Here is a 144,179-nt window from a genome sequence, read left to right as displayed (position 1 = left end):
ACCGGGACAGATCCCAGTCATTGCGAGGGCTGTATTCCTCTTGATGACCGGGGTCCGTCCCGGTCATTGAGAGGGCTGATTCCCCTTGATGACCAGGATCTGTCCAGGTCATCTTGAGGAAACAACCCCCTCAGTGACCGTAGCAGCAGGTACCCGGGTACCTGGAAGACCCGCCTGCCGTGGGTATTTTTGGCGGGTATCCGGGTACCTGGTGCTTTTTTGCCAGAAATCCCGCACCCGGACCCGTACACGGCACCCGCGCGCGGGTGCCTGACGCCATGTGGCGGGTACCCGCCCGCGGGTCCACTTGGCGATCTCTATATGGATTGGTATAGCGTATATTGATCAAATTATATTGATCAATTTTTTTTATTCCCCTTGATACCTTTGCCTGTGTTCCATGTTGCCTTAATACTCTACTACAATCTCTCAACTTCCTCTGTGTTAGCTTCAAGCCACAGGAATCTTTTCTTTTTTTTCCCTGATAAAATTCATGAATTTCTACAAACTCTTCCTGAAAAAAAGACATTGCAAGTCTTAGGATTAAGCCAGGATGGCTGAGGGGTCCCAGGAATTGTGAATTGTTTTTTTTACTTCAACCATTGATGTTATTAGAAGTCTCCAAATCTGTTTTTTGTCAAAAAAGGGAAACATTGACCCCTCACCTCTCTCACAATACCATCCTTCCTGGGTTGTTAATTTGGTGTGAGCTGCATATCATGCCTGGTATGCTACTTTCAAACAAGGCCGTTTGAAATTATTTTAACATGCTTGAGCATATTTTTGTCAGGGTATTAACGCCAAGAAACTACCAAATTAGTAGGCATGGCAATTGGGCGGGTTCAGGCCACAAAATAAACGGGTGGGTTGGGCCGGGTCAATTTTACTCAAAATGCGACCCGCCCCGAACCTGTTTGGCTAACGGGCTGCCTGCGGGCCGCCCATGGGCAGCCCGCGGGCCTCCATGCCCGTTTGGCCCGTGGGCTACCCGCGGGCTACCCGCGGGCAGCCCGCGGGCCTCAGCTCATAGGTAGTCACATTTCAGAAATTCAGATTGCAGGGAGCATAGGGGGCTCCGAGATGCCCCCTACACTTTACATAGATAGAGAAACAGAGAAATAAAACTGTAAATCACTTCGTGGCTGCTAGTTTGCTTGCGTTCATCACGTCTTGAGTGCAAATTAATGCTTCGACTGATTCCTCGCTAAGGTGCATCCGAGAATCCTTGAGAACCCGTCCGCCGGTGGAAAAAGCAGACTTGGATGCAACAGAGGTCATAGGGATCATGAAGAGGGTTCTGGCAACCTCAGCTAGGGATGGGAACCGTGAGGCATTCAATTTCCACCACCCAAGTACGTTGAAGTTGGGATTGTTGGGGAGTATGACATTTCTTTCTTTGAGATAAAGATCCAGCTCCGCTCCCGGCGCATTATGTTGAGAACAATCTGTCGAGCCAGCCATATAGGATTGGAAGGCAGAAAGGTCACGATTGATGGTCTTCTTCTTTGCGCTAGTTTTGTGACTGCTGGGGGTTATGGGGTTGACTGGTGGTGCTGGAACAAACACGTTCCAGAGTTCCAATAAGGAGGACCTAACTCTCCTGATGAAATCACTGACTTCATCACCAGCCAAAGAGTGCTGCTCAAGGCTATAGCGGAGATACCGCATTTTGTAACGTGGGTCAAGGATGAGTCCAATAGCCAGGAGTACCTTGACTGGCTCCCAGTACTTCACAAATTTATCCTTCATTGGCCCAATCATGTTGGCCAGGAGAGGTAGCTCCGTAGGCCGGTTTAGTTGCACTTCAATCGCGGACATTGCACGGTAGGCCTGGTTGATTGTTGGGTACCGGGTACCACTCAATAAGACAGTGGCTAAGAAAAGAAGTCAATGAGAAACAGAGACATACACAGTCATGAGAAGAAGAAACTTACCTTGACTAAAAGGTTCAAGAAACCTCTTCATGACGACAAGGTCCTCCCATTGAAGTTCTGTTGGGCAATGTTGAAACTTTTTGTCCTGAATCACCAATTCTTGGAATGCCAACTTGCAGGGCAAGGATGACTCAATCATTAGATAGGTTGAGTTCCATCGAGTAGGGACGTCCTTTGACGGACGTTTCTGCTTGAGGTCGATGTTTGCCGCAGTGAGGGCCTTCTTGTAGGCATCCATTCGAGACGAAGACCCACGGATCCAATGAACGCTAGTACAAAGTCGATCCACGGCAGTACCAGCAAAGTTGAGCCCGTCCTTGACAACCAGGTTGATTATGTGAGCTAAGCAGCGAACATGGAAATAAGCTGAGGTTGCAGTGCCCGGAGTAGCACTGCGATCTTCAACAAATTGCTTAAGTCAAGCCATTGTGGTCGTGTTTGATTGAGCATTATCCAGTGTGACAAAAGAGACCTTTTTCACGATTTTCCAATTGCGGATAACTTGGCTGAGACGGTCGGCAATAGCTGTTCCAGCGTGCGGAGGTGGAAGCGGACTGAAACTGAGAATCAGTTTAACAAGGTTCCAGTCTTGGTTGACGTAATGGCCTGTAACCACCATGTAGCCTGTGAGGTCGGAAGCGGTCCATAAGTCAGTCTTTAGGGCAATGTGATTGGCGTCCTTTTCAATCTGGCTGATGAGTGCAGCCTTTTGCTTGTTGAAAATATTGATACAATCGTTTCAAATACTCTTGCATCCAGGAATGACAAATTGAGGCTGGGCCTCCTTCATGAACCGGATAAAACCTTTGTGTTCAGCCATGGCAAAAGGGTACTCATGCTGAATTATCATTTTAGCCATTTGTTCACGCGTCCTTGGATGATTGTATATCCAGACGCCACGACCACTAGTAGCTTGATTAGTTCCAGATGGGGCGAAGTTCGGCAGTCCTTGTGTCGGTCTTATTGCGCCTCCCTTTTTCAATATACACTTTTCAGAATGTCACCAAAGGTGTTTAGTTCCTGCAGACAATGCTCCCGATAGTTTTTGATTGCAGTAGTTGCACTGAGCTTTTTCTTTGCCATCAGATTCTACAAATCACCAATTTGATAAGTTGACTGTCTCAACACTGTGAACAAGAGAGAAAATGCCTTCAGGAATGGAAGTGAAAAGTGAGGGGATGACCTATGACCTTCAAGAAGTGCTCCCATACACCACTAGTAAGTTTTCTTTTCTTCGAATTCGTATCATCGACCGAGTCACTTTCAGTGGGTGCTGGAGTCTGAGTGCCCAAGGGTTCCTTATCTTGGCTTGCATGATTCACTTTGATATCAATATCCCCGGCGTTGGAACTAGCCATGTCAAGGTCGAAGCGTGGATGCGGTCACGCGGTGGATCCCAATCTGGCAGTCTGGCAGATGATGCCGCAGGTTCAAACAGACTCGTATTCCCGGGGGCGCCCGTCGGGCTACCCGAGCCCGCCTGGCTCTGGTCACGGGTCTGTTGGGTTGGGCCAACTTCACAAATTTCCCCAAAAAGGCGACCTGAACCCGGCCTGAACCCGGCCAGGTTCGGGCCGCCCGCCGGCCGGCCCGCCCAATTGCCATGCCTACAAATTAGTGATATCTGGCAACCAAGCACATTGTAGCTGCTACCTTTGGGGGTTTTGCAGTCATTCAAGGTACAAAATGAATCTTTGAGGGCATTCTATTATTCGGGTACCAATATCATGGAAGAACTACAACTGTGCGCTGAGATATAGTGGCAGAAAGACCAAGAAACTACCAAATTAGTGATATTTGGCAACTGATCACATTGTGGCTGCTACGTTTGGGGGTTTTGTGGTCATTCAAGTGACCAATGAATTTTTGAGGACATGTGATTGTTTTGGTACCAATATAATTGAAGAAATCCCACGCTGTGTTGAGATATAGTGGCAGAAACACCAAGAAACTACCAAATTAGTGATATTTGGCAACTGATCACATTGTGGCTGCTACATTGGGGGTTTTTGTGGTCATTCAAGGTACACAATAAATCTTTGAGGGCATTTGATCATTTTGGTACCAATATCGTGGAATACCTCCCACACTGCGCTGGGATACAGTGGCAGAAACACCAAGAAACTACCAAATTACAGCCATTCCGAAAAAGCTTGGCTTTGTTGGAAGGAATTTCCACCCAAACTTTGTATTGGATTTGCCAATAATCACTGGCAAGGTTGGACATATGTATATTCATGCCCACCTCACTCTTATGTGCAGGGTGCATATGCAGCATCCAGATGCCCTCAATCATCTTGTTCCTTTCATTTTTTCCTAATTCTGAGTTCAGAATCAAGCAATTTGGCTGATTCTATCCTGGATGGCATTCTGATCATGGTTGCGAGGTTGGAAGGTGCTGGTCCCAGCGGCCGGCGTGTTTTTCTTTTGCTACCAAACGGCTTGATTGGTGGGATCCTGCAAGCAACTGCGCTCGCAGGTCAGGATATCATGTGTCCAACCTTGATGTTGGATGCACATACATTGGCAAATCCAGAACAAATTTCCAGCGGAAATTCCTTCCAAAGAAGCCAAGCTTTTTTGGAATGGCTGTAGTGATATTTGGCAATCAATGACATTGTAGTTTCTACGTTTGGGGGTCTTGTGGTCATTCAAGGTACGCAATGAATCTTTGAGGGCATGTGATTATTTTGGTACCAATATCATGGAAGAAGTCCCACGCTGCGCTGAGATATAGTGGCAGAAACACCAAGAAACTACCAAATTAGTGATATTTGGCAACTGATCACATTGTGGCCACCACATTTGGGGGTTTTTGTGAAACCCCCGCCCTCCCTGGGCTTTCACAAGACAAGATCACATAAGCATAGCCTACATTGTCTCAGCTCTCCTTCTCCTTCCTAGCTTGGTAGAATTCCTGGACCGCCTTTAATCTCATTCTACCGTGCTAGGTAAGCACTCTCTGTTGTTCTCTCCATCTCTTCCTCCTTCTCATTCCGGATCCACACTTGTATATACTGATAGGGAGAATTCCTGGACCGCCTTTCATCTCATTCTACCGTGCTAGCAATACACACCACGGTTCTAGAATTCTCCCTCAAGGTTGACTTTCAACCTTGTTGTACGGACAGCCCAACGGATCAGTGAAGAGCCTACGGGCTCTTACACTCTTTTTTTCTAGATCCAAAAACCACATCTAACCAAAAGACTTCTCGGCTTCCAGCTCCAACTCCGCTCCGTGAGGCTTCTGAGCTTTGACCATCAATCCAAATTTCGTCTGCAAGACTTCTTAGTCTTAAAATTTTGATCCGAATCCGTCCGCCCAAGAGATTTCTTAGTCTCAACCTCCTGACTGTCATTTCATCAACAATTTTTTTTTATTTCATCTCACATGGCCCTTTCTTCAAGACAAGGGACAATTACCTTGACCTCAACGCCAGCCAAGACCTTGCCAAGACCTTGACTGGTCGTGGAACTCTTTCATGGCAACGTTGCACTGCGAGGCTTGATAGACACGGGCTCGGAACTGAATCTGATCTCGGACCGCATGGTCACAGCGTGGAACCTTCCCCGTGCAACCTTGCCCTGGCCTACAATAGTTCAACTGGCACTGGATGACCCATCAACAAGCCCCATTGTCCTACGACAACTGACCACCTTAAACCTCCAAGACCCCATCTCAGCACTAGTCTTCAACGGGGTACCGCTCAAAATTGGCAGAGTCACGGGGGACCATGACATGATCCTTGGGACGCCATTCCTGACACAGTTTAACCTGACGGTCTCCATTCCTCGGCGCCAGCTCTTGTGCGAAAAATCACCGGCCACTGTTCTGGACTACCGCCTGAATCCCCCCGGAGATGGTGTTGCAGCAATTTTTTCTGAACCGGACCCGTCCTCCTACCAAGTCCGCTGAGAAGAAGATCCTACTGGAGTTCAACAACCTTTTCCCGGCAGACATACCTGCAGTGGTGGATGATCCGGAGGGAACAGGGGAGATTGACAACAGCTTTTTCCCTTCAAAGCTGCAAAACAAGGCGTCAAAAGTGCACCACAAGATTATCTTGACAAACCCAGACATGGTCATTGATGAACGTCAATACGCCTACCCCCAAACATATCTAGACTCCTGGTGGACGCTAGTGGAGCAACACCTTGCGGCGGGACGCATCCGCCAATTGACAAGCCAGTACGCCTCCCCCAGTATGATTATCCCCAAGAAGGACCCCCAAGCACTTCCACGGTGGGTTTGCGATTACCGCAAGTGAAACTCTGTCACCGTCCGCAACCGCTCACCCCTCCCAAACGTAGATGAGCTAGTCCGTCTCGTGGTGTTGGGCAAATGCTTCTCCATTCTCGACCAGACAAACACATTCTTCCAAACCCGTATGAGAGAAGCAGACATCCCCCTGACAGCGGTCAAGACCCCCTGGGGCCTGATGGAATGGGTAGTCATGCCCATGGGGCTGTCAAACGCGCCAGCAACACACCAAGCAAGACTTGAAGAAGCCCTCGGGGAACTCATCAACAAGTTCTGTGTGGTGTATCTAGATGATATTGTAGTATTCTCGAACTCATTTGACAAACACAAGCGACATGTACAAGCCTTCCTTCAACAACTTCGCGCCGCCAATCTGTACTGTAGCCCCAACACCAGGGGAGATATGTCCCCACTCCCCAGGGAGTGCCAGAGCTGAATTTGATGTGAGTTTTGGTTGGATGTGAGCCTGATGTGCATCAGTAACTCATCCCTAAGTGAATTGAAGTGGATGCAGAAGTGAGTCAAAAGTCAGTCAGAATCAATTTGGGAGTCAACACAATGCTGTGTAGAATTCTTTTGTTTTCTAGGTACAACTAGAGGAAAAAATATGATGAAATGATATTTCACCCAAGTCCAACTCATCAATTTCTCCTGTTTGATGATGTCAAAGGATAGGAAAGCAAAATTGTCATTCTTGAATGTAATTCCTGTAAAAAAATGAGTTTCTTGTAATTCACATTATATGCCCTCATGCACAAAATTAAAGTAAAAGTCAACTTGGTATTATTGGGTTTAGAATTTTGGAATGTGGTAATGTTGCAGTAAAATTAGTGAAACCCATTTTCTTGAAAATGCTGTAATTAATTCCAATTTGGCTAGAAAAATGGTGATAAACTATTGTATTGGAATGAAAATCTGAGGGAAGTCAAGGTTGGATTGCAGTGCCACCCCAGTTTGGCCACATATCCTGGCCTCTTCCCAAAAATGATTGTGTGATTTTTTTGTTTTTTTTGCTTTTCAAAATCCACATGTGCACATGCAAGTGACCTTTTTTGCACTTTGCTAATAGTCACCCTGATGTACGCGCGTACATTGAGGTAGAAATATCACAGGATGGGCCTTTCACAGCCATATGAGAAGTAAAAACTTTGTGTTGAGACACCAATTGTCCCCCTGATGTACGCGAGTACATGAGGGGGACAATATGACATACTGCGCCTTTCACATCCCCATAACAAGGACACACTGGTCATGGAGCCAAGAAAGGCCTATATTTTGGATGAGTTCTGGATGAATTCCAGATGAGTTCTGGATTATTCCTTGGAAAGTTATGGTTTATTTCAGGATGATTTCCAACTGATTTCAAGCTGACTTCCAGTCTTGTTCACACCTATTCAATATTTCTTTACCAAAGGCCTCCAGCACAGTTATGGAAAAAAGTTACGGCAAGGCACTCCCTGGGGAGTGGGAACATATCTCCCCTGGTGCAAGAAAACAAAGTTGTTCCAACATTCTGTCAAGTTCCTAGGGCACTGGATTTCAGCGGAGGGGATTTGACCGGATAACAAAAAAGTGGAAACAGTCCTGAACTGGCCACCACCGTTGTCACCGAGGGGAGTAAAGAAATTTCTGGGGACCGTACAATGGATGAAAAAATTCATCTGGGGTCTAGAGAAGTTTGTTGGCACCCTGACCCCCCTCACAAGCTCCAAACTCGCGACTAAAGACTTCAGGTGGGGCAACGCAGAGGAGAAGGCGTTTGCGAACATCAAGAAAATCATGACGTTGCTTCCCTGCCTGAAGAACATTGATTTCGACTCCCTTGATCCCTTATGGCTATTCACTGACGCCAGTGGGACTGGTCTGGGCGCCTCTCTTTTCCAAGGTAAGGACTGGAAATTGGCTTCTCCCATTGCCTACAAGTCACGGCAGATGAGTGCGGCTGAGCGCAATTACCCTGTGCATGAGCAGGAGCTTCTGGCGGTCATCCACGCCTTACAGAAGTGGAAAATGCTTCTGTTGGGGATGAAAGTGAATGTGATGAGCAATCATCACTCTCTCACTTACATACTCAGCCAGCGCAACCTCAGTTGTTGTCAGGCGCGTTGGTTGGAACTCTTGGCAGATTTCAACCTCAATTTCAACTACGTCCGCGGGGAAGATAATACCGTCGCGGATGCCTTGTCTCGGAGGGACTCAGGCAATGAAATGAGGGGAGTTCTGTTGGACAGCCTCAAAGAACAAATCCTGGCGGGATACAAAGAGGACCCGTTCTGCATCTCATTGCGGAAGGTCATGCCGTTGAGTAACAGCTGTGTCAAACGGGACGGACTCCTCTGGGTGGATAACCGTCTGGCCATCCTGGCAGGCGGCAAGCTCAGACAGAAGCTGGTGGAAGAGGCCCATGTTTGGCTGGGACACCTTGGTTACCTGAAGACCATCTCTGAGCTACGACTAGAATTCTTTTGGCCGCAGATGTTGAAAGAGGTAAGAGAGATCACCCAGGCCTGCGTCACTTGTCAAAAAACCAAGGCGCCAACCACCGCGCCATTGGGGAAGATGCTGACTCCAGAATTCCCACTCACACCTCTATCTGACATTGGTATTGATTTCGTGGGGCCACTTTGGACGTCCGGGCATTACAACATGATGCTGACATGCACCTGCCAATTGTCCGGATTCACCAGGGTAATCCCAGTCTTGCAGACGGACACCGCAGAGAAGGCAGCGTCCCAGTTTTTTACCGGCTGGGTGGCAGTGTTTGGGGCTCCCCGCAGCATTATCAGCGACAGGGATAAAGTGTGGACCTCAAGGTTCTGGCAATCTCTCATGAGCCGGATCAACACAAGGTTCCACCCCCAGGCCGACGGGCGCAGCGAACGCACAAACAAGACTGTTGCGCAGATCCTTTGCACGTTCACGGCAAAGAAGCAGGGGAAATGGTTAGAAGCACTACCGTCAGTTGAGTTTGCCATCAACTCGGCAATCAACGTTTCAACTGGGTTCACACCCTTCAATCTAGTGTTCGGCCAAAGGCCTCAACTCTTTCCTTCAAGCCCAGAGGGACAAGACGACCCTCCTGCGTTGAGGAAATGGGTACAGTTTTGCAAGTCGTTGTGGGCCGACGCCAGGGACGCCCTGTGGACAAGTTGAGTCAAGCAGGCATTACAGCACAACAAACGCTGCAAGTCTTCGCCAACACTGCTTGCCGACGAGTGGGTTTTGCTGGATTCTGCTGACTGGCGGGGGCGCCACACGGGCAGAGCAGATAAGCTAAAGGAAAGATTCGAGGGGCCCTATTGAGTGGTAGAGGTGTTCAATCACAGCCAAAGCGTTTGATTGGACTTACCAGAGGGGGACCGCCGCCATCCAGTCATACATGTCTCAAAGGTTAAGAGGTTCCAGGAGGGGGAGGCGCCGCCGGGAGACAAACCTGTAGAAGTAAGTTCCACCCAGTTGTGCACCTCCGGGCCTTCACTACCCTCATCCCTTGTGAAGAAAACAACACCATGGCCACTCTGTGAGCACTTTGTCGCCGGCCCTGCCCCCTTAGAATCATCAAAGACCAACGGAGGCCCCCAGTCGCGCAGGGTTGGAACCAACCAATCAACTTCAAGAGCTCATACCCTTCTGGAATCACCACCTTCCCCTCCGGCATCACCAAACAGCTCCATCACCCAACAGCCACCAACAGACAACCAATTAATCTCCTCCTGCCTGCGACCCGAGTCTTTCCTTCCTCTGGCCCGCACCTCACATCCTCTTGCATTCCTTCTTTTCTTCCTTTTATAGGGGGGGAGACTGTGAAACCCCCGCCCTCCCTGGGCTTTCACAAGACAAGATCACATAAGCATAGCCTACATAGTCTCAGCTCTTCTTCTCCTTCCTAGCTTGGTAGAATTCCTGGACCACCTTTCATCTCATTCTACCGTGCTAGGTAAGCACTCTCTGTTGTTCTCTCCATCTCTTCCTCCTTCTCATTCCGGATCCACACTTGTATATACTGATAGGGAGAATTCCTGGACCGCCTTTCATCTCATTCTACCGTGCTAGCAATACACACCACGGTTCTAGAACTCTCCCTCAAGGTGGATCAGTGAAGAGCCTACCGACTCTTACAGTTTTGTTGTCATTCAAGGTACACAATTAATCCTTAAGGGAATTTAATCAGTTTGGTACAAATTTCATGGAAGAACTGCCAGGCTGCGCTGAGATATAGTGGCAGAAACACCAAGAAACTACCAAATTAGTGATATTTGGCAATTGATGACATTGTAGTTGCTACGTTTGGGGGTCTCATGGTCATTCAAGGTACTCAATGAATCTTTGAGGGCATTTGATTAGTTTGGTACCAATATCATGGAAGAAATCCCACGCTGCCCTGAGATGTAGTGGCAGAAACATCAAGAAACTACCCAATTAGTGATATTTTGCAACTGATCACATTGTGGCTACTAAATTTGGGGGTTTTGTGGTCATTCAAGGCTTCCATGATATTTGTACCAAAATGATCAAATGCCCACCAAGATTTATTGTGTACCTTGAATGACCACAAAACCCCCAAATGTAGCAGCCACACTGTCAGCCTGTAGGTAACTAACCGTGTCTGAGAGGGTTGTTACTAGCAAGATGATAGTTTAAGATACCAAGGATGGGCCAATGGGTTTGTGGTGAGACCTGTAAAAGGTTTCACTCTATCAGTAATCTTGACTGAGATCCTCGTCAATTAAGGTGCATCCAGATCAATACAGAGTGTTAATAGGCATCCAAGGAATAACTCAATTTGGGTCCGTGGTTTTAACTACAGAAAGGTAAGGATAATCAAGAGTTGATTTTATTCCTGAATTGAAAGATGTTTGAGAATGAGGGAACTTTTTGACTATGTATGTGTTAAACCTTGCTATAATAATACTCTGAGGGATAAACACTTGTTGAAAATCTGTCTTCTGTTTCCTACTCACTCCAAAAATCCTATGCCTATATCATTTTCTCCCTCTTGATGATACTTGACATTATAGCCTGTTTACATCTCAGTTATGTATGTCTGACCGACGTCTTGTAGTCATGAACCCTGACATTATTGGCTTATCAACTCTCCAAGTGTAACTTGTCTTCTTGCATGTGATTTTATTCATTATGGTGCTGTTTTTTATTCATAACCTCATTTTTTCTCACCCACATTTTGACCACATGAACATAGACTACTTATACAGTACTAGATACATGTGAATCAAAATCATTGGTTCTCCTCCATCTTTTTCCGTACCCCAAACTGAGCCGCATCCAGTGAGAGATTCATCCTCACTGTCCCTTTGTCTCTTGAGCCACGGAGCTCACTCTTTTTTTGCTCTTTTGATTGTTGCGGAAAAGTCTGAGCTTCAACAACACTCCTGGGGGGCGTGTTTATATGGAGGGGAAAGAGCAGGAGGGAACGTGAGGCGCTTGGAGGCGCTTCAGGACCAGGGGGGAACTGGAAGCGCTCAAGGGGAGCAGATCCTCATGAGGATCAACATTGGAAATGATCAAGGCAGTGTAATGATCAGTACTGATCCTAGATCAGTAGCAGTGCACACTACCTGATCATAACCAATAATTGATTCCATTCAGTGCTCTTTGAATTGGATTAAATCATGTATTGTTTATGTATTTATATCATAAGCAATAGGTTATGTAAATAGGGACTGAGGCGTAACAGGGGATAAATGAGTGATACCTGTCTTGGGGTATTTCACATGTACAGTAATATTACAATGTATTGTAATCTTACTGTTTGCACGTAACTTGACTCTTATAAAAACAGTAAATTATGGTAACTGTATTTAACTATGGTTATCTGTAATGTGATGTATAACAAGAGTACATTCTTAAGCTTGTATCTAATGATGTACATATGTGATAAAGGTGTAAAAGGAATTTACTATAAGTAATGTGAAAAATTGCAGGTACTTGGTACCTCTAAGGTACTGTGACATGTACTCTGTGGCTGACACACACTGTGATTGGTTGCCAAAAATCACTAATTTGGTAGTTTCTTGGTGTTTCTGCCACTATATCTCAGCACAGCGTGGGAGTTCTTCCATGATATTGGTAAAAAAATGATCAAATGCACTCAAAGATTTATTGTGTACCTTGATGACCACAGAAACCCCAAATGTAGCACCCACAATGTGATCAGTTGCGAAATATCACTAATTTGGTGGTTTCTTGGTATTTCTGCAACTATATCTCAGCGCAGCGTGAGATTTCTTCCATGATATTGTTACCAAAATGATCAAATGCCCCCAAAGATTCATTGTGTACCTTTAATGACCACAAAACCCCCAAATGTAGCAGCCACAATGTGATCAGTTGCCAAATATCATTAATTTGGTAGTTTCTTGGTGATTCTGCCACTATATCTCAGCGCAGCGTGGGAGTTCTCCCATGATATTGGTACAAAAATGATTACATGCCCTCAAAGATTCATTCTGTACCTTGCATGACCACAAAACCCCCAAATGTAGCAGCCACAATGTGATCAGTTGTCAAATATCACTAATTTGGTAGTTTCTTGGTGTTTCTCCCACCATATCTTAGCACAGAGTGGGAGTTCTTCCAGGATATTGGTACCAAAATGATCAAATTCCCTCAAAGATTCATTGTTTACCTTGAATGACCACAAAACCCCTTAAATGTAGCAGCCACAATGTGATTGGTTGCCAAATATCACAAATTTGGTAGTTTCTTGGTGTTTCTTCCACTATATCTCAGCGCAGCGTGAGATTTCTTCCATGATATTGGTACCAAAATATTCAACTGCACTCAAATATACATTTTGTACCTTGAATGACCACAAAACCCCCAAATGTAGCCGCCAAAATGTGATCAGTTGCCAAATATTGCTGATTTGGGAGTTTCTTGGTGTTTCTGCCACTATATCTCAGTGCAGCATGGGAGTTCTTCCATGATGTTGGTACCAAGATGATCAAATGCCCTCAAAAATTTATTGAGTACCTTGAAAGACCACAAAACTTCATCAATTGCCAAATATCACTAATTTGGTAGTTTCTTGGTGATTCTGCCACTATATCTCAGCGCAGTGCGGGAGTTCTTCCATGATATTGGTACCAAAATGATCACATGCCCTCATAGATTTATTGTGTCCCTTGAATGACCACAAAACCCCCAAATGTAGGAGCCACAATGTGATCAGTTGCCAAATATCACTAATTTGGTAGTTTCTTGGTGATTCTGCCACTATATCTCAGTGCAGCGTGGGAGTTCTCTCATGATATTGGTACCAAAATGATTAAATGCACTCAAAGATTCATTCTGTACCTTGAATGACCACAAAAACCCCCAATGTAGCAGTGTGAGCCTGTGTCTCTTATGTGACAGCAGGACACAGGGAAAAGGAGGGGGAATACTTTGGATTTCTTGGGATAAAAAAATACAAACTGAAAGAGAGGAAGAGAACAAGAGAGAAAGGGAAGATCAGGCCTAGAATTTAAGTCTTTATTAATTGATCTGGGCTATTCTCAACCTGGAAAAGTTGGATGCCAGCTGTGCAAGGCCAAGAAAGAGTGCAACAGCCTCCACTCACAACAAGGAAACGTTGGTGGGATTCAGAAGTAGGGTTACTACACTGCTCTGGTTTTGTAGGTCTTAACCAGAGATAACCTTTTGATCTTTTAAGATTGAAAGAGTTGAAGAAAACAAGAAATAATCAAGAGCAGCAGAGTTTCACTCTGGATATGCAAGGTTCAGTGAAAAGAGTCTACTTACTGTCAATATCCTACGCGCCTGTGACGGTAGGTATACTGGGAGCATGGTGGTCTCTTTGGTGGTGATCCTGGGTTATCTGGGGTGTAGTTCTGGTGTGCTGAAGTCTGTAGATCCTCCTCAGGCAAGGGGGATCCTGACTTTGAAAATTTTCACAGTTTGCTTATGTAATTACATATGTACATGTGGTTTGGCGCGCTTGGTAGCGCTGACGCGTCACAACTGCGCATGCGCGCCACAACTCAAGAACTCAGGGAAGGAGTATGGTTACAAAGAATTGTTAAGTTGTAACTAGGGTTAAAATTGCATGAGGAAACAGAATATGAAGTCAGAACAATGATATCTCTTAAGATGAAAAAGATATGAAGTAATTTCATGTGTAATAAGTAGAAAAGAGGCAGAGTTTAGGTCAGCTGTGTTGACTCTAAGGCTGAAATTCCCTACCACCAAAAAGGTTGGATTTCTGTAGGAAATTAAACCACAGGGCCAGACCTCTTCTCACTTCTGAACTTCCTTAGAAGGATAGCAGAGTCTTGAATGTCCTTCTCAAGGAGCCATTCATCATGATCAGCACTCAAACCTTTGTACCTAGCTAAGTACATCATGACATCTCTGTTTTCCACTCTCAATATTTTTTTCTCTGAGAATCTTCTGTATGAATTTACTCTGAGGGCTCTTATCCATGGGGGGGATGACAACTTTAACCTTCCGTCTCAAGGGGAACTTATCTGGATTGGGGTCTCTGTATGGTTTCACCAAGCTGACAGGGAATGTAGGATGTTTCCTGCTAAACTCTTCAGTCAGAATCACTTCTACAGCATTCTTTCCATGTAAAGCTTTCACAAGGAATGGTCCAGTAAAGGAGTCTCTCATCTTCTTAGGGCCAGACAAGTTGTTGAAGTTTGCTGTGGATGTCAGGACTTTATCACCAACTTTAAAGGATTGTTCTTTATGAGTCTTGTCCCATCTCTCTTTGTTGTAAGAGGTAGCTTCTGTTATGCATTGCTCAGCATGTTTTCTTGCTTTCTCAAAGATCTTTCCATAAGCAAGAGCAGTAGGATGAATGTCTACAGAATCTTGTTTCAAGAAGTTTCTAGGAAGGTTTGGGATCCAGCCTTTTTCTAGAATAGCAGGAGGTTTTCCAGTGGCTGAGTGTATACTAGTGCAGTAGGCTAGCTCAAGGATTGGTAGAAGTGAAACCCAGTCATGAGTGTAACCATCATTGTCTTTGAATTCTAGACCATATGCACAAAACCTCCTGATCATATCTTCAAGTGTTTGAATCATTCTCTCAGCTAATCCATCAGTCTGGGGGTGGTAAGCAGTGGAGAAGGAGAGTTTTGTTCCTAGCATACTATGTAAACCAGTCCAGAATTCAGATTTGAACTTGGGATCTCTGTCAGAGATGATGATTCTGGGGATTCCAGTTCTGGGCATTACTCTGTTCCAAAACAGTATGGCAGTGTCCATTGCAGAGTCATCCTTGAAGCAGGGAACAAATATTGGGGTCTTGGGATATCTGTCCACTGTTACTAGACAAGCATTGAAACTAGCAGCTCCTCCAGGAGATAAGGAAGTTACCCAATCCATGTTGATCACATCCCACGGTTTGGAAGGTTCTTCTGTCTTCAGGAGTAGTCCAAATCTCTTCCCTGTAGCTTTGTTGGCTTTCTGGCATCTGTCACAAGAAGAGCAATATTCACTAGTATCTTGTCTCCAATTAGCCCACCAGGCAGTATCAGCTCCTTTCTCTGAGGTCCTGTCTTCAGAAAGATGGCCAGAGTAGACACTATCATGGCACTCATGCAAGATGGTATTGATTCTGGCTTTGTCAGCTAGAACTAGGACAGAATTGTGTTTTTCTCTGAAGTAGATGAGGCCATCAAATAGAGAGAATCTTCCTTCATCATATAAATTTTTCCAAAGTTCCTGTGGAGAGTGTTTCAGTTGGGCATCTTTGGCATCCTTCAGCAGAAGTTCAGACAAAATAACAGTGTTCTTATCTTGTTGGTAGCCTTCTCTCACTGAGTCAAAGAACTCATTCTTGAAAGTAGAGACATGTATTTCCATGATGGGGAATCTATCATCATCTTTGTCCTCAGGGTCATAAGCAGGATTGCTTGGATCATTTGGTAAAGCCCATCTGCTAGGTCCATCAGCATTCTTGTGAATATTGCCATCTCTGTGGATTGTTTTCATATTACCTCTGTATTCCTGAATAGCAATCTGCCACCTGAGCATGTGTCTATTGTGAGTCTTCATGTTCAGTAGTGATCTCAAAGCTGTGCAATCTGTTACATCATGAAATACACTGCCATCCAAGTAATAATGGAGTTTTTCCAGAGCCCAAACCAGACATAAGCATTCAAGTTGACTAGCACCATATCTTGTTTCACTGTCCTTTAGTTGTCTGGATATGAAAACAATGGGCCCTTCTTTTTTTACTCCATCAATGACTTGGACTTGATGTGAAGCAGCACCTAGACCAGTCATGCTAGCATCTACATATAGTGTGAAAGGATGGGCCCAGTCTGGGAACAGTAGCAATGGAGCTGTGGTCAGTTTCTCTTTTAAAAAGTCGTATGCCACTATCCTATGGTGAGTATCTCATATATGACATCAATCCTGGTGAGCTCAGTAAGAGGCTTCACTATCTCAGCAAACTTCTCAATGTGCTGTCTGTAGTAACCAGCAAAACCAAGAAAAGATTGCATTTCTTTCCTACTACTAGGCACAGGCTTTTGGAGGACAGCAGCTACTTTGTTCTGATCTATTCCTATAGCAATTCCAGAAACAAGATGGCCTAGAGCTTTGATCTGGTCAAATCCAAATTTACACTTCTTCAGGGAGATTTTCATGTTCATATTGATGACAACTTTCAGTATCCTGTCTATTCTAGTGAGGTGTTCTTCCCAAGTGTTGGACATAATGATGATATCATCAATGTAGATAATGACCCACTTCTCATCAGTTTCTTTCCTGAACTCAATGTCCATCATCCTCTGGAAATGAGAAGGGGCATTCTTGATCCCAAAGGGCATCCTCAGATACTCATAGATTCCTTTGTGCATAATGATCCTGAGTAGGTGTCTGGAATCTTCTGCAATGACATTCTGATGAAAACCTTTGAGTACATCCATGCTATTCAGAAATTTAGCTTTGGCCAGATTGTTCAGAGTCTCACTGATTTTGGGAATAGGATATCTGTCTGAAGCAGTGTAGGAGTTTAGTGCTCTGAAATCTCCTACCATTCTGGATTTCCCATTAGGCCAGGCAATGATGACAGGAGTGGTGATCTCAACTACTTCATTATGGCCAACTTTCCTTAGAACATTCAGTTTTATTAGTTCTTCAATATGCTGCTCAAGAGCTTCTCTGCTTTTGGGGCTGGCAGGATAAGAAGGTCTCCTGAGAAGAGGAGGATAAGGCCTTTCAGTTGTCAACTTGAGATGAACTTCATGACCCTTGATGGCACCAAGGGGCTGGTTGGTGTTAGAGAAAGCAAGTTTGTTATTATAGAGGACTTCAAATAGCTTCTCTTTCTGCTCAATGGTTAAGTTATCACTGAATTTGGCTTCACAGAGTTCTTCTTGAATAAATTGCTGCAGTTGAAGATGGGACTTTTTTACAGCAGAAATTTCATTGGAAGAACTCATTTTCTCCAGATGATGAGATTTGAAACTGAATTTCTTCCTCTTTTTCTCATTGCCAATGGTAAAGAATCTTTCTTTGCTGTTTGTGATATCAAAACCATAAAGAGACATGTAATCATTTCCAAGGATAAGGTAGTTTATTCTTGCATTTTTCATAACTACAAATTCTGCTAGAGTTCTGATGGAACCTTTAGTGTGGGGAAAAATCAAAGTCATTTCTATTATGCCCATTGGCTGTAATTTATCACTACAGCTGTGGAACTTAGCATGATTGATTGGCATGAGTATGTTTTCCCATTCTGGTATTATAGAATCTAGCAATCTGTTGCTGATGATTGAACAAGCTCCACTATCAAGAAGACATGATTGCTCTTTGGAATCAATGAGGACTGTAGTGAGATTAGCTTTCCCAGTAAGATGAGCTTTTTCCTCTATCAGGTTTACATTTCATCAGTCTGGCATCCTCTACGTGGGAAGATTGGCAGGATTTATCCCAGGTCTGAGGTTGATGAGTTTCAGCTTGGATTTCAGCAATGGAGAAGTCTTGGTTTATCTCACATTCTACAGCATGGGCCAAGTCAATCAGGGGATCATAGTTGCTACCATTTCCATCGTCCATGGCAAGGATCATGTGGTTGGTTCTATGATTCTCTCCTCTTCATCTAGTTCTGATTCAGACTTTTGTGGCTCACCTTGATCTTCTCCATTTTCACCCTTGGGATCATCATCATCATCCATTCCTACATTGTTGATCCTGTTCTTCTTCTTAGGGCATTCCCTGGAGAAGTGGCCAGTTTGTTTGCAGAAATGACATATAAGTTTGTCCTTGTCAGTGGCAGAGACAGGATTCCTTTTTGAAGAGGACTCAGTTGGCTTGTCAGCTTTCTCAGGGGCAGGATTAATTCTCCATTGGGATCTGTTTGGGGCATTATAATTGTTTGTCACAGGCTTGTTCCTTTTCATGACTCTGTCTATGACTTATTCAGCAATTATAACCATGTCCTCAAAGCTCATTTCAGTAGCATCTCTCTTGTATCTGCTTTTGACAGCATGCTCAAGATTTGGAGGGCATTGCTTTAGGATCTTCTCACAAATGAGATACTCACTGAGCTCAGGTTGATAAGCTTTTAATCTTTCTCTTTGAGTACCAAACCATTTATGGATTCTTCTTCCATCATAAGCAAAGTGATCACCTTCAAACCCCTGTTGCATTTTCAATTTCCAGTTCTCAGTACCAAACTTATTTCTGATGGCATTCTTCCACCAAGCCCATGATTTGTTCCCACACCTATCTCTGATTCCAAGGTACCAGTTTCTAGCAGTGTCAGTCAAGATAATTGTCAGTCTACTAATTATCATATGGTCCAACATTAAATAGTCCCTGACAAGGATATCAGTGTTCTTGATCCATAGCTCATGATTGTAAGGCAATTCTCCTGAGAACTTCTCCCAATCACTGTTTTTTGGTATGCTTTTCCGCAACTCTTTCCTCATATCAAAGTCAATTGGTCCATGATCAATGTAAGGGAATTCATCATTGGAAAATGGACTTGTATGATTGTTAGCTGGTTTGGAGAAGTTGGGTTTATCTGATTGGTGAGAGTCAGGTAGAGGAGTATTGTCCATGGATGGAGGTGGTCTGTGAGAAGCAAAATTAGCAGGATTTCTCAGATTTTCCTGGTGGTGTTGGCCTTCACTCTGGGCATTAAGCACTGGATTATGATAGTTGAGATGAGGAGGACAATCTCTATCAGCAGGTCCAGTTAATTGCTCCAACTTGGTGTTGGTGCTATTTACTACGGAAGAAATATCACAGAGTCTTCTCTTGGTCTGCTCAAATCTACTGGGACCATTAGTTTGAAGGTCACACATTTGATTTTATAAAGAGGAAAGTTTATGATACATTTTATCTTCCATCTCATCCAGATTCTTACCAAGAGAGTTCATGTTGGAATGGCATTGAGATTCATTGACCAGAATGAGGTCTTGCACTCCTTCTAGTTTCTCTTGAACACCTTCTAGCTTCTCTTCAAGGAGTTTTCTTAATTGTTCAAACTCATTGGAATTCACAGGAGGTCTCTCCTTGGCACAGTCTCTCATTTGATTCAGGAATTGGTCAAGCAAGTGGGGCATAAATTCCTCTCTAAAGATATCAATGATGGAAACATTGAGGACTTCTTTGAAGTTTTGGACACAAGATTCCAAAAGAGTTCCAGGAATTTTCTCTACAGTACCAGAAAGTTCAGAAAGAAAGTTAGAAAACAATGAATGTAATTTTTCTTGTAACAAAATAGGACCATTGTTAGACAAATCATTGTCAACATGACTAAGAAAAATTTCTCTGCTAGATTGACTAGAAAGATTATCAAGATCTAAGCTTAAACCCATGGGAGCGGCTGAACTTATTGGTGAACACCTCTGCCTCTCCCTCTCCCTCTGCCGCAGCCTCTTTCGGTGGACCTGGTCAACCTCATCAAGAACTCTCCAACGTTGATAATCCTGTGGGTATTTGCCATGGGCAGGTTCCAGTTCCTCCCGGATCTTCTCGAGCCGTGAAAATGGGACTGATGTTGGTAATTCCCGCGCTGACCTCCCCACTGTTGATAGTGGGGTTGAGGTTGATGGTAAGGCGCGTTGGGGCGTTGGTAGGGATGATGGTGCGGCGCTTGGGTCCCATTGAGCTGTGTAGAAGCTGGTGGGAGTCTTGCCATTTGCTGCTGTTGCGGCGGGGGTGGCGGCGGCATTTGATGAGCCTGGTGGTCATATGGGGGCGGCATTGGCGCTTGGGGCGCGTAAAGGGGGGTAGGACCCTGGTAGCTGGTCTCTTGCGCTTGGTGTTGCAAACCTGGAGGCTCTGGTGTTGGCGTAGCTCCTAGAGGTTGGTGGCCTGGGTGTGGGGCTAGAGTTAGGCTTGTGTTGGTCTGCACGGTTGTTATCGGCGGTGCTCTGCGCTTGGCGTCAAGAGGCTGCTGGTATAACGTCCTCTCCAGGGCGTTGAGGTCCTCTCTGGGGATCCAGTCTTGGCTGAGATGGATAGATTCTTCTCTCCCCACGATGTCCTTCATCATCTCTTGGGTTGTAGCGGCCTGAGAAAGGAGGTGCCTCTGAGCTCTGGTGTTCTGCGCCTCCCAAGCGCGGAAAAACAGTTCGTATTGCTTGCTGAGGAGATTGACTAAGTTCAAAATCTCCTGGTCTTCCGGGATACGCTCCATTGGTCCGGAGGAGTCTTGCGGAGCCTGGTTCTGAGCTGGGGGAACCAGGGATAGGTCTGGCGGCGCTCCTGGGCGTAAACCCTCTGGGTTGGTAGGCTGGGGGGAGGGATGAGTTCTGGCTGGAATCATCTGCTCCCTCTCCACGGGTTGTGGTACGGGCGTCAACCTGTTCAAAGCTAGGGCCAGGGACGTTTCCCTTGGATTGTACAGAGCTGGGGGAATGCCCGTGTCCGGCAACAAATGTTCCTCTCAAGGGAACACAAGAAAATCCTTGTCCAACGGCGGTAAGGCCAACTCTAGCTCGCCAAAGCCGTTCCTCTGCGCAAAGGTGGGCTGATACACTAACTGTATTGTTAGTGTAGTGTATTGTTAGTTTTTTCCACTGCACTACACAAATAATACTGTTATCCTTGATTTTATTGCAATAATAATTCATCTTTTTGATTTTATTCTTTTTGGCTGTTATTGTATTGTTAGTGTAGCTGAAATATGCCAGGTTAACAATAACCAAATCCTAGTTTCATGATTGTTATCTGTTGTTATTCCTGATAACAAATACAATAACTGTCAGTTTATCTCTGCAATTAATGATAAAATTACTTTCAGTGTATTGATATTTTTGGTAGTAAAGTTGGTTTTGTGTTAAAAAATAAATAAATCTGGGACATGATGTTTTGAGAATCATTTTCTAGGAGCTAAAAACCATGAAATAACAGATACTGTAGTTCAGAAGATTTTTATCCTAACTCTGATACACTAACTTTCAGGGAAATGTTGGTTATCCAAAAGAAATACACTACCTGTTAGTGTATTTTGAGTGTATTCTGGATAACAATACCCAAGATCTTCAATGAGAAACTTTAGATACACTAAATGTTATTGTATTGGGCTATAATTGGGGATAAAAATACCCCAATTGTCTCGCCAAATAACCACGGATACACTAACGGATATTGGCCCGTAGCGTAGCGTAGCGTAGTGGCCCATCGTTGATCTGCGGCTGGGCTGAGTTGGTAGCAGAGTTGTTGCTCTGCTGAGAGGTCCCTTCCATTTCTAAGATGGGGGGGCATTTTATTCACGAGTTATTATTAGTTTTTGTTTTGTTTTTGTCTTTTTATATTTTATTTTTTCAGAAATAAAGAAATACCTGAAGCCTTGGCTTTTGCAGAAAGTCTGCGGCTTTTACGCGTAGTAGAAGAGAATTTCTTCTTCTTCTCTTTAGCTTTAGTCTTTGTGGGAGGTTCAGACGTCCAGTCGGCTATACTAACAGCTGCTGTGACTTTTCTGCAACGGACTTTTGGGTATGTAGTCGTGGCAATGGGCGTCCACGAAGTACTACTGATCAAATTTCCGTTTTGCGGGGTTGCTATCATTTTATCCTTGTAGTCTTCTTCCTTTGCGCTGTCCTGCGCCGTTGAGAAATTTTCTACGGTCAATAGCGGTAATTGTAGTTTGGAAGGCAAGGAATCTTTTGAGTGCACTCTGTTTTTTGCTATCTCCTCTTGATCCAAAGGTATAGAGGAGTCAATAGAGGATAAGTCCGACAAAGGAATAAAGAGGTCCGCGGAAGAGTCACAATTCTGCACTTTCACGGGTAGAGGGGACGTAAAAACATTTTTCAAGGGTTCAGTTAGGAATTGAATCAATGTAGAACCAATTTGGGGTAGTTTTGAGAATATATGTAGAAAGAATTTTTGTGATTTTTTTGAATTTTTATGAATTTTTTGTTTGACTTAGACAGGATGATCAGTCCTTGGCTTTTAAGCAGTCTAGAAGTATGAAAAGGGAAGATATTTCCCGATGAGGCCCCCAATTGTGAGCCGGAGTCTCTTATGTGACAGCAGGACACAAGGAAAAGGAGGGGGAATAGTTTGGATTTCTTGGGATAAAGAAATACAAACTGAAAGAAAGGAAGAGAAAGAGAGAGAAAGAGAAGATCAGGCCTAGAATTTAAGTCTTTATTAATTGATCTGGGCTATTCTCAACCTGGAAAAGTTGGATGCCAGCTGTGCAAGGCCAAGAAAGAGTGCAACAGCCTCCACTCACAACAAGGAAACGTTGGTGGGATTCAGAAGTAGGGTTACTACTCTGCTCTGGTTTTGTAGGTCTTAACCAGAGATAACCTTTTGATCGTTTAAGATTGAAAGAGTTGAAGAAAAGAAAAAATGATCAAGAGAAGCAGAGTTTCACTCTGAATATGCAAGGTTCAGTGAAAAGAGTCTACTTACTGTCAATATCCTAGGCGCCTGTGACGGTAGGTATACTGGGAGCGTGGTGGTCTCTTTGGTGGTGATCCTGGGTTATCTGGGGTGTAGTTCTGGTGTGCTGAAGTCTGTAGATCCTCCTCAGGCAAGGGGTGTTATATCAAAATATGTCTTTATTTCTAAATCCATTTTTTCACATGTTGTCAGTTTGTTTGGTCTCACATATTTTCTATATCTATAGCTTATTATGTGTATGGTTTCTCATCAACCCAAGTATGCATTTACAAATCATATATATAGTCTACTCTTTCTTCGAAATACATTTCCCTTGGGGGAGTTTTCTTCATCACACTCAGATATTAGGATTCACAGCTCTACAGGTTATGAGCCCGCGCTGTGACCAGCGGGGTATCTTTCAGTTTTAAACTTTTCACCCTTCTGTGGACAAGCTTGTGGATCTTTCTTTCATCCTTCCGTGAAACATCTCTTATCCCCCATCAAATTCCACCCTTCCGTGTAAAGCCCATCTTTCCCCTCTGTCAAATCATCCACCCTTCTGTGGCTCATTGACAAGGATATTTATGGTTAACACGCAATCCGACCGGCCTGACCTTATTCATCAGGATTTCTCCGCTAGAGTTACCCCACCCCGTAGAACCCTCAATTCCATTCCTGAAGAGTCTTTTTGTATTGGCCGACTCGTTGCTCTCTTCCACATCATCCAATACCATGTCAGGCAAACGGTCCAATGTTCCTTTCCCCTCATCTTCTGCCGACCACACTATCCCCAACCAGTCCCCCGCCAAGAACTCAAACCAGATCGCCGGTGATTACCAGCCTCCAGAATCTTTAGATGCAATCATTGCTCGTGAATTGGAGAAGACGGGTCTGTCTGGGATCAATGATAATCTTCTGAAGGTGCTTCTCATCCGAAATCTCTCCAACAACAATCAGACGATGACCGCCGCATCAAACTCTTTGGTCTCCAGTCAGCTTCAATGGCACCAACTCGGGCAGCAAATCTCTCCTCAGCTCACTTTGGACAGAACAAATTTCCCGTTATGGTCGGCAGCGGTTATCAACACTGTCAGAAGCATCACTCAGAAGGTCAAGTTTTTCAACACCAACTCATCAACAACCAATCCAGCAACGTCCAATGGAGTCCTGGCTCTTCTTCAACATTCAATCCACCCGGCGCTGCGCTCCTTTCTCAACGGGTTAACTGCGTATGGGGCCTACCAATCTTTGAAAGGGCGTTTTGCGGGTACTTCCTGGTCTCTCATCCTGAGTCAATGGTCCGACATCGCACATGCCCCAGATGCATCGGATTTGCTATTGTCCAGCTATGAAGCTCTGAAGCGGAGCTGGATTGATCTGGATGAGAGACTGGGGGGTTTGACAGTAGATAAGTGTCTAGCTGTCTCCTTCCATTCCGTCATGCATCAATACCAGAACACCATGGCTGATTCCGTTGATTCCCGGATTGCAATCAGACCTGATCACATTGTCACCTTGGAGGAAATCTTGCACATGGCGACTCGGCTGCATCAATTGGCTTTGGTTTCAGAAACGGCATCGGCAATGGCCATCTCGTCAACTCATGGTCGTGGTTCTCACTCCGGGCCACATCGTGGTGGGCGCGGTCGAGGAGGTTTTTGTGGGTCTTGCGGTTTGTCTTGACAACAATCTCAACAAAGTCATGACCCCCACAGCTCAACCACTCCGCCCCCAGACAATTGGGCAACGCAATATCTCACGGCTGAGTTTCCATTCCATTTCTGCTGGGAATGGGGACACTGGACCCCCAACTGTCCTCAATTCAAGAACCGTCTTCCGCCGCTGGAGGATCCAAGAAAGAAGAACCCGTCCTGGTGGCCAAACAAATCAAGCGTTCTGTTGGGTTAACTTGTGTCTAAGTCTGCGGAACTGGCGTCTATCTCAGCTCCTCCCAAGAACCCTGACAATCCTCTTTGCAAAACTGGGGCCACCAATCATGTAATGTCCCATGAATCCTTTTTCACCAATCTTTGGCCCGCTAATCTGCAATTGCGCGTTGCCTCTCAAGACCGCATTTCCGTAGACGGTATTGGCGACGGCGTTGTACCGACTCGTTTTGGGGACCTGCATTTAAAGAATGTGTTGTTTGTGCCAAAAATCTGTGGGACAGTGATATCAATTGGGTATTTTGACAAATGGGACGGCCATATCAATTTTGACGGTGGTGTTTTCATTCTCAATCAACAAGATACTCGTTTCTATACGCACATGAGTCACTACAGATGGTTTCTTCCTTCCCCAACCTCCTCTGCTTCCCTGAAGTCCTGTTATTTTTCTCCTCAGCTATCTTCTCTGTCTGAATCCAACCTTTGGCATGATCGGCTAGGACATATTGCCATCCGCTTTTTCAACCAAACAATAAATCGGCAATGTGTACATGGGATTCCTCTGAAAAAATTGTCTCTCCCAAAATCAAAACGTCATTCCTGTTCTCTCGCAAAAAGCACTCATACACCTGTCCAGTCCCCTTCGCGCGAGGTCGCTGATGCCCCCGGAAGTATCATTGCCATTGATCTTGTTGGTCCATTTCCTGAGGCCCTTGACGGGAGCACATACGGTTTGGTATTACACAATGTTCTTTCCTGCATGACTTCAGTTGTTGGGCTGAAAAACAAGGCTGCGGCAGGCAAGGCGGTATCTGATTGGGTCCTTGATTTTAACCGGCTAACCCCTCATTGTGTGAAAACTATCCAATCCGACAATGTGGGAGAATTGACCTCAATCAAATTTAAAAAGTTTCTCAAGGAGCATGACATTGGCCACCAATTGAGTGTTCCCTATGAACATCACCAGAATGGCAGTGTTGAGCAGACCAATCGCACTCTCCTGGACATGGCGCAAACTTTCATCATTCACACTAAGTTACCAAATTCTCTATGGTTCCTGGCAATGAAACAGGCTGCTTACATTTTCAATTGCGTGGTTCACACTGGAGCCAACAAGTCTCCCCACAAGCTTTCTATGGGAAAGCAGCCCTTGTTGGACACGGTTTGTGTTTTCAGCTGTCAAGCTTATCTCCATGATATCAATTACCCAAAGCAGTTCTTCCCAAGGTTGACAGCTCTGATCCATGTAGGCGTACTAGATGACTCGCACGGATGGCTGCTCTGGAACCCAAATTCCAAAAAGCTTGAGCGTGGTGCATCGGTCATTTTTCATGAGGACAACCTACCCTTGCAATTAACCAATTCTGGATTGGTAAATGCCATCCTCAACTCTATTGGTGTCAACCGTCTTGGAGATTTCAGTCAGTTACGCAAGCTCAATTTCCAGGATGCGTGTTTTGAATCAGTGGTCTCTGAGCCCCCTTTTCTCTCCGACGTGCCTTACACATATCATCAAGCAATCAACTTCACTCTTTGAGCAGAATGGAAAGCTGCGATAGACGCAGAAGTCGGTATGATGGTTGATCTCCGAGTCTGGGAGGAGGTTCCCAAGTCTGAGGCAAGGGAAATACTCACGTGCAGATGGGTTTTTGCATTAAAACGGACCCAGGAAGGCAAAATATCAAAATTCAAGGCGTGCATTGTAGCTCAGGGTTTCAAGCAAATTCATGGCCGCAACTTCGGCGAGACATTTGCTCCTACTCCAACATTCCCCGCGCTCAGGATTCTTCTAGCAATGGCATCCCATTTGGGATGGCCGGTGGCTTCTTTTGATGTCAAGAGCGCATTTTTACACAGAGACATTGACCATGATGTTTTTATCCGACCTCCACCAGGTGTTTCAGCAAGATCTGGCTGCGTCCTCAAGCTCCGCAAGGCACTATACGGAACACGTCAAGCCGCTTGCTGTTGGTGGCTCCATTTAAAGACGCAGCTTGAAAAAATCGGTTTCTTTCCGACCATGGAAGATCAGTCAACCTATGTGTACCGATCAGGGAGCGACATGGCTTTCCTGTGGGTTCACGTTGATGATGGCCTTTTCATGGCAAGCTTGAAAACCCTTCTGGAGAAGCTCAAGTCCCGTTTATCTTCAGTTCTCGATCTCAAATGGGACGCATCTCTTTCAAGCATTTTTGGTCTTTGCGTGCGAGAAGTTGCCGGAGGTTTCATCATCAATCAGCCCATGCTGGTTGACAAAATCATCAATTTTCAGCTTTCCACAATATGCACCCCCACTCCTATTTCTTTGACTGATCTGGAATCCAACCCGTCCAACGGATCAATGGACATTGACTATCTGTCCAGAATTGGCTGCCTCATTTATCTTGCAATGGGCTCCCAACCCGACATCGCATTTGCCGTAAACTTCTTGGTGCAATTCTCTATGGCCCCAGATTCTTCTCACTGGGCGGCACTAGACCATCTGATCTCCTATGTTTGTTACAGTGCCAAGCTGGCGCTACCAATAGTGGCCTCCAAGCCTTTCTCTGACGGTGTTGTTACCTACGTTGACGCAAACTGGGGAGGCAAGGCTTCCCGGTCCGTCCATGGTTTCATCTCTATGGTCTGGGCGCGCTGGTTTCCTGGTCATTCAAACAAAAGACATGTGTGGCACGTTCAACATGTCAGGCCGAATACATGGTGCTATCTTTTGCATCTAAGGATGCTTGCACTGTATTGGCCACGCTATCTCATTTTTTTGAGCTGCCACCCCCACTTGTACTCTGTGACAATAAAGCCTCTGTCCAAATCAGCTCAGATTGCCGTACTAGGAAGGAAAATTGGCACGTCAAACGCAAATTCCATGTCATCAACAAACTCCTCTACACCAAGAAAGGCCGCCTTGAATGCATCTCGACAAATGATCAGCTAGCCAATATCTTCACCAAGGCTCTCGGGTGGCAAAAGGTGTCTGAGTTTCTGGCAGGAGTAGGAATATTGTGTGGGCAATCCAAAATGATGGAAAGTACAGTGGGGACAGTATGCGCTGGCGGCGATGAACATGCACCCCCCGTATCTGTTTGTCTCCCTCCACAAATCCCACACAATAATCCCGGTTGATTGGTTCTACGGACGCTAACCATTAACACTTTATGTCAAACAGTTTACCATCTCGGTGGCGATTTTTCAAGACTCAATTCCACAATCCCCATTCACTTCCTCCTTTGTCTCTTCTTTTTCTCATTGTTTCTTTCTCATGTTCTATTCTACCCCAATTTCTTGCTCTACGTCAATTAATTCTTATCATTGTTTTTGTTCTTTTCCTTTATTTTCTTTTTCTTTTTTTGGTTTTTGGTTGCTGAGGGGGGGAGGGGGAGTGTTATATCAAAATATGTCTTTATTTCTAAATCCATATTTTCACATGTTTTCAGTTTGTTTGGTCTCAGATATTTTCTATATCTATAGCTTATTATGTGTTTGGTTTCTCATCAACCCAAGTATGTATTTACAAATCATATATATAGTCTACTCTTTCTTTGAAATACATTTCACTTGGGGGAGTTTTCTTCATCACACTCAGATATTAGGATTCACAGCTCTACAAGGGGGATCCTGACTTCGAAAATTTTCACAGTTTGCTTATGTAATTGCATATGTACATGTGGTTTGGCGCGCTTGGTAGCGCTGACGTGTCACAACTGCGCATGCGCGCCACAACTCAAGAACTCAGGGAAGGAGTATGGTTACAAAGAATTGTTAAGTTGTAACTAGGGTTAAAATTGCATGAGGAAACAGAATATGAATTCAGAACAATGATATCTCTTAAGATGAAAAAGATATGAAGTAATTTCATATGTAATAAGTAGAAAAGAGGCAGACTTTAGCTGGTCAGCTGTGTTGACTCTAAGGCTGACAAGCAGCCACAATGTGATCAGTTGCCGCATATTGCAAATTTGGTAGTTTCTTGGTGATTCTGCCACTATATCTCAGCGCAGAGTGGGAGTTCTTCCATGATATTGGCACCAAGATGATCACATGCCCTCAAAGATTTATTGTGAACCTTGAATGACCACAAAACCCCCAAATGTAGTAGCCACAATGTGATCAGTTGCCAAATATCACTAATTTGGTAGTTTCTTGGTGTTTCTGCCACTATATCTTAGCACAGCGTGGGAGTTCTTTCATGATATTGGTACCAAAATGATCAAATGCCCTCAAAGATTCATTGCGTTCTTTGAATGACCACAAAACCCCCAAATGTAGCAGCCACAATGTGATCAGTTGCCAAATATCACTAATTTGGTAGTTGCTTGGTGTTTCTGCCACTATATCTCAGCAAAGCGTGAGATTTCTTCCATGATATTGGTACCAAAATAATCAGATGCCCTCAAAATTTTATTTCGCAGCTTGAATGACCACAAAACCCCCAAACGTAGCAGCCACAATGTGATTAGTTTCCAAATATCACTAATTTGATAGTTTCTTGGGGATTCTGCCACTATATCTCAGCGCAGCGTGGGGGTCCTCCTATGATATGTCAGAAAAGAAATGGCTCCACCAGGACTCGAACCCGGGTTGGGCTTACTCTAGGTGCCTGCTTTACCACTAAGCTACGAAGCCTGAGTTGCCAGATTCATAATCTAACATCCTCCCGGAATCTGGATTCTCTAAGGCTCTCTTAGACCCGCTGGCGTGCTCACTCCTCTGCAGGTATGCTTGGCTCTTTGAGCTCGAGACTGTTAATATGTCAGAAAAGAAGTGGCTCCACCAGGACTCAAACCCGGGTTGGGCTTACTCTAGGTGCCTGCTTTACCACTAAGCTACAAAGCTGAGTTGCCAGATTCATACTCTAACATGATATTAGTAAAAAAATAATTAAAAGCCCTCAAAGATTGATTGCGTACCTTGAATGACCACAAAACCCCCAATTGTAGCAGCCACAATGTGATCTGTTGCCAAATATCACTAATTGGGTAGTTTCTTGGTGTTTCTGCCACTATATCTCAGCAAAGTGTGGAAGTTCTTCCATGATATTGGTAAAAAAACTAGATATCAAGGCGGCTGCGCCGCTGTACTTCCATTGGCAGACATATAACCTACAAGCCACTACTAGTTACAGCTTACAACATAGGTGGATAGGTTTACCTAGTCCATGTCAAAAAATACAACCAATTTCATATCTCAAAGAATAATTTAGGCTCTATTTGGCAGCAGTATACTGTGGATTCTTGTAATTCACATGAATCTGAAATCTGATGAAGTTTTAGGCCCTGTTTGGATGCCACATTATATGCCATAAATGTTGTGAATTTATGATGTGTGACCCCTGGGGGTTTCAGGAACTTGAATTTTGGTTTGCACATTATAAATTTGCCCCAATTATGACATATAACAGTATGTCCAAATGGGGCCTTAGAAGAGCTGATTAGATGTCGGATGGATGGATGTCAGGCAAAAAAGAATCATGAATTTCTTTAATTTCATTGCTACCAGACTGGGCCTGAGCAAAAATTTGAAACAAAATGCCTCAGTGCTTAGCTAAACTGAGTCTATGATTTCTTAAGGTTAGGTCACATTAAATCCTGACATACATAATACACTCTTGGACTAAATGTCAAAAAGTTGATATGGAATCCTGTGTAATGTGATCTACTACCATCCCCCTGCCCCCTCCAAACTGGTCCATAACAGTTTTTCAGCAGTGAACTTGCACTGATGAGGCTTCAATTTTGTATGTTTTCAACTTAGAGAACCCTAAATGATCACCATGTACACAAGTAAAGGATGGTTGGGTCTAGCCAAACCTAAACTCACATCATGTGAACAATCAAACCTATCTAATGAAAGCCCCAACGTGGATCACAGCATGCATATGCTTACTTGAGGAACGTATATAAATCTCACCTTGAGATAATCATAATTTCTTGGCAATTTTATAAATTATTTTCCTGAGGAAAAATCAATTAAAGGTTGAAATTGATATTAACAAATTTGGATTGGGCTGGATAGTAAAAATAACTAACATTAACAAGTCTACCTTGGGAGAATAAGTGGATGACTTTCAGGCTCATCAGCCACCCTTTGGAAGATGCTGTGTTCAGGTAGTGTATGCTGGAGCTCTTTGTAGGAGAGGACATGTTTACTCTTGATGCTTTTCATTGTAGAGACCTGGTTGGGATGGCTGGTTCCCGCGGCGCTGCGGTAGCGGACCATGAATATACAATCACATTTCTATCCAAGCACGCGCATGATGTGAGGGTTGTCAACATTCACATTGTGCCGCTTGCAATGTGGGGAAGGGTTGTCTTTGCCCGGGCGCAACATGGGATGAACAGAGGAGGGGGCGGGGAAATGGATGATGGTGGGACTGTGGGCAAGGTTTGCAGGGACAACGAGAGCGGATACTGGGGCCGGTGAGTTGTTGGGCAAGGGGGTTTGGGGGGCAGTGAGACAGAGAGGCTGCGGATGGGTAGGCGAGTTCGTGCAGGACTGCGTTGCCGCTGTTGTCTTTGAAGTGCTGGTGCGCCGCTTCACGGCCTCGGCGTCCCCTGCGCTCAGCCCGAGCTCCTCCTCTAACGCCTTGCGGGTCCGGATGCTTGAAAACTTGTTGAAAGTCAGGCTCAGTGGAATTTCCTGCAGCAGTGCTGGGGGCGATGAAACGACCCACATCTCGCGGGCTGAGGAGGGCTGGCCGCCTCTGGGGCGTTGGTGTACATGCTCTGGTCCAACATCACGTGCTGGATGGATGCCAACATGGACTGATAAACTCTTGCTCTCCTTTGGCTCTGGGTGCTTGGCTGGGGTGGCCAACGACTTAGCGGGGACGGCAACGGATGTATGGCCGTTCAATCTTGGATTCTTGAGGTGAACAAATGAGAAGCTTGCGCTTGCGCTGGAAGTTATCCTGGACGATCTTGGTAGCTTCCCTCATGATATTCAACATCAATTTCCCGCCACCGCCGCTGGTCTGAAACAATTCTCAACTATTGGAGGAGAGGGGGTGTTGGGCAAGTGTGTTGAAGTAGTGGTGGAGCTTGTGTTTGTGGTGTTTTTGCCAACTCCAATCTGAGTCTGGGTGGGGTTGAGGCTGCGTGGTGAGCGGCCAAAGCAAAGGTTGACGTTGGGCCTGGAGATGGCAACTATCAGAATTGTGAGGATTAATGCGGGGGAGGTCTTCCAACACGCCGGGAGAGGTCTTACGCAGCTGTTAAGGTTTAAACAGAAGATTATGCGGGTTGTCAGCATCCATTGGTATTGACTTGGCTTCACTGATGAAAAACCTTACATGATTGAATGTGAGGCGTTCAAGGGTGAGGGTGGAGCCGTTGCCTTTGCAAGGGGAGGTTGGCATGGTTTTGCAAAGGCATCCTGGACTGGGCATTCTGGTTACAGGTAGGGCAAAGTTGTAGGCCTTCAGTGGCGGCCCGGTGGGCAGGGGCACCAAATTGGAAGCCGTTGGGTTAGCAAGCACAGCTTTTTGGCAGTCAGGGTGGGAGGTGACTACTGAGATCCTGGCTACACACAAGTTCCCCCAAAGGGACTCAGAGCAAAAAGACCGGTGTGTTTGAGAAGGCAAGGAGAGACGGACCGGTCTGGAGGGCGGAGACGGCGGCAGAGATGAAGGCGCTGGACGGATGCTGTTGTTTGACAGACATATGGTGTCAATGTACATAGAAAACCCATGCTGCTTTTCCAGGCTCATTACTAAGCAATTCAAGGGTCACAAACCAGGGGCTTTGGGGGTTGGCTGAAGCAAGACAACACAAAGGGTTGTAGGAGGGATTGGGCTTGGGTGCTTTGGGGACAAGAAGGTGTTCTTGGGGTGATTTTGCCGCGGTAGGGGCGCATAAAATACCTAGGCAATGGTTGGGATGACAATGTCATGTTGGCGACTGTTCTGATAAGCCGGAGGCGTGGGCGTGGCAGAAAGCAGTGAGGGCAAGTGTTGTCTATAAAAGGGGGGGTGGGTTTGTATCTTGTCCCTCAGCGGAGTCCAGCGGGTGGTTTGGTTCAAGCCCCTCCACTGTTGCACTTGCTCAGGTTGAGGGGAAAATACTTTTTGGCCCCCCTTTTGCATAATGCCTTCAATGCGGCGCGCTGGGGGCCATCCTCTCACTGTTTTTTGACCCTGCTAGACAGGGATGGACAGTGGGCCACGGTACATCAGCTTGCTGATGTTGGGTGGCAGGTTGTGGGCTTATGGATTTGTGCATTGTTTTCTCATTGTGCTTTTGTGATTTGGTATTTTGTGGGGAAACCCTTGACTTTTTTTCTGCTTTTTTATGTGGGGGAAACCCTTGACTTTTTTTTTCCTGTTTTTTGGTAATTTGTAAGGGGAACCCTTGAATTTTTTTTTCATGATTCACTGGCTTTAATATAGTTGGATAATCACATGCCCCCAAAGATTCATGGTATATCTTGAATGACCACAAAACCCCCAAGCGTAGCAGCCCCAATGTGACCAGTTGCCAAATATCACTAATTTGGTAGTTTCTTGGTCTTTCTGCCACTATATATCAGCGCAGCTTTGTAGTTCTACCATGTTATTGGTACCAAAATAATAGAATGCCCTCAAAGATTCATTGTGTACCTTGAATAACAGAAAACCCCCAAACGTAGCAGCTACAATGTGATTAGTTGCCCAATATCACTAGTTTGGTAGTTCCTTGGCCTTAAGACCCGGACAAAAATATGCTCAACCATGTTAAACTCATTCCAAAAGGCCTTATATGCATGTAGCATACCAAGGATGATATGCAACATCTTCAGGAAATTTAAGGTCACACCAAATTAACAACCCAGGAAGGATGGTATTGTGAGAGGGGTGAGGGGTCAATCTTTCCCTTTTTTGACAAAAAGTAGATTTGGAGACTTCTGATAACATCAATGGTTGAAGTAAAAAAACCAATTCACAATTTCTGAGACCCCTCAGCCACCCTGGATTAATCCTAAAACTGGCAATGTCTTTTTTTCAGGAAGAACAAAATGGTGTGTGTAGAAATTCATGAATTTTATCAGGGCAAGAAAAGGAAAGATTGCTGTGGCTTGAAGCTAACACAGGGGGAAGTTGAGTGATTATAGAAGATTATTAAGGCAACATGGAACACAGGAAAAGTTATCAAGAGGAATAAAAAAAAATTGATCAATATAATTTGATCAATATACGCTATACTGATCAATATACAACATGGCAAATTCATCCATGTTGGTAGTGATAGAAGTCTATAGGAGGTTAAATCACTGATAATTATGAGATCTTATGGTTTCTTCCCGGCTATAGTAGCGCAGATGGGTTATTACCAAAAACCCAAACGTTGATATTTATAAAGATGTTTTAGATTTTTTAAATGAGATTGAGTAAGATTGCGATAAGGAGAATAAGAATAGAAGAGTGAAAATGAGATCACCATATATATTAGTTTAGATTGGAAGGTGAGAGCTTACGGAGTTGATATCCCAGGCAATGTTCTCTAACAAGTATGGGTAGTAGAAGGATTTCTTTGAGAATTCTATAATATGAAGAGTAGGAGATAATCTGAAGTCAATATTTATTTTGATCTCATTTGAATAAGTATAAAGAGTAAGGGCTAGTCAAATAGAGTCTAGGATTTTGGGATACTAATAGTAACACAGAATTACAGAGTCTACCTGAGTAGCAGTATTTACCTTGATTTCAATGTTGGAGTGAGATGTTGAAATAATTGATTGATCTCTGATTCTCTGGGTTGGAGGTTCTCTCTCTCGTCCCTCAACGGGATAATAGTTCTCTTTCTGCAACTATGACTGTGCTCTCCTCATTGTGCAGCTCTAAGTTTTTCTTTAGGAGTTTGTTCTTTATTTTTAATTTCATGAATATCTTTTATAGCGCTTGTGGTTTTTTAGTATTATTCATTTCTTATTCATTATTCATATTATCTTGAGTTCCGCGCCCGCGCGTCACTCAATTAATTAATTGTTATCTTTTAGTTAATTCACTTTTGTAACCCTTTTGGACTTCTCAAAAGTCTCAAGGGTTGACACCGCCGGCAGTATCCTTGGCTCTCTTTTCTCAAACAACAAATTGCCAACGCGCAATTCCAGCCATCAGAAAATCACCCCCCCCCCCCCCCCCCTCACGCTTACACAAATTCTCCGTGCTCTTTTTCGGCCAATCACCCTGAGGGCATACACAGCTCATTCTCAGTTTTCCATTTTCCCCTCCACCAACTGCCTACCGCCTGGCACGGTAGGAGTTCCTCACCGGTTTGCTATCTTGCAGGACAAGTGCCCCCGCAAGCCAGATGTCCACAGGGTCACTTAAACAGTTTCCCCCTTGGGCCGTGGCAGCGCTGCCAAGTCCGGCAAGCATTCCTGTCTTGGGCTGAGGAGAAAAATTCAATCAACATTCACCAATCATAAGATTGTATCTACTCAATTCCTTACCTTAGGTTGACCGGAGCCACTGAGGCTGGAGGATTAATGTGTTGAGGCTTGTAAAAAGAGACCCACATATCCTGAGTCAGTTGTATTTCTTCAGCAATCCATTTGGGCTCCCAATTCAAGAGCTTGAAGTACTTGTCCAAAAATGATGGGTGTAGCACTGAAGGAGACAAGTGTTTTAGCATGTTGGTAGTCTACAATACTAATTAAGACAAGTGAAAGACATACCAATTGTGATCCAATAAAGAGCTGAGGAGTCAGTAAGACTATAGTAGTTGTTGGTAATGTTCAGACCAACCCGGCATGCATTTCTCAATGCCAGTAGATACTTTACAGCAGTGATAGCGGTTGATAAGTGCTCTGTGATCTGATTGATGAACACCACAATGTGTAATATGCAAGCCAAGCCATGAACTGAGATTTGATTGGTTATCTCATGAAACGGGTTGAGTATTTCAACCATATCGCGCGCTAAATGAAAGTCAGACTGCTCCAAGTGAAACTTGCGCTTGATACCCTGCCTTTTGTGACGCTGCCATTCAGTGCTGGAATGAAAATATTGAATCAGTTTAATAATGTTATAATAATTGATCATTGTAAGACTAGCTTACATGGCAGCCTGGCACCGGATGATGCTGGTGAGTTGGCAATCACCACCCCAAAAATGGAGGCAATGTGTGCGGCAGCCTGGCACCGGATGATGCTGGTGAGTTGGCAATCACCACCCCAAAAATGGAGGCAATGTGTGCACATTGCCATGTTCTAACACTCATTGAAAACCACTTGTATGCACCGCATATGACAATGAAACACTTCATCTATACCTTGGTAACTTCTGCTTTCCAAGCCTCTAACAAGTTCCCCAGCTTATAGGTAAATGTATTCTTAATTTGAACCAATCAAGGTGGGCCGCTACACTACACTACACTAAGCCAAGGGGTCACTTGTCATTGGGTTAGCAGCGCTAAGGGAGGTCCCTTTTTTACTGTAGTGTTAGTGTGCCGCTACGGCTGCTACTCTGTGTTATGCTATGCTACAGCGCTTCCCAAAATGCCACTAAAAAGTGCTGTAGAGCGGGTGCCTCTTTGTGCCCTGTGCGTGTAGCGTTAGGGCCAGTCCTGCCAAATGGTGCTTACACCACCCTAGCAGAATTCAGCTATGTTATGTGAAGGCAACACTACAGTGAGTGTAGCTGGCCCACCATTGCATACATGCAGCCCCAATGGCACATGGTTGATATTTTGGTGGGATGGCCCCAAATCTCCCTGCAATGGCAGCTTTTTTTGTAAAAATCATACACAGTAGATTGAAAACTAGTTGTTTTTAGTAGAATAAGCTAGGCATGGCCACTTGTGAGCCTTCATGTTAGCAAAATTGTTTTTTTCCTGACTCAATTTATGAAATGTGCTTTTGTTTCTGACTCAATTCTTCACTTTTTTTATGTCACAAGACGGCCAAAAGTGCAAATATTCATTCATCCACATTTGGTGGGGGACTTTTTTGGTACCAGTAGACAGACACAGGCTATTTAATGGGGAAAGGAGATTAAGAGGAAACTTGGCATCAAATTTACACAAAAAAACATGAAATATACAGCCCTCATACAACTAAACAAGCCCAACATTTCAGACGGTGGCAGGCACAAGTGATTGAGCTAAAGTATTTATTCCAATGATAAGACAGGGGATAGAATCAAGAAGCCAAAAGGAAAACTAGTACTCATTTGGCAGATAGTGCACGTGGGAGTTGGAATTTTTTTGCCGGTTATTGTGTTTCAAGGCACAAAAGGAAGTCAGAAGTGATAGCTTGGGCCAATTGAATGATCTGCGGTGGGCGGAAGTTGAAGAGACAGTTGGGTGTGAGGAAAGAGTCGATGAAAAGACTATCAATGTAAGTGCCAAGCCTTTTCCAAACAGGCTCCAAAGCTTCCCGTCAAGGCACATTTTTCTTGAAGATATGTTCCACAACGGTTAAGAAACCCAAGGCGGATGCGCCCGAGGAGAACTGGCGGTTGTTTGGTGCCAAGATGAGTCCACAAAATCCAGCGACAAGGTAAAGGCAGAAGGGCATATAGTTGTGACGTGAGCAATGTTTATCCAATTCCTTCTTCTGCGCAACTAGAGCTTGACTTTGAGTGGAAGTTGGCTTGGGTTCAACATTGGCGGCCGCAGACCCACGTATGATGAAATAAGTAATGAAGCTGTCAATGATGGTGTTGTGTAGTTGATAGAGGGGTTTGAGAGTCATGTCATTGTGTATTTTTCCATCTTCTTTGTTTGACCCGGAACTAGTAGTCTTGCAGTTGGTGAGATAATCAAGGATGAGAAAATGGGAGCTGAGGTTGTCTTTGGTCAGATTGCCTAATGAAGGGGGCTTGAAAGAAAATTCTTGTGCCGTTAACTGAATTGATGAGGAAATGCAGTTTGCCCATCTTGACAAGTGAATCTTGCCGGGTTGTTGGATTTTGAGAAGCATCAAGGCAAGAGGATATTCAATGTGGCCGCTTGCCTTCAAAAGGGGGAATTTGGTTGACTTGAGCAAGAGTAGAGATGGCAAATGGCACCCGGGTACCTGTGGCGGGTGCGGGTACCCCCCTGTTTTTAGACCAATTTCTCACACCCGCACCCGCACCCGGCACCCGCCATGGGAGGTACCCGGGTGCAGAGCGGGAGGTACACGGGTGCCAGGCGCAGGTACCCGGGCTTACCAGCAGTACATTTGGTACTAATATATCCTTTTTATAATCGCTTCTCATTCATTGAACAAAAAAAACTTATTGTAGTCAATCATTCTACTGTTAATTCTTCAATATCCTCTTCCTTTCTTTTTTTCTTTTGTTCTTGCTTCCATTGACGCAAAACTCCCCTTTTGATTAGACCGTTCTTGGAGTAAAACGCCACGGTCATCCCTGTAGTGACAGATGAAGCGCTGAGTCGGTGCCTTTGGTCGGACACATAATCCCTTCCAAAGCTAAATGACCTTTCCACGTCCACAGTGGTTGCTATTGTAGATCAATTAGCCGTTAGTACCAAATTAATAGTGAAAATGAAAGAGTAATTGTCTGACCTGGACAGCTGAGCACGTCGAGAGCCATTTGAATGAGACCGCCGTAAGAGTTTCCACAGCGCCCTTGCGCAATCCACCATTTAAGGGGGTTGACTGGGAGTCCTCCCAAATCCAGATGCAAACCCCCAGCAAGCCACATGCTTAGCGGGTCAGTTGAGATCTGCCCCGATCGCGCTTCAGACGCACCACTCAGCATGGCAAGCACACCCGTCTGAGGCTGCTGTGAAGTGCGGACCAGTCAAGCTTGAATCATAGAGTAGATAGGAGAAGATAGCAAATACTAACCTTTGTAGGAGCAGGCTCTTGTGACATTGATTGAGTTTCTTGAGTTCCGCTTTTGTAGTGAGTTTCCCACATCTCACGAGCAAGTTGGATAGCTTCGGAAATCCATTCCAGTTCCCACTTGGCAAGTTTAAAATATTCATCCTTGAACGATGGATGAAGAACTAAAAAAAGTGTGCTATCAGAATCAAATGACCAACAGTAAAATAAAGAGAAAGACAAACTCATAGCAACTCGGTAAAGTGGGGAGCAGTCTGTAAGAGTATAGTACTTATTGGTCAATTGAATACCCGCCAGGCAGGCATTCCTCAAAGCGGCCAGGTATCTGCTTTCCTTGTCGGAAATCACATTCGAAAGATGACTGGTGATTTGGTCAATGTAAACAACCACTTCAGCTATTCGAGCACCACCCCGAGTCAATACCTGGAGGGTGATTTCGTAAAAAGGCTGAAGGACCTCGGCGAGGTCTTTGGCCAAGTCTATATCATTCTGGTTGATTAAATGTTCTTGTTGAAGCCCATGTTGCTTATCTTTCTGCCATTCAAGACTTTAGGCAGGGTTTTATAAGTGCTCCAGGTTGGTGTCTTGAATAGGAAAGATCAACTCACATTGCACCCAAACATCGCAGGATACTGTTCAACTGCATCAATGTTGAATTCCACCGAGTCTTCACATTGCGCTTGACATTGTGGGGCTTGAGGCAGTTTTTCTCCCAACAGAACTTCACAAACAGTGCCTTTGAATTAGGTGACTTATTGAGTTTTTGGGCAATTGCTCAAAACTACAACCAAATTTGTTCATGTAAGCTACCAATCATATTGTACACGGCTAAGAATTGATTCATACCTTGGAAAGGGTTTTCTTGCATGATTCGGAAGTATAAGAGTCGTCATCATCTTCATCACTGAAACCGTTCACATTGGTAGTCTCCAATTCCATGTCGTCGTCATTGATCAGCTCGCATGCAAGGGTTCTATCCTCCCCTGACTCATCATAATCGTTTTCTTCATCTTCATCTTCAGAACCCTCTTTATTCAACCTGTGTGCAAACGCATCACCATCAGAAAAATAAGAAACTACCAAGCAGACAAGAAGCATGAGGATCACTAGCAAGGAGACAAGAAACATACCCTAGAATTTGCTCGTCTGGATGTTCAACCTCATTTTGATTGTCATCGGAGTTTTCCAAGTCTTCTCCATCATCCAAATAGCTGTTAGTTTTCTTTTTCTTGTGGCTTCCAAATGGTTGCATTATAACCTGGGCAATCAGATTCAAGATGTGTGCAAAACATCGAACCCAATTTGCTTGGCCTTTGAATTGGGGCCACTTAAATTTTTTGATCTTGTTGATCATGCTCTTGTTGTTGGAAGCGTTGTCTGTAACAATACCACGGATCTGTGGAAAAAATGCAAAACAAAATCAAAACATTGAAAGCCAATTCAGAAGCATGAGAGTGTTTACCTGGTTTTGAACTCCAAATTTCTCGACAATAACACGTACTGTGTCGACTAGATAAACACCTGTGTGTCTTTCTTTTAACATCACAAAGTCCAGAGGCATGGCCTCCAATTCAAAACCACCCGTACCATCCTTGACCAAGCGATATATGACCGTTCCAAGAACATCGTAACCGTTTGGTGACTGCCAAGCGTCTAGCCCTAGATACATTGCTCCCTTATGTTTCTAGTGAGAAAAAATCAATTCATAAGAAAAAATACAAGAACTCTGATGAGTGAAAAAGGAATCTCACCACAAGGGATTTGATGAAGTTCTCTTGGACTGCGCAATATAAACGGGTGATGTCGGAGGAAACAGCCTGTTGTTTAGGTAGGTTCTTCAAGACCTCCGGGTGCAATATGGATCTGTGCGCCTGTTCCCCAAGAGCCGAAAATGGCTGAGCACCCTCTGCGCACCATATCACACATAGCTGGGGCACCTGTGGTAATTGACAATGTAAATATGTGGATCTCCTGACTATTTCTGGGGGAGAGAAGGATTTTGGTTGACTTACCTCCTGTGGATCAATGTCTCCAGTGCCCAAAACCCCCAGGGAAGCCAATTTTTGTGTTTCCTCGACTTCTTGTCGTTTCTTAAGGCAAGCAGCAATGTGCTTGGAAAGGTTTGTTGGAGAGGTGTCGTATGTGGAGCGGTGAATTTTAGTCCCACAGCTATCATGGAAACAGTGTGTCAGTAGATTAAATTGAAAAAACCCGTTGGAGAAAAAGAAAAATAACTCACATTTTACAAGGGTAAGCTATCATCTTTTGGCCATTTTTGTCCAACTGGTCGGATAGCTCTGGGCGGTTGTAAGAAGCATAACACAAGCTGAGTTGATTTTGATGCACTTTCAGTGCCCTTTCTGTAATGAAGAACATGAGGTTAGTCTTTTAATTTTTTTCAGCTGACCAATGATGAGGATTATATTTATGAGAGACTTGCTCAGCTCTTGTTCATTGGACAGCCCCTGAGGCGTTGCACGGTCACCATTGGATCCTTGTTGTTCATCATCCGAATCGTTGACAACCACAGTTGTACTGGTGTGTTTCTTCTGGCGTGTTCGGTCTTGAGATTGAGCAGGCCTTTCAGGCCCCAAGGTTTCAGGTGCTTGTGATTCCGATTCCTTGCGACGTTTCCTGCTGTTTCCTGCCATGGTGGATGGGGATAGGTTAGGTGGGTCAGGGAGGATAAGGAGTCGGTGCCGTGGACTAGGAATAGGGGTCAATTGATATCTGGCGCCAAATTGGAGATCCAGACCGTGGGACACGCAAAAACCAAGGCTGCCCTTGATTCCCCCCGTCCCAGCGCTGGGAAAGTTGGGCGGGTACCCGTCCAGGTACCCGCCTTCCTCACCCCCAGACTTCTGGACACCCGCACCCGCACCCGGCACCCGCCGGCGGGTACCTGTTGGGCCAAACGGGTACCGGGTACCCGGCAACAAGTACCCGATTTCCATCTCTAAGCAAGAGCATATTGATGATATTGGGCGCGAAAAACAGCTTGTCACTGAATGGTAATAATATTTTCTCCACTTGATTTGAAAAAGGAAAATGTTAGCTGCATCTTGGCTGTTCAAGCTTGGAAGAGCGGAGGATATTTATCAAGACTTACAATATTTTTGAATTTCTTTTACCCATACATTGTGTGTACATTCCGGCTGAACCAAGGCAAATTGAGGTAATTTGGTCGGTGGAGTCCTCTTGTGCATGGACTTGGCACAACAATTGATAAAGGAGTGGACAGCAATGTATGCTTGCTGGAATTTTTGCCGGCTGAGATTACCTTGAAAGGTCTTCAAAATCCCATGAGCGTCTTCTTGGATAGACTTGTCCTTGATAAAACTGAGTTCGGCAGTCTGATTGGATGGTGCAGGAGTTGAGCTCAAGGTTGTGGATGACGGGAGAACAGTGACCATAGGGCCAGATGCCGCTGGAGCGGTGGAATTAGTGCTAGGAGCTTGGGTACCAGCCGGAATCAAGTCGGCTGCAGACTGATTGGAGTGATCCTCCACATCATCCAAGTGTTGTGTGGGCTGGTTGGAGTTAACTATGGCACCACTCAAGTTTGGTGCAGATGTGTTTGGGATGCCCTCCTCGCCCATTTGGTTGGGTTTGTCGGATGAGGAGCCGGAAAGTTCATCATTGACTGGTAAATCGGAATCTGGAGTGGTAGAGGGTATTGCTAGACTTGGATTGACATCTTGAGTAGTTTGCAGGGCAGCTGTAGTTGCTGAAGAATGCAAAACTGTCAAATTTAATAAACTGTTATGATAGAGAGTGGTAATTTTGACTTACTTTGAGCTATGAAAGCAAAAAGCACAAAATCTTGAAAAGAAATCATACATACTTTTGCTGTGGGAAGAGCGCTGCAAATGTGTACCAGTTTGCCGCAAGCCATTCAAGTGTTGAATAACCTTGAAAGGATGAGGTGTACCCTATGGTACAAGACTGTGACTGATGTCAGCTCAAACTAACCGGAGACAGAGGCAAATGAGTGAAAGTTCCCACTAGATATCCTGAAGCCTATGGATAAAATTGCGACCAAAGAAAATAGAATGCATACAGGATGTTACCTTAGGAATTCACTGCTCATGCAGTACTTAATACGTAGAAGTTTGCCCAAACTTTGAGCCCTGCTCATGTGGCCCAAAAGTATGTAAGCAACATGGGGCTTGCATGAGCAAGGAAAACAAGCAGGAGAATCACGGTTTTTGTGACACACAGTAACAAGCTAAACACATAAATACCTGCATATGTACTACAGCAACTGCAGTACAGAATACATGCTTGGTGCTCCCGCTGGATACCTACAGTCTGCCTGGAGATGTGGAAGTACAAGTACGGGTTGTGGACAGTTCCCTGGGGAGGTGTCCCAAAATCCATCCCGCGCCATGTATGCCCAGGCATTCCGGGCACAATGTCAAGCCCAACCGGGGTATGTAGATGTATGTCTATGTGTGATATATGTATGTAGATATGTATTTATATATTCAGAATCAAGTCTCAAACAAAGTTTTGAAACTGAAGTCTGAAGAAGGGCTTGCTCACGCATGCTGTGTGATATAGTTTGTGACAAAAGCACACATGAGCAGACAGCGGAATCAGTAATTTGTAACGTTTGTCCAGCCTGAAGCCACCTGATAAGTACAAAGGGTCTTGGTAATCAACCAAGGAGATGGACAAAGTAAAAGGCAGCATCAAGAACTGGCTGAATTCTGTGGCTAGTGCTTGAAAAGTACATATACATACACCCCTATGAATCACACTAGTGTGCAAGATGCCAAGACCCTCGGCCAGCGTGAAGGCCTGTGTGTGGTGGTGTTTAGGTTTTTCAGAAGCGTGAAACATTGGCAGTTAAGCTTGACCAGTGGGCGAATTGGACGATTGTCCAAAACACAATTCATGCTTGTGGCTGTGAGCACCGAGCTCAGGCAAGGGGATTCATATAGTCTGTCTAATGTGCTACATCCTGGCCAATTGTCCAAAGATGGCCGCCACATAGGAGTGGTTGACATTTTCTTACAATTAAACAATGGCCCTAGAGTCTATCCTTGGGCCCAAGCAGGGCCGCGGCCCCCAAACAAGTACATTTGCGTTTTTTTTTGCATCAACAGCCATGGCCGGCGGCCAAATTTGCAAGATACAAGAGGACCTACAGCATACAATGGTGGTGAATGTGACAAAATGTGTACATAATATACTTATAATAACATGACTCAATAGAAGCCTTAGGTGGTCAACACGTATTTGGGCAGATGTTGCGCTGTGGAGAAATTTTTACCTTGGTGTAGGGCGGCAGTTGACTGGCGGATTTGTTTTTGCTGCAGAGCAGAAGAATGGTTACAACAAATGAGTCTATGATCTTGGAGAAGGGGGCGGAAGCCATGCAATGATCAGTCTCTCTAACCCAAACACTATATGTTACTGATCTATTCACCTCAATTGTTCTGAGCTACAATTAGCTTGACCTTGCCCGTAACCCTTCATCACCATCTGAACTGCAACAGCTACAAGACTTTGCTGGGCACACCCTTTTCAACTGAATCTCTTGGACTCCGGAAACTGAATCCCCTGCCCCACAACTCTTGTATTAGACAGCAAATATGGATTTGGATGACGCGTTCTTTTTAGATGATGTTGCCGAACCGACCCCAGTTGACAGACCCGCAGGAGGTTGGAGGCTACCCATCTCCCTTTGGATTCCTGCTACTACTATTGACAATGTTTTACCACTTTTGAACAATTATTGCTTGTAAGATGTCCCTCTCACAACCCTTGCTGATGCCAGCACCCGTCGGAAGAGGGCTGCTAAGGGTTGCACCAAGGACCGACAAACCGGCCAAGCAATCTCCAGGATCATAACACATGCAACCAATGAGAAGCCTCACCATTGCAACAAAGTCATCCATAGTCTGCAAGCTTTCACAAAGGGCGTGATGGCCTGGCCAGCAACGCTAAGTCTGAAGAACTCCCTACCGCCGTCAGCACAGACGAGCTCTTGACTTGGAACAGCTGGAGAGAGCGCGGCAAGACTGCCTTGAAACAGTGTTTGGACGAGGCAACGGCAAAGCATCCAAAAGCAAATGAACAAGAAATACGACTCATCCGCAAAGGGATGCTTGATAATCTGAAGGGCAGTCTTGTGGGTGTTACGTTCCTTGGCGCACCCTTCACCTCGACATCTCCAATTTCAATCCATGTTAAGAGGGACATGGAATCGGATCTTGCCAAGCACGGATTTCCCCGATTTACGTTTGATTGGAACGCGCCCCTTGTGCACAAGAGCTTGTGGAACACGCTAATGATTGACATAACCATGCGCCACTGGTTGCCTTGGGCCAAGCATACCCAAGTTGAAGTCGTTGAGTCTACACTCCCAGGAATCAAAACTTGATTTCATGAATGGATTACAAATCAAGGTGAGGCTAGGAGGAAGGCGCAGCTCACCCCTCCTGAAATAGCAAAACAAAGAAAGAATTCTCAAATTGTGAGAACAACAAAGAGAAAGGTAGGTGCTGGTGTGAAAACTTGCTGTACGCGCAACAGAGTAAAGCTGATAATGCTTGTTTTTAACAGATTGTTAATCTTTGGGCAGATACTTTTCTGGCGCTATACCCTCTAAAGAAGGTCCTGGCACACTTAATCAGGGACCCGGATGCTGTGTTGGATTTTGAGGGGGAAAACGCAAACAAGGCACCGCAAAGGATTGGTGCATACTGGCGCAGCAGTTTCATGGAAAATATAATACGATGTGTCGACCATGCTGCCCAACAACAAGCAAAAGGGCATCAAAAGAAAATATTGGTGCGGGGCCTTTTGGATTGCAAAAGTTACTGATTGCCCACGGCTGAAGAGGCAACGGGGCAAACGGTCCCAAACCGGTTTCCTCTTGACACCTGTAACCCCAAGTATCTATCAAACGTCAGTGAATTCCAGGCCAAGCATCTAGCTAGCGAACAAATGGGGTTAGGAGATCTCTTGAGAGAGATGATGGGGAAGTCATATACAGAAAATTAAGATTATCGAGTGTATAAAATAAGTTAACTATAACATCCACGGGTGCAAAAATATGCAAAAATACCCTAAATAACAGCAAATATTGGCCATTTTTCATAGATACAGCCAAAAACGTATTGTAATTTATCATTGGAGGTACCCAACCAAGGAACTCAGGGAGGGTACCTAAGTCCATGAGCATGAGGAATGCGGTCTGAACGCATACAGACGCAGGACAAGAGAAACACGGCCCAAGCGTCTGAATGCCCGGAGACGAGTGACAGTTATATGTAATGAACTCCGAATAGCAGAGTTCTTTCCCCTCACCTTACCACTCTCCTCAACCGCATTTGTATATTCAGTTATTTCCCAGCCAACGGAGAAATAACTTCGTTTTCAAATAATTCATATAAACTTTAGAATTCTTATTCATTTCACGAGTTCAAGCTTTCAATTTCCAACTCCTGAAATACAGTTGACTCAAGGGTAGCAGCAGCAGCGAAGAAAGCGAAGAATAGTAGCAGAGATAAGGCAGAAGATTCATCAGTTCAAAAGTCCTTAGCAGAGCGAGAGGAAGGAGTGCAAGGTAAGTCACAGTAGTACCATCATGACCTGTAGGGCAAGCTCCAGGACAATTGGGAATCAATGCTTGATCATACCAAACTGTGTAGATTTCTCCAGAAGGTTGATCAGATTATTCCTGTTCTATTATCTTCAGAACTGCAAACCAGTACGACTCCGGGGAATGGACCCGTCAAGACAATCATTCAACCAGAATTGGTGTACAAGGAAGCGGAAGATGAGGATGGTGATGGGGTTAATCCATTGGGAGACCCAGGAGAGGAGGAGAGGCAAGACAAAGAACCAGATCTTTGAGAATATATGAAATCAGTTCCGAGTAAGCTTCCCAGAAACTATTAGAATAAGACCGGATGGAAATCTTAACGATTCTTGTTAACTTTTGTAATAGATGTGGTAAAAACGTCTTTAGACGCGAAATTGGTGCTCTTGGAGCAAGCGTTACAAGCCCAAGCAGCAGGGAATGCAGCATTGGCCAAACTGATCCTCAAGGCGGTAGTTGAGATCAAGCCGGTGAACGAATCAAGGTCTGGGTTGTCCGTGCCAAAAACGACCATTGAGCATGATCAGAAAGAAGTTGAAATGACAGATGGTGGACTTGTTTATGCCAAAGATTCAGACGATAACATCGCTCATGATAATGTGGGATACGCTCCGTTTTTGGACGAGAATATAAAGAAACTTAGGGGCCCTCTCCCCTTAACTATTTTTAACAAAGTCTGGCAACAAAATGCAAACGCATGGAATTTGGAGAAATGACCTAAGACCAATGATCAATGCAATAATTCAAGCTATAAGGGTTTTCAATTTGTACCGGAGTGGCATATGACCCACATGCACTGGACTTTTATAAATCATTGCGATTTCTATAGAACTCTAGCGTTTTTCTATCACAATCAAAAGTTCGCAGCCAAACTCCTCCAACATAAGGCAAACATCGATGAGATATCAGATAAGAAATGCTTTATGGTCGGCTTCAGATACAATATCCAAATGAGAGCGATGACCTTCGCACACCGAGTAAACGATCAAGGGATAGTAAAGATATCTGATAAAACTAAGTTGAAGAAGTCAGTCATGGACAATTGTTACAACACTTGTCGTGATTTTCAAGAGTTAAATTGGGACAAAAATTACTACGCTCCAGGTCTAGGCGCTTGTCACATAAACCCGGTCACAGGTGAACCGAGATTAAATTTGCAAGCAAACAATTTTCATAATGTGAATTTGTCAGCATCTCCGTTCCAGAACAAGCAAACCTCGTCGGTCAATCAATCAAAACAATATCAACCTAATAATTTGGGCAACGTTAGTTTGGCGAACCAAGGAGGCTCAAATGAATCAAAGAAACGTACTAGATCCGGATATAAGGGTTCTAATTTCATAGAAGGTTATTCCAAGAGACGATCGGCTTCGAATCCTCCCAATAATCCTTCTAATAAGTAGGTATTGAGTCGTATTGTTTTGAACTCTTAATAGAGTGTTCTTTTAAACCTGTTTTCAATTGTTGGATTGGGTCAAGTCTCCTCGTCATCTCTATTTCCCCAAATAGGATTGTTTTTGTGACATTTCTGACTGGCTTTTGTTATTGCATTTGTTTTGGTATTTCTTTTTGTTTCTACGGAAATATATAGATTGAAAGAAATGGGACCTGATAGAGTCAAGTGCAAAATGAATATTCCCTTCTGGGAATTTGCACTGAAGAAAGCCGGATTGCATGAAATGTATTGCGATGTTGTCCAAGGTTTCCGGAATGGTTTTGACCAAGGAATACCCCATCATTGTGTAGGAGATTTGAAATGGTTCACACCACCGAATCACAAGTGAGCCGGGTCACAATTTTTTGTTGTCATTGAACCTGCAGTTTTGTGAAGTTAACATAAAACCGGTTTTTAAAACGGTAGGTCCGCTATCTTGGCGCAAGAAAAAATAACCAAATCCTTTGAAAGAGAAGTGGTTTTGAGAAGGATGTTTGGACCATTCTCAAGAGAAGAACTGTCCACGAAATTCAAGTTTTTCAGAAGCAGCCCTCTAGGAGCAGTAGTCAACAACAACGGGTCGGTGCGGCCGATAAATGATCTCTCTTTTCCTCGGAATGATCCGTTGGTTCTATCGGTAAACTTGTTTGTAGATTCTGGGGATTTCACGACTACATGGGATGATTTTAAAACGGTGGCAGGGTTTTTTCGTTCTTTCGACACACCGGTGTTACTCGCCTTATTTGACTGGGAAAAAGCGTACAGACAAATACCAACGCACCCTTCTCAGTGGCCGTATTTGGTAGTTCAAGATTTAGAAGAGAATTTCTACATAGATACACGTATCACTTTTGAGGGAGTTGCTGGTTGCGGGTCTTTTGGGAGGCCAGCTGACGCATGGAAAGAAATTATAGAAAACAAATTTGACCTGATAAAGATATTTTGTTGGGTAGACGACAATTTATACGTCAAAAGGTTAAAATCTCCGTCAGTAATGTCGGACATCGTTGCCTATTCCACCAAGTTAGGAGTTCAAACAAACAAAGAGAAGTGCTCCAATTTCTCAGATGAGCAGAAATTTATAGGGTTTATCTGGAATGGACGTAGCAAAACGGTCCGATTACCAGAAGCAAAGCTCAAAGAAAGGATAGATCAGACATGTTTCTTCCTAGTCAAGATTCGCTTGTTCTCTTACAACAATGCTGAAGTTCTAGCTGGACGCCTCAATCACGTGGCGTATATGTTACCTCAGTTAAAGGCCTATCTAAAGAGCCTATATACGTGGATGGCAAATTGGTGTTATCGCTTCGCTAAGAGAAGCGCACCATTAGACGTCCTCAAAGATCTACAGATTTGGTATGATACATTGGTCTCTTTCAAACACACTAGACTCATTCCCTCAACAACTCCGGTGAATATTGAATGGGTTGGAGACGCAAGTACCAGTTTTGGTATCGGTATAAAAATCAGGATGCTGTGGTCACAATTCAAGCTGATCCCTGACAACACACTGACAGACAAACAACATAACATCGCGTGGCTGGAAACTGTAGCCATACGCCTAGGGCTATTGATGTTGAAGCACAAAGGGAGGCTTTGGAAAGGATTGAATCTTCTGGTCTGGACTGACAACAACACAACCCTTGCGGTCATCGAAAACAAGAAGTCGGGCGACCAACAAGTAAACGCGGAATGGAAAATAATACAGACCATATTGCTGACCAAAGAGATTGATCTTACGGCTAAACGAGTTAAATCTGGCGATAATATGGCCGACGCCCTGTCAAGAGGCTTAAAGGGTTCACATAAGGACGAGAACAGGGTCCTGTTTGACCTCCCTACAGATTTAGAAACTGTCTTGATCCCATGCAGTGTGTAGTAAGAGCCATCTCGAGTAACAACAGTAATTTTTGGTATTTAAAGTACACCAACATCTGTTTTGAGTTCATGTCCATCGTCTCCAGATTCTCCAATCTACCTATTTTCAACCTTGTAACCAACTCAATCCATTGGGTATTTTTTATCACCTTTCTTCATTGAACCTCAGTTTTCTCGTTGTGAAGCCGTCACGTATCAATAATGGAAGACCAAAGATGGAAATCAAAGCTCAGTTGTTTCCTTGAAGATGGTTCCGTAGCTAAAGAGACTAAACCCATCAACCAGCACATTCTCTCTGGCTGGCGCATGTGTACTCTGATTGGCTACAACTGCGCTGTGAAGAAGTTTCTAGTGTTCAAGAAATATACGACCTCTCGCGATTTTACCCTCCCAATCAGCGCAGAAGATGTCAAGGAATTTTGTTTTTGAGCCAGGCGGAACTATCACAAAAGCAACAGACACAAGATAAATTCAAACTCGGTGAAACACTACCTCTTTGGACTGAAAGCTTGGCATGCTTTCCATTGGCGAGACTTCCCGACGGTATCCGAAAAACGGGTGGAGCTTATCTTGAAGGCCTCTCTGAAAATCGACGCAACGCTCCCAGGAAGACCAAAGAAACCGGCAATAATGCTAAAACACTTGCTGTGCTTGGCAAAAACCCTATCCGCAGGCGCGAACGCAGACCAGGCAATTTGGGACTTAGCACTAGTTGCGTTCTGGGGGATGGCTCGTTTAGGCAAGGTTACTTACGACAGACCTCTTGGACACCTAGCAATCTCAAACTCCCTCTTAACTTCAGACGTCAGGCAAACGCAGACCGCATTGGGATGAAATATGTACCTTACCATTCGGAACGCTAAAACTGCCGGGCCCACTACTCCGCAAGTACTTGTGTTACATAGCATGCAGAATATGCTGTGCCCAGTGGAGGCCATAGAACGGCGACTGATAGAGGCAAAAGGTTCAGTCACGTCACTCTTTGGGTTTTACGAAGGCGACGAACGCCACCATTTGACAAGGTCAGGCACAGCTAGGCAAATCCAAGCTGTTCTAAGGGCAGGCGGTTTCGAAGGGACCATGGGCCACTCTTTCCGGCTCGGCGGGGCGTCACTACGAAACACCCTAGGAGTCAGCACCGAGGATATCTGTGAACTCAGAATGTGGAAATCGTCCTGTTACAGTCTGTATATTAGGCGGTATGATGACTCAGATCTCCTGTCATCGAGACAAATAATCTCTTACCTCAACTCTATCTGGAAGGGTTGAAGGCTTTTTCAATAGTTGTCGAGGGAGATGGGCCTACTGTTTTTAGACAATTTGTTTTCCAAATTTGCTTTCTCACATAATTTTGAAATTGAGTTTGGGGTTTTGCCTCAAGAGCTCAGGCTCAAATTAAAAATTCTCTTCCTGAGATGATGGTTTTGCCGCGCGCTCCCCATACAATTTAAGACACAAACAAATATCTATTGCAGTTACTTCTCTAGCCTGTTGGGCATCGGATTCTTAGATTTGGAATCACCCAATTTTCTCCCTTGACTCGGGTGGACTGAGTAAATCAGAGATTTACCTATACACCCTAGAGGAGGCGCGGAAACATAAGATGTTTCTGAAACCCCTCCTTGACACGAGTATTAGAAGTAAGTACCACAAATGCAGAATGGATTGGAGGTACCCAACCAAGGAACTCAGGGAGGGTACCCAAGTCCATGAGCATGAGGAATGCGGTCTGAACGCATACAGACGCACGACAAGAGAAACGCGGCCCAAGCGTCTGAATGCCCGGAGACGAGTGACGGTTATATGTAATGAACTTGGAATAGCAGAGTTCTTTCCCCTCACCGTACCACTCTCCTCAACCACATTCGTATCTTCAGTTATTTCCCAGCCAACGGAGAAATAACTTTGTTTTCAAATACCATCCCACCCACCCGGTTTCCCTTTTAGGAAGGGGCCCTTTTTTAATAAGAGTGGTTTTTGCCGCGCGCTCCCCACTCAATTTAAGACACAAACAAATATCTATTGCAGCTACTTCTCTAGCCTGTTGGGCATCAGATTCTTAGATTTGGAATCACCCAATTTTCTCCCTTGACTTGGGTGGACTGAGTAAATCAGAGATTTACCTATACACCCTAGAGGAGGCGCGGAAACATAAGATGTTTCTGAAACCCCTCCTTGACACAAGTACTAGAAGTAAGTACCACAAATGCAGAATGGATAAAGTATTGAAAATTCGATATTTATTTGATAAAATTAACACCTTTTTCTTGAAAATAACAGTTGTTTAGGCCTAAATATTGTAACGTAACGCATTGGCCCACCGTTGATTTTACGCTATGTATGTGGAAAATGTGTGGTCCAGGATAATTATTGGGAAATGTGCCCCAGGTGATCATCTGGGACTGGAGAAGCGGGCCACAAAATACGGCTATTGGCCAGCCAACTTTATTTTGCCTCTTACAATTGCCTGTTGGTATACTACATTAAGTTCCTCCTTGACCGGGGGGGCTGCCAGAGTGGAAATGTCAACCCTTGGCCCACGGAGGAAGTGAAAGATGCTGACTTACCTCTGCCCATCTCTGCACGGCGGGTGACCCAGAGCGCATAAAAGTCAGGAATTTGAGACTCAGACAACTGCAGAGAGCGGGCCTCCTGCAATGTGCCATTGTAGTGAAAATTCATGTGGGTGAGGAAGTAGTCATCCAAAAGAGCCTTCTGGAGAGCTGTCCTAGTGTCATGAACGGGCTCCAATTGTGTATTGATAGTATTTTTCATTGATTGAATGACCCCATCCAGCCATTTCCGCTGTGGAGGTGTGAGATTCTTTGAGACCATTTTATGCATAACAATAAGGGACTGGCTAAAGGGTAAATGGGGATTAAAGTAGGTGACAAAGTGCCTTGGAATTGAAGTGGGGGCAGAAGGGATTCAGGTGGAAGCGTAAACTTCCCAATGAGTTATGTGAGTGGGGAGGTGGTGTATTTTTGGCAGTCCAATGTGACACACTAATTGCTGGGTGGTGGAGGCCACAAAGCAGATGCTGTACACGCGCACCCACCAGACCACTGGGATGATAACAACCTGCATCATGCTCCACAGCACACAAACATGTGCTCCCCCAAATATGGACCTTGGCCTACATGTGGAAGACAGGTAATGTATTGCTGTGGAATGTCTCAAATGTGCATGTGTGACAGGCCACAGGGAGTTGAAGTCTGTTGGGAACGTGGGATGTTTGGTCATAATGGGCTGGTCTCAAAGGCTGTGTCCAGGTAGGGTTTGCATGCACTGGTAATCTTGGTGTGTTGAATGGGTCTGTAACTACATTTTGAACATGAAATTTCCAAACTTGTAACAGCTGTAACATGATGTATAACAACATGCATCATGTAGTAACACTGATTCCAGAATGTAATTTCCGCCAAAGACCACAAAACACCTTTGCATCCGGAGGACTTACAGTTGCAGGTTAAATTGGAAAGGGCTTGAGATCAGGGACCCTCTCCCGAGGTTCTAAATTCAAATCAGTGTATTTTTTGATGTATGTTTGTATGTAGTTTGCATGGAGTTTAGCTCCCTGCTTCCCCCGGCTCAACCGGTATCTTTGGAATTAAGGAGCTAGGTGAAGCTTGTCCACTGGAGAATTTAACTAGCAGCCTAACGTTGATCACCCAGGACCCAGCCAACAAACAAGTCATCCTTAGAGCAATTGGCATGAACTTGACTTCAAGCCTTCACAAAAACAATACAGAATGGGTCTTAGAGATACTACCAGGAATGGGGTTAGCAGGAGATTGTGATGTAAGTTTGTGAGGAATATTTCTTGAGAAACGAGCCTAAGACTTAATCATTTGCCCCATATGTCAGGGTTCATGGCGTGGTCAAGCAGCCTCTCCCCGCTTGGGAATGGTATCCACAGTACTGTATTACAACCGTATGGTCCTTTCAACAAACCACCAGGAGGTTTCCTCCAATCCTCCGCCAATTTTCCGCTGCCGTACAATCTTGTGGACAGAGAGCTTGTGCGCCGACCTGGTCTTGTTCTTTGGTGCATGGTTTAATAGACACATGGAGCTGGTAGCCAGATCATCAACATTCCTTGTGAGCAACACATATGCTGCCAACTTTGCAGACATCTTGCAAGAATACCCGGCACTGGATGGGTTTTTCCAAATTGTGGAGATGAAGGCTCAATACATTCATCTCTGTCAAGTGTGGAAGGTAAATTGCTTCACACTATACGTCACTTGCAAATTTGGATACTCTAATCAGATTGAGACTTTCGCAGACCATTACAGAGTCAATCGATCTATCCGGGGATCACAGGGTTGTTGACATCTCCGATCAAATTTCAAGAGGAGGCATGAGCCCTTTGGTAAGTTCTGAATCTTGCAACCAGTATGTGGCACAATGTCTCTAATGGAACTTACATGCACAGGTTTATGCATTGCTCAAGAATCCCATTGAAGAACATCAATCTGTTGTGACCCCCATAATAACTGGAGAATTGCCCAAGGACAATATCTCTAAAGCAAATGCTGCATGCACATTGTTCTTGACTGATGGGATTCGAGCCAAATCATCAGCTTCTGAGTAGTATTCATAGGATGGTTTCTCAATAATATGTCTCTCTCACCTCAGGTTGTGTCCATAAGGAATGGAAACATGGCTCCGACCATTGTTTCTTTTCTTACTTGTTACCCCCGGGGAAGTGAGCTGGTTGAGTGTTTGGAATATCTTCCAAAAACGACTTGTCCTAAGTATTGGGCGTGTGTTGGGAACAGATGTCCAAAGTATTAAGAGCTATACAACTTTGGAAAATCATCCAAAGGCATCTTGATGCAAGCGGTATCTCCATGCGTTCAGAAGAGGTGTCTTGATGATGTCTTTTTCTTAAGCCACTACTGCAGGGTGGAAATTGGGCGGCATGTGAGTTTGGACAATTGTCCAAACGGACAAGCCCAATGTATTTGGGCACGGTTTTGGACGATTGTCCAAAGTGATCTTGATGAGACGGCGCACTTTCTCTTTCTCAAGCCACAGCATTGGGCTGGATTGAGGTTTGGACAATCATCCAAAGGCAAAAGTCTCTTCATGTAGGCGGCGGTGATTTTGGATGATTGGCCAAAGTGTTATTAGTACATTTGGAAGATTTCATCAACAATACTTCCTTCTTAAGCTACCACCGCACGGGCAATTGGGCTGCTTATGACTTTGGACAATTGTCCAAAACCCAAAGTCTAGCTCATGAGGTGGCGGGATCTTACCAATGCCAATCATGTGGTGCGGTATCATTGTGATTTTGCTTCATAACTGGCAACTGCACAGGGCATTTGGCTGGTTGAAAGTTTGGACAATCATCCAACCTGACAAGGCAAAAAATTTGGATGATTGTCCAAACCAACCAACCTAATACTTTTGACAATAGTCCAAAGTATTAATGATGCAACCAGTATCATTCAGGATGATTTTCCAAAGTTGATACGTTTGGGTAGCAGACATTGTAGGGAGGGAAAAACCACAGTAATGGCGGGCATGTGGAGAGGTTATAGAGGTCAGGGAGAGATAGCCTTGACTTGTCATTCCCGCGGAAGTCCCTGTCCACAACAACACATTTGACCATTAGTTTCATGGGGATAGTCTCTGTGCCAAGGTTTTGAGGAACAAACTTACTATATGGTGAATAATGGCAACTGAAATTGTTTCAGTGTCAATGCCAAAATCCCCCGGAGGATTTGTCAACACGGCCACATGTCCCAACACCTGCTTCTGACTTAACATGAATGTTTGAGGGGTATTTGGTTGCAATAGCAGTTGGTAATGGAGACTAGAAATTTCATGAAATGGATTTGGTACATTTTCCGCCAGGTTGAGTTCGACAAACAGGGCCACTCCCAAAAAAGTGGTATCCAGAATCTGATCAGACAAAAACATTGATTGAATACTCCCAAATAGGTCCCTTGCTCCGAGCTTAAAGTGAAAGTACAAATTCCCCTTGTGGGCACTTTCAACCATGTAATATCTCTTTTGCACATCTCAAAAGTTCTGCTGTAAAATCACCAAAGGCTTTAAAACAGCCGGATTAGACAAAGCACTTCCGGACTCACCACGGACCCATCTACCTGGGGATAATACGTTCAGATGTAGTAGCCACTTCTCATACAATGCGTTCTGGAGCTGAGTGACAGAGGCAATTGATTTCAATTGGTCTATCACACTCGTTTTGTTTCCATTGGTGAGTTCACCCAAGTTCTTCAGAACCACACGCTGAATCCATCGCCTAAACAATGTCTTACTCAGCTCACCTGAAGAAGTATGTCAGTAAATCTGTTATTTGTGAGGCGGGTAGAAGAAAAGAAGCTCAACGGAGTGATTGTTTGTTTTGGTTTTCCCAAGCAGTCCATTTAACCTTTTGTGAGCCCAAGCAGCAAAGGACGCCGGCAGCCCAAACCGCTTGATTACGTCCGGATAATGCTGCATAATGTGGATGTTTGGTTTTGATTTGATTTGCAACCAGTTAGTTAGCATATGCTTCCTATACTGTTGGATTCTCTCCTGAATTGACCCCAAATCTTCTCTGGTGATTTCACGGTGATTAAACAAATGAGTCACATGGACAATTTGAACCAAGTTGTCCAATAGGATTTTGCAATCATCGTTTGCATCACAAAATTGCCATAACGGAATCAGCACAAGTGGGTAGAACACGGAGCACAACACTGCAAAAAAAACTTGGTCAACTGCTTTCAGTTGACATGCAGAGAACTCAAGCCAAGCTGCCATTGTAACTCCACCTGAATGCACAAGTGTCTTTGTTGGCACAGTCACTGTGCAAGGTGCACAGTGACTGTGCATTAAAGCTTGGGTTGAGTCAAACCTTGAGTAAGGCTGGTGTAACACCACAAGCTTCCTCAGAGTTACCACATGTCAACTGCTCACAGTTGACACAGTTTTTTTTGCAGTGCAAGATCCCCCATCCAGCAGCTTTGAGTGAACCGGCACTTGCCAATCCCAACTTCAGAGGCAAAAGGTCCACCCACGGTACCCTTGTTTTCTCAATAGCCCGCCGGACCGCCTGAAGTTCTTCTGGTAGGAGATGGGGCATCTTATTGTTTAATTCCCTTTCTGGAATTTTGTCCTCCTCTTCATGGGTATGGAGCTTGCTTGCCAGACTGGTGCCTTGTGATTTTCAAGAAACTTTGCTCAACGCTTTGCGCGGATGTATAGTAGAATGATGTGAGACACTGGATGTTGGATTGGTTACGCGCTTCCTGAGGGCATACCACTGTACGGATGTCAAAGAACCCCGTGAATTGCTTGTTACACAAGACGTCCTTGCGCTGACGGGTGGAAGAGGTCCACCCTGCTGTTCAGATAATTCCAAAGCATGAACGTTCCGCGTTGTCAATCATTGCTTTGGTGTATGTTCCGGCTCTTCCGCAGGGCGCTTCTTCATTTGGACTCTCCTTTAAAGTATCAGTTCAAACACTGCACCTTCAGTGCTTTTATGCAACTTGCGCAACTTTTCCAGATCAGTCTCCAGTTTCTTGCCTGCCGCCGCCAATCCTAAGTATGACAGAAAGTGGTCTTTGAGCACCCTGAGCATGAGGGCATGCATGACATTGATACTTGAGTGCTCTAGGGGCTTCCAATATGGCAATTGGTTCAGAGGGCTGTAGCGGACCCCATGTTCTTTGACTATTGTGTTCCTCCGTGTTTCATTGGGGCTTTCAGGCCACTTTTTTGCCCACTCAATGTGATCTTCCTGTTTGTGGGGAGGAAATTCCGGCGGATCGACAATATCTATTGCCTATTGAGTGAGCTTACAGAAGGAAAAGAACAATGTTTCCAAATGTGACACAAATCCAGCAACCTTGCGCAATGCTGGCAGATCCGCAATCAATGGGACCATGATGGCGCGGATGGTTCGTCCTGTCTGTGCCCGTTTCATTTGTGAAAACCACACGCCAGTTGAAAACTCAAGGAACTCGTCCACCAGGGGTTTGAAAACATTGAACATGTCATTTGCAGAGGGCTGGCCGGGGGTAATACCAAAAAGAAAGATATCCCGCTCTTCATACCTGTGTTCCCGGGTTAAGTTGAGACAAACCAAAGTGATTGCCCCGGCCTCCCCCCCAATCTTATTGCCATGGGGATTGAGCCAATCCACGTAGATGCTGACCACAAGGTTGCCGGAGGAGCTAGTGTACGCCTCTGGATCGGTGCTAGGGAACTTCAGATTCTTGCACACGGATCCATCCCAAATATCTCTCATGACGCCGTCCTGATGGACATACTTCAATGGCGCATGATCAATTAGGTCCTCAAATTCGTCTCCGAGGAGCTTGGTTTTCAGCCAATCCTTTAGATTTTGGTGGCAGAACGGCATGATTGGGCGCTGTTAAGCTAGTCTACTGGGGTTTCCTATCTTTTCTTTTCTTGTTGTCTGCTACACACATGTCCTTCATCTTTCTCACATGTCACTTGTTGGAATTCCGCTCACTGTTTGCTCCTGCTCCCGCTCTCCCGAAATCTGCTCCCGCTCCCAACTCCCATCTCCATACACTCCTCAACACATGTCGCATTCTCCTCTTTCTTCCTCAAACACTCCTCAACCGCCTACTCGAATGCTGGACGTCTCAACCACAAGTCAACTCCAATCTCAGACAACCACAAGTCGGCCGCTCTCTCATTCTCAACCAACCACAAGCCAACCGCTCCCTTGAATCAATATGAAAGACAGCCTCTTTCTCCTCTCAACATCCGCTCCTCAGCAGTCTCACCAATAGCACTCCAGCAATTGACTCAACCAATCACTCGGCCTCCGCTCCCGACAAACATCACAACTGTCAATATTCCCGTCCTAAATATTGCCCTCCGACTCCGTCTCTTTCCCACTCTTGTCCTCTTTGTCCTCTCCCTATTTTCTCTTCTCATTCGATCGAACCAACTCCACTATCTCCTCGACTCTCCCACCTCATCGTTGCCACTCTTAGTTGCACCGATTTACTGTCTCAATTTCATCAATTGGATCTTTCCAATTTGGTGAGAAAAGCTAACCTCAATCAACTCTACTCAAGCGCAAATTATTGACCATCTGTATCTTATTTTTTCTTCTTACCAGTGTCTACTACTTCTTGCTCCTTGATCTCATATACCTTAGTCTGTCTAGTCTGATTCCTATCAAAAATCATTCCTATTGTGGTATGCTTCTTTTTGCTCATCTTCAAGGCCCTCAAACCATTTGTTTACATTTTATTCTAACACACTTGTTCTTAGTTTTGGTTCTAGTCTCAATAATAAAAACTGTTTTTTCTCACGATTAACAGTCAAAAGACCCTTGAACCTCAACCACCGTCAAATGTCAAAAAACCCTGAAATCACTCTCACCGACACAACTAACCAGAACACGATCTTACAAAAAACAGACTCTACCATGGAAAAGGTCAACTCCACCATCCTGAAGACAGCCATTGAAGCTATTCCTCTTCTCACCAATGATAACTACTCCTTATGGAGAAATTGCGTCAAGAATATGCTCAACCTTCAAGGCCTTCGCACCTCTCTCACCATTGAAAGCGGCACACTTTCAGCTAACAAAGATATCCAACTTCGAACCATCATCACTTCCAAATTAGACTCATCGATTCATCCCAATGTAATCAATCATGAGAACAAAAAGAAGGCTTGAGAAATCTGGAAATCCATCACAGATTACTTTGCCTCCACAAAACCCGTGAATCAAGCAAGAGTGTTCAATGAACTCCTTGATCTAACCTTCAGCGTGAATGATGTCCAAACGTTCATCACTGCCATTCGAACGATCAACTCTTGCCTCTTCAAAATCGGTATCGATCTTCCTCAAGATCTTGTGGCCTACATTCTACTCAAAAAGCTACCGACCTCCCTCACCAACATCAGCCAGCAAATAACTCACTCCAAGAAGGAATTAACCAGCAATGTCGTGTTAGATCATCTCCGACTCTTTCTCAACAATCAAACAGCCACCGCCAATTGAGTGACTGGATCCAAAACAGAGCTGATCTCTCTTTTCACAGATGCATCCAAGAAATGCAAAAAGAATGCTCACAACACACTGGCCAATCATCCGGAAGCGAAGTGTTGGATGTTATATCCGCATCTCAGACCTACCAATGGTTCCAACAGAAGATCAGAATCATTGGTCAGCAGCTTTCACACCTCTTTATCTCACTTGTCATCTCAATTCATTCTAGATTCAGGATCATCAGCTCATATGGTATCAAATTCTCAACTGTTTTTTGCTCCAGACCGCAGCGAAAAAGGAGTAGTTCGGACAAGTTCTGGAAACGACTTGCTTAAAATCAAAGGCATAGGATCCATCAAACTCATCAACGAGTTCGGATCCACCATTCTACATGATGTGCTCTTTGTTCCCAATCTCATTGTCAACCTTCTATCAGTTAGATGTCTTGTGCTTGATGACCATTGAGTCAAATTTTTCAAAAATCATTTCACTATCTACAAATATGATCAAATAAAAATGAAAGGTCATTACGCCTACAATCTGCCCAATCTATCTTTTACAAATGTTGAACATCAATCTCATTTCTCCAACGCTGAGACATTACACCAATCTTTAGGACATGTGAGTTACCATTGACTGAGACACAAATTGGGCATACCCATCAAACCTGAGAGAACTTGTGAAGCCTGTTCAGTGGCAAAAATCACACGTTCTTCCTTCAAATCTGTTCATCTGCCTGCTTCAAAACCCTTTGAAGAACTTCATCTTGATCTCATTGGGCCTATATCTCCAATCTCCAGAGAAGGACATTGGTACATTCTTACCATTGTTGATAGTCACTCCCAATTCTGCTCTGCTATCCCAATAAAATTAAAAAGCAATGTTGCAGATACACTGAGCACTATTATTGATCTAGAAGCCAAAAGATTCGGGTATTATCCCTCTGTCTTGCACTCGGATCGTGGACGCAAGTTCATCTACTCAACTCTTGCAGACTTCTGTAAATCTCATCTGATCAGAAGCAGGACCTCCAATCCATACACTCCTCAACAGAACGGACTTGCAGAAAGGCACAATTACACTGTACTTGAATCCTTAAGAACAATCATAAAGGATGCTGGATTAAGTCAACGATATTGGTCGGATATCATCAAAGTTAGTACCTTAACACTGAATCAGATCCCAGCGCACAAAAGCAAAAAATCGCCCTTTGAAATCTTCAAGAACAGAACAATTCCCATTGACTTCTTTCGACCTATTGGAAACAGGGTCTCATACCTAATTCTCCCTCATAAGTCATTCTCCAAACTCATGCCCAAAGGAGAACTTGGTACGTTGTTAGGATACAACGATGAAATCCAATCTTATCGGATCTTGAGCAATGACGGAAGAATAATCGAATCCAAGCACGTTTGTTTTTTGGAAGGAAAACAGCAACGACCTGTCCCCGCCTCTTCCGAAGATGAGGATTTTGAAATCATAGAAGAAGATCTTGAAGACGTCACAAGACCTATCAACATTGACTCAGATGATGATGAAATTGAAGTGCTAAACATTCAACCCTCACCGAAGGAGACAAATGCAACTCCGCCTGCTCACCAGGAAGCAACAGACAACGAAGATTCAAGCTCAAATTCCTCAGACAAAGGCGATGATGAAATAGCCGACAGCCTGGTTCCTGCTGATGACATTCAATGTGTGTTGCGCAAACAAACATCAAAAGTCAAGCCCATCAAATACTTGCATCTCACAACCAATCCGTCCTCATTCAAGAAAGCCATGGAAGCCGTGGATGGCGAAAAATGGAAGGCAGCTGCAGATGAAGAACTGAATAACATTGAAGCGCATGAAGTATGGGACAACATGTGGAAGAAACCGGAATCTTACCTTCACACCTTATGGATCTTCAAGACAAAACCTGAAACGCTGTCAGCCGCGGAACGAAAGAAAGCTCGTCTATGCATTCAAGGATTCTTACAAATTCCAGAAGTTGACTACGGAAACACATTTGCTCCAACCGGCAAATTTACCACTCTGCTCATTCTCTTAACGTTCACCATTGACAAGAAGCTACCCATTCGACAATTTGATGTAAAAAGCGCATTTCTCTATGCGCCACTCAAGGAAGACATCTATATCAAGACTCCTGAAGGCTCTGAACACAAAGCTCCATATCTCAAACTCAAGAAATCACTTTACGGCCTCAAACAAGCTCCGGCCAACTGGTACGACACTCTGACCAGCTGGTTTGAATCAATCAACTTCCGACCCGTGTCTTTATATTCACAACGACAAAAGTTCATTCATCTTTTTTCACGTGGAAAATCTGATTGTGGTCGGGAACATTGATGTGTTTGAATCCCTTTTCATGTCTTGCTTTCCCAACTCCACTGCACACTGTCAGCCGGCTACGCAGAGCAAGCCAGCTTAACAATTATACAAATGATTATAAATAATATTTTACATTTTTTTGTGACAGATATCTATGTAATCTGTCACATATTATTTAAATATATGATGAATACTTAAAAAGATAATGTACATATAGTTTAATAGTAATATTAATCTTTAAAACTATTGAATATGAGAAAAGATACTATGTGTGAATAATAAACTACGCACGGGTGCGCGAGTTAAACCTGTCAAAGATATTCCAGTGACATGTGTCAAATGTCCGGTAACTTTGGGGAAATAAGAGATTATCATTTATTAGGATCTTCTTGACAAAGAAAGACCCCATCCGACATAAAGAGTAAGAAACAGATCGACGCAGTTAACCGACCGCCCCAGAGTTCAAGAATAAACTGACGGATATCGACCGCCCCATAGCAAGTCGATCCACTGCCAGCATAATTGGCTGGGTTGAGGTTATCCCAGTTAAACTGGGATGAAATCAATCAATTTAAACTTGGTTGATCTCAACTGATGAAATATAAATCCAAGGTACCCCCCTTGGATTTATATTTCCTTGGTCAAGATCAACCCATTTTAAATTGGTTGAGTGCATCCCAGTTAAACTGGGATGACTTCATCCTAGCCAAATATGCTGGCAGTGCGAATGATCCTCGAGCAATAGATACCACCCTAGTCTGTAGTCATTGAGGAGACTTCCCCATCAAACTAGGAGACAGCAAAGGATATTTAAAGAGGTCAGTTATCCCTCTTTTCCTCTCTCCTCAGCTTAGACACACTTAACAATCAACTGACCACTCTATTGACTCGAATCCAATATTGATCAATACAGTTTTCAGTAGAGCTTTTGTCATCGTCTTTATCCTTGAAGATCGTCGCAATAAGTGATTGGTTACTAATAGTAAGTAAATACCCTTCACATTATCGCCTCTTTTCTTCTTTCTGTAAGTCTGGGATCCAAACCAAACCTGTTATCAGGCCCCAGCCACCTATCTCAGAGGGATCAAACCACCCCCAATACGTCGGGCCCCTCCTTTTTATTCTTTATATTTATTTCTTTGAAATAAATAACCAAAAACATTCCCAACAAACCTAAAATTTATATATTGTCACCCGGTTTAGCTAGAAGAGCTTTGCTCTTGGCATTACCAAGGCTGACAACTGGGGGTCTGGCCGGGAACGATCCTTGTAATCATTATTGTACTCAGTTCTTATAATATTCAATTCTTCTTGTTTGATAAAAATACCAAACCAATAAAATATTCTGATTCATCTTCTATCTCTCAAGTTCTATTCAAATAATATAAAAAAATACAAAAATATTGAACTATTCTTTTATATCTCTTTCTTCTAGTGAACCTAAAAGAAAACGCCGAACTGATCGCGTATTATCTTCGATATCTCAGGTTACGCAAAGAAGAAGCCAAACGCAATTACGTTCCTACTGCCTGGGAGTCTCTTACAAAAGAAGAACAAGTCCAGCTTGCGGTTTATCACGCTCACATACACGAGCAAGAAGATATTGAAGCCAGACTAGCTATTAACGAGCTAGTTTGCAAACATTGATCCTACCACCGAAAACAGAGACGTCTTAGAAGAAGTCATTAATATTCTCTTTAATTTTACTCAGATTTATCTTCATTCTAATCTCTCTTCTATTATTAGTGGCTTCCAATAGTGAATCTATCCGCACTGCCGTCGGCGATATTGCTGCTACTCCTGGTATCGATCTTGCTACTGAAAAAGAAATTGATCCTGTCATAAGTTAGTCATCTTTTCTGAATAACCATATATAAAAAGACTTATAGATAACTAATTGAAATGACTGTACCTACCAGATCAAACAAACCCGAGCTCAGAGGACTCCTCCAAGATCCAACAAGACCAAGAGGAAGAACAGCTCCAAGAGCGAATCAAGAACATGAAATTCAAGCATCTGACTCAAAAGGATGCACCAGCTCCGATCCCGGAGAAGGATACGTCAAAGGAATCGGCGATGGATCTGGACATACCTCCATCCACCTCTTTGGCGGCTACCCCAGCACTCCCTACCACGACCGGCAACCCGGCGCTCCCAGCCGCGCGCGAAATATCCTCGCCCTCAGAGAAGGAGAAGGCGGTACTCCTGGTCAGAGAGAATATAGCTATCTAGAAGAAATGTCTAGAAGAGGAATTACTGGGAGCGACCCCGAACCTCCGATCTCTTCTAACCAAGGCGCAAGAGAGCCAAAAAGCTCTCCAGAAAATCATGCCAAACGACGAAATCAAAGCCTTCGTCAAAGGGTGGAACCCATGGACCAAGAAGAAGAAATTCTTACCCGCTTCTCCCAAGGAAGAACAATTTGGCAAGCATCGAAGTTCGACCTCGATAAACTTCGAGAACCCTCACAAATGGAAGAAGGTATTGGATATGCTCAAGATAGCCAAAGGATTATACAAGAACATAAATTAGATAATAGTATTGTATCCACCTTGTTAGATTCATTAGATGTAGTTAATATGAATCTTTCCACATTAGATGCTAATAGTGAATCTAACTTAAAAACAATTGTAAATAAGTTTGATTCTCTTTTATTTGATCTCAGAAAAGAATTTAATAATACTTCTTCTGAAGTATTAAATGGTATTGAGAAACCTTTGCCCATTGAATTCCAGCCCCAACATTTGGGGATATTTAAGAGATTACTCAAGGAAACTGAGGATCTTAAAAAGATATCACTTAGTACTGAGAATATTGTAAATAAAATATCCTTAAGTATTAAGGAAGTTGGAAAAGATTCTTCATATGAATTGTTGAGCAAAATTGAATCTATGATATCATCTCATTCTGATTATGTAATATCTTCATTGAAACAAGATATTATCATAAACCAAAAGAAAAATGCAGATACTTTGGATGATATCAAAGATCTCTTAATACAACAAGGATCCCGTATGAATAATGTTGAGAATTTAGCTGAAGCCATGCACAAACAAGTTGATCAAGTCCAAATTGAATTGAAACAATTCAAATTAAATACAGAGAAAGCTTTTGCAGAGAAACCTGAACCTGTATTTACTCCAAAACCTGAACAATACACTCATAAATTTAATAATCCTTTTATGCGTGATTCTGCTCCCCACAAAGCTCAAGATAATAAATCTGGAAATCAAACTGAGGGAGAGATACCTACAGGGCGTAATAATGGCTCACCACCTAATAATGGTCCACGTTACGCTAATAGTTTCAGAACTATGGATAATGCTGCTATAAATAAACTACTTCCTCCTATAAAAGATTGGCCTAAGTTCACAGGTCAAGGTGACTATGATCATATTAATTTTATCAGATATATAGATCATATGTTAAAATCTTATAGGGCGGATGATGAAATAGCGGTAGTGAGATTACCCAGATTATTTGAAGGTGTTGCTCTGGACTGGTTTGTTAATAAACAAGAAGAAGTTGGAGATCAAACTTGGGAAACTTGGAAAGAATTGATCAAAGCCAGCTTTGGCACTAGAAATTGGAGAAATGGAGTAAGACTGGCTCTAGATAATGATTTCTTTGACCCTGGACATAATGTTCCTCATGAATGGTGCTTAATTCAAAAAAGAAGAATAGATGCTATACATCCTTCTGCTACATTAGAAGAAAGAAATGATAGGATGCTTAATCAACTGAAATATACCATACAACATCCTATGAGATGTAGGTTGGGAGACAGATGTGTAGATCTAGCTGGATTCATTACTACTTTGGAAGAAGTAGTAGAACATATGGGTTTTAATAAAAAATCTAGACATAATCTAAGAGAGAAGATGATTTCTTCTCAAGAAGTGCCTAGAGAAGATAAGGCTACTCCAGCTAAAGAGCAGGTTAGAAAACCACCACCTCAGCCAGAATGTTACAATTGTGGAGAGTTAGGACATAAAAGACCTGATTGTCCCAAACCCCGTAAGAAGATCATGAATGTAGAAGGAGCTGAAGTTAATGTTTCAGAATCAGAAGAATCGGATGATAGCTCTGGAATAAATCTTGTGATTAATGATGAGGAACCAGACTATAAAACTCTTGTAATTCAAGCTGATATAGGTAATGAACTTCATATCAATACTATTCATGGAGACTCTCATCTTACTCAGAAATGGCACCCTAGTATAGGAATAGGACATGTTACAGATGCCAAGATTTTGACAAATAAACCTGAGCAAGGAAAAAATTATACTTTGGGTAAGTCCAGTTACACCACTGTTCTTTTTGCTGGATCTGAAGTAAAAGCTTTGCTTGATATTGGAGCTTTCTGTTCATGTACTAGCCAATCCTTCTTGGATAAATGTTATTCTGATTGGAGAGAACACTTATTGCCTGTACCAAAAGCCAAATTCAGCAGTTGTAACTCAAACATGCATCCTATAGGAATAGTTTCCATGCCTCTAATATTCCCTCACACTAAAGGATCAGTTAGACTTATTGTTGAATTTGTAGTATTGCTGGATGCATTATGTGATTATCTTATTTTAGGAAATGATACATTTTGTATGTACGGATTTGACATTTTCCAAAGCAAAGATAGGCATTATACTATAGGTGGTGATTGGAAGAGAAAGTTCCAAATTTGTAATATTAATTCTATTATATGTGATCCAGTTATTAAAATAAATCCTGAAGTACAAAAACAAATGTTGTGCTAAGCAGATTATTTAAATCAAGCAGCTGTTAATAATGAACTTGCTGACAGTCAGAAAATGGGTATTTTGAAAATATGCTTTGATAATAAAACAAGCATTTTGTACTTCAGATGAGCCTATTGGAGATATCAAAGGTCATGACATGAGCATAGAATTGACTGTACAAGCACCTTATCCCCCTATGTTAGGGAAAGCAGCTTATCCTTCAAGTCCTAAATCCAGAGAAGCTCTTGAGAATCATATCAATGAACTACTAGATCTCAGAGTTATCAGAAAAGTTGGTCAAAATGAACAAGTAGAAATGACTCCTCCAGTTATGATAGCCTGGCATAATGATAAGTCTAGGATGGTAGGTGATTTTAGAGCCTTGAATACTTATACTAAAGCAGAGCATTACCCTATACCAAGAATTGAACATGCTTTGTACAACTTATCTAGAGCAAAATACATTACTACTATGGATGTTTTGAAAGGATTTCATCAAATACCTATAGAAGAGGAAAGTCGTAAGTTTCTCAGAATAATTTGCCATCTAGGAGTATTTGAATATCTCCGTATGCCCTTTGGTATTAAGAATGCTCCCTCTCACTTTCAAAGAATGATGGATTCTATATTTGGACAATATATCAGACAGGGATGGATGATGGTATATATAGATGATATTATAATTTATTCTGATGACTGGGATGATCACAAAGAAAAGGTAAGAATGATCTTAGAAAAATCCATTGAAGTAGGATTAAAAATGTCCATCAAAAAATATAACTTTGGATATGGAGAGCTCAAAGCCCTGGGACGTATAGTGTCTGGTCTTATGTTAGAAGTAGATCAACACAAATTGGCTGCAGTATTACTAAATCCCATGCCAAGTAATAAAAAAGAAATGATGTCTTTTCTGGGATTTTGTAGTTATTATAGGCAATTTGTTCCACAATTCTCTAATATTACCAAATGTTTGTATGCAGTTTGTAATGAGGATACAATATTTGAAATGACCTATGAGAGAGTGCAGGCTTATGAACAGTTGAAGAAACTATTGACTAGTGCACCAGTCTTAGCTCAACCTGATTATACTAAGCCATTTATATTGTACATTGATGCTTGCTTAGATGGGTTAGGAGCAGCTCTTCATCAAGAATTTCTTATAGATGATCAGGTTGTTGAGAAACCTATCCTTTTCATATCTAGACAAATTAAAGATTCTGAAAAGAGGTATGGAGCTAGCTGTCAAATGGAATGTTTAGCACTAGTTTGGGCTCTCGAAAAATTGCATTACTACCTTGAAGGTTCTAACTTTGTAGTAATCTCAGATTGTATGGCTGTTAAGACTCTAATGAACATGAAAACTCCTAATCTTCATATGTTGAGGTGGCAAATTGCAATACAACAATACCGTGGTCATATGACTATAATTCATAAGGAAGGTAAGAAACATAAAAATGCTGACGGATTAAGTAGATGGGCTTTACCAAACATTCCAGATAATCCTGCATATGATCCTGATGATGAAGATATTTTTCCCATATTAGGTATTCATGTGTGTGATTTGGATGAGGCTTTTTATGACTTAATTCGTAACAGTTATGATCAAGACTCTAACCTGTTAACACTGGTGGAGATCTTAAAAAATGATAATTGCCCCCCTGAGTTGATTTCTAGCTTACAATCTGAATTACTGGTAGATTATAAATTAGGAAAATTTACTCTGTTAGATGGATTACTGTATTATAGAAATAAACACTCTAGTGTACTAGTACTTTGTGATAAAAATCAAATAGTTGATATACTGAAGGAGTGTCATGATAGTATAACACCAGGAAAAAAAAATAGTCACTTGATGACAAGTGACATCATGCCAGCTCCAGCGGGCTACCCACCATCTACCCACCACCTACCCATCATCTACCCACCATCTACCCACCATCTAACCAGTTTAAGAATTTCCACAGGAGATCCTCAGTTTTTGCTGGGGACCACTGATCCCCATTTCTGGTCAGCTGATACTCAGCTTTAGCTCCCAGCTTATGCTCAGCTTTGGTGCCCAGCTCATGCTCAGCTTTGTTGCCCAGATCAGAACCAGTCCTGGCCCAGCTTATTTCCAGCTTTATTCCAGTCATGGCTCAGCTTAGACTCAGATTAGGACTATCATTGGCCCAGCCAATGCTCAGCTTTGGACCAGTATTGGCTCAGCTGATTTTCAGCTTTGGCTAAATCTCGGCCCAGCCAATGCTCAGATTCTGAGTCTGACCACTTCTGTAACAGCTTATGCTCATCTGTGGACCAGCCTTGGCTCAGCCAATGCTCAGCTGTGGACCAGCCTTGGCTCAGCTGATGCTCAGCTAATGCTCAGCTGTGGACCAGCCTTGGCTCAGCTGATGCTCAGCTGTGGACCAGCCTTGGCTCAGCTGATGCTCAGCTGTGGAACAGCCTTGGCTCAGGTGATATTAATCTTTTGAATAGTCTCAAAACATCTGATACTCAGCTTTAGAACAGCCTTGGCTCAGCCAATGCTCAGCTTTGTACCAGCATTGGCTCAGCTGATGCGCAGCTTTTGATCAAAAGTTTTGGCCCAGCTGGTGTTAATCTTTGGAACAGTATTGTCCCAGCTGATCCTAAGCTCTGCACAAGCCTTTTCCAAGATGATGCTCAGCTTTGGACCATTGTTGGCTAAGCTGATGCTCAGATTTGTAATATTCTTGGTCCAGCTGACACTTGTATTTGTTTCAGGCTTGGAATATCCAATGCTCAGCTGTGGCCCAGGCTCAGCCAATGCTCAGCTTTGGCCCAGGCTCAGTCAATGCCTACTGCTCAGCTGTTCCTGGGAAAAAAATAGGATCAGCTGACTGTGCCACATTGAGTGCTCTGGTGCAGTCCTGCAAGCTCTACAAGTGCTGGTGGAGCAGACTTGGAGCAGCGCTGGAGTAGCTCTGGAGCAGAAACCAAAGCTGCATCATGTCACTTGCCATCAAGTGACTATTTTTTTTTCCTGGTGTAACTTCTGGACATTTTTCAGAAGACAGAACACTAGAATGGATTCGTAATACGGCTTGGTGGAACAATTGGAAGAAAGAAGCCCAAACTTATATAAAATCTTGTGATATCTGCCAAAAAGCTAATAAGCAGACAGGAAAAAGATTTGGCCTTCTACAAAAAATTGCTGAACCTAAATCCCAATGGGAAATTATTAATATGGATTTTGTGACTGGTCTCCCTCCTGCTGGAGCTTATTCATATAATTCTGTATTAGTAATAGTGGACCGTTTCTCTAAGAGAGCACGTTTTATACCTAATCATAAGGATGACACAGCTATGGAAATTGCTATGTTATTCTGGAACAGAATAATGTCTGATGTGGGAATCCCTAGAATTATTATTAGTGATAGAGATCCAAAATTTACATCTGAATTTTGGCGCAACTTACATGATATGTTAGGAACAAAACTTGCTTTTTCTACAGCTTATCACCCTCAGACTGATGGATTAGCTGAGAGAATGATTCAAACATTAGAGGATATGCTCCGCAGGTTCTGTTCGTTTGGGTTTGAATTTAAGAACCAAGATGGTTATACACATGACTGGGTTAACCTTCTACCAGCATTGAAAATTGCTTATAACAGTAGTGAACACTCCACAACTAAAAAAGCTCCTTATGTTTTAGAGCGTGGGTGGATACCTAGAATGCCTAAAAATACTGTTAATGACAAATTGCCATATATTCATCCAACTTCTTCAGATTTTAAGAAGATGCTAGATGCGGCTCATGATCATGCAAGAAATTGTGTAACAGAAGCTGTAGAATATAACAAAAATAGGTGGGACAAGAGTCATAAAGAGCCAGAATTCAAGATTGGAGATAAGGTAATGTTATCTACAGTAAACTTCAATACCTGGGAGGTAATAAAAAACTTAAACCTGCTTTTGTTGGACCTTTTGTCATTAAACAACTTCATGGGAAGAATGCAGTTGAAGTAATTCTGAGTGAAGAACTTTCAAGAAAACACCCAGTTTTTCCAGTAAGTTTGATTAAACCGTGGGTATCAAGGCCTGGAGAATCAATAGATGTTCAACCTACTATTCCTGTGGAAGAGCCAGTTGAGAATGCAAAATTACAAGTGCAGAAAATTCTAAAAGATAAAAAAGAACGTATCAATGGTAAGGATGTCCGTCTGTACCTTGTAAGATACAAAAATAATTCAGCAGATAAAGATGAATGGTTACCTGAAAATAATATTCCGGATGGAACTATTCATCTGCGTAATTATAGAATTTCAAAAAGATCTAAACCCTAATTTTTTTCTATAAGTCTCATCTTAAGGGGTAGGAAATGTCAGCCGGCTACGCAGGGCAAGCCAGCTTAACAATTATACAAATGATTATAAATAATATTTTACATTTTTTTGTGACAGATATCTATGTAATCTGTCACATATTATTGAAATATATGATGAATACTTAAAAAGATAATGTACATATAGTTTAATAGTAATATTAATCTTTAAAACTATTGAATATGAGAAAAGATACTATGTGTGAATAATAAACTACGCACGGGTGCGCGAGTTAAACCTGTCAAAGATATTCCAGTGACATGTGTCAAATGTCCGGTAACTTTGAGGAAATAAGAGATTATCATTTATTAGGATCTTCTTGACAAAGAAAGACCCCATCTGACATAGAGAGTAAGAAACAGATCGACGCAGTTAACCGACCGCCCCAGAGTTCAAGAATAAACTGACGGATATCGACCGCCCCAATCAAGTTCAAGAATAAACTGACGGATATCGACCCCCCCATAGCAAGTCGAATGATCCTTGAGCAATAGATACCGCCCTAGTCTGTAGTCATTGAGGAGACTTCCCCATCAAACTAGGAGACAGCAAAGGATATTTAAAGAGGTCAGTTATCCCTCTTTTCCTCTCTCCTCAGCTTAGACACACCGAACAATCAACTGACCACTCTATTGACTCGAATCCAATATTGATCAATACAGTTTTCAGTAGAGCTTTTGTCTAAACGCTTTCGTCATTGTCTTTATCCTCAAAGATTGTCGCGATAAGTGATTGGTTACTAATAGTAAGTAAATACCCTTCACATTATTGCCTCTTTTCTTCTTTCTGTAAGTCTGGGATCCAAACCAAACCTGTTATCAGGCCCCAGCCACCTATCTCAGAGGGATCAAACCACCCCCAATACGTCGGGCCCCTCTTTTTTATTCTTTATATTTATTTCTTTGAAATAAATAACCAAAAACATTCCCAAAAAACCTAAAATTTATATATTCTCACCCGGTTTAGCTAGAAGAGCTTTGCTCTTGGCATTACCAAGGCTGACACACACGATCCGGACACCTTACTTGGAATGGAAGTAAAACAAGAACACGATTCCATCAGATTATCTCAACCAAAATTGATAGCAAAAGGACTCGAAATGCTTGATCTCATTGATTGCCGACCCGTGAAGACACCACTCTCAGTAGGGGTCCAACTAAAATCAGCCACAGAAGAAGAACGCCGACAGTTTGACAAACTCAAGATGAACTACAGATCATTTACGGGAATTCTCAACTTCTTAGCATGCAGAACTCGACCTGATCTAGCTCCTGCTGTTTCAATTCTATCCAGCTTTAATCATGCTCCCGGTATCTCTCATTGGAAGGAAGTATTACACTGCTGGAAATACCTGAAAGGAACCTTGAACCTCAGTCTCAACCTATCACCGGATTCCAGTGATCACTCACACGCTCTTGAATACTACACCGACGCAACCTGGGCAGATGATCTAGAAACTCGCCTGTCTCGAAGCGGAACCATCTGCTTTTGGAAATTGTGTCCGATCTCATGGAACAGCAAGAAACAAAAGAATATCACCCTGTCTTCAACCGAAGCCAAAATGAACGCTCTGTCTGACGGTGCGCAAGAGAACCAGTGGATATCCTATCTAGTAGAAGAACTATGGAAGAAGAAGCTTGATCCAACTGACTTCTATATTGACAATCAAGGCCTAGTTGAAAAAATAAAGAACTTTGGATCAAACTCAAAAACAAAGCACCTTGACATAAAAGCAAAATGGCTACGCAACCTCAGAAAGAAGAATCAGATCAACGTCAAGCTCATACCATCCAAACAAATGATAGCTGATGCGCTTACCAAAGCTAGCAATCACGCATCACTTCAGAGACTTCAAGCTAGATGTTTTCTAGTTCTTTTCTCACCAAATTGAGGGGGGTGTTGAAATTCCGCTCACTGTCTGCTTCCGCTCTCCCAAATCCCGCTCCCGCTCTCCCAAAATCTGCTCCCGCTCCCAACTCCCATCTCCATACACTCTTCAACACATGTCGCATTCTCCTCTTTCTTCCTCAAACACTCCTCAACCGCCTACTCAAATGCTGGACGTCTCAACCCAAAACAAGAGTCTCAACCACAAGTCAACTCCAATCTCAGACGACCACAAGTCGGCCGCTCTCTCATTCTCAACCAACCACAAGCCAACCGCTCCCTTGAATCAATATAAAAGACAGCCTCTTTCTCCTCTCAACATCCGCTCCTCAGCAGTCTCACCAATAGCACTCCAGCAATCAACTCAACCAATCACTCAGCCTCAACTGCTCGGCCTCCGCTCCTGACAAACATCACAACTGTCAATATTCCCGTCCTAAATATTGCCCTCCAACTCCGTCTCTTTCCCACTCTTGTCCTCTTTGTCCTCTCCCTATTTTCTCTTCTCATTCGATCAAACCAACTCCACTATCTCCTCGGCTCTCCCACCTCATTGTTGCCACTCTTAGTTGCACCGATCTACTGTCTCAATTTCATCAATTGGATCTTTCCAATTTGGTGAGAAAAGCTAACCTCAATCAACTCTCCTCAAGCGTAAATTATTGACCATCTGTATCTTATTTTTTCTTCTTACCAGTGTCTACTACTTCTCGCTCCTTGATCTCATATACCTTAGTCTGTCTAGTCTGATTCCTATTGTGGTATGCTTCTTTTTGCTCATCTTCAAGGCCCTCAAACCATTTGTTTACATTTTATTCTAACGCACTTGTTCTTAGTTTTGGTTCTAGTCTCAATAATAAAAACTGTTTTTTCTCATCACTCACATTTCACTTGCTTTTTAGTCTACCTGGGACAGCGTACGTGGAAGTCCCCTTTCCTCATCCTTCCACAACCACTCGTCTCCGCCTTGTGTACGCTGTTCTCAGGTAGAGTCCTTTTTCTTTCTCTCATCTCTCTCCTTTTTTGTTCCTTTTCCTTCCTTCTGTGTGGCTGATCTTGTGTAATGAAAGTCCTTCCACAACCACTTGTCTCCGCCTTGTGTACGCTGTTCTCAGCCCAACAGGTTATGAGCGCCAGTTAGCTTCCAGCTAAATAACAGCCTTGCCAAGCACGTTAAACACAGGCATATCGAGTGTTACATTTTTGTGGACTCATAAGGATCATTGGTCTTCTCCTCTCTGGCAGTAATGTCATCAGACACCAAAACTGACCCAACCACTCACGCTGACATTGATCTAACCCAAAAGATGTCAAATCCCATCCCAAAAATATCAACAGCAAGACTTCCCATCCTAAAGGCCCCGGGCGCCAAATCAAACTACCTGAACTGGAAGAAGGTCGTTCTTCGAGTGTTCAAATCGGCAAAAGTCCATCACGTCCTAACCCCGGTGGCTCCCAATCTCAAACCAGCCAACTGGAACAAAGATAACAACCTCTTCTGTGCTGTTCTCGTACAGATTGTCGATGAAGCTAATCTTCGTCATCTCGCCGACAAAGACAATGCTGCAAAAATCTGGGGTGATCTCTCTTGAGCCCATCAAGATACCTCCGCCGGCGGCCGCGTCTACTGGATTCAAAAGCTATTGAACGCTCGGATGGAGGGTGACGATATTGAACTACACATCAATTCCCTGGCTAAATTGTACGAGCGCCTAAAGGCTTTGGTCACCCCGGAAAAACCTCTGACCCCGGAAGATGTTCACAACGCCGCCCTACTTGGATCCCTCTCACCCAACTGGATCCACTGCGTCTTGGGTCTCATGAACCAAGAGGGCATCAAGACTGAGACAATTTTCTCCACGCTGAAGAACAAAGCAATTTGTCAACAGTCTCAAGGGGACATTGTCTTGGTTTCCTCTACCAAAGCGAATCCCTCTAAATCAACCTCCTATTCCACCACCTCCAAAGGATCTCAAAACAATTCCAATAAAAAACTCCGTTGCTGTCCTCTCTGCAACAGTGATTTGCATGATCTAAACCCGTGCAATAACACTCAAAAACTTATTGCTGATCACAAGGCCGCCCAGAAAGCTCGGTGGGAGGCAAATCAACAAGACAAGGCCTCCTCATCCACCAAACCGGTCGCTCAAGCGGGAAGAACGTCCGTTGCCACTCTGGGACAGTCATCCCAACCTCTTGCTGATGACAAAGAGTCAGACTATTCTGACCCAGAGATCGTAGTCAAAGCAGGCAACGCAGTTGTTTTGCTATCCGCCTCCTTTGGTCCTTCTTTGATGGGAGACGCAAATATTGACTCAGGATGTTCGATGTCCATGACTCCGGACTCCTCAACGGTCCAACACCTCAAGCCTGATCGCACTCCTGTCCGTTTGGCGGATAACTCCGTTGTAGAGGCCACCCACAAAGGCCGTTCCAAACTTCCAATCAACGGAAATCCGACCGTTGATACTCTTGTCGTTCCCACCCTTCACAAGCCTCTACTGTTGGTTGCCGGTCTCACTGTAGTTTTCACGCCAACCTCCTGCGATCTCTACAACAGCAATGCTGTCCGAGTCGATGGCACCCTTGCCGGAAGAGGTTACAAAAGAGGAAATCTGTATTACCTTCCTGCGGAGCCCATGAGCTCCTGTTCCTCTATCTCTCTCACTCCAAAATCAGTAGATCACTCTCTCCTAGGCTACCACTACCGTTTCTCTCATCTTGGGCTGAAGCCACTCAAAGCCGTACTGAAACTCAAAAATATTGTCCCCTCAGTGATGAACAATGTCAAGGTTCAGCAATGTCCAATATGTGTCCAGTCAAAAAGGCACCAAAAATCCTTCAAGTCACGCTCTCAACACTGATCCACCTCCCCCAGTCAACTAATACACTCGGATGTGGGATCCTATGAGGTAGTATTGAGAGAGGGATACAGATATTTCATAACCTTTATCAATGACTGTTCCAAGTTCTTAATTGTCTATCCAATGAAATTAAAAAGCGACTCCTTTGCATGTTTCAAACTTTTTCGCGCACTCTTTGAGAAAAACGGGTCTCATAAGATTCTTGCCCTCCGGACAGACAACGGCGGAGAGTATATGTCCAATGCATTTACTTCCTATCTTGCATCAGCCGGAATCAAACACAACCCCGGTCCTCCCCACTCGCCGGAGTTAAATTGAGTCACAGAATGTACTAATCAAACAATTGGGAACCTGGTAAGATCGTCCTTACTTTAGGCACGTCTTCCCAAATCCTTCTGGGCGGACGCTCTACGCCACGCTCTCTTCCCCTACAACTCCCTTCTTTGCAACACTCCTCAAGGTTTCTGCTCTCCTGCGTCAATCATTAACGTCCCTGAAGTTGATCTCAAATCACTCCATCCATTTGGGTGCCTTGTATGGTACAAAGTCCCGGAGGCCAATTGCAAAAAACTTGACCAGAAGGGGCGTTCTTCAATCCTTCTCTCCTACATCTCGGATGGGAACGGCTTCCGCTTGTGGGATCTGGATTGCCGGTCGGTGGTAAAATCTCGTGATGTCATCTTTCACGACTCAACGTTTCTGTACGGTATCAAACTTGACTCTTCTCCTGGTACGCTGACGGTGGAAATTCCCTGGCCTGTCCGTGCAAAATCAGTCCCACCCACTACCCTCTAATGAGGGTCCCATCCACCCGTTTCCCTCACAACCCGCTCTTCCAGCAATGAATCCCTGCCCGTCAACTCCGGATCTCCCTCTTCTGGATATTCCTCTTCAACCGCGTTTCAATAGGCGCCTCACGGCGTCAATCCACACACCAGCAAATGCACCCTGTTCACCTGAAGCAATCCGCTCAGACTCCAACTCGCCTGTTAGCTCACCTCGGCTTGAACCTTTGGGCCTCTTGCCTGCCAAATCATCTTTGTCGGACCTCTCCATAATCTCTCTTCCTCCACTCCCTAATTCTTCTGCCCCCCTTCCTCCTGTCCCATCCTCTCCCCTCTCCCCTCCCCCTGATTCTCACCATACATCTCCACATTGCTCCCCGTTGCCATTGTTGTCGCCGCAACCAAGACAGGTCTTGCCAAAGCCGCCGTCTCCTCCTCCTTGCTGTAGATCAACCCGTGAGCGTAAAGCACCAGAGCGTTATGGGCAATGGTCTAAAAAACGCAAATGTTGAGTCAGATATAGATACACCAAAGACCTGGAGACAGCTCATCAAGTCCCCCAATAAGCATCAATGGCTCAAGGCGGCCAAGGATGAATTTTCCTCGCTGATAGGTATACAGACGTGGCGGCTGGTTCCACGCCCTCAAAAACAACAAATCATTTAATCCAAGTGGGTGTTTAAGATCAATCATCGACCGGAAAACACTATTCAGAAGCTTAAAGCCCGTCTGGTAGCTATGGGCTACTCTCAAATCCAGGGCCTCGACTACGACAAGGTCTTCTCCCCCACACTCAGACTTGAGACTCTTTGCCTTGTCTTCTCCTTACTAGCCTGTTGAGGCTGGAAAGGTCGCCAAGTGGACTTCAAAACTGCATTCCTCAACAGTCACCTTGACAAACCAATATTCATGGAACAACCGCCCGGATTTGAGGACCCTCAGCATCCCGACTGGGTCTGTGAAGTAAACCAATCTCTATATGGATTGAAGCAGTCTCCTTGCCAGTGGAATATAGAACTCCACAAAGCCCTCCTTGACCTTGGGCTTTCCAACTCAAAATATGAACCCACGTTGTACTTCCAGCTGAAGGCCGGAAAACTAGTCGGAGCCCTGACAACGCATGTCAACGACCTGGCAATTGTTGGTGAACCAGAATTTGTTGACTCACTAATCCTGTCCATTGGCAAGCGCTTCAAGGTCGGAGTGGATGAAGAGCTGAGCCATTTCTTATCCCTCAAAATCACGCGCGATGAGCCAAACCACCATATATTTCTCAACCAAGCGCACTACATAACTGAAATCTGCAAACGATTCCTCGGCAATAAACACATACCAGTACCCACTCCCACCGACGCGAACTTCAAGAATCTAGGTATGCGGTCCCACACGGACCCGGTCTCTCCAGGACCTTATCCCCAACTCATAGGTTCTTTGCTGTGGGTATCCCAATGCACACGACCCAACATCTCATTCACAGTTAACCGCCTGTCTCAACACCTCCGTGACCCGTTGGAAGCTCACTGGCACGCCGGTCTTCGCATTCTCAATTATCTTGTCACCACCAAAGACCTCAAGTTGCGACTTGGAGGAAAACTGGACTGCGCTGGTTACTCCAACTCCAACTGGGCGGAGGACCAAGATGACCGGCGTTCCACCTCTGCTTACACCTACCGGATCGGCGACGGAGCAATATCCTGGAAGTCTTGCAAACAAGCTACTGTCTCCCTCTCAAGCACAGAAGCAGAATGTAAAGCCCTCTCTGACTCATGCAAGGAGGGCTTGTGGCTCCGTCATCTACTCACAGAACTTCGTTTACGACCTGATACCGCAATCCCTTTACACGTGGACAATGAAGGTGCAGAAGCTCTTGCCAAAAACCCCGAACACCACGCAAGGACAAAACACATCCATGCAAGATATCACTTCATCTGGGAGTGTGTCCAAGAAGGTGAAATCTCTCTCCTACATGTATCAACCGCGGATATGCTTGCGGACATGCTTACTAAGCCGCTTCCTCATGTGGCACTTGAAAAACATTGCGAAATGTTTGGCATTGATCCCTGATTCCTTTATTCTCTCATTGACCCCTAACCTCTCTACCCAACTGGTTCCCACCTTTTCCTTCTTTTCCTCTTCATCCCTCAATCCATCCTTTTCTCTCTTCCTTCCTGTTTCTTTCCCTCTCTAGTGTTTCATGTTCTGTTCATGTATGCAGCAAGGGGGGGTGTTAAGCTAGTCTACTGGGGTTTCCTATCTTTTCTTTTCTTGTTGTCTGCTACACACATGTCCTTCATCTTTCTCACATGTCACTCACATTTCACTTGCTTGTTAGTCTACCTGGGACAGCGTACGTGGAAGTCCCCTTTCCTCATCCTTCCACAACCACTCATCTCCACCTCGTGTACGCTGTTCTCAGGTAGAGTCCTTTCTCTCATCTCTCTCCTTTTTTGTTCCTTTTCCTTTCTTCTGTGTGGCTGATCTTGTGTAATGAAAATCCTTCCACAACCACTCGTCTCCGCCTTGTGTATGCTGTTCTCAGCCCAACAGGCGCCAGGCGGGTCTTCCCAAAGCTGTAATGTTTTTGAAAACCGGTTCTTCACACCTGGTGGTCCCTTGCTCCTTAGTCTTTGCAAGCTTCCTGGTGGTGGTGAAGAATTGCACTGTACAGTGCATTGTCACAGTTTGATGCAATTTTTGTTTGGCCCAACTTTCAGAATCTGGAATAGCCTCGTAGAGCGTCCAGCATTTTGGGCATGCAGCCTGTTCTTGAAAGGGACAATCTAAACCAAGGCGCCGTATGACCGTGCTCATCAATGCTGGTATGTCCTTCAAGATCGTAGCTGTCTGAAAACCTAACCTTTCCCCCAACTGAGCCACCTTCATCTTCTCATCAGCCAGGAATTGCTGGCAAACTTCTTCACTCATGTAATCCTCAAAGTGGAACCGAGCTGCCTGAAGTATGGTATGCACTGCGTACTTATCCATGAACCGGAATTTGTATTCCAAAGTATTTTTTTGGTCACCCTGGGAGTAGTCGTGTGCGCCGGCGTGCTTGTCGGTTGGCCGTTCTGGGCCGGGTTGAGATTGGATGTTGGCTCCACTAGCAACATTCTGGTCAATCCTGCGGTGATGATTGTTTTGATCTTCATTTCAGGAATGCGTTCTCACTGTGGACTCAGGTGTTGGCATTTCATGTCTTTTGGCAAGCGGTTGCGGTTGTCGTGTTGGCTCTTCAATGGCGTGTCTAGTGGGCATTAGGAAGGCATTCAATCAAGTCTCTTGCTAGTGTTTCCAATATGTAGCGTCTAAAACAGGCACACTCATTCTTTTGATTTTGTTGTTGTCCCGGTAAACTTTCCGTGCACATCCCAATTCCTCAAAGTTGCAAACGCACATATCCTAACCCTGTACAGTGTTTTTTTTTCAACATGGAGTGCATCATATCCATTGCACAATGTGTTAGACTTTCACCATTCAAAACTACATTCTGGCCACTACTTATGGATTGATTTGTGTTATTTTTACCAATTCCCAGTGGTATCCGCTTGTGGTGTTGTCCAATAGTATGTCAATGGTGATTTGATTGTGGTTTTGAACAGATGTTTTATGCGGCGGATGAATTTCTGGCAATTGGGGAGATTCTCGAGTTGTAAGTTGTAAGATAGATCATGTCACTGGGTAATTTGAGATTGGTCTTAGCAACATGCAGAACTCACAATAGACCCACACTTCTGGTCCAGAATTTTTCACCACTGCGCTTTGGCCAATCGTCCAAAATCTCCTTGCAATGATAACTCTTGGATAATTTTCCAAGCTTCTTCCACATTTCTTTACTATTGTACTTCGCTTGGACAAGTTGTGCAATCATTTTCAAGTTGTGCATTGCAAGTACCTAGGCCACACACATTGCCAGAGGTATTTTCTTTGGGCAGCCCATGACTCAAAGGGTTTTTTGCCTGTTGTGATACAAACTGCATACAGACCCATTATAATCACCTTTCCAAGTTCCCCAGCTCCACCCCAACCACAGCCACTTCACTTTGCTCCCAACAACATGAAGAATCCCGTGTCCCGCCTCAAGCTTCTCAACAAAGGTTCATTGCCTACGAGTGTCACCAGCCTTAATTCTCACTTGACAGCCAGCAGGATTCCTTCAAGCAATTTGGCTTTTGCTCGCTCCATCCACACCTTTGCCAGAATCCTGCTTGGTGTTGACACTCCCCACAGTATTCTTCCTCCTTCGCCCCCCCAAACACAACTATCTACCTTTCAGACACGGTCCAACAACACATACGGAAGCCAAGTCGCTCTTACTCAATTCCGCGTCCATCTTTCAGAACATAGTCCAGACACACTTGAGGCGGGGGGACAGACCAAAGGTATTCCTGTTATATGTCGCCAATTTTTTGTTCAAGATCTGGCAAAAGGAGGCGTACATCATGTCAGTTTTGCCTAGAACCAACCCACAGGTTCCCGTTACAACAAGTGGTTTTCCTTCATGATCTTGAAACATTGGACCTTTGCAAAGAATAATCACCTTTTACAGAAATATGCAATCTCACCTACTGACGATACCAATTCAAATGCCCAGAAAGTTTTGGTTCAATGGCTTCACGGCCGCCAGGGTGAATTCTGACAATCGTCTTGCAAGCCCGACTGGCGTTTGGCAAAGGCCGCCCGGGAAAGGAGAAGTAAAAGAATTAAACAGTTCTGTCCTATAATCAGACTCTCCTCATTCAATCCACGCTAGACCTTATTTGAATTCCTTGCCCTGCCTCACCCATGTACACAGTTAGCCAATCATTGTGTTGATACATGCGTAGCCTCGGCACTCCCACCTAGTAAAGTCCAGATCTTCATGGATCCAGCATGCACCTCTGACACCAAGGAAGACAATCAAGGACAACTCTTTTGCAAGCACTTACCGTGGCGGTCCCAAGAAATGACAGACTTTTCTCACAAATTGGACAATGCCACGGTTGAACGTTTGTGGAAGCAGAGAGGTCGGCAATATGTGCAGCGGTCAAAATTACTTGGATTACGCCGAGGAAAAGCTATCAACACATCTGAAGATTTCCCGGTGCCTATTGGCTTGCCGCGCAACTGCTACAATTCCCTATTTCTTGAATTGCGCCCCAAGGTAGCCCAGGATGTTCTGAAAACTCAGATCAGCTTGTTACCATTTCCTTCACTCTGATCATTTCCCTGGCGTAGGCGATGAATAGATTTGATTATCAGCTGTATCACTTCCTTATTGTTATCTATCCTGTGATTGAAAGATAACCTGTTGAACCAATCATATGAATATCAAATTCTCCCAATAAACGTAAAAAAAAATCTTCCTTACTGTGCCAGCTCCTTTTTACGTTTTTGTATCTATGATGAATTGTAAACCAAGAAAGAGTCATCAGAAAGAATCTATTGGCTGGAAAATGACAGAGCGCACCTCCATCATATTTTCTTCTATGCTTCCTTCTATGAAGTAACGGACTACGTGAGTTGGGCAATAAGCACAATTGGTTGCCTGGTTTTCAACACTTGGATTCCAACATGGTTCCTTCAGATGGTTTCAATAACTATCAGTCTACACAAGAACCCATTTTTAATTACTCTCCAGACATTCCGACATGCTTACCATCAAATAAACGTTTTGCGTACAAGTCAAGTCTATCCCCACCCCACCCGCCGCAATCGTTGCTAAAAGTACCCGTATTTTTGGATCCTGCCTAATCATCACCAAGCTCTTCTCCCTCTGGTTGACTGAGCACAATCCATTGAGTTGTTCAAACCCAATCCTCTCTTCTGCAAGTGCAACACCCACCCTGCATACCACTCATTTTATTAATGCACAAAGTTTCATGTTTGAAATGATAACCAAACCACTTACATGTTCAGGAAAGTCGTCCACTGAGAAAAAATCACTGCCTTTGCCTTTCTGCCACCTTGATCCAAATCCAGGTGTTTCTTCAAGTCTGTTATCAAATGGAGAATTTTTGAACTGTCCCGCCACGTATTTTCTTTCTGAGGTATGTCATAAGTGTTTGCATTGATTAATCCTGGATGATTACAATAAAGTTGGAGCATTGTTAACTGCAAAAAAAAATCCGCCAAATTCCAGCCTTCACTCACCCTGTCCACTCCAAATATCTCGGCAAAGTTGTAATATTGCCTTTGGTAGTCCTCTCGCCATGGTTGTGCTAGTTGTAGACCCACGGCTTCATCTAATTTTGGCGGCGGCAGGAGAAAATTGGTTTTTAACCTCCTCAAGGAGACGGTGACAAGTAACTGTCGCAGCAACTCAATTGCCCTTGGTGTTTTGCGCCGGATATTTGCTGCAATGAACGTCTTCCATACTTCTTCCCTTGACCAAGGGTTGACACCCAGAAATCAAAGTAAGGTATAGAGGTTGCCCAATTGATTCTGCAACGGTGTTCCTGTTAAGCATAGTTTTTGATGGCTCTTCACTGCCAGAATGCCCCTGCTACGCTTTGTCGATGGGTCACAAATCAGACTATTTAGATGATGACATTCCTTAGTAATGCAGCACAGCTGATAATCCGTAATTTGTGTTGAATTAAATCACTGGGCTTCATCCAATATGGTCCAAAACCATGTTCCTTCAAAGAGAGCATTGCAATTTGACTCATAATGAGTAGATACTGTGTTGTAAGTGACCAGAACAATATCGTGGCTCCAAAGGATTTGTGCAGTCAGTGTTTTTTGTGCTTCTCCGTGGTATACAACATATTTGATGAGATTAAGGTCCAGATGCTTATGGATCTTGGCCTCCCAATTGGACAGGGTCAATAATGGGCAGATCACCAACTTCGCCTTTGCAAGCTGCTTGGTTGTATTGGAAAATGCTTCAGCCGCATTTTTCGAAATCACAATCAGCGCTAGTGAAGTCAAATTCTTGCCAAGTCCCATGTTGTCTGCTAAGATGGAGCCCTGAGCAAGATGATTAATAGGCCCCATGCTTTTGCCTATGTTGACAAAATGATTGAAGGATTTTTTGAGCCATTTGCAGGTTGAAGAATTCCAGAATTTGGATAAGACTGTTGATTCCGGAGACTCTAACTGTAGAATGAAATCCAGGGCTTCTAGTTGGTGCAGCAAGAGTGGTGTTTTGCAGCCGTGAATTGTTGGTTTTGACGTGGGATTTTGTCCATCATTGAGACGCAAAGAATGTGGTATTCCGCCAAAGTTCACTGCACAGTAGCCCTTCACCATTTCTACCGTCAGATTAAAATATTCAAAAATTTGCAGGATGTTGGCTGAGCAATTACATTGTGAGAATAGCATAATTACTACTGTCAGAGTGGGAGTTGGTGTGGGAGAAGCAACAAGGGTCGAATCCAACATTACTATTGGGTACAATATCTCAGCGGGTTTTTGATTGTCCGTGTTTTGATTTAAAAAGCTGTGCAGCTCCGTTGAGACCGTGCCAACAGGGCCTATAATTAGCTTTCTCAAAACGTCGGAGAGTGGTTGGGTGACGTATCCTGCCTGTGTGCCTGGCCAGGTGAAAACATTGATGGTTTTGTTCCCTTTTTGAAGAAGCGCCCTTGTCCGACTTGTGTATTTGATCAAGTGTTGAAGGCCATCAACCATAACGCAATTACCGGATACCATTCCAAGACATTCGATGTTTGTCATTCTTCTGCGTTTTTGTTGTGCTGGGATTGATTAGGAACAAGGTGGGAAAAAATCAATCAGTATTTCATTAATGAAATTGAGTATACGGAGACAGTGATAGATGACAGGAAGAAACACTGTTGCCCAAAATACTAACACCGGCCATATTGGACCGCAAATTTGCAGCACTCTTTGGTTGTCAAATTCCTGCTGAGACAAGCCTGAAGGTTGAGGATGTTGGTCAATCATCTGTTTTCTTGGGCTTTGTTGTGTCCGCTTTGTTAATCTGATTTGTTGAGGCTAAATCGGTGAGGTCAGCAACAGTCAACTCATGTTAGTGATACACTTCAAATTTGAGGTATGTATTCATGTATTTAGGTACAGCTGTGGTATTATGTATCAACAGAAAACTTTCCAGATTTCAACGCAAGCATCTATGTACGTATGTACATAACTAAGCTCTGGGGGAAAGCACAGCATTTCCTGCCAGGGAATGTACATAAAAATACATACCGCCGGTGTCATTGTGTTTTACCCGCATCCATTCATTACAGAGTCTGTTCAAGGCCTTTGCTTGAACGGTCTTGGTAACAGAGTCTTCAATGACTCTTCTGCCTCAAACAGAGTCTGTCACATTCTGTCACGGAGTCTGTTCATGGAGACTCATTGAATGGACTTTGTGTACAGGAGTGTTGATGCCCCTCTTTTGTGTTACATACCCAAGGGGCCAAGTCTGTTCAATGAGTCTGCTTGAAAGGACTCATGACTGAGTCTGCTCAGCCATGTTGCTTGAACGGACTCTTATCAGACATCAATAAGCGAGTCCGTTCAAGTAGATTCTATGACAGACACCATTACCATGTCCGTTCAAGCAGGGTTGAACAGACCTTACGGCAATCATTGGAGGACTTTTGTAAGGTCCTGATCTATATATACATAATATTACGTGGTTGACATCCGGACACGGGGGGTTGATATGTAGCCTGACAGGCAATGGTTGCTTTTGGGCTGGCTCTTTATAATCAACATTGCGGTTGGCCATTAACCTGAATTTGTCCTCCACTTTGCACAACCGGGCATCACCCCTCAGCCCAACTAGACAGCTCCCTCAGACCTTGTGGCCCACCACCACAACAACAACCCAGCTGCACATTTGTTTGTTGCTCAATTACTTTCTCTCTGCTTTTGAACTGTTTTGAGCTTATTCAAGGTCCACTGGTCCCCAAGGCCGACAACCCATTTTATTTCTATCCAACCAATGATTGAGTGTTTTCAGGCAAAAAAAAGACCGTGGTGATTAAAACTAGGTCATATTTAATAACAGCACATAATTTTTTCAATTTGGGGAATTAATTAGTCACAGGAAGTTTAGGTAAAAATGAGGACAGAGTTATTAAAATATGCAAAAGGCAGAGTTGATTGAAATAAGGACAGTTTTCTGTTGATCCAAAGTAGCAAAAAATTGGCTGCTCTAAGGGTTCTTCTGGATTGATCCCTATGATTCAAGCTTCCAATTAAATGAGGTTCCTCAAGATTGCACAAGGAAGTCAGATCAAATCAAAAGGTATCCTCTAGATCCATGGTCAAACAGATTGTAACAATATGATTAAAAGGTAGTTATAATATTGTAAGATCAGGATTAATCCTAGGTAATTCTTATCTAATACCAGTTTAATCATTGAGGCAATGTGCACACATTGCCTCCTTTTTTGGGGCGGTGAATTGGTTGAGTTCCATCTGGTTCGGACATCTTGCTCAATGTTATGCGGAGTTTTGCAGCCTTTTTTGCAACACACCTGCATGAACTCAATTTTGGAGTTGGGGGAGTACTTCAACTTCTTGGCAATTGCACAAAACTGAAGCAATTGCGTCAGTATTAAGCTTCCTGAAAAAAACAATCAAAATATAAGTACTTTAGCCAAGGTCTGTTTGCAATCATTGGTTGTGTAAGTATTGTATTCCTCTTTGTCACTTGCGTTGTCAATATCATCCAGGCTGAGAGAAACTGCATCATTCAAGTAACTCATCCTTGCTTTCATCATCTTCATCATCAGAGGATGACTCAGCTCCATCTTGGGTAAGCCTGAAATCGTACAAAGTGAAAAAGGCGGAAAGGAAAGGTGCTTCAGCTTCATGATTGTGCCACAGAATTCTAGCCTGACTCACTGGGGTACATATTCCTCCAAATCTTCAACCTCAGAACCCAATCCATCTGAGCTGTCTTGAACAACAGTTGTTGTTTCTTTTGCTGCCTTGGATTTCTTTTGGGTTCCAAAGGGTTGAAGTATGCCGTGGGTGATGAGCTTGAGCACGTGTGCAAAGCATTGAATCCATTGGGGCTTGCCTCTGGACCGCGCCCACTTTTGCTTTTTGAGCTTGTTGACCATTACTTTGTTGTTCCACCCATTGTTGCTGACAATCCCGCAGATCTGAATACTGGACACAAGAGTGTTGTCACCAGTGTCCAAAAATGGAGGGCTGATGATGATGAGGCATTTTTTTGGGTAGATGGGTTCACGTGTATTGGCTGTCTCCTTCCGCAGGGCAATCCTCTTGGAACTTCTCTTCTTTCTTTTCTTCTTCTCCCAGTTGCCCACCAACGGACTATTTGCCATCTCTTTTGGCTCCCATGTTGGTTTCCACAGGGTATTGGTGTTGGGGTCTCTGCGTCTCCACTTGATGACGTACCTGCTGTCCTTCTCTTTGAGTATGGATTTGGCTGGCCACCAATTGTCAGATGCAGCTCCCTTCATGGTGAGCTTGCGTAATGTTTCTCAATGTGAGCTTGTGAGATAACTTGATCAGGTAAGCTCAATTCAAGTACAGCTTGCTTGATGTAGGTAGTTCCTGAAGAATGTGCCGGGGTAGAAATTGCAAAAAAAAAAAACAAAGGAACTTACGTTGGCCAGCAATGAGGGGAAAAGGAGACCAATGGAAAATGAACTTACAAATGCCTAATAACCACCCTCCCTGCAGGACACGTCTGGTCAAGAGTGAGTGGCTGGTGATGTGATGATGGATAGTCAGCCCTACTCTCCCTTCTCTGAACCCACTGCCCAGTGTCAATCTGCTCACCTTTTCACCTGTGCTATTTAGCTGGGGGGGAAGGAAGACTTTGCGCCATGCGGTTCTTGGTGGTGGTATGCACCAAACACTGAATGTGTGGTGTGCAAGTGGGTACGGGAAGGCTACAGGTGGGTATGGGTTGGTGCCCCTACCCAGGTGGAACAGGCTGGGGGCGTGCCAAACCAATATTTTCATGTCTTGACAGGGGCCTCAAATGGCAAATGTCACTGTGACTGGCCTCTCCACGCCCCAATAGGTGTGTGTCTTTGCTGGGGTTACGGTGACCATCCATCATGGCACAACTTGGGGGAGCATGGCCTCATTGGCCCCATGCTTTCATGCAAATTGGATTGTGTTGGTGGTAATGGGATCCCAGTTGTAGCGGCAGGATGCGCCAAAAATGCTGGGTTGTTGCCCCAACCTGGATTGGTGCTGGTGTGGCACAACTCTGTGACCCAGTTGTTTGCGGAGGTGGCCTAGGTGGAGTGACCACTCCAAACTGATGATAAATGAGTTTAGGTTTAGAGCATAGCACTGCAGACTGCCGGGGGGGGGGGCCAACATGCGCGTGGGTGACATTGAACATGAATTGGCATATTTTTGGGCCTTTCAAGACATACTGCGCACATTCTCTGAACGCCCTGCATGGCGGGCTGCTCATAACACACCACAACTCAATGCATGTGTGGTTACAGAGTGTTTGCGTATAAGACTGCATGGTATTTCTTCTAGGGTTTCTTTCTTGACGGAATCCCTTGCTTCTTGGGGATGCATGCCAGGGAAAAGCAGGAAAAAAGTTCCTTTAAAAGGTCCTTTGGGGGTTGTCTTTATAACATTGTAATTTTTGACATCTGCAGAAAAGAGCGGTTGGGGGTGTTGGAGTGGCTTGCAAGGTCAAGGGCAGACAGAAGCTTTGCAGAAGTGGCTTGGCTTGCAAATGAACAGGGACTCAGGAACCCTCTGAGTGCTGCGTGCGCAGCAGGCTGGCATGCTGTGTGCCGGGGGTGTAGGGGCGGACGGTGCGTTGGGGTCAAGCCAGAAAAAGAACAATTGCCCTGCTCTACATAGCAGAACTTCACGCTACCCTTTGCAGCAGAAATCCTTTCTTCCTTGTAATGCAACCTTTTGGGTGCTTAGTCCAATTCCACCCACTTCACCCTCTTGTACAAAGCCTTGCCAATGTGTTATGAGCCGTAGCGCGGGCTCCGCAGCGCAGACTCACATGTACATAGAACACACGTACATGTCACGGACCATACTCAAGGTTTGAGAGGCTGGAGATCCAAGCCTCTTCCTCATCCTGCAATCTACCATCTTGGATCCAGAACCCCCAGAACCCCAGGACCCAGACCCCATCTTCCTCTCCACAGAACAGACCTTAACATATTGTAGGATCTACTTAACAGAGACGAAGACCAGGAACCCAACAGACCAACAAGAACCAGATTGCTCCAACTCCAAAACCTTGAACATCCCGACTCCAAAACCTTGAATATCCCGCAATCCACTCCTAGAAACCTTGAATATCCCGCTCCGACATCACACAGCAATACGATGGATGCCTCTGAAGCCGCCAAACTCCGACAACAACTGGCGGACATTACTAAGAAGGCCAACAACGAGGAGGAAAAACGCCGCCAAGCCAAGGCCAAGTTGGAGGACGCACTCCGCACTCCAAATCCACCCCCTCCCCCAACCGCAACCAAGACCCCCAAGATTGCTCAACCCGACAAGTTCAATGGAGAACGTGGAGAGGTGGCGGAGACGTTTGCCCGCCAGGTTGGCATCTATATGACTGTGAACAAGCACTTGTTCCCAACCAACACAACACGAATCCTTTTTGTGTCCTCGTACATGACCGGACCTGCGGGCGTGTGGGCAGCCCCGTTCCTTGACCAGGCAGCAGTGTAACTACCCACCCTGACCTACACGGAGTTCACGGTGGCCTTCCGGGGCATGTTTTTCGACCTGCAAAAAAAAGGCAAAGGCGGAACAAGCCCTCCGAGTGCTGAAGCAGACCGGTTCTGTGGCGGACTACACCCACACCTTTGTCCAGCACGCCTCCGCAGCGGGATGGGAAATCCCCACCCTCCTCAGCCAGTACCACCAAGGTCTGAAGCGGGACATCCAGATGGTGCTCATTGTTTCCCGCACCACATTCACAACCATTAATGAGGTTGCTACCTTGGCCCTGGAGCTTGACACGGCGATGAGCGGAGCGGAGGCCGGAACAGCGCCAGCTAAACAGAAGATCAACCCCGACGCCATGGACCTATGGGCGTTAAACAGACGACTATCCGACTCCGAGAAGGCCCGGATGATGCGGGAAGGACTCTGTTTCCGATGCGGAGCGCAGGGCCACATCTCCCACAACTGTCCAACCAACAAGGGGAAAGGCCGCGGAAACGCCAGGATTGCGGCAATGGAGGATCAGATCTGACAATTAGTGGAAGGGATGGCGGCGATAGGCGGAGGCGGACCAGCGGATAAAGGCGGAAAAGGCCGGGCCGACTCGTCAAAAAATGGAGGCGCTCAGGAATGAAGGTTGTGCCTTTCCTGAGCGCGGCGGAGTTGTCTTGTAGTATTGGTGCTAGTCAAACTTTAACCAGAAATGAAATTTACCCCAGATGTTTCATCTCTCGCACCATCACAACTCCCAGAGCCACACCCCAGAACCCCTTACCCCCTGCCTCCTTTTTGATTGATTCCGGAGCAACCCATGATGTGTTGAGCAAGTCCTATGCCGCCGCGGCGGGATTACTCCGCAACGCCACCGCCTCAAGGCGGACGGTGTTGGGATTCAATGGATCCACATCCCAAGCGGCATATGAGATTGACCTGACCCTGAATGAAGAACCCCGCCCTTCAAAATTCATCATCACCCAACTGAAAGACACATACAACGGCATCCTTGGGATGCCATGGATCCGCAAACACAGACACCAAATTGACTGGACCACCTGCACACTCTGCTCCAACCACTCTGACATTGCAGCTGCCTCCGCAGCTTTGTCCACTCCGAAAACATCCTCAACAGAGGGCCAAGGGCCCATGATGGGGAAAGCTAGGATTTGTGACAAGGGGGTGTGTGTTTTACCGCCCCCGCAATGTGAGTTCGATAGACTACCCTCTTCCATACTCCCTGAAACGGCTGGCAAGCTTTTTGTCCCCGTAGATAGTACTCTGCATCCTGACTGGAATCCCGCCCCCCCGCAGCTGGAATGGAACCCCGCCAACCCCGCCGACAATTTTGCTGCCGCTTCGGCAGTATTGTCCACTCCGCAAACATCCTCAACAGAGGGCCAAGGGCCCATGATGGGGAAAGCTAGGATTTGTGACAAGGGGGTGTGTATTTTACCGCCCCCGCAATGTGAGTCCGATAAAGTTTCTCCGCAATCATTTTCCGAAGCAGCTGGCAAGCCCCTTTCTCTCCTAGAACTGTACACTGCAGAGATTAGCGCCGCCAAGACATTGTGGTCGACCTCCGCCCGGCTAGCAGCGGCGGGAAAGGCCGCTATTGCAACACGGACCGTCGAGGAACTTGTCCTGCAGTGCTACCATTGATTCATTGACATGTTCCGGAAATCCAGCGCTAAGAGCCTACTGCCACGAAGAAAGTATGACTTCCGTGTTGACCTAGTCCCAGGAGCCACACTGCAAGCAAGCCGGATCATTCCGCTTTCACCGGCGGAGAACCAGGCACTCAACACACTGATTGCGGAAGGACTGGCCAGCGGAACAATCCGGCGGACCCAGTTCTATTCACCGGAAAGAAGGACGGAAACCTTCTCCCCTGTTTTGACTACCAAAAACTCAACGCACTGACAGTGAAGAACCACTACCCCCTTCTGCTGACCATGGACCTAGTTGACAGCCTGCTAGACACCGACACCTTCACAAAGCTGGACCTCCGCAACGCCTACAGAATCCTCCAAGTGGCAGAGGGAGATGAGGATAAGCTAGCGTTCATCTGCAAGGTGGGGCAATTTGCTCCGCTCACCATGCCGTTTGGACCCACAGGAGCACCGGGATACTTTCAATACTTCATGCAGGACATTCTCCTTGGACAAATTGGAAAGGACACCGCCGCATACCTGGATGACATTATGGTATACACACAGAAAGGCTCCAATCACACGGCGGCGGTCAACGGAATCCTGGAGACCCTGAGCAAGCATCAGTCATGGCTGAAACCGGAGAAATGTGAATTTTTGAAACCGGAGGTGGAATATCTTGGACTTTTAATTGCGTGTAACCGGATTAGAATGGACCCCGCAAAAGTGAAGGCGGTGAAAGAGTGGCCCGCACCGCGGAACGTTACGGAACTTCAGCGGTTCATTGGATTCTCCAACTTTTACCGCCGGTTCATTGACCACTTCTTGGGGAAGACCAGACCTCTACACGACCTGACCAAAGCAAAAACCCCCTTGGTCTGGGATGAAAAATTTAACTCCGCTTTTGAATGCCTAAAGACCGCCTTCACCTCTGCTCCGATACTTAAGATTGCGGACCCGTACAAGCCGTTTATCCTGGAATGTGACTGCTCCAACTTCGCGCTTGGAGCAGTCTTGTCTCAAGTCTGCAACAAAGACAACGAACTCCACCCCGTCGCTTACTTATCTCAATCATTGGTGCAGGCGGAGAAGAACTACGAGATCTTTGACAAGGAACTATTGGCCATTGTTGCCGCTTTCAAAGAGTGGCGGCAGTACCTGGAAGGAAACCCGCACCGCCTGACCGCCATTGTTTACACGGACCACCGGAGCCTAGAAAGCTTCATGACCACCAAGGAGCTCACTCGGAGACAAGCGCGGTGGGCGGAGACCATGGGTTGCTTTGATTTTGAAATCATCTTCCGCCCGGGCCGCCAAGCCACCAAACCCAATGCCCTATGAAGAAGACCGGACCTAGCCCCCGCCCCTGGTGAAAAACTGACCTTTGGACAGCTGCTGAAGCCCAATAACATCACGGAGCGGACTTTTGCGGAGATATCGGAGTTTGAATCCTGGTTTGAGGACAAATCAATTGACTTGGCGGAGGCGGAGCACTGGTTTGAGGCAGACGTACTGGGGATAGACGCAAAGCACGGAGCGGATAATGAACTGGCAATGGCTGATGCGGAGATCATTGCAAGAATCAGAGAATTGACCCCACTTGATGCCCAACTGACCGGATGGATAGAATCCTTGAAAACCCCCACAGGTAACCGGAACAAATACACAGAGACTGATGGCATCTTTTACGACAAAGGGCGGATAGTGGTACCGGCGGACTGAGATCCTGAAGAGCCGACACAACACCAAAGCGGCGGGCCACCCAGGCCGATCCCGCACCCTTGCCCTGGTCTGACGGAGTTTTGTGTGGAACGGCCGGAAGTTCGTCAACCAATACATGGATGGATGTGATTCTTGTCAAAGAGTTAAAGCCTCGACGCAACAGCCATTTGGGACACTGGAGCCGCTGCCAATTCCGGCGGGGCTGTGGACAGACATCAGCTATGACCTCATCACAGACCTACCTGAATCCCGCTCCCACAACAGCATACTGACTGTTGTTGACCGTCTGACAAAGATGGCACACTTTATCCCCTGCAGGAAGTCCATGAATGCGGAGCAGTTAGCGGACCTGATGGCGGAGCACGTTTGGAAACTCCACGGCACTCCGAAGACTATCGTTTCTGACCAAGGGAGCATTTTTGTATCCCAAATCACCCGGGATTTGGACAACAGACTTGGCATCCGCCTCCAACCATCTACGGCGTACCATCCAAGGACAGACGGACAGTCAGAAATCGCAAACAAAGCGGTGGAGCAATATCTCCGCCATTTTGTGAGCTATCGACAGGACAATTGGGCTCCACTCCTGGTAACGGCGGAATTTGATTACAACAACAACGATCACACGTCAACAGGGGTGTCACCATTCAAGGCAAATTACGGTTTCAACCCATTGTACAGCGGAATTCCATTGGCGGTGGCGGAGCGACTCCGCCAGCTTGCGGAGGTACAGGATGAACTGAAGCACTGTCTAGAAGCGGCGCAGGAGGCCATGAAAAGCCAGTTTGACCGCGGAGTGTGGAAAACACCAGAATGGAACAGTGGAGACAAGGTGTGGCTAGATGGGCGCAATATCTCGACAACATGCCCCAGCCCCAAATTGGAACACCGCTGGCTTGGACTATTCCCAATAGCTAGCAGAATCTCAACCTCCGCTTACAAACTGACCCTTCCGCTTTCCATGCAGGGAGTCCACCCAGTTTTTCACGTGTCAGTACTCCGCAAACACAAGCCCGACAGCGGCAGACCCCGGAGCCAGTAACAGTCAACGGCGGAGATGAGTGGGAGGTTGACGGAATACTGGACAGCCGGCGGAGAGGACGGAAGACTCAATACCTTGTCAGCTGGCGCGGATTTGGACCGGCGGAAAATTCTTGGGAGCCGGAGGCGAACTTGAAGAACAGCGGAGACCTATTGGCGGAGTTTAACTCGAAATTTCCGGAGGCGGCAGCCAGGCATCAGAGGACGCAGAGAAGAAAGTGAGAGGGCAAGCTTTTTCCCACTGGGTTTTTTAATGCTGCCCGGGGACAGAATGCAGAGCCAAAAGAGGAGGATTTTTTTTTTTTCTCATTGACCAACCAGAAAAGGGGGCGGCTTGGGCATTAAAGGGGGGATAATGTTATGAGCCGTAGCGCAGGCTCCGCAGCGCAGACTCACATGTACATAGACTACACGTACATGTCACGGACCATACTCAAGGTTCGAGAGGCTGGAGATCCAAGCCTCTTCCTCATCCTGCAATCTACCATCTTGGATCCAGAACCCCCAGAACCCCAGAACCCCAGACCCCATCTTCCTCTCCACAGAACAGACCTTAACACAATGTCCAAAATTTGAAAACTGGTTGGTGTCTGAGTCCCAGTGAGAAAAAAGACTCATTGAACCTAGTAACACCCAGAATACAACAAAATTTTGGGAGTGGTGCCAACAGTTGTGCCTCCCAAGCACTGCTGGTCCCCACCCAGATGGTGCAAGGGGTGGTACAAGGTGGCTTTTTAGGTTGAATACAACAACAAGGTACCTGGAATTTTGGTAAGTACCCAGGATTCCTATGGGCACCCAGTTCTCAATTGACATCTCTAGTTGGGGAGAGGGTGTTGCAGTTTTAAGACTAGAGCCTACTTAGCTTAGGATAATCCAAATTTGTTGGCACTGACTGTCTCCTTGAGTTACCAGCAAGTTCCGGGAACCCTTGGGTTCCTGGGGTTGGCACAGCTATCTACTAGACCCGCGCAGCCAGCTGCTGCGCAATGTGTAGCTCATCGCAGCGGCGGTAGGCAAGTCAACCCGCTCAACAAGAAGCTTGGCAAAGCTTCTGCACCCACCTTACAAGCCACTTGCACATCCCATGACCACTCCACCTCAAACTCAACTTCCACCCTCTACGGTTTCCCAATCCCAGTAAGTTGATTTAAGATCCCCCCCTTTTGCCAAAATTACCCCCCCCCCCCCCCCCCCCCTAGCTAGGCATACGGCCATGCAAAAGAAAAACCGCTAGGCATACGGCCCTGCAAAAGGAAAACCACTAGGCATACCGCCCTGCAAACCACCCCTTACCCTCCATTCCTGAGCATGATATTTTGATAGGTGAGCTGTTCCATGGATCAACACTAATTCACATCTTATCTGCAGATATGCCTTGTATTCCCAAAGATGGGGCTCAAATACCCCGGTGCCCGCCAGTTTAAAGATCCTGGCTCTCACCACGATCTTCTCAACTGACATGCCAGCAAAGAGCGCCTCTGTCTCACTCAGATCAAATGCAATGTCACCCAGTAAACCTGCTACCTCCTATCATTCCCTTCCCCTCTCCACCCTCTAACCCTTCTCTTTTGCCGTTTAGCCCTCTTCCTACAAACGCCTCCTTCCAAGGCAACAGGCCCGGTGTGAGTAACTACACCATGTGATCGGGGTAACATGATGGCACAAGCCAGTCCGGTCATTGGCAATTGCCATGTTGGTCTCTCTCTCTGGCGTGAGAACTTGTTCCAGCCACCTCACTACTAACGATCCCAAGCAAAGCAGATGCCTTCTGAGAACATGGCTGTTGCCACCTTAATGCAACCAATCCCAAGTAAAGAACACACCATCTGAGTTATTGTCTGTATAGTCAATGTGAGCCCCTCCTCCTCCCCTTCTTCCCCGCCCACGCCCCACCGCCTGAACAGTGTTGGGACACCCATATTTTTGTAGGGCTTCCTGCCCACGGATTACTACATGTCTCATCTGCTGACCTCCCATGCCGCCCAACGCGTGCTCTAGGTTGTTGTTGGAGAACACCTAACTGAATTGGCTGGCAACTTTGTGGGCCCTTGACGTCAAGCTGCCCACCATCATGTTTGGCTCTGTCCTCTTCTCCCATCACTTTCACTGGGAGATCCGGTTACTTAGTGTTGGATTTTTGGGGTTAGGGTGGTTCTTGTCTTGTCTCTGTGCGGATGCATTGCCAATCAAGGCCCTTCTGTAAGCCCGCACCAAGTCCTCCAAGTGCACTTCTCCTGTCAGACTCACACCAGAGCTGAGTGGGCCAGTGTTTGACATTTTCCTGATTGGCAGGAGCCTGCTCCTATCCTGGATATTGCTGGCCATGCAGAAGATCAAGGCGCTGACTACGTCTAGATGTGTGGCCCCAGCTCCCACCACAGCGACCTGCTTGTTACTGCCACCTTGCCCAACTTTGCCAAAGTCAAGAGCACATTGAGCTCAAAATGGGTCACCCTGATCACCCCCTCTTTTTTCTCCTGGGAGCTTCAAAATCCTGCCTTGTTCTCCAGCTTCTATACTTTGCTACTTTAAAACACCAATGCTAAGGAATCTCCTACAACCATTTACATAAATGAACCATTGAGATTCCTGCTCAATCCCTAATTAGTTGATAAAAAGCCATTGGTTTGTGTGCGGGTGTGGCTTGCAACGGGGAGGGCAGCAGCCTTTGCTAATGGGCTTGGCTTCCAAACAAACAGTCACTCACAAGCTGCACCTGCTCTGAGCTGTGCATGTGCAGCAGGCTTGCGGGCTGCAGAAAGCAAAAACCGGTTCAAACCCAGATCCAGAGCTATGCTACATCACAGGCTACACTTGGTTTCAAGATGGAGTTAGTTGAGGGATATCTACAAAGTGCATGTTCAGGGTATCTATGGTATGGGGATTATCAATGTTCTGATTTCTGGTATGTGGCAGCTAATCCTCTCTGTGAGAGTCTTCCCTGGATATATTTGTTTTTTTCTCCTGGAAACAGAGGCGTTTATGAAGGGTCAATTAGTTGATAATCAGGTATGCTCGATAAATTAATATGGGAACTGTGTATGGACGTTTTTCTTGCAAGCTGTTTTTCTTTCTGGTGTGTGGCTGATCAACTCGTGTATATTTGCCTTGTAGTTAGCACCAATGCCAAAGAAAAGCACCCAGAAGTGGTGGGAAGCAGAAGAAATCCTCAAAGAAACGGATAAACAATACTAAATCAGGTGGAGTGGAAAGGATCCGGAGACAAAAAAAAACGTGGAAACCTACCTGGGAACCAAAGTCTAACGCAAACGCAAAGCTGGTGGAACATTGGGAGCTTAATGGAAAGAAATATAAGAAAGTGTGTTGGCACAAAACCAAGATGTATGATGAAGTTTTTGCTAAAAGCTTTGAAGCAGCAGTCAAACAAGAATAGTGGTCCAGTCGGATCAGCCCCTCAAGTTGATTCAACGTCGATCCAACCTGCCGCATTATCACCTCCAGAACAATCACCCAGTAATTTTGCACCTGGCCCAATCAGCCCTGTCTCCGCTGATGGTGATCTGTCTTTTTTGATGGATGAAGATGGGTTTGCTTCACTCCTTGCCCTAACTAAAAACGATAAACCTACAAACTCTGCACATGAAGACAAAAACAACGGTAAGACTAGTGGTACAAAAGTGTCAAGCCCTGGTTCATCAGGTGAGGAGGCTTTCCAACTTCACACACTTGGGCTAATTATTGACGTACCTCTGTAGCCGTCTTTGAATCTATTATCTTTGTCCGGACAAATTTGTGGTGGACCCAAACATAGCCAAATCTGAGACTTCAGATGGTTTTGAGTAACCCTTTTGTCTTTTTCCATTAATCTTTAAGTAAATTGGTTGGGAAGTTATTGATATTCAAGAGTAGTCCAAAAAACCATCAGATCTGATGCTTTGTGGTGGCTTGTCCCAGTTCTGTCTCCCCATCAAAAAAAAATTAATGCAACACTCAGATTGTATTTTTATGGAAATGAGATGACTGCACCCAAATGGGCCAGATAGCCAGTTAATATTGCACTTGAGGGGGTCAAATAACAACAGTATATTTTGTATGTGGCTAATAATCTGTTAATGTCTGCCAATAATACATGGAGAATATTAGGGTATATTTCAATGCAAGCCAATCAGCTAATAGGTCATAGCTGAAAAAGCTACCAAATTAGAGATAGGGTTCAAACTTTCTTAAAGCTTGTTTTCCTCCACTGTTGGGGTGTTTGGGGGAATTGTTGGTGGTCAATCCACTGATGAAAAAAATGACTCATGGACAATGCATGTTTGGGCGGTTACTCAGCAGTGGGACCCATTGATGGCTGTCAAATTCAGTTCCATATAATGTCATTGCAATGCCATTGAGTATGGCCTTCAACATTGGTAATTTGAAGTGATGGAAGTAATAATTTGGGCAGGATTGGGGCCATGTTCCATGATAAGTGTTGTGCATCCTTGCCAGCCAATGGCTCATATGTAACCAACAAGGTCCGGGAACCATTGGGGTCACAGTACTGAGGAAATAGGTGCGGTGTTCCATCAGAATCATGCTCAATTATTCCAAGTGATTGTTTCAAGAAGAGCAAACAGGTCAGGGAACCTTAACTTTCACGGGACTGGAATTCACCCTTTCTTTTATGGAATCCAGATTTAAAGCTTGGTGGAGGCTTCTTGACTGATTTGGCCATGTAGAACTCCATGTAACAGTTTGGAGAGCTTGAAAAGTTGAAGTTTGTCTTCTATTGAGAATGTATAGCAGGTGGGCAAGCCGATTTGGATTGAAAAATTTAACGTGCAATCTTGTGGCTTCAGGAGAAATTCCCATTTATCAGAACTTTGTTTCTTGTAATCTTTTCCAACAATATGGAACAAGATTTGAGTGAGTAAATTGCCTTCCTTGATGATTTCTGGATGATATATATGTGGCTATGATTATTTCATCCTTTTTGATTTGTATCATGTCTGCTTGATGTTACTGTTCAAGAAAAACAGCATGGTGCTCAGGTTTTTGGCTAGCCCAAAGAAATGAATGCATCAGTAGGAATTTCAGTTCCTTTAATTATTTTTGGATTGATTACCCAAACCAAAAATGTTTGGGGGGTAAATTGATGTGGTTAGTTCTGGCAAGCTTCCTCCCATCTTTCAAGGCCCTGTTTGGGTGAGAGGGCGTGTATGATTAAATCAAAGGGCAAGGGAAATTATACATTTTATCAGATGTTTTCTTTCCCTGGCTTGGTTTGGGTTCTGGAGAAGCTTCAGTTTTCCCGTGCGCTTTTATAATTGCTATCCATGCCTGAGTTGTTGGATTTTGTTGAGTCTGTGAAGAGAATGATTGGGAATAAACAAAATTTGTGTTTGTGGATTTTGACATCAGGGATGGGTTAAACCAAGTTTTCCCTGTATTGTGGAGTTCAGGAGTGAATGTCTTCTCTGGCTATAATCTAAAGTTTATGTTCATGGAGGGCCCTGTCCTCAGACCAAAGTTTCTTCTGTTTTGTGTGTCAAAGACAAAAACTGGATTTCTTCCAAAATATGTACATTGGCCTGGGTCAATGTACATATTTGTTATTGGGTCCACATATACCAATGACTGATTGTGTGCTAAGTTTGGAAGCTGGGGTGAAATTTGGAATTCTGGGTCACTCCTGAGAGGTTCAGGGAGGGACCTGCATTTCCCCCTGCATCATCTGAAATTTATTGGCTCATGTCTGAATTTCCAGGTTCACAGGGGATCCTTCAGTGTGCAATGTCAAGTCAATTATCAAATCTGGATGTTCAATTTTTTTTTAAAAAAAAGAGCAGAGTGAGAATGAGATATGTACCACATCTGGCAGCAAAGAGTTAAGATTACCATTTGGTACCTGCTGGCATGTACCCCCAAGGAGGTGCTGTGTCCTCAAATTTACATACAGAAAAAAAAAAGGTAAAAGCTGGGTTGTTGCCCACCAGCCAAATGCCCCCACCCCACCAAGCCACAATTATTCTCAGGTCCAAGCTGTACTTGACCATATCCAACCATACTCAAGCAAGAGGGAAGAAGCTCATCACGTGCATCATCATTCCTGTACTCTGAAAATCAACCTACACAGGGAAAAAATTACGGAGGCAATGAAACTGGTGGTCCTCTGAGTCCTAGTGGATAAAAAACTCATTGCACCTGGTAACACCGGGAATGTCAGTAAATTTTGGGGGGGAGGAGGTACCAATGGTTTTACCTAGCTTTCTTAACCTCAAGAACTAATGGTTTTGGCGAGGACCCCCTGAGTTTGGGTAGAAGTGGGAACTCCAAAATTTTCCTGTGAGGTATTTTGTACTCCAATCCTTTGGTGTCAAGAGCTGGTGGCTGTGGTGAAGATCGTGGAGTTGGCAATGATCAAGACCTATCTTGAGCTTATGGACAAGATTGGATGCCAGCATTGAAAGAATACTGTTCTGATGGCGCCAAGAGATGTAAGAGGAGGGAGGCCAAGCAAGTTCCAGGAACCCTTTGGTTCCCAGGGCTGGCACAGCTATCACCTGTACATTGCTTCCTTGGAGTTATGGGTGTGCCCTGGCAGGCGCCAAAGTTGAAGTTTTGCTGCAGCACTGATAATTATTGGCTCCCATGCGCCGAGCGCCGCAGCAAGCCACCTGCGCTGCGCAATGTTTAGCTCAGCGCAGGGCAGCAGCATTAAGCGAGTGAATCCTGCTTGATCTGAAGCTCCCCCCACATCACAAGGCCACTCCCGCATCCCGTCCCCTCTGCCACGTGAACTCATGTCCCAGCCTCCATGGTTCCCAACCCCGGTAAGTTCATTCAAGATGCCCGCCCTCCTGTCCCCAAAACACATATCCCCCCCCTGCTAGGCACACGGCCATGCAAAGAGAACTGATAGGCGTACGGCCCTGCAAACCAGACCATTCACTCCATGCAATGTCCATCCTCACCCCCAATTGACTAACTAAGCGCTTCTCCCCTCCCCAACACCGCAGGTCAAAGTCAATTTTATCTTTCCTTTTGTTTGGCTTACCCAAAATGTTGCGTTAAAAATTAGCGCTTGCCCCTTTGATGACACTAGGGTAAGGCAAAGGTGTGAAAATCCGGCTTGAGCAGGGGAGAAAGAAGGGGTTTAACTTGGTTGGGTGTGAGTACTACTACTCTGACTACCCTTGCATTGGGGAGGTGGTTGATGTCGGTTGTTTCTGATGAAACACAGAAAACATCCAAAAGATTGGTAATCCAGCAAGTCCAACAAGGGGATGGGAAGATAATGCACGCCTGTTGTCAGAGAAGAGGGATAGCATTCTCTTCTCCTGCGGTGAGGTTGGCAAGACCGTACATACGTGGCTGTCTATTCAGCCAGTTGTTTTGGAAAGAAAACATCTAACCTTCTCGCCGTTGGGGAGATGGTTGATATAGGCCGTTTTTGGTAATGGTACACCGCAAAGTATATTTTAAATATGAGTGAGCCGTAGGTTGAATTGGTACATGCTGCGGTGAGTAACTTAGCAAGTATCCAATACAATGGACATCCTCAGCTTCCCCTGCGGTGAAGTCACATAAACCGTACATGTCTGCTTTGTGGTCCAATTGTCCAAATGTATCTGTGCAGTTGCTCGGGTACCGCAAATCGTTTGTGCTGTTCCTGCAGGATGGGAGAGGCCAGTGGATTATTTGGGCTCTAGCTTCTTTTTTAGATTGGCTCTAAGTGCTGCACTGCTGAAGGTCAAAAAGAAAGAAATTGGAAAAGAGGTGCTCAGTTATGCCTAACACTGACCTGCCTGGCCTGCTGTGGTGCTGACAGAGTGTGTGAATGGAACCTTTTATTTTCTTCATCCAAAATTGGCTGGCTCATTACTGATTATTTCCTGAGCCGGATAGAGAACTTCTTTGTTGCAACAATATTTCACAACAACCACAATCTTAAGGATATTCAGGATGTGAGTGACCATATGTCTAGAATCATTACAGAAGAGGATGCAGGGATGAAATTGATGGGAGGTTTTGCAAGGAGCAGTCTGGGAAGTAAAGGGGATGTAAAAGACAGCAAAATACAACATTTCTACTATCTATCAGGAAAAACTTGAATCCAATCTATCTCTCAATTCTTTTCCATAATAAATTTGGACATTCAGTTTGTATGAAGTTTTGTTAATTTTTGATACAAAACAAGAAAGAAAATTCACAGCAACACTACCCTCAGGCTTTGGTTCAGCTCATGTTTATGAACCTGGTTTTTGTTTTCTTTTTTCTCCTTTGCTTTGTCAATTGAGAATTTGAGTCCAGTGGAGGATCCAAGTGCATCTTTTTATCCATGGAGGCGTATGGTTTTAGCTTATAAAATGAAACAGTGTGTCAAGAATCCCATTTTGAAACTTCATTTGATTGTGATAGGGGGGGGATCAGTGGTCCATGTTGTCTGTGGGGCAGATTTTACCAAGTTGTTCTGTTGGATTGGAGGGGGGGGGGGGGGGGGGGGGGGGGGGGGGGGGGGGGGGCGCGGGGGAGCATGGGAAATCAACCCTGTTTATATTTTCTTCTATGCCCATGAAATTTTTTTTGCCCATTATCTTTCATTGTGGGATATGCATTGATGGAACCTTGTGACCTTGTGATATTGTCACCGTTCCCTAGCACCTACAACTGATTTGTGGATGTGCGCATGCCACTGAATGTGTGAATAAAACTGTATGTTTGCAAATTGATGAAAGGGTCACATTTGGTTTTTTTTTTGGCAATGAGAAGACTTCATCATTTTGCAAAAAGCATGTTTACAAGGGCCTTACACTATGAAAAAAACTCAAGAAAGCGCTGTCAGTCAACATGACAATCCAGGTTGAAACTTCAAGTTCATCTAGGTTTTTTCCATAGTTTATCACCGGTTAGCTCAGCATCATAGGAGGATATGTAGCTCAGATTTGGACTTAGCACAGTATTTGCATGTGCTAAGGGTGTCCTGATCCGTAAACCTCATCACCTGTACTGCTGACTGGTCATCCATACACATCCATACTGGCCCTTGTCAACCAGCCCCTGGGATGAATGCCCATCATATTGGCAAGAACACGCACCTGTGTCAGCTAGGAGGAATCCCTCCTGGTCAACAAGGGCATACCTTTCCCTGCCAAGAATACACGCCCGTGTCAACTGGAAGGGTCAACCAGGGCATATGTACCCTTCAAAAAAGGGCGTGTTGAGGGGCACACCCTTGATTTCCCTGCTGTACACTCCCACACACGCCCAGCGGGGGCATGTAGGGGCGTATGAGGGGGATGGCCCCGGTGAGCTGGTATGACCACCTTGCCAAGAGATACTCTCCTCCCAACAAGCTGGTATACACATATCAGCTCACCGAGAGGAGCTTGCCAGGGGGAGAGTCCCTCTCAGCGAGCTGGTCACATATCAGCTCACCAAGAGAAGTTTGCTGGGAGGAACTTCCCTCTTGGCCAGCTCGTATACACATACCAGCTTGTTGGGAGGAGCTTCCCTCTTGGCAAGCTGGTAAACATACATATACCAGCTTGCCAGGAGGAGCTTTCCTCTTGGCGAGCTGGTATACACATACCAGCTCGCCGGGGGGCAAGTTCCTCCCCAGTCCCGGCGAGCTGGTGTATACATTTACCAGCTCGCCGGGGGCTATCCCTTGCACGCCCCTACATACCCCTTCTGGGGCTTGCACGTCCACGCCTGTACACGCCCAACAATGGGCGTGCATAGGAAAAAAGGGTGTGCCGCCCCTCTTTCCCTTCTTTGAAAGGTGTGGGGGACGTGCATTCATCAACGGCTCTCCTGGTTGGCACTCAATACAAAGTTGACCGGGAGGAATCCCTCCCGGTTGGTGACACAACAGAGCCATTGACCAAGAGGAATCCCCACAGTGAACAAACAATACAACCATTGACGGGGAGGAATCCCTCTCGGTCAACACACAATACAACCATGTTGACCGGGAGGGATTTCTCCCAGTCAATGGCTCTGTTGTGTTGCTGACCAGGAAGGATTCCTCTTGGTCAATGGTTGTATTATGTGTTGACCGTGGGGATTCCTCTTGGTGGATGGCTCTGTTGTGTTACCAACTGGGAGGGATTCCTCCCAGTCAACATTGTATTGAGTGCCGACCGGGAGAGGCGTTGATAAATGCAGGTCCCCCACGCCCTTTGAAGAAGGGCAAGAGGGGCGGCACGCCCTTTTTTTCCTATGCACCCTCATTGCCAGGCGTGTACAGGCGTGGACGTGTATGCCCCAGAAGGGGTGTGTAGGGGCGTGCAAGGGATAGCCCCCGGCGAGCTGGTATATTATGTATACACCAGCTTGACAGGACTTGGGAGGAACTTGCCCCCCGGCGAGCTGGTATGTGTATACCAGCTCACCAAGAGGAAAGCTCCTCCCGGCGAGCTGGTATATGTCTGCTTACCAGCTTGCCAAGAGGGAAGCTCCTCCTGACTAGCTGGTATATGTATACCAGCTCGCCAAGAGGGACTCTCCTCTTAGCAAGTTGGTATGTGTATACCAGCTTGCCAAGAGGGACTCTCCTCTTGGCGAGCTGGTATACACATACAAGCTTGTTGGAGGAGAGTCTCTTGGCAAGCTGGGTACGACCAGCTTGCCCGGGCCATCCCCCTCGCACGCCCCTACACGCCCCCGCTGGGCGTGTGTGGGAGTGTACATGAGCAGGAAAATCAAGGGTGTGCCCCTCAACACGCCGCTTTTTGAAGGGCATGGGCGTGGGCATGCCGCATGCCCCTGGGAGAAGGGCGTGCATTTATCAACACCTGAGCGGGAGATTCCTCCCCGTCAACACGGTTGTATCAAGTGTTGACCGGGGATCCCTCTTGTTTGATGGCTCTATCATGTTGTGGACCGGGAGGGATTCATCCTGGTCAACACTGTTATATATGGTTTCAACCAGGAGGGATTCCTCCTGATCAACACAGTTTTTAATTTATGTAAGGCTGTTGGGATGGAGGGCTTTCTGGGCAACAAGGAACGGCCAACATGCGCGCAAAGGTTCATATGCCCTTGTTGACCCTTCTAGTTGACATGGGCGTGTATTATTGGCCCGTGAATGTATGTATGCCCTTGTCAACCAGGAGGGAGTACTCCTAGTCAACACAGGCGCATATTCTTGCTGATATGGGGAGCATTCATACCAGGGGTTGGTCAACAAGGGCCAGTATGGATGACCTTGTGGCGCAGGAGGGGCAAGTGTGCACCCAGCTGAGCATTTGCCTCAGGAAGTCTGTGCACCTCAGACTTAGTTTGTACCCAAGTCTAGTGTGTTGTGCACTGCTGAGGATCTTCCAAAAATTCCAGGGTGTACCACCTGGGATTCATATGTATGAGCCTGGTATTAGCTAGAAATGAATTTGAGTATGCTGCTTGTCAACTGCCAGCACTTTCTTGAGTTTTTTCCATAGTGTTATGGTGGGCTTGGAAGGTGTTTGGATATTATATTCTGAACCCCCCATGATAAACCTGGATGTTGAATTCATAGAAGATGTTAGAGTGTTTGGACCTGGAGCCAATGACCTGATAGTAGTAGCTGGATGAGCTATACAGGTTTTTTGAGGTTGGAGAATCTGTTTTGATGGGGATATCAGCCTGCCATACCATTTTTCCATGGATACTAATCTTGGTGTTGTTGCCAGGTGATATATGCCTCTGTTTGCGTACATGGAACGGGGGTGATTGTTTCCCACAATGTGATAATTGGAATCATATGAAGTTCTTTTTGTTCCCTGTGATTAGCTTCCAATAAACCTCCCAAATGCTATCATTCTTAGTGTACCTTAAATGACAAACTGAGGGCAAGTCCCCCGCCTCGGGACCATTGATCCTCACCAGATCTGTGCAGGGGAGAAACTCAAGCTGTTTGGCTTATGACCCTCTAAAATGAGAGAGTATGTCAAGATTGCCATTTTGAACCTTGATTTTGATTTGACAGGAGGGGGTGTCAGTGAAGCTGCCAAAAACATGCCAGGAGATTTCAGGGATATTGCTGGGGTCTGGCAAGCTGGGCTTACACTTGTAATTAATACTGTACCAGTAATATAATTGAGAAAGGGACAATTGAGCCTTTACGTGAATTTTGGTTGCTCTCCAGTTCCAACTCTTGTTGCTTCCAAGCAGCTTGCCAGCATTTTCTGCTTATCCATCTGAGTTTATTCTTTTGTCATTGCATAAAACCAATCTACTTCAGGACAAGAAATCAGAGACATTTTGCTTGATATTTGTCTTGACTTGAGGTAAAATAACATGACTGGTGCTTTGGTTTCATGGCATATATAATCAGGCCTCTATATGGACAATTTTTCCTTTTCAAATAAACAAAATCACTTGTTTTTGTGTGTATGCTGTTATTGTTGAACTGCTTGCCATCAGGATGCCTTTCAATTTCACTTGTTTCCACCAGTGGATCCCAATGGATTTCAGATTGATTGCTAAGGTGTGGCAAGCCTGGCGTACACTTTAAATTAATGCTGTACCAGTAGTATATTAAAAAAGTGACAATTCAGCCTTTTCATGGAATTTGGTTGCTCTGTGGTTCCAGTTGTTCATCACCATCTCTCTTGAATCTTCAAATAGCTTTCCAGGATCTCTGCTGATTCCCATGGGCAATGGAACAAACCAAACAGTGAAAGACCATCTTCTTTTTCTTAATATAATTTGCAGCAAAACTGCAAGTTTTCCAATCTGTTTCCTGGCTGATTCACCAAGATTTTATTGGCTATTCCATATGGAAGGGAAATTCCATGGAATTATCTTGTAGCTTCCAAAATGCCTGAAACTTTATGTTTGGTGCTTGCCGGGTCAAGGTGTTGATTTTCCCTCTAGTATCTTTCAATTGGATTATAATTTCAATTTTGCCTTCCAGATGTGAATGGTTATTCCTGGTTAGAATGACAGTGATGGGTGGGTAGCTTAATTGAACTTTCTGAAAAGGCTTAAAGCCTATCAGTTGGTTTGTGCTCTCCACTTGCTGATCAAACTTTGTTAAACTTGCACTCATGATTGCTTCATAAGAGGCTTAGAGGTTAACAGCTTGTTTGTGTTCTCCACTTGATTTTTCCAAGGGGGCATGTGGCAATAGAAATAGTTGATCCCATTTGCCATGTAAATTTGAAAATGTAACCTTGACCTGTTTATAAGTTGGCAGCTGGGATTCAACCATAGATTTAATAACCCCATTGCTCTGATTTTTGACTGTTAGAAGATCTCCAATGAATTCTTCATCATTTTCAATTTTGTTTTTCAATCCTTAGGTTTGCTTGCCAGGTTAATTTTACGCTTTCCAGTCTGAGCTCCCCTTACATGATTCCTTGAAGCTTGAGAGTGTTTCATGTGCAATGCTTTGTTTGAGCCATTGGCAGAACCACTAATGGCTCAGATTTGGCATTGTGCAATTAAGTCAGTCCATGGCAATTTTTCAATTGAGCCATGCAAAGCATCTAAATTTGTACATGGCAAATTTTCCATTGAGTATGATATGTTGTGATGATTCACCTTCAATTGACTGCTTCACTTGGCCATTTATGATTTTACTGTGATGGTTTCCTGGTTGGGGATTAGGGTTTTCAATCTGGGATTCTCTCAGGCACTTCTTTGGGACTGGGAAACCTTTGATCTTCAAAGCCTCAGTTTTGACATGTTTGAACACCGCTAAAGACTTAACATAATGCAATTGTTTGGTTACTGTCAAATCCGGGTGGAACCTGAAATTCTGGTTGATGTTTGGAGGATCTTTCCAAAGTAATGCCAAAGGGTTGGTGTTTGTGTAAAAAGGGTATTTGGAGAAAAATTAGGTACAAAGACAGAGACAGGGACAACTGAGGCAATAAAAACATGGATGTTTTTTTTTGGATCATCTTGTTGGCCCTGCTCACCAAGGATTAAATTTGACTTTCCCGGGAAGAGATTGCTGAGGTCCTTGCTTCAGAGGTGAAAATGATTGGAGAAAGGGCTTTCTCAATGGCATAGCATGTTCCTGCACCATGCAAAATTTCCCTTCACCATGTAACATGTTTCTTCACTTATCACCATGTGAGTGCACCATGTAACATGGACACACGCCATGTATGAGGTTGGTGGAAGAACAAAAAAAACCAAGTATATTTTCAAAAAGAATCTCTGGTGGTGGCGTCAGAGAGGACATAAAGTGAGTATTTTTGGTAATGTTTTGCGGTGGAAATTGGTCCAGGAATGGCTGACCACATAGCTGGGAAGATGGGTGGAGTCTTTTTTTGTTTGTGGTGAGCAGTTTTTGATGTGATTGATGTTGAATGTTGATGAAACAGCAATGGATGATCCTTGCGCATTATCTGGAGGCAGACCTGAATATAATCAAATAAAAACAGCTTGTAAATGTGGAAAACCATGTGGGCTGCACAGTCCCAGGGCCCTGGCAAACCGCGTGTAAATGCAGAAAACCCTGGTTTTTTTAGTAAGACCCTTTTGAAATTTTGTAAAATGACATGTTTGATCAACCAAGCTCTTGATCATCCAGAGACATCCAATAAAAGGCAAAGGCTTTCATCACAGGGATTGACTTCTAGTGGTGAAATGGCACAAAATTGGGTTTTTAACATGGGGAAATTTCATGGTTAGGTTTTCCCCTTTACTACTCTGTATCCTTCCTCCCATGGGATTGCAAATGATACAAATTTTCATAAAACAGCAAACCTAGATTTGATATTTTCTAAAATTCTGCAGATGAAGTCTGTAAATAACTCCCTGTGGCTGGTAAAATTACCAGATTTGAATCAAGGCATTGGAACTAATCACAGAATGGATCAAGTGGATGAAGCACATACCTCTTCCAAATCCTCCCATCAAACTAACCAAATTGCAAGATTACCTATTCTCATGATTCCTTTGTAAAAGAAAGTCATTCTTACATCTCCAGAAGCTCCAAGAAAATCTTGAAAATCTGTAAAAAGAGAATTTCCAGAAAATATAGATACATGGGGGGATGAAAACATGTATGTTTCTTTTTGGACCATCTTGCTAGCCCTGATTGCCAAGAATTAAATTTGACTTTCCAGGAAAAGGTTGCAGAGTTCACTGATCAGAAACTTGCTACAAGAATGAAAATGATTGAAAAAAGAGATTTCTCAATGGAAATCATAAAGTTTGGTTAATTCTCCAATCCAATTTAATCTTGGACTCCTTGAAGCTTTAGGAAAGCCTGATTGCAGAGAGATTATTAAATTAAATGATTGGATTCTTAGTGGAGGACTTCTCGTTGGTTTAGAAAGCCGGCTATTTTGTATTTTCTATTTCTATTTTGCATTTTTTAGAAAAATAGAAAATGTGACCACTTTTGCTGTCCTTCTAAATTTGCGGCCCTTCTGCATTTTTGCTTTGGCTCACCGCATTTGCAGGTGGCTTTTCATTTGTACGCCATCCACCCCACACCACCAACCAGCAAATTCTTCAGCTCCACCAACCACGACGGCCTCCAATCCCCAACCTCAGTCGACTCAAACTGATCAAAACTCTCAGAACCCATCACCCAACACAGCTACTCAAACTCAGCCTTGTAAGAGCGGATCAAAGAAGAATAAAGAAAACAACAACCATAAGTCCACCTCTACTGGCAATAAAACGGGTGGCTGGCCCCCAGGTTTGCTAGAATACAACAGCGCAGAGTGTTTCTTGTTAGTCGAGGCTGTCAAGAAGTGTTCTTCTGTTAGGAAATCAAGACTGGAACTCGGTAGCCAATCTTTATAACACCCATGTGCACGATCTCAACCAACCCAAACAAGAGGCCAACAACTTGAAGCAAAAGTCCAAGGGCCTTGCTCAAACCGTCAAGCCCACCGGCAACTCAACCTGCCCAGAACATGTCTGCAAGGCAAAACGAGTCAATGGTCTTATCAATGAGAAGGCAAATGAATGTGTCTTGGGCAGTCTCTCCAGTGGAGATGAAAGGTCTGTTTTATGTCTTGCCATTTTGTGCAAGGCATCAACAGCTCACTAATCTTTTCTTGCTTTACTTTGTCAGGAATGGTGCAGGTGCCGAAGTTGCTTCAAGCAAGGACGACGATGTCGACGTGAATGATAACCCAAGCGGCGGCGTGGTTGATCCAACCCCCCAGGAAAGCATCCTGCTGTCCGGATGGAGCCAAACTCAAACCCCAAACCCCGAGGTGGGTGACTCTCCAAACCCCAGCCAAACTCAATCAGCCCGCCGCCAAAGTTTGTTGCACCCAAGCCCTCTTGTTCATCAGACCCATTCACAGTCAACCCCGGCCCAACCATCTCCAATGTCAAGAGTGAATCAACAATCTAGAGGACAACCCGGTGATCAGCTGGAGAGTAGCCTGGATGGCTTCCTTGATATGAATGCCCGGAGAGAGCAGGATCGCAAGCAATCCCTGTTGACTTTTTATTCAGCCCAACTGATGGAGGCAAATGCAACGATCCAAGAGTTGCAATTGGAACTAGTTTGTGTGCGCAATAGGCTACAGGAGGAGAAGCAGTACCGACTTGAGCTTGAGAATACCTCATTGAAATCTTACAGCTCCGGGCTGACGTGCAACCAAATATGTACTGGGGTCAAATGCCTCCGCAGACTTGCAATCCTGGGTTCAGGATGGAGCCTCATCCGGGCTTTGGTGGTCTTTCTCAGCCCCCACAAACCAGTTTGACCCAGCAATCAGCAACCGGTTTGACCCAGCAACCAGCAACTGGTTTTACTCAGCAACATCCGTCGGCTATTACCCAGCAACAACTGTTGGCTTTTACCCAGCCACAACCAACCTCAATTACCCAGCGACAAAACTCTGCCATCTCCGGCACCAGCCCCATGGTCAACACCACTCAAGTGCAAGCCTTGGGTTTCACCCAGCAACAACAATCTTCCATTGTCGCCACCAACCCTGCGGTCAACACCACTCAAGCAGTGAACGTTACTCAAAACAATGACATGCTTGACTTCTGAATCTACTTGTGCTTTCTCCCTTGTCCTCTTGGCCCAAAATCATCTAAACCACCTGTCTTGCTTGTTTTTTTTTCTATCTCAATCAGCTATAATATAATGCTTATTTGAAGCAAGACGGCCCAACATCATCAACACAAAGATTGCTTGTTTTTTTTTTAATCTCAATCACTGATTGTACTGCTCATTTGAAGCAAGACCAAGACTCAAAAGATAACATTCAACATCAGAAATAAAAAAAATATGATTTTTTCATTGAGCAACCAAATAGAGACAGAGCAACCCAGACAAGCTAGAATCCACTAGAGCCACCCTTGGTAGTAACGGCTGATGTGGCATTGTTTTTTGATGTCTCTAAACAGAAGATTATGGAATCTTTGGGAGAGAACTTGGTGTTTGTCCCACACTGTGTCGTAGACAGTTGCCGTTTGGTTGATGTGAACCATGCGGCATTGGATCTGGTGTAAGTAGCATACTGCTTGCAGAATCCACATTCTTTGAGCATGATCTGCAGCAGGCATTGTAAGCTTTAACCGTGAAAATGAGCCTTGCAAGGACCACATACCCCACTCCGCTGCCCGTCGTGCCAAGACTACCTCCTTGTTGAGTAACTTGATGCGCAAGAACGATCTAGGGGTTTCATGTAGTCGATCCCCACATTTGACCAGTGCCAAGATTCGCCACTGAAGCCGTTCACTCTTCCGTGGAAAGGCTGTATCACTAATGATTCTGTATCCTTTGGGGGTGTGATTGAGGAGTTGGTCGTAGAGAGGAACTGCTATTGCAGAATCATGCCATGAACCTGATGCGTTTGATACAGCATACATGATGGTACCATTGGGAGCAAATGCAATAACACAGCTGCAGTAATGAGAACAAGTCCACCCATTGTAGTAGGCATTTTGCAGACTTTTGAGAACAGCATGTTAGTATTGATGGAATGTTTAAAAACAAAGACACTTACTCATCATCTTCAGCCACACAAATGGGCAAGTTCAGACCATCCAAGAACCCAAAGCAATTTTCCAGAAGCGGGAATTTCTTTTTGATTGTCCTTGCGTATGGTTGAATTTGCTCTTCCGTGGAGGGCCAGATGATGTGAGCTTGAGGATGGTTCTTGAGGACTGGAAGAAGACAATCAAGTCCCCAATCCAGATAGCGGGACCACACAGCAGGAGTGATTCCGAATATTTGCTGAAGGGTGTATGCTGCCATTGTTGAGCATAACCAGTGTAATACCAAACCAAGACAACAGCCGCATCAAGTGAACAACGCCCAACCTGCGGCTCTCCATTGGGGTTGAAATTGCTGTGCGGTAGGGTGGCGGTGTTCCATAACAACTCGAACCTAGATAAAATATGTTCAAAAGTAGCTACATCCACCCCCATTGTTGTCACGTAAGCCTAGTCGGTCCGTGCTTTCATCATTGCCGTCCAAGCAGAGTTGGTGGAGCTGGGTAGATCAGATTGAGTGAGGTAAGTCCGGAGTTGTTGGAATTTCCCTGGAGCGCCTTGAAGACCCATGCTGTACATGACCATGACCAAGTCGTCCTCTTGTGCACGTTGTGTTTTGGCTGCATGCAGTTCTAGATTGGTTTGATATGTTCTCCTCCTGAGCTGGTCCCGGTGGCGGCGGTGTTGTGCAGCTTCTGCATTGGCGTCGGTGGTATCCATGTGGTTGCTGGCGGGGATGTGTGGTGATGTACGCTAGAGGGGAGGAAGTTTTTTAAAATTTAGCAGTTCACCTCAGCTGAGGGACCATTTTAGAAAAAATGCGGAAATTTCTATTTTCATTTTCTATTTGCTGAAAAAATGGAAAATAGAAATACAAAATACAAAATAGCCGGCTTTCTAAACCAACGGGAAGTCCTCCAGTGTCTCATTAAATTACATGATCGCATTCTTAGTGTCTTGGATCTAGAAACGCATTACAGAAAAAAAAGATGTGGACTTAGAATGTTTCACTCTTGAGAAATGAGTTTGAAACAATATTTCAATTCCTTGCTGATTCCAGAAGTCTTGGATGAGTCTTTCTTGCTTCTACAACAAGGAAGAGAATCTCTTTGTAGGAGGAGTCTCTGAAAACCAATTGCTGATCACTTTAGCAGTTGTCTATTTCTCAATGTTTTACCACAGAGAGGAGGAAAGTATCTTTTCATCTGAACAGCAATTTATCTGAAACTTAAGGTGACTCCAATTTGATCCCATGGAATTCAAATTCAAAATTCCAGGCAAAAATATTTCCTTGGAGTAGCAATGGAGGTCAAGGGGGACCATCTTGGAGAAATTATGTACCAGCTAAATCAGATATATACTTTAGACAATGAAACTTGCCATACCATGCAAGCATTGACAAGACAGGCCCAGATGAAGCCCTGGAAGAAATTCATCAAGAATCATTACATAAGACGTTTTTATCAAGGGCCATTGAAGATGGAGCAGTCGACTCAATCATGGCATTTATTCATTTGGTTGCAGCCATTTCTTTTAATGGAATCAAGTTGTTTCGTAGGTTTCTTATTTAAAAGCTTAGGTTATGTAACATCAAGTCAAAAAGATGTCATTTATGTGAATGAACAAGAAGAAATTTGGGTTGATGTTTTGATTTCAATTTTTTCTGATGCAAGCTACTTGGGAACAGATTTCCAAGGTGAAGAAGAGAAGGAATACAATATTTGTGTTCTGCAACAATGCTTCAACATGTGTGAAGGAAGCTGTGGAGATGCTTCCCATAGGAGGGTGCAGGGTTCCTTATTTAATTGGTAGAGTTCTCCAGAGGTTTTGATGCTTTTTTTTATTATTAATCAGCAGTCAATTTGGCATTTTGATAATTGTTTGGTGTGTTGTCGGTGTGCGGAGAAGACATTTGGTTTTTTGGTGTGCGTGGAAGACAAGTAAAGCCCGGGAACCCAGGGTTCCCGGGGCTGGGGCAACGGTTCAACTGAATGTTTCAGGTTGAGGGTATCTGGGAGCCCAAAGATGTGTTATTTGGGTGTTGTGTGGCAAGCAGATGTCACTAGATCACTTGGCAGAACACCGTATGATCTGGAAATTGCACTGTTCCTACTGGCAGACGTGTGGGGGGAGCCTGCAGCTTGTCCGGCGTGGTGGGGCGTTGTAAGTGTGGAACTATGAATGTCTTGGGGGGTTGCTGCTGACACTCGCTGAGGATGTCAGGCAGGGGATGCCGGCTGATATCAGCCGCTGACTTGTGTTGGAGGGTTTTGGAGGGGGTGGGGGGGGCTCAAGGATGTACATGTATATGTAAGGGTTGTTTCATTCCCCCTGTCGACTCAGGAACCAGCAGCATCCGCCCACATACACAATTTTTTCCGTTGGCAGACAGAATCGGCACGGCATTCCGTAAGTTCTTATTATATGTTTCTATGGTATTCTCAAACAACAAGGGAGCTCAACTGATTGGTGTATGAAGAGGAGATGATGGAAAAGGGGACCAAGAAATGGTGGCTGGCAAGGCACATCCTTGAGGAGGATGACAAACGTTATTTGATTGACTGGGAGGGCGTAGAAAAACAAACTAACAAGCCGTGGGCCCCATCCTGGCAACCAAGGGCAAATGCAAATGTGGCCCTTGTCAGGGATGAGAAAATGCGCAAGGGCAGCAATGCAGGGCAATCTGAAGGGGCGGGTGTGTTGCTACCAGCGGACAAGAGGCCCTCCAAATGACCACAAGACAAGAATACTGGTGGTGGGCCTACCTCAAACCGTACTATGAACATAGGTTTGGCTGGGGGGGGCTTTAATCAACAAACCCATGAATGGCAGCAACCAAAGCGTGGATGGCAACAATCAACCAGTAGTTGGCAGCAAGCCGTGGGCAGTGAGTCCCAGTTTTACTGAAGCAAGGCCCCCATTGTCTTTGGTTGATGGCAATGACCTTCTTGACCTGATTTTGGGCCGCAACTCCCGTGAGCCTATGTTCTGTGATTGTGATGAGGCATGTTGTAGTTGTCTGATCGTACTTGTTTAACTGTGGGGTGGTCAAAGGTGTGGGTTGGAATGACACCTCTGTCATTGACCCCTCCATGTGATGCTCCGGATGATTGTCCGGTTTACTAGGCTGTTGACGTTATTTTCTTGATCTTTGTGTGCTTGTGTTAATAGTGGGGTTTGAAATACGCAAGGGAAGCGGATGTGCTTGCCTGTGGGGCTGAGCAGAACAAGTAACTAGCTCCAAGGAGTTAGTTGTGGCACTCTCTGCAATTCCCAATATTCATAACATGTCTCACGTGTCTCTTACTGCCCCCTACGGATTGGAATATTTGACTTGGGGTCCTCTCAAAACACCGGCAGAGTTCCACAAGCTTTGTGATGGTTGTGGCAATGATTGTGGGATTGGGGATGGTCAAGAACTGTCTTGGCGTTATGGACAATATTGGATGCCGCAAGGGATGTGTCAGGAGGACCAGCAAGTTCAGCAACTTCCGGGAACCGTTGGGTTCCCAAGGGTGGAACAGCTATCTCCTAGACCTCTCTTATTTGGGGTTTTGGTGGTGCGCTTGCTTGCCAACGTTTCTGCCCCCACCCCGCAAGCCACTCCCTCTTCCCCCACCTTGAACTCAACTTGACTCAACCGCCACACTTGGTGGTTGCCCAACCCCACTAAGATGATTCAAGAACCCCCCCTGTCCCCAAAAAACACATCTCCAGCCCGCTAGGCATACGGTGTGGTACGCAAAAATGTGAAAAATCAAAAGTTTTTCTCATGTACATACAGAAGGCCTCAAGATACCATCCATTGGACACCATAAATGGACTCCACAGCTAAAGTAACCCCTAGTCCCCACTGGAAGCATCGCTGGGGCCCCACTACACTGGAAGTTAGACCCCTTGGACAACCTGTAGCACTCAGTCAACCACCTGTCAGGCGCCTCAAGTCACATTCCCCGCACCATTCTATCCCCACTACATATATTGGTTTGGGTTTGTTTGTTATCTACATGACATCATGCAGCACTGCCCCTGCAGGCTGTGCCCCTTCAACTGAATGGTCCCCACATTCTAGTTCCTTCTAACTCCACTTTGTTTGGTCTTATTACATCACATGATCATTCCCTGCACAGCTTATGCGCCCCTTGCATGAACTATGACATCATTTGGCACAGCCCCTCCTCATGTATGCACCCCTTGCATAAATTGTACACAGCCACTCCCTCTTAACTCCCTCATGTTGTACAGCCCAGGCCAGCTAAAATACCTCACTCGGGGGCTTCCCTGGAGCCAAAATCCCTCACATTTGTCTATATAAGGAGCTCTCTCCTCCCCATTTGTAGTTCCTCAGTTTATTACTCATCAAGTTTTATACTCACCCATCACCCAAAAACACTTACGTACCCACTCAACCCTCTTACTTACATATAACAACTCTTACATACTGAATAACAACCTTTTTTATACTGTGTCACGAGAAACTTATCTTGAGCTAACCACTCCTATCACTTATTAAAACTTGCCAAGCTTACCTTGGTGGGTCTTGTAGCTGGTAGTATAGAAGGGCAGAGCTTGCACCTCCTTCATCCCCTTCTCCATTCAGCAAAAGGGTTTCACAACCACTTTTGAGTCTTACAACGGCCATGCAAAGAAATACTGCTAGGCATACGGCCCTGCAAGCCACCCCTTACCCTCCATGCACTGCTCACCAACTTGATCCCGAGTGACTAACAACACACATCTCTGCTCCCCAAAACCGCAGGTCACAGCAGGTTTACCGTTCCTTTCGTTCCCCTACACAAGATGTTGCGTCACAGAGCCCTTGAACAACACTGATTTCAGGCAAAGGAATGATCAGGCTTGGGTGGGGAGGGAAAAGCCGTGTTACTTGGTTGGGTGTGAGTGCTACTGGTCTGGCAACCCCTGATCCATTACGTGGTAGACCTGCTTATCAGGCTGTGTGATCATATAATATTCTTTCTTGGTTGGCTCTCCTGTTGGCCTGCTCCCTTAAAGCTGTTTGCCTTGCTACGTAGCACTGCTGCAGAGCTTGGAAATCAATCCTCTTCTCTGCTTGTCAACCCTGCTCAGAAACACTCTGCATGTCTTTCATGACCTGTATTGGCAGTCAGCTTGTCTATTCACTCAGCGCCTCTGCTTTTCTTGGTGGTAAGTCACAATTTCCTTCTTGCTTTTTTTTTTGGACTTTTATGGATTGATCCCTCATTGCAATCAAGAAGTCTGTTGCTTATGGGCAAGGGCCAAGCCGAGTTTATGGATGCGTATTGTCCCTGCTGTGTACTTGTAACGTATTGGGCTTAACCAGGCTTAACAAAGCTTCAAGCGTTGCAAATTCTTCTGTCCAGAACAAATTCCCCATCTGCCAATCTCATCCACCAATTGCTTCAGTGACTGGTTTTCAACCATCTCCTCACAGATCAAAGCCGACTCTGAATCAGCCTACCTCTACCCTCTCTTGGTCCCATCCACCTATTCTTATGCATGCAACCTGCAATCAAGCCATCAAAGACCCTGGCCTACCTGAATGAGATTGAGGCCAACTAGAAAATTGTCAAGGAGAACTCAAAGAGCCTCGAGCGGTCCTGTCAGGGCATGCTGGACGATCAAAAGGGACTTGGATATGCCACCGGCCACAGGGATTGGCTGGCTTACTTCCGTCGGCCCAACAAGTCCCAGTGCGTGCTCAGCAGATCAGGCGAAGCGGAGATTGTGAACAGCCAAATGTTCTTGCCCATGATTGAGCGGCTCAACATCTGCCTAGAATTTTTGGAATATTCAAATGTGCGTGCTGCAAGCCAAACTTTTGATCCTTGCAAACTTGGAGATTCACTTTGCTACTCCCTTGTATTTTTGGTGGCATGTAGAGGATGCAGACTTGTATCTGCTTGCTTTTAGCGGTGGGCGCGCCCCATGACATTGATTGAGCTGTACTATAAAAATCCAATGGAAAGCTTGAGCCAACAGGTGCAAGAAGCTGCGCCAGGTCAACCATAAAGCTCAGAATTGTCCCACTTGTTCTTTGTTGGTTGTTGTAGAATAACAACTCATGAAGACCTAGCACTGTTTCTCTTGAATGGCCGCAAAAGGCTTTTGCCTCTCCAACTGCAAATGTGAAAACAAAGTGTCAGCCGCATTCATGTGGAAACAGAAACACATGCCAATGGGTCCCAGGGAGGTGACCCGCATATATGAAAAAATCAAAGGGCAAGCGCATGGCATATGACTGCAAATTGCCAAAATAATGACCAACATCTGCAATAAAGCTGAGAATGATGAGGTTGGGGAAGTTGAACAGAAGCACATTGCTGATTGTGACTATATTTTTGATAAAGCTGTTGAATTTCATTAGGAATGAAGTAGCTTCCAGATTATCCACTGGGTACAATAGTGGCTGATTAAGGCCCAATTGTTCACACCGGTTCAAAATCATTAAGGCATGTTTGAGTATGAGTAATTGGTCAACCAAGTTTTGAAGCCAAGTGCAATGAAAAAAAATGCCTCATGGATATAGGATGAATTGCAAGCTGTATTAGAAAGCAGATTACAGACCTATTCACATCATCCTCCATAACTGATAAGTTTTCAATTTTTGGAGGTAAGCTTCAAGTGGAAAGCCTTGTATCTTTCTGCTTAATGCTTGCGGCTCATGGGTAGGGAGTGATAACAGCCAGGCTTCATGTAAAATGTGATGGGGAGGTCTCCTTTATAGCACCGGCATCTCAACGTTGCTCAAGGCGTCTTAGCACCCATGGAGGGGGATTGCCAGGTTATGAACAGCATATTGCAGACATTGGACTCTGAGTCAATTTAGTTCTACCATAATGCGCGCAACTTGGGCAATGTGCCAGGGAGCTGGGAGGAATGGCCTGGCATAACTCCAGTGGCAGGAAGCAGGTGGGATTCATAGGAGCTGTGTGAGGGATTTTTTTTTTTTTCATTAACCCTCAATAAGAACTTTTTGAAGTCTCTTAACAGTCCAATGTTAGGCAATCTCTCATTCTACATAAATGCTCTGGCCTAGGCCTTGGAAAGTGCCAAAAAGCTTGATTCTTGGTGATGGGCTGATTGGGTTTATATGAATATCTTGGGTGGTGTTGTGGATTTCACTGGATTGGAGAATAAAAGAATGGAGAGAGGAAGGGAGAGATTGAAAGGGGATATGCAAAGTTGAGGTACAAGCAGTATACTCTGATTGGGAATTTCTTAGGGTTCCCATGTGGTTTTCTTTTGAAACTAAACTTGTTTGTTGTATTCTACTTCCTCTATCTCCATGTATCCCGCTTTGAAGTTTTCTAACCCAACTGGAATCATGGGATATCCAATTTTTCTCCCAAATTGAGTAAGTAGTATAATGGATTGACTCTTTGCTATTTTAAATGTGAACTTTCAAACAGGGAAAAAACAACAGTCCATGATTAAATTTTAAATTCCCCATTGTTGGTTGTGGCTAGCTCCCAGGCTATTACAATGCTCGCCGTAATGGAATGATTGACTGGAACAGCTAGAGAATTTGACTTTGGCCCTGGGTTCCACTCCTTCCACACCTGTTTTCATCAAAAAAACATGCATCCTTACATGTACCCAGAACCCACTGGTGGCTGCAAGGCGGGTGGATGGGGGATGCAAGCAGTACCACAAAAATCATTGAGAAGAAAAGATATTAGGGGGTATCAAATATGAGAAATCCACAATTAGAAACCAGTCAATTAGCCAAAAATTAAATTGTTCACCAGTGGATCCCCAAATGGGATAGAAGAAGGACCAGCATGTTTTAAAAATGATGGGGTTTTTCAAAACAGTCAATTACATAATGGTGGATTTGGTCATATTTGATACCCCGTATTACAAATTACAAAAGAAAAAGAAAGGGAGAGAGGCATGCATGAATAATGGTCAAACACAAGAAGAAATATTTCAAGGGTTGGTAATATGAACGTGCAAGAGAAAGGAAATTGAAACATGACTCATTTTTAGTTAAGTATAATTACATGAAGTATCTAATGTAAATGTTTAATTTATTCCCAACAAATGAACATGTCTTGGGAATAAGTTCAGATGTTGGTTTTCTTGAACCTGTGGATAGGTTTTTTCTCAAACAGGTGGGAATGCAACAAAAATTGCAGTGTTTCAGAACAATTCTTTTATTTATCTTTCTCCAGAGTTTGTGTGTTAAACCCTTCATCTTTGCTGGTGTCATTTGCTGGGAAAGCATCCAATCATAGTAATTAACAAGTGCTTGTTGAGAGGGATGAGCTGAAGACTGGAGCAATGATAGGAGAGGGGGATAAGTAGAATTTCAGATGAGTAGTGCAATCTGAGAGTCTGGATCTCTGGCATCCTGTTCCATGACAAGGTCTTCTTGGATTGTGACAATTCTTTTGTCATTTGATCACTTACTTCTTGGGTTGATTGGCTGTTTGCTTTGCAAAAGTGGGCTGGCATCAATCTCTGGAAGTCATGGAGGATCTCTTGCACAAAACCAACGGTATGGACCCAGAACTTTGAAACCCTATGATGTGTGGCCAAATGGTAAAGTATACCATCCAATTTTCTGTGCAGGATGATTGGGGTCCTAAAGCTGGTAAGATTAGCTATAAAAATGCATAGCAAATGATACTCTGGGGCATTGTGTGGTGGCAAGTCTTATGTTTTCAGCACCACAAGGAACCCTGGAGAAGCTGCCAGCTGTTGGTCTTGCATAACTCTAATGGCTGGGGGCTGGTGGGATTCATATAGAATAGATGCAGTCTGGGATTTTGGGTAATTTTTTCTAATTTCTTTAACCCAATATAAATTGTGTTCAAATATCTTAACAGTCCATGATTGCCAATCTCTTATTCTACGGAAATGCTCTGACCTAGGCCTTGGAAAGTGCCAAAAGGCTTGATTATTGGTGTTGAGCTGATTGTGTTTATTTGAATTGTTTGGGTGGTTTTGTTGATTCCACTAGATTCAAGATCCTAGAGGGGGGGAAGGTGGGGTACAAGCATTAGGAAAAGGGTAAATCAAGAGGGTTTGGGTGGCATTATGGTCCTATTATCTATCTGGTGGGTGCCATTGGATATTGGGCTCTTAGCCTCATGCCTTTGCTTGGTTGGTGATTAGATCTGTCAACTCTTCTGGGCATTCATGGGAGGACAGGTCTTGGTAAATTTTTATTGTTAATTCAATGACAGAAGGTTGTGCATCATGCATAAATTACATGAGGCAAGTGGCAATTGTGGAAATCTGGTTGGCAATATAATATTATATTCTTATTGTCCAATGGGATGGGTTGGGGGTAATTGAAATGATGTCCCCCTGAGGGGTGGGTGAGTGTATTGAGTTGCTGATCAGCAGGTGGATTTTTTTCAAATCATTGGAGGACTGCAAACTGTGCTTGGCAATGAGATCCGGTTTTTTTGCTGGAGGGGAACAATCATGGGGTGACCGGTTGGTTCCAATTGAGATAACCATATGTATCTCTTTGTTCAGGAAATTGGACAAGTTGAAATATTTGGGGGGAAGCTCTAGGTGTGCATGTGAATCATGTTTCATGATCTAGACCATTCCATATACATGAGGTCAAAAATTGACAGCTCTTTGTTTAGAATGTAAGTCAAAAGGAATCAAACATGTAATGGGACCTGAGGTGATGTTGTGGCTGGGGCAATGGCTAGGAGCTGGTGGGGTTCATGGACAATAAGTGTGACATTTTGTGCTTTTTTCAATCACCAGCAATCATTTGTTGTTTGAATGTGTTGACAGTTTTCACAGAGATATCTTGAGGAATTGAATTTTGGACGGTGGAGAGCAAAGGCCAAGGAGCTTGGGCAAGGGGAGAGAGATTGCTTTTGAATCTGATGTGGAAGGCTGCTGAGGAGAAAGTGAGTCAAGATGATGCAAGGTTTCATAGCCAAAGGGTTGAGGGTTGAGTTTGAATTCAGCATTTTGAGAGAGCCAGCCGGCTTGTGGTTGTTGATGAAGTTTCAGGAGCAAGGCGTTTCAGGACTAGGAGTTGGTTGGAGGCGGAGGAGAAGGTGAGGCAGAGAAGGAAGGAGTGGATCCAGGGAAGAGGACGGGGAATCGGCATCAAGTGTTGGGAGCGTAGCGCGAGTAGCGCAAGTGTGAGGCGCGGAGGAAATTCCAACACCCCCCTCAATTTGGGGAGAAAAGAACCAGAAAACATTGTTCCCTGAGTCTATTGAGAGAGGAGTGGTTGCTGGGTTTTGTGAGAGCATTGGCGACCACGGTTTCAGATGGTATCAGCTCAACATTGATTTGATTGGTGTTTCTGAGTTCCCGTAGCCATTTTGCTTTGATGGCTAGACGCTTGGTTTTTGAGTTTGATCCAAAGTTTTTCATCTTTTCAACTAGGGCTTGATTGTCTACTCTGAATTCTGAAGGTTCAAGTTTTTCTTTCCAAAGTTCTTCAACGAGGTACATGATCCATTGATTTTCTTGAGCTCCATCTGATAAGGCATTCAGTTCAGCTTCTGTTGAGGATAGAGTAATATTCTTCTGTTTTTTGCTGTTCCACAATACCAGACATGATTTCCAGAAACAGACAGAACCACTGCAAGAGAGGCTAGTTTCTAGACCATCAGCCCATGTTGCATTGGTGACTCCAGAGCTTGAGACTGCTTGGATGAATCCGGGGATAGGTTGAGACTAAGATCTGCTGTACCCTTGAGATATTTCCGTCAATGAATTACTTCTTTCCAGTGATTGATTCCTGGTGCATGATTGAAGCTCAATAGGATGGATACTGCAGGGGCTAAGTCAGGACAAGTACGGCAAGCAAGGACGTTAAGGATTCCATTGAAAGATCAATAATTCATTCCCAGGTTGTCAAACTGCTTCTGTTCTTCATCTGCTGCTGGCTTGAGTTGGACACCGACTGAGAGAGGAGTTTTTACGGTTTTGCATTTGGTCATGTTGAGCATTTCCAAATCTTTTTGAATGAGTTTTGGCTGGAACAGCTTGATGGATCCAATATCTTGTTTGACTTCCATTCCTAACAGTGTGTCAGGATCATGAGGGGTGGAGTTCAGAAATTGGTTCATAAAGAGAGCTTCAAATTGTTGAACTTTGCCAACAACCATTAGGTCATCTACATGAAAGAAGATGAAGGAATCCCCGTCATTGTGTATAAACAGATAAGAATCAGATATCAATTGATGAAAGTTGATCAGTTCAAACCTGGCAGGCGCTTGTTTCAGGCCGTAAAGAGATTTTTTCAATTTTAGAAAGGGCACCTTCCGTTTTGAGCCTTCAGGCGTTTTGATGTAGATGTCTTCCTCCAAGGGTGCGTACAGAAAAGCGCTTTTTACGTCAAATTGTTGAAGAGGAAGATTCTTGTCAATCAAAAAAAGAAGAAAAATCAGAAGTGTTGTGAATTCTCCAGCTTGCATTTCTTTGACACATTGGTGAACAACGAAGTGACTTCAATCTTCAATCCTGGAGCACAATTGGCAGTGGCTGATTGATTGTTAAGAAACAGTCTGAGATGGTCCAGCACCACATTGCTTGTCAGTTCTTTTTCAGAATGACTGATCTGTTGACTGATGTTGGTGAGGGTAGAGAGAAGCTTCTGGAGAAGTATGTAAGCTACTAAGTCCTTGGGTAAATTGATACCAATTTCAAAAAGGCAAGAATTGGTGATTCTGACAGGAGTGATGAAGGCTTGAATGTTGCTAACACTGAAGGTGAGATCCAACAGTTCTTTGAATACTCAGGCACAATTAGCGGGTTGAGTGGAAGCAAAGTAGTTCATGATGGAATTCCTGATTTCTCAAGCCTCTTTTTTGTTCTTGTGATTGATCATGCTGGAGTGAATGGCAGAGTTGATTGTTCAAAGTTGAATGTATTTGGTCTTGCAGAGCGCCCCTTTATCATCAGTTAAGAGAATTTGGAGAACTTGTAGACCAAGCATATTTTCTACTTGGTTTCTCCACAACGTGAAGTTGTCATTGGTTAGCAGAGGGATAGCTTCAATGGCGGTCTTGAGCATTGTGGTGTTGATTTTCTCCATTGGAGAGTCTGTGTTCTGGTTGGTGTTTTCAGTGGTTTTTGAAGATTCGGCTGACATTTGTGATGAGGTTGGGCAGTTTGGATGTTGGTTTGACTGTTAATCATGTAGAAAAACAGGATAGATTACTGGAAGTGAAACCAGAACTAAGACAATAAAAAGTTAGACATGAAGAATTTTAAGCAGGAGAAGAAGTTCTGATATAAGACAAAAAAGTAGCATACCGCGATGATCAAGATGATGATTTGGGAGGAACAAGAACAGACAGACTGAAGAACAATAAATCAAATAAGGACAAGTAGGAGACACTGTGAACAAAGGAAAAAATAAGATGTGTATTGTGTAATGCAAGGGATGAAGGTAATAAGAGACCTACGGCCAAGGAGGTTAATAGAACATAAAGATGTGTACCTATGTGAGTTAAGCTCAGAAAAGTATTGTTCAAGATGATAGTTTCAGACATACAATGATAAGGGGGATTCTTGATAGTTGATTGAAGATGAGGCTGGTTTGAGGACAATTGATCCACCAAATTGGAAAGATCCAATTGATGTATTTGAGAAAGACCATTGGGGCAACAAGGATGACTTGAGATCAGTTTGAGGAGAAATCAATCTGGTGCCGTCGACGATTTGAGTTGATCAGGAGAAAAGCAAGGGATAGAAGATAAAGAAGAAGAGATGGGAAAAAGCAAAGTTGGAGAGATATCTTGAGGAATTGAGTTTTGGACAGTGGAGAGCAAAGGCCAAGGAGCTTGGCCAAGGGGAGAGAAATTGCTTTCAAATCTGATGTGGAAGGCCGCTGAGGAGAAAGCGAGTCAAGATGAGGCAAGGTTTCATAGCCAAAGGGCTGAGGGTTGAGCTGTGGTTGAGCTTGCATTGAGCATTTTGAGAGAGCCGGCCGACTTGTGGTTGTTGATTTTCAGGAGCAAGGTGTTTCATGACTAGGAGTTGGTTGGACGCGGAGGAGAAGGTGAGACGGAGAAGGAAGGAGTGGTTCCGGAGAAGAGGACGGGGAATCAGGATTGAGTGCCGGGAGTGTAGCGCGAGTAGCGCAAGTGTGATGCGCGCAGGAAATTTCAACACTCTGACAGGGTGTATCGCTACTAAGAGTCAGATTAACTATTTGGTTAAATCAGTTCAGGAATTTTTGGACTGATTACCCCAAGCTTCTTGTGGGATTTCTGAATAATGTGTATCCAATTACTGCCTCAACAAATTTTGCATTCATTTGGCAAGAAGTGCCTTTGGCCTTGTCCAAATGTTGCACGGACAAGGTCAGTGCAACATTAACAATGGTGCTGGTCATGTTGGTGAACACATCCAGTAAATAGTCTGGCTAGGGAGTTGCTGCACATTGAAACAAGATCTGGATGTAGTCTAGAAGATCTTATATGGATCCAGAAGAGGAGGGTAGAAAGGATCTGTGGAACTAGACTTATGAGGGGTGTTTCAAGGGGAACATCTTGAGTAAGATAATATGCATGGAAATGGTGGATTCAAAGCCAGTACTTAGGTCAAAGGGAAAAGATTGTAGAGAGAACAAGTTGTATGATAAAGCTGCGGGGTGATAAGAGAGAAGCCAATATGGTGTGTAATGATTTGGGCTTGGTATATAAGGGCTGCCTCAAGGGGAGTGGGTGCAAGAATTAGAACTAGCATCAATGAATTATGGAAAGTGAGAGTTAGAAATATACTATTCTGACAGACAATACTGTAATTAAATTTTCACATGGGATGGATTGACTGAATTGTAACAGTGTCACACAAAGAGTTGTGAGTCAGGTTAATCAAATGGAAGGTGATGGAGTCAAGGGAAGGCAAACATTAAAAAAGAAAACCAAGACTGTTTTCACCCAAGGAATCCTGCTAAACGTTTATATATGGTGACAATCATACATGGACACTCCATATTTTGGTATCCACACAAATGGGATGGATCTGTTCACCATGAGCACCTCCCCGGCCTGGAGGTGCCACGAAACATACATATTGCATCTTTGAGGCAGCTCTCCAGAAATGAGCCAACACCCCCTCTGGCCTGTTGGGGAGTTCAATGAAATTGGCCGTTTCAGGGGAGACACAACAACAAGCAGAGAGGTCAGCCATCAGCAAGTTGAAAGTGTAGTGACAAGTCCATTGTTTATGATTGGGCCAGCATTCCAAAAAGGACCCCATGTCAGGTGGTGGTCATATCCGACCATTCTTGCAAAAACCATAGGGGGCAAAAAGTTCAGCCGCGTGGCAAGTCAATAAATAGCAAGGTGAAGGTGCAGCCTCACCAGTTGTGAGAAATGACTGATAGCCTCCTTGCCCCCGGCGGGGTGGTCAAATGAAACGCACGTGTCAGCTGATTGTGACGGTCATGCTAAAAGGGGCCAACTTTGCGGTCTCCCTGTTGGGGAGATGGATGATATTGCCTGTTTCTGGTAAAACAAAGATTGAGCAATAGTTCTGCGTAATTGCACCATTCCAACCAAGAGTATATACGTGTGCGGACTTACTAGCCTTAACAAATGGGGTTATTGCTGTCCTCCCCCGCGGGGGAGTCAAATGTAATGTGCATGTTTTATGATTTGGCAACTTGTCTAGCAATGAGCCTACTTGGCCTTCTCCACGACGGGTAGATGGAGGATGACAGCCCATTCTGGGATAAACAGGCATAGACATAATGACCAGTCTTCTGGCAAGTCAAACTAAGACAAGGAGAGGTGCAAACCGACCTCTCCTCATAAGTTGCACTTTGCTGCTCCTGGTCCCTGCCGGGGAGGAATGTCGCTTGGTCTCCTCATACATTGCCGTTTGCTGCTCCTCCTCCCTGCTGGGGAGGAGAATGTTGCTTGGTTCTGGGCAAAGGGAAATGGAAGCATAATGGTCAGTCACCCTGCAAGTTGAATGATCATGAGATGGCCATTCAGACATTATCAGTCCTTAGATATAACAGGTATACCCCCCCCCCCCTGCCGGGGAGCTCCAGTAAAACATACATGTTACCTGATAGAGCCCCTAGTGCAAAGATGACACAACTTTGCCTTCTCCCTGTCAAGGGAGGAGCCACAAGGTCAGTTCACCGGTGAGTCCACAGACAAGATCATACAGACTTTGCCAGTCGTCATAAATGAGGTTAATTGTCCCCCTCCCCGGAGAACAAAACATACGTAATTCCTGATTGAGTCACTCGTATGAATGGTGCCAACTTTGCTCCCCGTTGTGGGGATGAATGACTTTGGACAATTCTGGGCTAACGCTGGAAGTGTCAGTCAGTCACAGCTAGGGCAAGGGGAAAGAATGTGAGATAAAGTTGCAGACTTACCAGCCCCAGGTTGGTGGTTATCCTCTTCCTCCCTGGCGGTAAGTAGACATGAACCTTACATGTTTAACAATTGATACAGGTCTCCAGGAATATGACAACTCCTGTCTGTCGGGGAGATGGATGGCTTTGAACGTTTCTGGTGAGACACAATATAATGTATCAGAACGTTCCGGCACACAACAAGCAAAACAGTGATGGTGTGAAGGGGTCGAGTTGCCAGATGTCAGGACTGGCGGATATCACTCACATTCCCAACGGGAGGGTGGAGTGAGACATACATAAGTTTGCAGGGAGCCAATTGTCCCAAAAGGACACCATCTTGCCTTCCCCCCCTCAGGGAGGTGGTCAGCTTCGGGCCTTTCTGGTCGGAAGGAGGGAGGATCAGGATGGTGAAATGGCAGTTAGGCAAAAGTGTAGACTCACCATCATGAGAGATAACATATATTCTCCTCCACCTTGGCAGGGTTGACAATTGAGCCAGTTGTGATAAATTGAGCCTACACTGTCTCTGCCATTTGGAGAGGTGAACAATTCCACCCTTTTCTGATCAGATAAATATTGCTTCAAGGTATGACAGAATGAGCCTCCTCCCCGTTGGGGAGGTCAATTAAAACAGACCTATTGATTGATGGAGCCACTCTTCCAGAAACAATATAACTGCACCTTCTCCCAATCCGGGAGATGGCTCATCTCGGCCTTTTCTAGCAAACAACAGGGAGAGATGTGAAGCTGAGTCTGGGGGCAAGTCAAACTATGATGAGTTAATGGTGAAGACTTACCAGACATCAAAAATGATGATTATCATCCACCTCCCCATCAGGGAGGTGGAGTAGAATGTACATATATACCAAATGGGTCAATGTTCTGGGAATGAGGAAATTTTGTCATCTCCCTGTTTGGGGAGATGAGTGGTATCAGACCTATCTGGGCAAAACAGGGAGGAAAACATTGTGGGCAGTCTGCCTGCAGGTCGAAATATCATGAGTTGATGGTGAAGATTATCAAACCTCAAAAATGATGATTATTGTCCACCTTGGGGGGGTCAAGTAAACCTTACACATTCACTGATAGAGCCACTTGGACACCAACAAATCCACCTCACATCCGCCAGCCCCATGGGCCCGCATGTGGCTACCAAGCGCCCCCGCACGCCACCACCGAGGCAGCTGAGCACCTACCCTGTGACATCTGGGGCTGGCTGCCACATCCAACCAAAGCTAAGGCAGGTGTTATGCAGTCCTGCACCGCAGCAAGTCCCTGCAAGACCTCCGGAACCAGCCCAATCACGGAGCTCTGCCCTAAGCCACCAAAAAATCCGGACTACACCTTGCATAGCAACCAGGACTTGGACTATGCCTTGAATTGCAACCAAGACTTGCAAACGTACAGCTTGAGCGGTCTGAGTGAGTACTTCTTACTCTCCCACTGTATTATTCTGGCCTGCCGGGCCCTTTGCTCACAAGCTTAGCATTCTGTATACAAACAAATGGCAACCCTTTGCTTGGGAGCTTATCCTTTCCTTATTTGAACGATTGGTCCAGGACTAGCTAAAAGGTAACACCCACAAGTCCCCATATCACAGAGATCTGTCTTGACCCTTTGCAGTTAGACATGAGGCGTGCGTCAACTGGATTCCGTGAGTCACAACTGCTATACAGTTGGATGATCAAGTCTAACTGACGCACCAATCTTTTCTCTGCAGGCAGCAGGCAGCTGTGCACAACATCTACTGGCCCTACACCGATTGATTGTGACCCCACTCTTGTTCTGTGCCGTCCTGCCCCTTGTGTGAGTCTCCTTTCATGCTGCATCCAAAGCAAAGAATCGCCCTGAACCAGGAGTGCTATCTGTGCTTGCTGGTTACCCCCGTTTAAACAGGTGCCCACAAGAATACCAACTCACCCCCAATTTGAATTTGACACCAAAGGCCCCATTTTTCAGGATCTTCTTTGGTGGCATTGTCTCTGTTAAACTATATGGATTGGTGTCTGTTTGTACTGATAGACTTGGCCTTTGTTTTGCTTTGGTATTCTCACTCTTGCCGGCTGATCTTGAAGGACTTGCAAACTGTGCGCACTAACTCAAGTCCCAGCCACCTGCCTCCTCCAACCGCCGGCCATGCACCAGCCACATCCTCCACCCAAACCAAAGCTGCCCTTGAGTCCCACAAGCGCCCCACTGTACGCAACCGCTGTGCTAATATGCAAAGCCTTCGCTCCTCCAACACCACCAATAGGAGAGTCGTACGTCCGCAAAGATTTTCTGAGCCATAACCACCGGCACAGGAATCCCTCCGCACGTCCCCCAAGAATCCTGTGAGCTCCACCCTCAATATACTGCAGCCCCCTACCCCCGCTGGGAATACAGCCTTGCAATCATCTCCCCCCCCCATTATCCTGAGCCAACTGCTGAGTGCCGGTCAGCTGACAAGCCATCTTCTCTGCTGCCAGGACAATGAGGAACCCAGCCAGCCGTGGTTGGTCCTCCCCACCCTGCGTGACTTTCCTGCTGCCACCCGCCCCGCCACAGCTGTCAGCGCCTCTGCAGGCGCACCTGACCCCCATGCCGTGCGCATCACCCCCCTTGGCTTTGGGGGACAGAGCCCACCTCTCCCGCTGCCCGATTGGAATCTCTTTCCAGCCCGCACTGCAACCATCCTCATTGCCCCCACGCCCCCCATTGGCTTTGGGAGACAGGGCCCGCCTCTTGTGTCACCCAATTTGCACCCCTTCCCCGCCCGCACCGCCAGGATCCCCATCCTGGAGGGTACCCTATCCCCACCACCAGATCTGCTGCGGCGCCGACTCATCCCCACTGCCGTAAACCCCCCCGCCTTGACACCCGCTTGGGAACAACAATCAAGTTTGAACGTTTCCGGTGCAAAATCAACTCTGACGCCCCAGTGTACATCAAGGAGGTGAACCCTTTGGGCTAACCTGACCCCAAAGTGCCTCATGGAACCCCCCAACCGCCTCCACTCCCCATTAAAATAGGCAAAGCGCAACAGCAGATCTGGAAAGGCCTTTTTAGATTCCCCTTCCCTGGCCTGAAACAACACCAAGTCTGCATGAACCGGAAGGGCACCCCCCAGTTTGTCCTTGAGTGGCACAATGTTGAAAATACCACCACCACCTCTGAGATTCTCAAAAGAATAGTTTCTACTCTGTCCAAGATGGCCTCAATGCACCAAAAAAACAAGACCAATGGAAACAAGCTTGCCGGCCAGATGGGCCTTATTGGATACTGCCCTGGCACAGGCAAAGGCAAAAAAGGTGGTGAGTTGCCTCTCCACACACTCTCCTTTTCAAACCGCCTCCTGACCCCTCCTGGCAACCACCCCCCTTGCCAGGCACCTACGCGCGCTGCCCCAAAATGACCACTGAAGACATTAAGATCAATGATGCCAGGGTTCAACAATTTCCTCAGCAATTGCCTCAAGTCCCTGTCTTCCAGCGCATACCAGGCGAATTCAAAAGTCATGCGCAAGAGCAAGATCCCAAATTGGCCTGAGGGTGACAAGGAAAACCCAATCCAATTTGCCTTGAATGTCTCTGTCACTTGGGACGGCTTTTACAACAAGGACAACAAAGACAAGGCCAACCTAAACCCATACACGTATGTGATCTTTTGCTACATCAACAAGAAGACCGGTTTACCCATTGCGCCCCGGTCAACGGAGCACGGCACGGTTTGATGTTTCCTTGCCAGGAAGCCATTGTCAATTACGTCAAGACAAACGGTATAGTTGAGGCTGTCTGGCAGACTACCAAATTCCCTCATTTCACCACCCGGCTGCCTGTGTCACTCAGCCCCAAGAAAGATGCTACATGGACGCACTTCAGGTGTTTTTTTCAGATCAATCAATGGCTTGCGGCACGTGCTTCTGAACTCAAGACTTTGTCTGATGCGGAGGTCCTCAAAAAACGCATTACAAGGCCTCTAAGGCCGAGGCGGTCGCACGTGCAGCCCAGAAGAAGAACAACAAGAAGCGCAAAAGAAAGTAGTTCCACTTATTACTCATTCCTCATCTCTCTTTCAACCCTCCATGCTACACAGCCCAGTTTGTTGGTTTCTCCATGTCTTCTTATTTTTGTCTCTACATGTTGCTAAATGAATGAAAATCCCAGTGCCATGCCATGATTAACTTGTTGTGTCAATTATTCCAAGTCAAAACATCTAATCATACTCCATGTCTTCTTCTTTTTGGCTATACATGTTGGGGTATGGATATAAAAATCCCAGTGCCATTCCATTATTAAGTTATTGTGGAAATTCTTCCAAGTCAAAAAATCTAATCATACAAAAACCTGTGGAGCGCAAATGCTTGGCATGCAAAAAGAACCTGGTGTAACACTGGAGAAGAGTTGTGCGGGGTGGGCATCTCTCTTCCTAAACCAGGTAAAGGATAGTTGCTGGGGGTCGCCAGAGATAATAACAATGGTATCAAAATTCATATAAAAACTGAATTGTAGTTTTGAGATGGTTTTCTAGTCTTGTATCAAGTGGGGAGATCCCCATGACTGGTACTTGAGTGTCTCACATGGATTGAGCATTGCATGCCTTATTTGCAACACTGGGCTGATTTGAGGGTCAACTGTTGTCAAAGAAACAAATATCTATAGACTGATTTGCATTTTGTGTCTGGCGGAGCTCTTCTGCATTATGTAGACTGGTGCAAAGAAAATACTTTAAACCAAATACTAGGATACTTCCTGGGGGTCCCCAGGGATAAAAATGGTATCAAAATTCATTTAGAAACTCAATTATTGTTTCAAGATGGTTTGGTATGCTTGTACCATGTGGGGAGATCACCTTTACTAGTACTTGGGTGCTTCACTTTGCTTAGGCTTTGCATGTCTTCTATCCAACTTTGAGCTCATGTGAGAGGGGAAATATGTCATGTAGACAGAGATCTTTGGATTGGTAGGACTTTTGTGCCTTGCCGAGCTCATTTGCATTGTGTAGCCCTGTGTAAGGAAAATAATTTAAACTGGGTAAAAGAATACTTCCTGAAGGTCCCCAGAGATGATGATGATATCAAAATTGGTGTAAGATCAATCTTTGTCTGGGGATGGTTTTCAATGCTTGTACCATGGGTGAAGGTCCCCATGCACTAGTACTTGAGGCTTAGACTTTGTATGTCTTCTATCCACCTTTAAGCTGATGTAGGAGTCCCAATTTGTCATTTGAACAGAGATCTTTAGTTTGACATGATTTTTGTGTCTTGCGGAGCTGCTTTGCATTGTGTAGGCCTGTGCCAAAAAAATAATTTGAACAAGATAGAAGGATACTTCCTAAGGGTTGCCAGGTAGAATTATGTGATCAAAATTTATACAAAAACATCAATTATTAGTTTAGGGTGGTTGCCTATGCTTATATCAAGGGGGGAATCTCCCTAACTAGTACTTCAGCGGTTCACTTTGCATGTCTTCTTGCAAAGCCCTCGCCACCTCACCGGCTCAGGGTTCACGGAACAGTCCCCAATGCTTACTCAGCAACCACCACCGGGACCTTTTAAGCTTGACGCCTCCGCACCAGCCTAGCTCAGTAGAGAAAAAGCTGATCCCTTCTACTGAGCTAGGTATGTCTCACAATTCCCTTTCTCAAATCTTGTTCCATTTCTTTCCCTCATCATCTATTGTACATATAGTGGAGAAAAAGCTGATCCCTTCTACTGAGCTAGATTGTGCAATTCATACTGTTGGGTTCTAGAATTCTCTCCAAGACACACGGTCTTGTCTAGTCCCAAAACTCTCACTGGATCCTTCCGGATCATACTTCACTGGCCTGTAGTGAAGGACCTAACAGAAGTCCTTACACTTCTATCCAACATTGAGCTCATGTAAGAGTCATGTTACATAAACCATCAAGACAATTTGAGATTGCCATAGTGACATGGGATGGTGGTGGGTGGTATTTCAATGCACCTCTGCAAGCTGTGAGTTCCCTGAGGGTGGGTTGTTGGGGTAAGGAGGGTGGATTGGGGCTGGTGAATTTTGCAATCCAACCCTGTGAAGTGTCAGTTTGGAAGAGGTGGAATGGTGGTTAGTTTTTAAAATACCACGTCTGTGAAGTGTAAGTTCTCACCGTGAGAATGGGGGATGGGGGCTGGTAATTTTTTTACAGGGGTGGGCTATTGGGATAGAGGGGTTTATTGGACCTGCTAAATTTTCTAATCCTCTGCCATGAAGTATGGGTTGGCAGGGTGGGGATGGTGGGGGGTAGTTACAATGCTTCTCGGTGAAGGGTCAGTTGGAAGAGGCGGAATGATGGCAGGTAATTCAAAGGCACCTCTTTGAAGTGTCAGTTGGCAGATAATTACAATGCACCTCTGTGAAGTGTAAGTCCCCCGAGGTGGGTTGTTGGGATAAAGAAATTACAACACACCTCCGTGAAGTGGAGGTTGATGGGGGTGGGTTGTTGGGGTGAAGAGGGTGGATTGCGGCTGGTGACTTTTCTAATCCACCCCGTGAAGTGTCAGTTGGCGGGGGGTGCAATTGGGGGCGGGTAATTCCAATGCACCTCTGTGAAGTGTCAGTTGGCGGAGGTGGGGGGGGGGGGGGGTGGGTAATTCCAATGCACCTCTGTGAAATGTCTGTTGGCCAAGGTGAAATGGGGCAGGAGATTCAAATGCACCTCTGTGAAGTGTCAGTAAAATTATCCCTGAAAAGAAACCTAAAATTAGTTATCCAAGCAAATAGTTACGGATAACTGAATTTCTGACCTAGATTTAATGATTAAAATACAGCCAGTGAGCCAATATGTAAATAAAATGAATGTATGCTAGGAAGACTATCAAGCTACACAAAGATACAATAACAACTGTATTGCACATCTCTAAAGCTTTTTACAGTCAGTTGTAGACAGATTTTCGTCTGGATAAATGCCCACCCTTTTTTGTGGAGCCCTAACCTGCTTTAATAGTGACAGTGCTGCAGCGGGTTGGCCCAAGTAGGCATACCCTTCTGCAAGAATCAGGTGGAGGTCAACAAGGATGTCTTTGAGAGTTTCATCCGGCTTCCTCTCATTGATGGAAAGTGATGTGAGAGTTTTGGAAATGAGTTCCACAGCTGCTCCGTGGTTTCCATTACAATTGATGACTTGAGTGCAATGTTGTACACTTTGTAGACCATGCTCAAGTTCCACAAATTGAGGTCCTTTTAATTTCTGGAGAAGTTTTAACAAGAAGTCTCAGGTGGCCAACCCATTGCGTTCCAATGAACAACAAGTATTGACTAACCATGTTGGTATCCTCACCCTTGGCTAGTTCCTCTTTTATTGCAGAATGAAGACTAGCAAGCCCATTGAAAAGCAAATGGCTCCAGCCTATTGCTGTTTTGTTTTTTGTCTTGTATAGCTCTTGTACTGCAATTTGAGCCTTGTCAATATTGCTCAACGCAAGATGGCATTGTGTCAAGTTGAAAATTGATTGGATGATCACAAATTTAACATCCTCCCCGATAGAACTCCTCCACTCAGAGCGGTTGCCCAGAAACGTTTTGTACTCAGTTGCAGCCTTCAAGTGATTACCAATTGTATATGTGTTGCAAGCCCGTCTGGGCACATACCCAACTCCTGCTTGGCTGAGTGCCTCCGGGGGTTGGGTATGTGCCCAGCAGGCTTGATTGGGCAGGTTGCGCGGGGGGCAGAGCTTGGAATACAGCCAAGTCCCACTTGGCCAAGATCAAGCTCTGGGCCGATGTGGGATCTGTGACTTGGCATGCAACACACTGGTCATCAGAAGCTGGCCTCTTCTTCAAAAGGCAAGAACAACATACCCTTGAGGAGGGGAAACGTTCTTGCTTCTTGACGTCGCACATCAGACATCAACAAGGGAGCTTTTCCTTCTTGATGGCTGGTCTGTAGGCTGATCATTAGGGAGGAAAGACTCCCTTTCCGGTGGGTGATACTTGTATTGATCATCAAGAAGGAAGTCTTCCCTTCTAAATTACCGGTTTGTAGACCAACCATTGAGGAGGGAAAATTCTCTCCTTGATGGCCGGCACAGCGTTTGGTGTGCGTGGCACCCTCACTTGAAATCAGCCCAGCGGGGCTTTTTGCCAAACCCCGCCCACTTTGCAATATGCCAAGCAGGGGTTGGGAGTGTGCCAGGCGGGCTTGAGGATTGGCCAAGCGGGCTTTAGGGTTGGCCATGCGCGCTTGGCCTTTTTTTGGCCAAACTTTGGTGAGTGCCCAGACGGGCTTGCAACACCATAATATAGGTACGCCTTTGCTGATCCTTGTGCAAGAAAATTGCATGCTTCAAAATCCATTATGATTTGGTACTTCTGTTTCACCAATTCACAAAATACATGAATAAAAAAAATGCAAGCACCTCACAAGAAATCCAACCCTTCACTCACCATGAATTCCAGTCTGCAAGATTTGCGAGGGGGGTATGGAAGCTCCACATCTTCTGCAGACTGCTTTGAGACAATGAGCTGTCTTGAAGAATTTACAGAACAGTGTTTGGGCGGATGCTGGGTGAGTTCAGCTGGAGGAGGGACTTGGGGAACCATTTTTCTTGTGAAGAGATAAACTGGAAGGCACAAACATGCATGGGAAGAAAGGCCAGTTATGTCTATCTGTAATGAAATCCAAAGAATTTACAATCAGTGTGAATGTGTGAATGTGTGCAAAGGTGAATACAAACTTTGACTGGATGGTCAAAGTTTGTTGGTTACTTGTGAGAGCAGCTTATGCATAATTTAAAAATCCATCAACTAGATGTATCACCCTGGGTTGGGTCAATGGTTGGTGAGATGCAGATGTAAGCTCAATTGGTGCGTTGAAACCCACTGTAAGCTGAGTTGGCTTGTTGGCACCCACTCTATGTACTAGTCTGAGGCATGTTGTAGAGATGGCCTCTGTGAACCCGGGTCCCTGTTTGGATGCGGGTACCAGCCAGCTTTTTTGCCACAATTTTGACACCCACTCCTGCACCTGCACCGCCTGGGGCAATCAGAGCGGGTACCTGCCCCTCAAAATCAACCAGAAGGATTCCTTCCAGTTGAAGAGGTTGCAAAACCTCTTTGACTGGAAGGAATCCTTCCGCTTGAAGAGGTTTTTTAACCTCTTTGACTGGAAGGAATCATTCCGCTGTGGTGTTCTGTGCCTGTTGCAATAACAAAAGCATGTATGCAGAGGCATTGTAACAGGACAGTTACATACATGTGAAACCCATTACAAGAGGAGGAGATAATCTTACACAACAGTTACAACATTTACATACATACACTCTTTGGTAGCCACGGCGTATTGGAAGGAAGAATACAAGACGTGGATGTAAGGACAAGGGAGGAGAAAGGAAGGAGGACCAGAGAGAGGCTTTGACCCCCAAATCCTGGAAAGGAGGAGTATTCTAGTTGGGTGCAGAGTGCATGGAAGGTGGCTTGGTTACATAGCAACACATTCTGAAGGATATGAAAGGTGGCTTGGGTACATAGCAACGCATGACATCAGGCAGTGCAATATATGCAGGCAGATAAGGTGTACAAATAGTGTCACTGCAGCATAATTCCCTCATTGTTTGTTTGGCTGTGCAGTACAGGTGTACATATGCTGTGCAACTGAGATCCACTGAAGCTAAATTCCCTCAAACAGGTTCCCCTGGAGCTAAAATCCTTCACTCTTCAATATAAAAAAAGCTTTTCTCCCCCCCATAATTTCTCTTTTTGACCATCAGCCTACAGAGGTTTGGTCACAGTAGTAGTTTAGTAGTAGTAGTTTTGAGTAGCATAGAGTCAGTCAGTCAGTAGAGTGTTAGTGCAGTAGTAGAAGCAACAATCAACAACCAACCAACCAACAACCAAACAACCAACAACCAACCAACCAACCAACCAACAACCCATTCTCCTTATTAGCATATTAGTAGTAGTAGTGGAAGTAGTAGAAGTAGTAGTACAAATTATAACATCAACAACAGTAGAGGAACTTCACAATAACAAACCACATTATCCTTAGTTATAACCGGTCTGAAAACACATTGAATTAGCTATTTAGGTCTGATAGAGATTACTATATAAAAGTAAGAGCTATCTTGGAATCTGCCACATTTTCTCAAATATTGATTACAAGACTCTTGGTTATTTGCATAGTACTATTAGAGGGGCAGGTCTTTCAAACCACCCACAGATTGTAATAGCTTTTCAACCTATCATACAATTTATTTCCCCCTCAAAGGAACTTCAATTACCCATCCATCCCTGGAGTCCTACACCGCTTGAAGAGGTTTTGTAACCTCTTTGACTGGAAGGCCTTCAAAGAGGTTACAAAACCTCTTTGACTGGAAATGCCTTCCAGGCAAAGAGGTTCTGTAATCTGTAACCCCTTTGACCTGAAGGATTCCTTCCAGTTGAAGGGGTTTTTTCTTTGACCGGAAGGATTCCTTCCAGTCAAAGAGGTTTTGTAAACTCTTCAACTGGAAGGAATCTTTCCGGTCAAAGCGGTTTTGTAACCTCTTCAACTGGAAGGAATCCTTCTGGTCAAAGAGATTTTGCCTCCTTCCAGTTGAAGAGCAAACCTCCTTCCAGTCAAAGATGTGACAAAACCTCTTCAACCAGAAGGATTCCTTCTGGTTGAAAGGGTTACAGAACCTCTTCAACCGGAAAGAAGGCCTTCCCAGTCCTTCTGGTCGTTGTGGCAGCCACCACCTGCCCAAACAAGAGCAGGTACCCGCTCTATTTCTCCCAGAAATCCAGAATCCACACCCAAACACACACACGCTGGCGGGTACCTGCCAGCAGATAGCAGGTACCTGCAACGGGTTTTTTGGGGCCATCTCTAGCACGTAGGCACTAACCAGCTCTGTTGTTGCACTGCTGAGTCTTCAGCCTAGATATTGAACATGGTATCATACTGACTGTGGAATCATGCTTTTGACAGTAGCAGTCACCTGTGGCCAACACCTGTTACACCATGGGGCGCCTTTTTTGGAAAAGGCTGACATCCCGCAGGTCCTGGAACATCCCATGAGTGCTGGAGTTTCCAATGGAGGTCAATGAACCGTGCGTGCTTTGGTCACATACACATGCCTTTTGCCATAGTAGGCAAGGGCTGCCTTCAATGGGATGCCCAATGCTCCAAGCTGTGAGTTCAACACCCATACTCTTCACCCATTGTAGAAATGGCCTCTTGCACCCGGGTACCCGCCTGAAAATTTGCAAATTTTTGACACCTCCACCTGCACCTGGCACCTGCCAGTGTGTGCTGGGCAGGTATACCAGGTACCTGCTGGTCAAGCAAGGTTTTTTTGCAGGTCAAGCTCATATTCATTTCATAGCACTAAGTAAAAGAAATTCATTTTTTTTAAGTTTTAATACTACTCCACATTCTCACAACTTTTTTTTTTGGTTCTTCCTTCCATTCACGCAAGATTCCCGGTTCGATCTTGCTGTTTTTTGAATAAAATGCTACCGTCATCCCTCTAGTGACAGACAATGCTTTGAGACAGTGTCTTCAGGCCAACACATAATTGCGGCCAAAACTGAAAGCTCTTTTGACATCAACAGTTGTGGCTGGTGTAGATAAAACTAAATTCAGTTATAAAAAAAAAGGGGGCGGGGGAATTGGAATGCACCAACCTGGACAGCTGAGCACCTCAAGTGCCATCTGTAGGAGGCCTCCATGATTGTTCCCCCTGTGACCTTGTTGAATCCACCATTTCAGGGGGTCAACTGGTGAGCCGTCCTGAAGATGTAACCCCCCCAGTGAGCCATATGTTCAAAGGATTGGTTATTGTCTTTGCAGAACGTATTTTTGATGCACTGCTCAGCTCGGCAAGCACACCGGTTAGAGGCTGGGGGGGATGTATGAAGTTTTAAATTTGGATATGATGTTGGGCACATAAGTTATTTAATTACTTGCCTTGTGAGGAATACCAGACTCTTGTAAAGATTGGAACAATACGAAGTGCCTAAAACTGATGCAGCAATATTTGTAACCTTAGTAAACGTGACGACAACGACAAGACAAGCTTTAACTCCCAGCAACACACCTGATGCAGCAATATTTGTAACCTTAGTAAACGTGACAACAACAACAAGACAAGCTCTAACTTTCAGCCGGGCTACTATAATAAGTTAGAGCCCGGCTAACTATTGTAACATTACAAAAATTGTATGTACTAATAGCGGCGCAGAGCGCCGCGTACAAGTAAAACTTCTTTCTTGGGAAAGACTTAGCTGTGGCGCGGAGCGCTGCGCACAGAATAAAAACAACAAATAATTATTTACATAATAACAAGATCCCTTAGACGAGTAGGGATAATAGCTTCAGCCGCAGAATCAGCAGGAGAAAGAACAATAGTTCAAAACCCGTTCTCAAGCCAAGAGAACGGGTTGCTATACAATCTCAAGAGACTACTAAACCAAGAGTAGTCTCCATGAGAAATAGAAATACTTTGGCTGGGGAGGAGAGAAACAGAACCATACTACTCCTCCTCCCCCGGTCAATGATTAAACACAAAACCACGCTATTCCTTGAGCCAAGGAATAGCAAAAAGATCACATGACAAATAAAGATGAATGGGAGCAAAGAGACTAGTAGAGTTCCCCTTCACTCCCTTCACTCTTGTCAGAAGCACACCTTCCTCCGGCCGAGAAATCGAGGAAGTATTTGCAATGAGAGCTACAACCCGGTTGTAGCTTGAATACATAATTGAGGGCCTTTGGGCGAAGGAAGGCCCCTCAGATTTCTTTTATAATCAGTTCGACGCCTTGCCAGTCTTGCCGCTTGTCTTACTAACCATTTCGCCAGCCTGACATTGCTCGACTTTGGTTTTTATTGGATCAATCGTGTTTTTTTGTTGCAGACTTCCTTTTACAAGTAAGTCTGCGTTTTTTTCCTTTCCATTGGGATTTTTATCCCCTTATATCTCCTGGGAGCGTTCCATTGCGCAAATACCCCCTTGATAAGGGCCCCAGACGTCACAGGCTACAAATACCCCTGCACATATTGTGCGCAGGCCCTGCAAGAACTGCGGAGGGCACTAAACCACCCCAGGCTCCCCTGGCCCCTCCGTTAACCCCTTTTTTGGGTTCAATAGAAGTAGTTTTTTCTGATCTACTTCACACTTCTACTGCGCATTTGCTGCGCGCGCTACCGCACCATGCTCTGTTGCCGGCGTAGCTAGAGGAGTATTTGTACTCCTGGCATCACTGAGCCTGACAATTGGGGGTCTGGCTGGGAACAAAACCCTTTTTAACCCATAAACCCATAACCTACATAGTTTTTTTTGTTTATCCAACAAAATAAACCAAACCAAACCCTACTTTAAGCTTATTTAAGCCCACCGAACTACCTGGTTAAAATCCCTGCGCTCCAAGAGTGGCAGGATACATATCCCCGTTAAACTTAACATATTAAGTTTAGCGCAGCTCCCTACCCGCTCTCCACAACGCATTACCCGCTCTCCATAGCATACCACCCGTGATACCTAGTGCAAACCAAAAACCGCTACTTAGCGCAACCCACTCTGCGCACTCACGCGCTCTCTACCTGCTCTCTGTAGCGCACCTCCTACGCTACTTCGCGCAACTCAACTCCGCGCTCTCTTGCGCCACTAAAAAATTGCTCCATAGCGCAACACAAACCGCTCTTGATTTCCTTGTTGGAGCACACTCTTAAAAACTCTTTCTAACAATTTTTTTCTCTCTATTCCAGTGGAGTTACAGAGAAACAACGAACTAATTCAATATTATTTCCGTTACCTTAAGGATAAAAAAGAAGAACAAGACCAAAACTACGTCCCTACCGCTTGGGAGCTGCTGTCATACAAAGAGCAACTCATGATAACCAATCAAATTGAGTGCAAACAAAAAGAGAATCTAGAAGCTCAAATCCGTTTTCAGCTTTTTCTGCGCGCACACTACGCCCGGAAAGCTCAAGCTTGCAAAGAAAGAGAAATTAAGTTATATTCCTTGAACTTTTGATTTACCAATTAGTACCCTAAATGTGTCTTTCTTCCCCTATATAAGTGGTTAGAAAACCCCGAGAGTCCCGTAAGTCCTTTGTTTTCACTTTTGTGCGGAAACCCTTTCCCAAGGAAATTTAAATTGCCACCACTCCACAGCCAAAGTAGAAACAGCTCCCGCCGCAAACCTTGTGGATATTGACATAAGTGACTCTGAACCGGAAACTGGCAGTTAGTCAACTCTCTTATTTTCATTATCAAAAACCTATAATAGACTTAAAAACATGTCTACTTGAGCTTCCAGACCCGACCTCAAAGGTCCTCTCCCTACTCCAAAACGAGCCAGCCGCAAAGGGTCCGCCCTTGGAAGCCCCATCCTTGGAGGACCAATTGGCGGAGGATCCGACCAAAGCGGAGGTAACTATCCCGCTTTGGTTCAAGAAGAAGACCCCCGCTCCAAGCACTTTGAAAGCCAGAGCTCTGAAAAAGACTCCAGAAGAATTGGAGGAGGAGCAGATCCAACTAATCAAGGATCTAGTATACGCTCACCGAGTGAATTGGAAAAAGTGCGTAGCCCTCCAAGCGCAAGGGGTTCCAAAAGAGGAGCTCCTAGCCGCACTGCGCGACACGCAGGAGACTCAAAAAGCGGCTCAGAGATATCTAACTCGACCAAAGTTAGAATCCTTGGTCAACAGGTGGAATCCCTGGACAGTGATGAAGCAAATCAACCCTCTGGTGAAGAATTCAAAAAAACAAAAGACTCCTCCCACCAATCAATCCAACAATCTCTGCAAAGACAGCGGCAGATGGGCTCAAGTCATGAAGGCAGCAAACACCTTGGAACAAGCCTACAATCAGATGTAGATAGAGATTTTATTTTCCACATGTTTGATAATTTGTATGGAAACTTGTCTACTTTACATAGTAACTCTAGTAACCAATATAAATTTACAAACTCTAAAATTGTGGAATGTCATACTTCTATTACTAACACCCTTGAGTCTGCTGTTAGCCGAGCAATAAAAATGTCTCAAGAATACTTTGTTAAAATACCTGAGTTTTGCCAAGACATTGGAGAACTTAAGAATAACCTCAGTAAGGTAACAACAAACCTAGAAAATCAGGCTGAGATCCATCAGAGTCTGCAAGAAAAACTTACTGATATTGATATTGGTATGGCGGACTTGAAAAGTCAATTGTTAACCACTGTGAAAACTGAGGTTATCAAAGAAAACAGAGAGCATGGAGACCACCAATCCGCCCAGTTACAAATCTTGATAGATTTAGTAAGTCATCAAGAGGATAACATGAAAGAGATAATGAATAAAATCAATACCTCTACTGCGGAGCAAATTAGCTCTCTGAAACAGGAGATAAAAACTCTTAAACAAAATGTAGTGGGAATACAAACTCCCCTGCACCTGAGTCATAACCCTGAAACTTCTCAGATGGAGGAAGTCATCTTCAACAATCCTCTGCTAAATACCAGAAGCAGAGTGTTTCAACACCAAGAGAGATCTTTACCTCCCAAAGAAGAGGAACCAACTGCTCTGCCCCGGCAAAATGCTGCTAGTGATTCTCAACCATACCAAGAACAACCTAGACAGACCACTTCCTTTTGGGGCAGGCTAAATCCACACCAAAAAATTACTAAATCCACTCCAAAAATGGAGTGAAAAATAGTCCACTCCAACTTTCATTGGAGTGAACCATAGTCTACTCCAAATTTTGTTGGAGTGAAAAAAATTACACTCCAAAAAAGCCTGTTTTTTGGAGTGTACCCATGATGCACTCCAAAAATTTTGGAGTAAACCCAATTCCACTCAAAGAATAGTTTTTCCAAAGGGGATTTTCTCATTTTTTTTTTGGAGTGCACAGATGTTTACTCCAAATTTATTGGAGTGGATTAAGGTTTCTCAAATTTGAAAAAATGCAATGTTGAATCTATATAAGTACAAATATGATGCTGACATAAGGTTTCATTGCTCTTTGAGAACCCTGAATTCTTTCACTAAAATATTGTGGAAAACCACTCCAACAAATTTGGAGTGAATGTCTGGGCACTCAAAAAATGAATCATTTTACTTTGGAAAAAATATTTTTGGAGTGGAATTAGGTTTACTCCAAAATTTTTGGAGTGTATCATGAGTACACTCCAAAAAACAGGCTTTTTTGGAGTGTAATTTTGTTCACTCCAACAAAATTTGGAGTAGACTATGGTTCACTCCAATGAAAGTTGGAGTGGACTATTGTTCACTCCATTTTTGGAGTAGATTTAGTAATTTTTTGGTGTGGATTTAGCCTGCCCCTTCCTTTTTGAATAGTCTGGATGCAGTAACCAAATGCAAACTAATGCCGCCAATGAAAGAATGGCCTAAATTCTCCGGAGAAGGAGAATATGATCATATCTACTTCATGGATTATGTAGATCATCTCCTTGAGTTTTACGAAGCTAGTGATGAAGTAGTAACCTCCAGACTGCCAAGGTTGTTTGAAAGCGTAGCTTTAGACTGGTTTGTCAGAAAAAAAGAAATCTGTTGGAAAAATAAGCTGGGAAGAGTGGAAGAAACTGATCCACAAACAGTTTGGTACAGATGTGTCTGGGAGGATAAAATGCTAGCAGCATATGAAAATGATTTCTTTGATCCTGCTAAAGATGATCCTTACAAATGGTGCCTAAGTCAGAAGAAAAGGATTGACTGTATTTACAACCAAACCTCTCAGAAATTTGTCACCAAGAAAATTTTGAAAAAGTGCCCTAATAATCTAGAACATGATGTAATGTGCAGATTGAAAGATGCCAACGTTGACTTGTCTGAATTCGTAGCTACCATAGAAATAATTACTGTAGCCAAGAAATTAGACAGGAGACCCAAAACATAAAAAGAAAGGCGTAATCTAGCTCCTAGAGAAAACATGGTCACAGACAAAAAGAATACAGAAATGCCTCCTAGAAAAACAGCTGGTATTGAGTGCTATAATTGCGGAGAGAAAGGCCATAAGAGACCTGATTGCCCCAAACCCCGTAAACGCATCAAAAATATCAAAGTGGAGTTGGAAGAAGATGATTTATCTGATACAGGCTCCCAATTCAACATTGTCAGCATGGAGCCGGAAATTGGGGATTGCTTGGATGACCCTGAAATTAATGCCAAATGCAATCTAATGCAAGCTGATCTGGGTGATCCCTTGCATATCACTGTAATCCAAGGAGATTCCAATTTGCCACAGAAATGGAACTCCTCGCTAGGAATCGGTCACGTATCAGATGCAAAACTGATGAAAAATAAGCCAGAAGAAGGCATGAGTTATACTCTGGGAAAAACTAGCTATACAACAGTTATCTTTGATGGGAAAGAAGTCAGAGCTCTTTTAGACATTGGAGCATTTTGTTCTTGCACTAATACCAATTTACTAGACTCTTGTTACCCTGACTGGAAGAATAACCTTCTCCCCACGCCCAAAGCTAAATTTAGCAGTTGTAACTC

General features: G+C 44.7%; 3 protein-coding genes across 3 annotated transcripts; 2 read left to right on the top strand and 1 right to left on the bottom strand.

Annotated features, from left to right (window-relative positions):
• Positions 1 to 31,139: 31,139 nt before the first annotated feature.
• PtA15_13A317 (uncharacterized protein) lies at positions 31,140 to 32,792 on the bottom strand (the record flags this gene model as incomplete). The annotated part of the gene is made up of 5 exons (XM_053162503.1): positions 31,140 to 31,834; positions 31,893 to 32,112; positions 32,194 to 32,423; positions 32,497 to 32,545; positions 32,637 to 32,792. The coding sequence occupies 5 exons, from the start codon at positions 32,790 to 32,792 to the stop codon at positions 31,140 to 31,142; spliced, it is 1,350 nt and encodes a 449-aa protein (XP_053026472.1).
• A 13,758-nt stretch (positions 32,793 to 46,550) lies between these two features.
• On the top strand, positions 46,551 to 128,527 carry PtA15_13A316 (uncharacterized protein; the record flags this gene model as incomplete). Its single annotated transcript, XM_053162502.1, has 4 exons — positions 46,551 to 46,566; positions 46,639 to 46,774; positions 128,389 to 128,415; positions 128,482 to 128,527. 4 exons carry the CDS (start codon positions 46,551 to 46,553, stop codon positions 128,525 to 128,527), a joined length of 225 nt encoding a protein of 74 aa, XP_053026471.1.
• A 1,319-nt stretch (positions 128,528 to 129,846) lies between these two features.
• On the top strand, positions 129,847 to 130,473 carry PtA15_13A315 (uncharacterized protein; the record flags this gene model as incomplete). Its single annotated transcript, XM_053162501.1, has 2 exons — positions 129,847 to 130,054; positions 130,187 to 130,473. The coding sequence occupies 2 exons, from the start codon at positions 129,847 to 129,849 to the stop codon at positions 130,471 to 130,473; spliced, it is 495 nt and encodes a 164-aa protein (XP_053026470.1).
• Positions 130,474 to 144,179: the final 13,706 nt, after the last annotated feature.

Source organism: Puccinia triticina, chromosome 13A (assembly GCF_026914185.1).
Source record: "Puccinia triticina chromosome 13A, complete sequence".
NCBI classification, from domain to species: domain Eukaryota; kingdom Fungi; phylum Basidiomycota; class Pucciniomycetes; order Pucciniales; family Pucciniaceae; genus Puccinia; species Puccinia triticina.
Note: the sequence above shows the minus strand (reverse complement) of the source record. Positions and strands in the feature narration are given on the sequence as shown.